This window comes from Rhinolophus sinicus, linkage group LG06 (genome assembly GCF_036562045.2).
Source record: "Rhinolophus sinicus isolate RSC01 linkage group LG06, ASM3656204v1, whole genome shotgun sequence".
Taxonomy (NCBI): domain Eukaryota; kingdom Metazoa; phylum Chordata; class Mammalia; order Chiroptera; family Rhinolophidae; genus Rhinolophus; species Rhinolophus sinicus.
Genome location: NC_133756.1, coordinates 124,901,117 through 125,039,688, shown reverse-complemented (window position 1 = coordinate 125,039,688; position 138,572 = coordinate 124,901,117). Strand labels below are relative to the sequence as shown.

The following is a 138,572-nucleotide window of genomic DNA, read 5'->3' as shown; positions in this document are numbered from 1 at the left end:
GGTCTTACCATTATTAATTTGTATTCTTACTGAAATATAAACTTGGGGAACCGGTGAAGGGAAACAAACAGCACTCATCTTATTTCTTTACCAGGCCCGAGGGGCTGGCGGAGGCTCGGTGGAGCTTAATGGGCAGCCTTATGTATGTGTATGCTTTGACTAGAGCTAAAGAGGCCGGTGCCACACAATGGGCAGTGTCTCCTTGGATTTTAAAAGAAAATAACTTTGATCATTTCAAAAGCAATGAAGCCTGATGCAATGAAGAGAAAAGAAGGCCGTAATTTATGGCTACCATTAAGGACACAAAGACAAAGGGAACTGTTTCACTAAGTGAAGATTTACAAATGTGTAAAAACCGTCCTTATGACTAGAAATAGCTGAGTGTCTCTCTCGTACCAAACAAAAGGGGATGGGAGGGAGGGGCGAACGACAGAAAAAGGGATGCAACCTTCCTGCCTTCACCAAGGGATGAAAAGGTCAAAAGAAAAACAACCCCAGAAAAGTTTTCCTCTCAGATTCTCTTATCAGGCAGTAGCACTAGCAGCTAAGGCCCAAAGAGGCAGTCTCAGTCTGGGCGCCAAGGACATGGGAGGGGCAAGGACAGCAGGAGAGGGGTGCAGAGGAAGGAGTTCTGGGAGGGGGATGGATGGACCCCAGGAAGATATGCTATTGTGCATGAGCTGGATGGGGATTTTTTGTGATGTTTATTTTTTTCTGATTCTCAAAGGAATGAATAGATAGATGTAGATGCAGACACAGATAGGGACATAAATATAGACACAAACACACGTATGTATGTATATATTCACAGGAGAAAATTTAATAAATACAGAGAAGCTCAAAGAACATTAAAATCCCTGAGCAAGTGTTTGTTGCATCTAGGAGTTGTTGCTACATTTGTTCCTGGAGTGATGCTGAGTGCAGTTGGTCAGGCATCTGTGCCTAGGATGGTGTGGGAAGCCCGGTGCGTGTGTGTTCCCCTGTAAGGAAGTCTTGCTCGGAGGGCCAGGTGACAGGTACTGCCTGTATTTGCAGCTGGTGGGATCTGATGTTTATGAGTTCTGCTGGTCATAGAGACCACCGTTGCCCCAGCAAATTTGGGGCTGTCGCTTGTCCCTGGTGGCTCACCCTTGACCTCTAGTCCCCTTTCCCTTCACCTTTTAGGCTGCGCTGAAGATACCTTTTAACTGGTTTTCAGTGAAGTGAACATTTTGTGCTGCGATTCTGGTCCCAGCAGTGTGCCAGACGGACAGCCTCAGTGTGGCCCATGGTGGGACAAGTGGCCTACTGTCCTCGGAGGGCTGTGGGGGGGGCAGAATGGAGAAGGGTGCAGAGGGTGTGCTGAGGGGAGCAGAGAAGCTGGCGTCACCCTTGTCACTGAGTTCTCCTGAGGGTTAGATGTATGTGGAATCCCCTCCACACCAAACACTCTCCCCCCTCCCAAGTGGACAGCCCGTAGGTGGCTTTGGGGCTTGGGGACTGCAAGACTCTGAACTACAGAGGACACTTCCTGGGTGCCCAGTGGCCGAATATTTCAGGCTAGAAGGCCTGTTTGTCCTCACAGAAGGGACTGGGTCAAGTTGTAGGACACTGTCAGCAGGCGGAGCACAAGGCTCTCTGAGGGTTGGAGTGGGTGGGGGTGCGAGAGCAAGCGACTTTGGTGCCGGGGCCTGTGCGGGGGCTTGGGGCCCGCCCCCGCCAGGCTGACAGCCGCCTTCGGGCCACCGCGGCCGCGCCCCCTGCGCCCGAGGCTGGGAGGGGGAAGGAAGGGGGGCCGGTAGGGGCGGCACTGCCCCCGCGCAGCCCGCCCCGGCCGGGGAGGACCGTGTGAAAATGAGGCCGGGGCTCGGGGGCCAGGCGGGGCCGGGCCGGGGGTGTCAGAGCGCAGCGGGCAGGGCGCCCGCACACACCTCCCAGAGTCTCCACCGTGCTTGCCCGCGCGCCGCCGCCTCTGCCGGCAGCAGCCGCGCCTTCCATGGGGGTCGCGGGCCGCGGCTGTCCCGGGGCAGCTCGGGTGCTGCTGCCGCTGCTGCTGCTGCTGCTGACCACAGCTCTCCCTCCCTGCTGGGGCCGCGCCCCAGGGCCGCCGGAAGGTGAGTGTCCCGCTGCAGGGGTCGCACCTGGCAGGGCACAGGCGGGGCCGGCGCCGGGAAGGGAGTCCTGGGTCCCGGATCCGGGCGGGCCGGGCCCGCGGGGCTGGGCTGCGGGAGCTCGCATGGCCCCATTCCCCGGGGGCTCTCACCCATCGCCCAGGCCAAGGCGCCACCACTGCTGGGGCTAGAGGCCCAGGGCCTGGGTGCTGCGACCCAGCCTGGGACTGGGGACTGATGACAGTTCCCGCCCTGGTCCCAGGTGCTCCGGGACACCGGAGAGCGCCTGCTGGTCAGACTCTCGCCAGGTGAGCAGAGAGGAGGGCATTGGAGTCTCCAGATCTAGCTCCTCCTGGTGTAGATGGGGAAACTGAGGGCCACAGCCGGCTGGGGTACATCGGGAGGTCATGGTAGCTTTGCTCCTGCTTACTTCAGGGGCTAGGAAATTCTCCTGCGGGCTTCAGGGTCGGCTTCCGAGATTTTTCTATCTGCGGAATAGCCACTGGTTGAGGATCTGTGAATGCCTGAAAGCAGCAACCAGCCTGGGTTTTGGACTGCAGGAGATAAGTACTCTGGATGTTCTCCACTAACTGGACATACAATACTTTCAAAACTTGTTTTTAATTAATATCCTGGAGTGGTGTCAATCCAGACGATACTTCTGCCAAGGCCGATTTCCAGATTGAGAGGGTGGGCAGTGGTGAATGGCTGTGGGTACAGTTCCCTCTTTGCACTGTCTAAGAGCTCAGGATGGTGTGCTCACAGCCCAGGGCAAGCTTCTTTGCTAACTTGATCTTTCCTTCAGCAGGCATTTACTATTGCCTATTTATGTGTCAGGCCAGTCTGTGATCAAACAACATGTAGAGGGGGAGAAAGGCTGGAGAACAGTGACAGCCCTGAGTGACGTGTGCGCTATGAAAAGAGAGATATATATATCGTGGGGGACACCTCACCTACACTCAGGGGTCATGACAGGCTTCCTGGAGGAGGTGGATTTGAGCTGAGTTGAAGGCATGTAGAAAGGGTGGAGGCTGTTTTAGTCAGAGGGATCAGACCATGCCTGGAAAGAGGGGCCTGGAAATGGCATGGTTCATCCCAGGGCTTCCCAAGCAGTTCAGTTGGTGAGGCGTGAAGTGGGGTGGGCTGGTGGGAGGTGATGCTAGCAAGTGGCCAAGGTCAGGTCACACAGGGCTTAGGGTACCGTACTAGGAGCTGCTGTGCTTTTTGCAGATGTGGACGAGTGTGCCCGAGGGCTAGATGACTGCCACACCAACGCCCTGTGTCAAAACACAGTCACCTCCTACAAGTGTTCCTGCAAGCCTGGCTACCAAGGGGAGGGCAGGCAGTGTGAGGGTAAGTGACTTGGGGACAAGTGGTGGGGGGTCCAGCAGGGAAAGCACCTCATCTCCTCAGCTCTTGTAGTGGCCACTCATGTTGGTAACAGTGCTGCCCCTCCCCCCAAGTCTCATCCCCCTCTCTCTGAAATGTATTTCAGATCCTTAAAAAGTCCTCCCTAGAGCTGATTATAGTTTTATCTGGCTCCGAAATGTCCCTGGTGTTTAGCTTCTAAAAAGGAAAAGAGATGCTTCAGTATCTTTTGGTCCCACTCAGTTTGAAGGCAGAAAGTCACCAGTCATGTTATGTTGATCAGGAGAGTCGTGCCTGCCAGAGCAGAGCAAATCCTGCACCTCCCGGAGGCAGTTTGCACCCTTGTTCTGGAGTCGGAGTGCCAATCCTACCCTCCCCTGCAGGCTCTGGAGGTTCCATCTTGTCCACGGCTCTGGGAGGTTTGGCATTGTGACCTGCCAAGCTTGAGAGATACACCAAGGGTCTGCTGCATTCGGAGCTACAAGTTTACCCCGGAAAGAGATGTGCAGAGGGATACTTTAAGCCCTTAGAGCTCCAGCTCTGGGAGCCTGAAGTAAGGACTCTGCCATTTTGAGCTCTGGGCCACTGGGGAATAGCTCAGTGTCATGAACTCTGAACTGGCTGGAGACCTGACCCTTATAGGAGGCGGCTGTTCCTGGGGGTGGAAATCATGGCCGTTGGAGATGGCAGGACTTTTCAGGGAGCTCTGAGGCAATCCCATCCTTTATTTTACAGATGGGAACCCTGAGACCAGGGAAACTGGGAAAGGGACTTGTGGCCACGATCACACATTTATCCTGCAGGTGAAAGGAAGTCAGGTGTCTAGCTCTGTCCCTGGCCCCACAGCTCTCCTGTTCACTCAGCCTCCCGGTGTCCCTCTTTGGTTGGATGAGAAATCCTAATATGTATAGTCTCCCTTTTGCTAAGGAGCAAAACTCCTGCCTTTCCCATCAGAGGAGCATGTTCCTGGTCAGATTCACAGCAAATGGGGTTTGAGGTCCATCCAGAAAGCCCTTCTGTTTCTTCCAGTTCATATTTTCCCAGAGACAGCCATCTTTCTATCTGCGCTACGTCATGGGAGGCCAATAAACTCCCTGTCCCTGAAACATCTCTCTGCTGATTCCTCCATACCACACCCTCACTGTAGTAAATATTTTTACGGTACTGGAATTCACACATGTTGGTACCCTGCTTGGGAAAAAAATCTTCACTTTTTCACTGTGTCCTCTGGTAACTGTATGCTCTCTGGGAACAGGTACCATGCCATGGTTTCTTTTGGAAAAAGTACGTATTTACTAAATGATGTTGAATGACAGGTAGCAAGAGTTTCCTCATTCTTAGCTGTTAGGATTGACATATCACAAATGAAACTGAATTGCTAACAGCTAATAGTTGAAAAGTCTACTATTTCATTGTTGCTTTTATATATTTAAATTACTTTTAAAATAATATGTGATTAGTGTTATTACAAGTCACTTTTAAAACAATATATGATTAGTGTTATAAAAAGCCAAACGACACAAAAACCCTCCTATTCTTTATCCACAGGCAAGCACTGTTCACAGGGAGCATATATTCTTTGCATTTTAAACTAAACCTCTAGGAGGATTTGCTCTTTTGAATACTTGTAGGATTTATAAACCTAGTGAGGAAGGATGTGTCTGTTTAGTTTGGATTTCTTGGTATTGGAGTCCAGAAATAGACACTGTCTTACAAGAAGTAAAAGAAGAGAGAATGAAGATTGCAAGGATTCAAACATGTAACTCCTTTATGTGTGTTTCTTGGCATATCAGTTTTTAAGTGTCATGGGTCCAACCCATGGTACCATTTGTGTTGTGATTATCACCAGCTTCACTGCTCCTGTTTGAGTTGAAGGATGGCAACTGGGTTTGCTCAGAGGGACCAGAATTCTATCCTCTGCAAAGTTTCTTCTGTCAAAATGTTGGAGATATAAAAGTATGGGCCCCAAATAAGTATTTTTAAAATAATGCGATTTATAAGTAGCTTTAGGTAAATGATATTTTATTCAAAGTGATCTTTGCTTGTGTCCCATACTTTGGGGATGGGCTGTTGCAGTGGCCAGTATTCATTACATGGTTCTTACTTTGCAGTTTAGGGAATTGAATCAAGTTTAACCAGGATGGATTGAAACTTGGTCTTTGTATGAGGAGCTGTATGTTTTTAACGTTTTAAACTTCCGAAAATGTGCAAAAATAGTGCAGAATTCACATGTGCCCTTCTTCACTTATCTGAATGTTGACAACTTATATAACCATAACACATATCAAAACCAGCACATTAAAATTGCCACAATGCTATTAACAAAACTATACACCTTATTCAAATTTCGTAAGTTTTTTTCCCCATTTTTTTATAGTTCATTTTTTTCTTTTTTCCAGGATCCAACTCAAAGTCCTACATTACATTTATCTGTAGTCTCCTTTGTCTCCTCCAATCTGTGACAATCCTCAGTCTTTCCTGGTCTTTCATAAATTGATACTTTTGATGAGTACTGTTCAGTTCTTTTGTTTACCATGTTTTCTCATGGTAAGAACTGATATGGTAGGAATTGAAAAGATGAGAGAATTTCCTATGTTTTCTCACGATAAGGCTGAGGCTATGCGTTTGTAGTAATACAGAAGTAAAGCTTTTGACAAGGCTGCCACAGCAGTTCTGTTGTGCATCAATCACACTGAGGACACACAACGTGCACGTGTCCCATTACGAGTGACATTAACTTTGATCACCTGGTTCAAATGGTGTATTCTGGGTTTCTCCACTGCAGAGATAGTATGCTTTCCCTTTGCGTAAGAATAGATACATATCTTGGGGCAGATGCTTTCAGCCTATGCTAATAGCCTGTTTCTTCTCAGATCTTTGCCCACTGATTTTAGCATCCAACTGTGGATCTTACCTGCAACAAATATTACTGTGATATGTACCTGTCAGTAATTTAGTATTTTTCTCATTCCTTATACATCTATTATTGGGATTCTTCTGTAAGGAAGATCCCTTCTTCCCCATTTATTCAGACATTGATTTATGTGTTTATGTGTTTATGCTAGTATGGATTCATGGGTATTTATTTAATTATTTGTATGGTTATTTATTTTTGCTCAAATTGTTTTAGCTTTAGCCATTGGGAGCTCCTTCACCTAGTCTCCTGTGTCTTTTTAAATGCCCTTGTCCTTTCTTTCTTTTTTTTTTTTTTTGAGAAATTCCTAATTTTCTAGTACCAGAAGATAGTCTCGACTTACCTTGTATTTTATTTTCCCATTCCCAATCCTGGAATCAACCACTTCTCCAAGGAACCCTGGTTCCTTTTATTAGAAAATGGTGTATAGAAAACAAGATCTGGATGCTTGGTGTTTTCATTGTTACTGGGGTGTCATTACTCCTAGGTCATCTCAGTAGACAGAGCTAGGAAAGTATGCATATATATTAACCCATATGTGTGTGTGTGTGTGTGTGTGTATGTATACTAACCCATATATATATACACACACACATACACATACACACACACACACACACACACACACATACACACGCACACAAAGGGGTAGATATAAGGATTAAATATAGTATGTGTGTATGTGAGTAAAATCAGTGAGTTACTTTGGATTCCAAAGCAACACCACAAGATTCATTCTAATCTCCCTCTTTGCTTATTCATAACTTCTTTCTCCAGCAGTGAGAAACCTGTCTCTCATCTGCAGTATATTTACCTGTTTGTTCAATCCTAGTATACAAAGAAAGAATTACTAATCCATCACCTGTGAGTAGAACGGATTTACCAATTAGGATGTAGTATTTGTATACAGCTGTTTTTGATTTTAGCCTTAACAACATCCAGTCAAGATACTGTTTTTCAAACTTACTTGGGCTAGTACTTTTCTTCCCATCCCCTTCAGTGTGGTTATGTCATTCATTTATAATACAGTTATAGTCATTTGTTTCTCTTTGTATTCCATTTTTTATCCCTCCCCTCACTTCCACCCCCCCATTGATTGTACATACCTATGTACGTACACATGTATTTGTGTGTGTATGTAAAACATCACTATGGTTCTGAGCGTGAAAGTTATACAAAAACTCGGGAAAGTGTTACTCTCTCCTCCTATTCCTATTACCCTGTTCCCATTCCTCCTTCTTTCTACCCCTTTCCCATATACTGTGGGTCACCATTTCTGTAGTTTCTGGTTTTCCTCCTCTATTTCTTCTGTACAAATAAGCAGCTAAATGTGTATTTTATTTTTAACTACTTTAATAAGCTATAATTTACATTCACCAATTCTTAGTAAGTGTATAAATCAATGAGTTGGGGTAAATTGGTTGAGTTGTGCAACTATTACATAATATAGTTTTCAGACATTTTCCTCATCTCAGTAAGATCCCTCAGGGCCATGTACAGTTAATCCTTGTTTCTAGCCCCAGCTACAGGCAACCACTAATCTATTTCCTGTCTCTATAGATTTGCCTTTTCTGGACATGTCATATAAGTGGAATCATACAATATGTGGTCTTTGTGTTTGGCGTCTTTCGCACATAGCATAATGTTTTTGAGGTTCATCCATGTTTATAGCCTTTATTGGCATTTCACTCCTTTTTATTGTTGACTAGTATTCCAGTGATGGGTATACCATATTTTGTTTATGTATTCATCAGTTGATAGACATTTGGGTTGTTTCTACTTTTGGGCTATGATAAATAATATTGCTATGAACATGCACCTGCAAGTCTTTGTGTGGACATAATTTTGTATTTCTCCTATACCAAGGAGTAGAATTTCTGGGTCATATGGTAAATTTATATTTAATCTTTTAAGGAACTGCGAAACTCTTTTCCAAAGTGGCTGTGCCATCCTGTGTTACCATCAACAATGTATGAGGGTTCCCATACATTGGGAACCCTCATCTCTGCCAACATTTGTCATTGTCTGTCCTTTTTATTATAGTTATTCTAAGTGCTAGTGAAATGCTATCTCATTGTGGTTTTAATTTGAATTCCCCTAATAATTAATGATGTTGAGCATCTTTTCATGTGCTTATTAGCCATTATTTGGTAAAATGTCTATTCAAATTTTTTGCCATTCTAAAATTGAGTTGTTTGTTTTCTTATTATTGAATTGTAAGAGTTCTTTGTAAGTCCTTTATAAAGTATGTGATTTGCAACCATTTCTTACCAATGTGTGGCTTGTCTTCATTTTTTTAATGGTGTCTTTTGAAGTACAAAAGTTTTTTATTTTGATAAGGTCCAATTTAATAAATTTTTAAACTTATGGATTGTATATTTGGTGTTTTATCTAAGAAATATTTACATAACCCAAGGTCTCAAAGATTTTCTCATGAAAGCTTTACATTTTTTTCTGAAAAGCTTTATAGCTTTAGCTCTTACATTTTAGGTCTCTGATCCATTTTGAGTTGATTTTTGTGTATGGTGTGAGGTAAGGGCCTAAATCAATCTTTTTGCATATGGACATCCAATTGTCTCAGCACCATTTGTTGAAAAGACTATCATTTCTTCCAATAAATTGCCTTAGTACTTTTGTCTAAAATCAAGTGACTGTAAATATAAGGATTTATTTCTGGACTCTCAATTCTGTTCCATTGATCTATATGTCTGTCTATGCCCATACCACACGCTGTCTTGATAACTGTAGTTTTATAGAAAGTCCTTCAAATCTGTTTTCCTTTTACAAAATTGTTCTGGCTCTTTTGAGTCTTGGATTTCCATATAAATTTTAGGATAAGCTTGTCAAGTTCTACAAAAAAAAGCATGCTGAAATTTCATGTGTGTGTTTTTTATAGCCTCTTATTTTTTCCATGAAGATAACATACTACATATACTCTGTTGCATTTTGATTTTTTTTGCTTAATAGTGTATCCTAGAAATCACTCCAAATCAGTTCGTAGAGATCTTTCTTACTGTTTTTTTTTTTAACAGCTGCATAATACTTCACTGAGTAAATGTACCATAATTCTTCAACTACTTTACTATGTATGGGCATTTAGGTTGTTTCTAGTATTTTGTAATTACAAATGCTGCAGTGAATAACCATATGCATAATTATTTTCCTATTGTTCATACATCTTTGGGGGTAGTTTCCTAGAAGTGGGATGACTGGTTAAAAGGTAAATGCATATTTCTTCATTCTTCACACTAAAGAAATAGCAGCTGTCTGGTTTACTTCTGTTTTATTCCTCAGACATTGATGAATGTGAAAACGAACTCAACGGAGGCTGTGTACATGACTGTTTGAATATTCCAGGCAATTATCGCTGCACTTGTTTTGATGGCTTCATGTTGGCTCATGATGGTCATAATTGTCTTGGTAAGGAAAATGGTTGGAAATGACAATTCTCCTTTATCCTCCAGCACCCTCACCCCTTTCTTTCCTTTGATGAAATACTCATTAAAACAAAAAGGAGGGAGTCAGAGACTTGTGTTTTCTGTCCCCATAGAAATCACACTCCCTGACAGAAAACCAGGTAAAGTGTTTTTTGTGTTTTTCTTTCTTTCTTTCTTTTTTTTTTTTTTAAGGAGGGCACAGCTCACAGTGGCCCATGAGGGGATCGAACCAGCAACCTTGGTGTTATTAGCACCAGGCTCTAACCAACTGAGCTAACCGGCCACCCCAAGTGTTTTAGTTTTTATGTGATCATTCATAATATAAATCCTCCATTAGTCCAAGGAGGTATACAAGAATCATCATTACTACTTACTGACTTTCTAGCGTACTTGTCACCTTTAAGATCTTTGATTTTGTGTTAAAAGGGTCTTGACTTATAACCATTTCTTTAATGCTATAAGTGTCTCTATTGTAGAATAGGTAAAAGTACTTGTCCTGAAGACTCCAAATGTGTGCTTGGATCTCAGCCAGGTAGACCCCCCTTCTTTCTTTCTGAGAGGGAGAGAGAAATTCCAACAGAAACCTTCCTGTAGAATCTTCCTAGTATTCTACAAAACAGAAACATCTGTTGGAGTTTCAGTCCTTGAGTTAGGGACTGCAAAGAGTGTTGTTTACACTGGTTTCTTATGCCAGGAATGAAACAGAACTTAGAAATAGCAAACACTTGGATGGGGTTGAGTGTTCCATCGTCGTAGAGGATGCAGCACACGTGGCAGGGAAGTATTTGTGATCTGTTTGTATTTTAGGGCTGGTGTTACCAGTTGTCCAGGAGGACATCCTGGGAGACAGGTGGCATCAGATTCCTTTGACACTGATAATCCTTCGTGTGGTTGGCCCTCTGATGTCCACTTGGCTGTCCAAGGAATAACTAAAGCTAGGCCCTGACTCTGTGGGGACAGCTATTCAGATGACCCCTTACCGTGTAGTGGGAATGGCCACTTGATCAAATGCTTTGAGGTCAGCGTAAAAGTCAGTAGATTCAGTAGATAAGTACAGGCAGAACTTGTATTTTGAGAGTTGAGGAAGGAGAGTATTTCCATTTGGGACTCACCCCCTTGTATGACCTTTGTCCACTTCCAGGTCACCTGGAGCCTGATGAAGGTTCTGTCCCTTCCTATCCTGCCCTCTGTGAGAGGTCAGGCTTTGGATCCAACTACTTGGCTTTCTAAGCCTGCACCTCTCAGGAAAACTTGAGGGCTGGAGGACCACTAACCCCTTTTCAGACTTTGTAGGCCATCAGTACCACAAAAAAGGCACGTTAGAGTGACAACCCTGATAGCAGCAATAAATTGAGATTAATTAAAAACTCAAAAAAAATCACCGTTAGTGTGTAATTTGTTGGGAAGCACACATTGTGTTTGTGGGTTCTTTTCCTTCCCTCCCTTCCTTCCTCCCTCCCTCCCTCCCTCCCTCCCTCCCTCCCTCCCTTCCTTTGTACCATTTTCTAGGGGAGATTTCACATTTTCCTTTGATTTGCCCACAATGGCATTTTGAGAATGTGTATCTGATGGTAGACCCAGTCATCACAATTGTGCTGAAACCATAGCCTGGGGGTGTGTGAGCTTCCTAAGAACAACAAGCTGAGCCATCCAGGGCTTAAGGACCAGGGCCAGGGGATGGGTGGAGTGGTTCTGAGTAAAGACCTGCTCAGAAATCCTGAGGCCTGGAATCCGTCCTCGCCTGGCCACTAGCACAGATATTTCAGCAGACTCTCTCCATTTCCCCTGCTTGGGGTTCTCTTTGTGGGTTTTGTAGCAAGGATCTGCCTTGCAGAAAGATCCTGAGCGTCTCCTTCCATGGACTGTATCTGAAGGGGCTAAGGATTCTTTAAAGGAAGATATGAGAAAATAAAGTGGTACATTAAGAAGAGCAGGACTAGTACATATAGAGACTTTTCTGCCATGTAGACTTGAAAGGACCGAAGCATTTTATTATAAGAAAGAAAGTCAGAGCCAAAAGTTTCAGGAGCAGCAGTTTCCTGTGTTCTCTGGGATGAGCCCTTACCTCTCCTCAGCCCCCTAACCACACCTTAGTCACAAATATACTAGCCAGAATGTACAGAGTACAAATACCACTAAGCTCTGGCACTAAACCCAGAGTCCTCCAAGATATGAATGCCCGTGAGCCTAAAAAGTGCAATGCAGCTCTTCCATGCCGCTCACCCCACCTGAATTCAGTTTCTATTTATTGAGTGTCTGGCAGCACAATATCGCTATTCGGTTTTGTAGCAGTGGTTCTCAACTCGGGCTGCACACTGGAATCGCTTGAGAGATTTAAAATTACAGCACTGCCTAGGTCTCATCCAAGACTAGTTATATCAGTGTCTCAGGAGGTGGATCGGGCGTCGGGGTTCTAACATGCAGCCAGGGTTGTAAAACAGTTTTACAGTCTGGAGAAACACCAGCCTAGTGATGGACATGTGTACATGTGAACACACACACTTTTGTGTTAATTCAGTTAGAGTGCGTCACCCAACTTAATGACACATTTCTAATTGCTTTGGAGAAAAGGAAGAGTGTGTTACATAAACATGGGGCGGGAGCATACCTTTACTCAAAACCAAACCAGGACTCTGTGTCCAGGGAAACAGCCCTCTCCTGCTCACAGTGAGTCCTCCCCGAGGAACACCTAGGCCAGGTGTATCCTGGGGTGGCTTATCCCCTTGGAATGTGCTCCCTTCACCATTTGGCACAGAGAAGGGCAAGTTTGTTCGGCTCTAGGGGATGGCTTGGGTCCCATCAGTTTAGAAAGGCATCTATCTGCTCGGTAGTGTGGGAAGACGGATGACTGGAAGATCTGAAGCTTGAAACCAGATAACAGATATTTAAATGTGAATTTTCTTGTTACGGATATGCCCCGGAGCTAGTGATAGGCACGTGGGAAATCAGGGTGCAGAAAATAAGTTGCTTTTATATCAGCCTTCTCCTTGAGCCTCTGTCATGTCTGAGACTGTTCTGGAAGTTTCTTCTTCTTTGGCTCCGGTGATGTGGTGCTCTCCTGCTTGCTTGTTCATGCACTGAACAGTTAATGTACATCTGCAGGTTCCAGGGCTATGCGAAATCAAACGCAAATCTCGAGCCTCAAGGAGTTTGCAATCTAGTGGAGACGGATAAGTAAAAGATTTTGAGGGGTCAAAAGGTGCAAATGGGAAAAAAAAAATTGTGAGAATGCAGTGTGGTAAGTGCAGAGGGTCGTAAGTGACATAGTGGAAGGACAGTCCCCTAAACTCACCCTGGGGGCGTGGCACTGGAAGAGGCATCTCCCTCCCCATCTTTCTGATGGCTTCTCTGGGGCTCCTGCTGTCTCCTTTCCTCCTTCTGCCCCTGGTATTCTCCTGAATTCCACCTCTGGTGTCTCCTTTCTATTCCCCTCTCTCCCTTCTTGTACTTCTGCCTTTGGCTTTCTCATGCACAGCCACCATTTTATCAGGCCACCACAAATAAATGGTCTTCAGAGCTGTCTTTGCAGCACCAGCCTTAGGTCTCCCACTCCCTGCCGGACTTAGCGCTGAATGTCAGCACCTCACAGTATTACCTCCCTGCCGGGTGGGCCAAGCACATCTCCACCCCCATTTCTATACCCAGTGCTGCTCTTCCCCATGTTTCCATGGCTCCGCGCCCTGCAGGCACCTTGTCCACAGTCCTCTTTCATTTCTTCCCTCCTTGGCATCCCCGCTGCCAGGCCCAGGTCCAGTCCCCCACGACCACCAGCCGTGGCTATTTCAGGCACTTGTGTGAAGGCAGGCTCCCAGGCTTTTGATTCTTGCCTTTCTCGTGTCCTTCCCATAGTTGCTGCCTTATTCTTCCCAACACGAGGGTCTGACCATGTCACCCCTGCTCCAGTGGTTCCCGACTGTTTCCCAAATAAAGTAGGTCCTTCTTTGCTTGTTATTCAAGGTCCTCTGCAGTGTGATCCCCCATCTATCTTCCCAGCTCTGTCTCTTGTAACTTCCCTGCTTGTACCCACACTCCAGCGCGGTGGAATGACCCACCACTGTTATCTGAACAGATTCCATGCTCCCCAGCCTTCCTGCTGGTGCTCATGCTTTCTTCTGTCTACAATCCCTTCTCCTAATTTGTAATGGAAGAAACCCCGCAGGGCCCAGCCTTCATCAGCTTTTCCAGAAAACCCATCCTGATGCCCCACAACCAGATGTGACCTCACTTTCCTTTGTACCACCTCTCATAATTACTTGTATGTTTGTCTTTTTCTTCCTCGTGAAGGGCATGCTCCTGCAGTGAAGGAATGTGATCTTACTCATCAATGTTTTACTGTCTCCATGAGCACCGTACTTTGGAAAGAGAAGGGGTTCAATAAATATTTACTGAACTGATTATCTTGTGTGCATGTGGAAGGCCTTTTTAAGTGAGCCTGACACCCATGAGGGTTGGCTAATTATATGGGGTCCCATCGACTTCAATTCTGAGAGCTCCTGTGATGCAGGTACCAGAAGAGAGACCTCATCTCTGCCTAGTAGGCATCTCTGAGCTGCTGGGCTGGGTGGGGTGTTTGAAACAATCACAAAAGCAGAGGCTAAGCCTTCTCCCCCTCCAGATGTGGACGAGTGCCTAGAGAACAATGGCGGCTGCCAGCACACCTGTGTCAACGTTATGGGGAGCTACGAGTGCCGCTGCAAGGAGGGGTTTTTCCTGAGTGACAATCAGCACACATGCATTCACCGCTTAGAAGGTACCTCTGCCCTGTTGCGGTTGGGGGGTGGGGGGTAGGGAATGGCGGGCAGGGTCACCTCTGAGAATCACCCCCACCCTCAGCAACCTTAGAAGGGAAGCATGGGCTCTGGAAAGTGTGGAGGCCTGAGGAGGAGTCCAGACTCTGCTACTGGGTAACCGGGCAAATTATTTTAGCTTCAACTTCCTCACCTGGCAAAGTAAGTGGGTTGGACTGGGTGAGCTCTGAGGTGTCTTCCAACTCACATTCTCTGATTCTAATCTTTAAATAGAGTACAATTCAAGCATGACTAGATGTCTCAGGAGAAATGGACAATCTGCCAAGTTTTTCAAAAACGTGCTGCAAACCACAGCCCCAGGTGCCAGCCTGCTCCTTGCTCAGGGTGGGTGGGGAAGGACTGCAGCCTCCCTAGGAGACTTCCAGGGCTTTGCCTTGTGTTCAGCCTCAGGCTGGACCTGGCCTGCCCTGTGTTTTGGATTTTGGAACTCTGAGCCTCTGGGGCTCCAGGGGCAGGGGACCCCCTCCCCAGCTTTGGGTTCTCTATGGTGTGATTTCCTGCATCCACGTCAACACCTACCATTCCTCCACAAATCTTCAGAAAACTCTTCTCTTCTGATGGCCTACCTTTCATTATCTCTGCGTTGAGTTTATACCTTTTTAAAATTCCTCTTTTAGTTCAGTGGCCGCTTGGCAGGAAGGGGTCTTGTGGCCAATCAGCCACTTTTAACAGAATGATGTGCTTTTAACTGTTCGCTGCTCTTTCTTAAGCTAAACAGTCATATTTTGGTGATTGTATGTCTTCTCCCATGGTTGCCTATGCCTGTTTTTAAGGAAAGTTCCCTAAATATTAGGCTATTAACTCCTTGTTCATTCTCATAACTTAAGAATGAGGTGATTTTAAGTTCTTCCATTTAATCACAGATTTGTAGGTTTATTGTTTTAATCATAGTTTTAGTGACGTTTCAAAGGTTTCTTTGTGGAAGATGATTTTTGCCTCATTTTCCAAGAATGATGGCTCCTTCTTTAGGAGCCTGTTTGGGTACTAAGAATGGTCAGAGAAAACACCGGCAGCAGTGGGTTTGATGGCTCTTACTGCCCCAGCCTGATCACTGTCAGTGTTTGAGCAGGTTAGTCACACACTCTGGCTCCAATCAGGTGGATCTCTATCTCATGGGGACTAACAGAGTAGAAGTTGGGTTTTGCTCTCCTGCTGGTCTCTCTGGACTCTTTGGGGGAGGGGGAGCCCTGCATCTGGTCTGAGGCAGAATTAAGATGGATCTCAGGGCATTTCCCCTTTGGTTACTCAAAGCTGCTTCCTGGGAAGTAACTCTGGCTTTCTCTTCACACGGTAAGGAGGTAGGTGTGGACCTGTAGGTGAAGCCGTTGTTTGAACACCCCCAGTATGGATCTCACCCACTCACAAAGTGACTCATCCCCTCCCTTGCACTGCTAGAACAGTGGCTCAGCCCCTTTTTACCCTCCAGCAAGCCCCCCGACTGATTACAGACACAGGGTCCTAGTAACAGAAGTAAATACAAAAGCAGTTCCTTTCCACAATCTGCGTTTTCTAGATTTTCTACAATTCAGACATTCTTGCAACCCCTGAAGAGTATTTAAAATGAACATATTTGTCTGGAGCTAAAACCCAAATCCAAGAATATGACTTGTGGTCTGGAAGTGCTTTCTGTGATTTTCTGTTGTGTTTCAACCTGATTGCTTGGCAAATCCATGTCAGCGTGAGCCAACAGATTATAGCAGTTTGTAATTGAGACTCCTTCATCCTAGGGTTTTAACTCTTCAAATAGAACAATCTGTAAACAGTATTCCTTTAGGATTTCCTCCCTGATGTGCATGTTAAACTCTTAGAAACTGTATTAAAATAGACTTTAAAACACACACGTGATACTTGAAAAATGATTCAAAGAAGGTAACACTGCAAGCTAGTATTTTCTAGTGATGCTGTTTTTAATAGTTATTTAATAGTTATTGTTTTTAATAGTTCTTTGAAAGTATTCTTCAATATAAGGGATCATAATAGCTGATTCTGAGGGAAAGCTCAAGCTATTGATTTTTTTTAATCCTTAGAGACCCCAGAGCTCTGATGGAGAGACTGTGTGTTTTCACCCATGTAATGGGGGTAGGCTGGGGAGGGACACCATTGCCCCAGCCTGCCTTTGTCTCTATTCATGGGTGCTCAGGCTCTCAAAATGAGCATTCCTTTTTTGTTTTGTCTGTTCTGAGAATATTTTTAGATGTTTATACTGCTGCCTTTTCAGAGTAGTGGGGAAGGTGTCAGGGTAGTGAGGAAGGGGCTATGCTCTCATCGGGCCTGTTTCCCCCTTTATGGAATGTTTCTCACTCTGTTGGCAAGCCATATTTTTATTTCATTTCCAGAAATATTCTTCAGCGAGACCATGAGACTGAGACCACCAGAATGGGGCACTTCTAATGTTTCTGAGCTGTTTAACGCCTGGTGAACTGACAACCCTAAACATGACTGCCAGGCCAATTTCTGGGGGGTTGCGGGGGAGCCAAAACCATGCCCGGGACCCCCAGTTTGGACCAGATCCATCTGCTTTCCCTAGAAGTGGCCTTGTTTTAAGTCAGGGTACTCTGAAAAGCTTCATGGTCACTTTTCAAAAAGCCCTCAGCATGTCCAGAGCCATTTAAACCTTCTTTATCTCCTGGTAACTTTAGGTCTAGCTTGATATGATATGACATCAGAGGGCAACTGTTTTGGTATCCCCATGGCTCCTGGCACACAGTGAGTTCTTATGAAATATTTCTTGTGTAAATGAATTGCTCTGAGGCAGTAAAGGTCACTTTGCAAATGTCTTAACAGACTTATTAAACAATGTGAATAAGAAGCAGCAGCAGCTGACCTGTTTGGGGAGTGTACTTTGCAGGTGTCACTGCCGTCTTTTCTTGGGCACTGTTGTATGTACTCCTACGTGCTCCTGGCACCTGTTACTTCTAGTCCTCTGCTGACCCAACGACAAACGTAATGCTTGTTGGCCCTTCCTAGGATGGCAGGATACTGCTTCGAGAGGCAGCTCTCACCTCCTGTACCATCTTGGTACTGGAAGAAAATAACATCTTCAGAAATCTCCAGCCAGAGCAAAGAGAGTTTTCCACCAATCCAGTGCAAGCCTCTTTCGTGTTAATTGACAGCAGCCCTTGGCAGGGGTGAATGAGTCCCAGCAACTTCCAGCAGATTGAGTGCTAGAGTTCAAACAGCTCATAACTGTCAGATAACAAACACAATGGTTTTAGGAGTGTATAGGATGTATTAACTGTTACACTGTCTTTTGGAACAGGAATGACATCTCTTTGTATTAAAACAATTATTCTAGTTAAGTATAGATCGATGGCTCTGTGGGAGAATTGGAGAGAGGTGACTTTTGACATCATTAGAACCGAATAAATGGCTAAGGTTTTAGCAGCTTAATACAGAACAGTGTGGGGGCCTAGGGAAATTGAATGAAAACTTTTTATACTCATGTTTAAAACAGTGCTACTTCCCAATATTAGAAAGTGCCTGGTCAGTAGAGAGCCAGTGAGAATAAAATCCCTACTCGCCAAGATGCTTTAGAGTCACATTGCACAAATTCGAAGAAGCATCCCAGAAACATGTCTTAATAGTGTCCTACAAACTGAGCTCATGTTTTGAGAATATTCTTGGGTGTGGTAGTAGTTCCTTCAGAGTGCTGGCAAGTGGCAGGGTCCCAAAGAATTCGTTCTGAGATGAGACACAATGCTGGTAGACCGTACAGGTGCGTACTTTGTTATGGCCCCATTATTTCATTGCACATTAAACCATCCAGGAAAGTAACCACCTTTCTCGCTTCCTGCCACTGTTACCACAAGATTGGGGCTAATGAAACGTATCATATACCTGAAAAGAAGTATACAGCAGCTAAAGAAAGCCCCACGTAGAGCGTCTCCCTCTGTTCTCTTTGTTGTTGTGTTGTCGTATGACATTGTTAGAGGCTCGTGCTCCAAGCCTGCTGAGGAAGGGGCCCAGGGACTAACTGAGGGTGGTCACAAAAGAGAAGTCCCTGGGCAGGTGTCCATGCGGTAGTGCCACAATACAATAGCCACAGGCACCTCCCAAGTGTGGATTTGGTGGGAGTAGAAAGGAGGGTGGGAACTTTCTGAAAATCATTTCAGATTATGTGAAGACAATTGGACTCTTCCTCAGTTTATCTGCAGAATTTCTTAGGGAGACTCTCCTTTTCTCTTTGCATTCTTGGTCAGCATGGGTGACCGTTTTCTGGGGTCAGCAGGCTCTGATTCCATACCCAGCAGAGAGCTTCTGGTGCGTGCTTGCTTTTCACTTTATTGGGGGGAGGGGCTCCTACCTCTTTCAGAGAGTGGAGACATCATATCTCTTGGGTGACATAAGAAACTTTTCGTGTCTCTGTTAATTGACCTGCCTTGATTTTAATGACATATTCTTTTAAAATATGGCGCTGATGGAGATGCAGGCAGGCAGGTGTGTGGTCCACCCTGGTCACCGGCTGCATGCTGCTGTTTTGCAGAAGGTCTGAGCTGTATGAATAAGAATCATGGCTGTAGTCACATCTGCAAGGAGGCCCCGAGGGGCAGCGTCGCCTGCGAATGCAGGCCTGGCTTTGAGCTGGCCAAGAACCAGAGAGACTGCATCTGTGAGTACTGATGGGCATGCACCTGCGCGGGGGGGGGGGGGGGGGGGAGGGCCCTTCCCGGAGGCCGTCTTGTGGTGCCCAACATCAGAAACGCCACTTCATGGCACAGCAGCAGCTTCAGGGAAGGCAGCTGACGGAGATACTGACCTCTGAGTACGCAGTTCACTGCACAAGGGTGGTTCCCCATAGGGAAGAGAATGGTGTTTTTTAAAGGAACCAATCAGAAGAAAGTGAAATTCAGGAGTAAGGAGTGTGAATGTGAGGGACTGGGTCTCCCCTTTTTCCACAGACTAAAATCAAATTTCCTCCTCTGTGAATCACAGCTCTTCGCTACCTGGTTCCTGCTTCTTTTACAAGCCTCATCTACCTCTTATCCCAAACACCAGATTCTTTGCCTTTCAGAGAACAGCTCATACTCTTTCATGCCTGCAAGCCTTTTCCAAGCTCTCGTCCCTTCCTGGCTTGGTGAATTCTTACTCAGCCTTCAATATCCTACATAACTTCTTATGTGCATTTCTTATGTGCAAAGTCTTGTCCAAAGATGTACCATGTCCCATTTAATTCTTACAGTCACCACTTCAGGAGCTAAGTATTATTATCCTCATTTTTAGTTGAGAAAATTGTGGAGAAGGTAAAGCAGCATGTCACACAGGGGAAATTAGGATTCAAACGTGGGCCCGCCTAGCTATAAAGCTTGTGCTCTTGGTCACCATGCTATATTACCTAGAATCCTCTCCGATGGCCTCAGACAAGATAGGCACTTTGTATTTTGGCTCCCATAGCACCATTATTCCTCACTTCTCGAGCATGACACTCTGGTTTAAATTGTGTATTCATGTGTCTGTCTCCCCAACTATGAGCTCCTCTACCTCAGGGACCTTGTCTTATTTTTGCCTCTCAGTCTTTTCCTGGTGCGTACCACAGGATGTGCTCAATCCACATTGGTATAATTAATGGATCAATGAATGAATGGTGTACACAGTCCGGACACAGCTGCCACACAATGATGAAACACAATAATGAAACTCCAATGGATAATAGGAAACAACCGGCCATTAAAGGTGTTCCTAAACCACTGTTTATGCCAGAGGAAACACTGAGGGTTTCCCTCTAGGCACTCTTCCCAAAACCACGGATATTCCAGGAGGCCCCTGCAGTTTGCTAGGGATGGTAGTTGACAGTGAGTAGACCTTAGTGTTTAAGAGATGAGGAGCCGGTTTTGCTGGGGAGAGACTTCTCCCCATTGTCTCGTCACAAAGCAGAGTGTAGCCTCGAAGACTGTCAAACCAGGGCTGGTGCCACCAGCACAAACAAGTTCTGATAGGCTCATGAGGTTCCGAAGAGTGAGGCTGTCCCCCGAAGGCTTCCAGTGGGCGAGGCAGAGTGAAGACCACTTGTCTCGGCTCCAGGTATCTTCAAAAGGAGACCCAGGTCCGCTATGACTCACCTGTAGAGTGAGATGCTCAACATTTCACCGTTTTTCAGGGACCAGTAGAAAGTTTCTTTTTAAAATGTTTTTAAGATGTAACTGCTTAAATAATATTATAATCACACTTGAGAAAGGAAAAAAGATCCAGAATTCCACCACATAACCAGCTGTTTCACTTTTTTCATATTTCTATTTAGTTGTTCATATGCAAAAAATTTTGTGAAACTGTAATCACAGAACAGCTTCTTTCTCACATCACAAATATGCATTTAGTTCATTTAATTAGAAAAATTACAAATGCCTATCTATGTAAGAATTTAAACAGTCCAAAGTGTGTAAAGAAAGCATATAACTTTACCCCTCCCATTTCCTTTGCCAGAGGTATATCCCCTGTTCAGTTTGATGACTAGATAGTTTTGTAGTTGACTTTTTTCTCTTTTGGCTTGTCATAAATGCATTCATATATAGACTTGGTAATTATTGGTTAGCGTTGCGTTAATTGTGTGTGAAGAGTCATCATTTCCTCTGATTACTTTTTCTTCTAACTAATCCAGATGGAATCTAATGAGAGAAATTCTAACACACATGTACAAATTAAATACTGCGTATTTGTTCCAGGCATAAAGTGCTATTGCATTTCCCAGAGCCCCAGTACAGCTATTTTAATATATAAACTTATGCTGGAATAAAGCAGTAGTTCAGAATCTTTTGGTATAATTTCCCTTCAATAGTGAAAATCTACCCCCATCCCTCACCTTCCCATCTGCATCTTCCTGTCTAATTTTGCTCACATCTGTCATTCAGCATTTGTACATTGTATATTGTGATTATCTGTTTACACAGAGACAAGGTCTGAGTGGGGTTATATCTTCCCTGAACAGTGCCTAGCACATACTAAGTGCTCAAATACTTGCGGGATGAAAATCAGAGTTCCTCTGGAGCAGACACAGCCCTGGTTGTGAACTCAGTGCTTTATGTATTGATTCATTTTCCTCTCAGTGACCTGTAACCATGGAAACGGTGGGTGCCAGCACTCCTGTGAGGACACGGCTGAAGGCCCAGAGTGCAGCTGCCATCCACAGTACAAGATGCACACAGATGGGAGGAGCTGCCTTGGTGAGTGGTGACCCCCCACACGGGGAGTGTCTGTTCTAGCTTGCCCATCCTTAACCCTAACCCTAACTATTAACCGTGTTTTCACAAGATACAGGGAGTTTCCCATGCATTTGCCCCCAAACAGTTCTCATGCTGCTTCACGTGTGGCAGGGGAGTGGTCTAGGCCTGGGATGGGGGTCCCATTCTCCCTGTGTGACGTTGGAAAGCCCTTTCTTCTCTCCTGGACTAGGCCGCTCCTGAAGCCAGTGTTCTGGAGACTGGGACAACACATTTCAAAGGTCCAGGGTGACACAAAGTGAAAGCTAGCTGTTTGTGATGACACGGTGGCCTTTAGGGTCAGCAGGATCAAGTTGCATGTTTCTGGTGGTATGCCTGCCCTGTCTTTCACGTGTGTCCTTTGCTACCTACATTTTAGAGGTTCCCAGACCCAAGGTTCTCTTTGTCCTGGACTAAGGGTACTGGAGTGAATCTGAAGCTTGCATTCCCTAGTGTCTATTTGGTCAGTACAATGTACTTCAAAAATCGTTTCCATATTTAATGTTTACTAAGGCTCTGCGGCCATCTCGCACGCTGTTTCCCACAGAGCCTCATTGCAGCACATTTTTATTGAGTGAGCAGTCACATATCTTACATTGTTCTCATGTCTGGGATTTAGCAGAAATGCTTGTGCAGGGGATGAGTAATCTGACTCATTCGGTCAGAACTGAGCTCTTTTTCGTCTCTTGTAGAGCAAGAGGACACTGCCCTGGAGGTGACAGAGAGCAATGCCACATCCGTGGCAGACGGGGACAAACGGGTGAAACGGCGGCTGCTCATGGGTAGGCGCCTCCCCCAACCTCCCCTGGCCACTGTCATTGTCCATTTCCCTCCCCAACTTACACATTAGGCCTGAACCTGGGACCCATGCGCCCTCAGACCAGCTGTACCGGGGTCAAGCCAGGGTGTGTCTGATCTTCACACACTGCTCTTGCTTAGTCACCATCCAAGACCCTGGTATTGTGGGAAGTGCTTGGTATTGTGGGTCAGAGTAACCGGTTGGCATTCTAGTGCTGCCCCGACTGTCAGTGAGACCTGGGCACGCTGCCCTAAGCCTCCGTCTCCTGGTCTTTCTTTCAAATGAAGGTCATAACATCTACCTCTTAGGGTTCTCAGGAAGCTCAGTTAAGATAATAATATGCAAAAGTGCCCAGAGTCCAATGTCTGGGACTCAGTGGGTGGCCTGTGAATGTCAGTTTTCTTCTTTCCGAGAAGCTGTGACCAGAGAGGCACTTTGGGCAGCCCCTCGCTTAACATGGTGATTTGTCTGGTTTTGTTGTCCACTGAGTCTTCTCTTTCTGACTGAGCTGATGTTAATGGCAGAAGAGATGAATGGACAAGAGTGGCATTTGGCTGTGGGATATGGCAAGGTCTTCCAGCAGATCCAACGGTGGAGCTGGAGATGAGAGCAGAAGTGGCGGCAGTGGCTGTGGGGGTGGGAATCAAACAGATCCTCTGACACACTAGTGTTCTGGGGGAAGCTTGGCTTGACCTAAACAAAACCCATCTTTGATAGGTTCAGATTTAACAGTCAGGTAAGCTCTTGGTTAGCAGGCAGGTGACATTTCTGAGCTCTTTTCTGCCCTATTAAAATTTTAAATTGCCTAAATTAAAATAGTATATATGAATAATATAAAAATTTAAAAACAACTTAATTAGTGTTATTAAGCTTGTAATGAAACACATCATTTCCTTGTCTCCTAAATTCCCATTCCCTCATCTCATTCACCAGAGGCAACAATTTTTAATTCTACTTGTTTCTTCTCCTGACTCCGCTTCCCCCATATTTCTGAAAAGTGAAGTGTATACAGTTATTTCTCGTTTTTATCCAGTTTGAGATATTTTCATTATTTCCAGTTATTTCAATTTTAGATAGTAGCTTTCATTTTTCAAATTTTTTATTGGGGAATATTGGGGAGCAGTGTGTTTTTCTGGCACCTGTCAGCTCCAAGTCATTGTCCTTCAATCTAGTTGTGAAGGGTGCAGCTCAGCTCCAAGTCCAGTTGCCGTTTTCAGTCTTTAGGTGCAGGGGGCGCAGCCCACCATCTCATGTGGGAATTGAACCAGCAGCCTTGTTGAGAGTTTGTGCTCTAACCAACTGAGCCATCCTGCTGCCCCTAGATATTAGCTTTTGATTTTCTACTATAGAACACTACAGTTTAGTTCTTCTGCTCCCTCCCCTAACTCTCTCTCTCTCTCTTTCTCTCTCTTCTCTGCCCCCTCTCCCATACCTTTAACATGGTTTTATATCAATATTATGTGTTTACTCTACTGTGACTATGAATATGTAAATATGATTCACCCAAGGCATGTAATGTGCTATGATTGCATTTTTTTTATTTGCTTAGTTTTCTAAGTACCTCTTACCAGTTCTTTTGCAAATTTCTGGCAGAGCTCTAAAACCCTTTTCAGTGTGTTCAAATATAATAGTTAACTTATCCGTTCCATTTTCTTCTTAAGAAGTCTCTTCTGAGGCTTCCACCTGCTTCAGTGGGCCTGACTCCCCAGGCCAGCTGTGCACCTCTCATCTGGGCCTTCCCATTAGCACCAGGCTGGAATTCCCTTCACCACTCTCCTGTTTTGGTGGATCCCATGTCTTCTTTTTTATTCGTTTGCATGGGTAAATCTAGATTTTAAAAAACTTTGCACATCTGAAAATGGCTTGATATTCTATTTTCACCCTGTATTGAGAATTTGGCTCAGTATAGAATTCAGAGTTGGAAAGAATATTTCATCAGAGTTTTGAATAGTGCTCTATTGTTTTCAAGCATTCAGTGTTGTTTCAAGAAGTCTAAAGCCATTTTTATTCTTGATCCTGTATATGGAACTTGTGAAATCTTCTCCCTGGATATTTTTAGGGTCTTCTCCTTGTTCCTGGTGATCTGAGATCTCACAATAATGTCCCTCATGGTGGGACTTTTCCTGCTTGTTATGCCGAGCACTCATTTGGCCTTTTCAATATGGACATTTGAGTCCCCTGGCTCTGAGAAACTTTCTTATATTATTTTCTTTCAAAATTGTCTTCACTCCATTTTCTCTGTTCTTTCTCTCTGGAACTCCTATTAGCTGGCTGTTGTAATTCCTGTATTGATCCTCCAATTTTCTTCTATTCTTTATGTTTTTGTTCTGCTTTCTAGGAGATTTTTTTTCTTCTTCTTCTCCTCCTCCTCCTTTCCTCGAATCCTTCTTTCTGCAGGATTCTTTTTAAATTTCTGCTTTCAAGAATTTTGCTTTGGTCTGTTGTTGTAGGAACCTGTTCTTATTTCATGGATGCTTTTCTTATCTCTCTGAGGAAATTAATTATAAGATTTTTCAAACTTCTCTTTTGTTTACTGTATTATCTTTGTTTCCTCCAAGTTCTCTTTACCCTGTTTTTTTGATTGGGTGTATTTATTTCATATTAGAGGCTTTCCTGAAATTTCTGGTGATTCTTGGCTGACTTTTCATATTTAATAGTGAAATACTAAAACGCCGACTATTCTGTCAGCTGGTGGGCTTTATGCTTAGCTTAGGTGACGAGGCAGTGACTCAGCCATTTCATTTGGAGATCCTCAAATGCCAGTATCTATAGGTCTTTTCACGTGGGCAGGTCAGTTTAGCTGGAGAGGAGCCCTTCAACCTCCTGCTGAGGGGACATAGGCTTGACTGCCAGTGTTCTGGGAGTCGGGGGGGGATAAGAATTTTTAATGCTCTTTTTAGGGTACAGACTTTCACTGTCAGTGCCTCCCTGTACCCCTCTGTTATTCCTGGTGCCCTTGAGTCCAGTGCTTCTCTGGTCACACTTCTCCAGAGGATACATTGCTCTGCTGTAGCCCAAACAGCAGACGGATAGCCATCTGGTTGTAGAATTTAGGAGGGGACGTGGGGATTTATCTATTTGTTACACACTTTGAATCAGTCTTCCTGGTTTTAACCCCATCCTCCTCTCTGCCTCTAGAGTAACTTAGTACCTCCAATTCCTGAGTCTGTATGAGATTCTGTCGCTCACATGAGTTTACCACTTATTAGTACCTCCTCTGGAGACCGCTAGGATTTAGTTTTCTGCTCTGCCAGTTACTGCTCCTCCACTGACATGCCACTTCCAGAATATTTGACATCTTTCATCCATTGTCTTCTCTTTTCTTTGTCCTTAAGGATTTATACTTTAAAAAATCTATTTACTCTCATTTTAGTGAAGTTTTGAGAGGAAACGGATAAACATACATGTTCTATCATATTTAATTAGAACTAAGCCTGCCTTGCCCCAGGCTCTACAATGAGGTAGCTATGGAAGTAAAATCAGGTTTCTGGAGGCTTAGATGCTAACAGTTGAATGAATGTTGAAGAGCATTTGTCTGTTACTTGGAATAATTGTGTGAAATGCAGAACTAGGCCATTTGCTATTGTTCCTTATCTCTATAGATGCAATTTAACAACTGCAGCTGACTTTTCATGTAGTTCTGACAGCTCTTTCAGGGAAAGGTAAACTTCTAATCTGAGTTACTTGGCAGTTGCAAGGAAGAAGCCATTGGTCTGCAACAAGGGAATGATTGGGGTGGGCAATGCTTACCCTTTCTTGCTTTGCCCGTTACTCATATGGAAGGGAGAGAGTTCAGGATTAAGGAAGGAACACCCCCTGTTCTGCATTCACATCGAGCCTGCCAGATGTGTCATACTTAGCAGGTCACTGGCTGTGGATCAACAGGAAGTTTTAGTGGCTTCAAATCTGCCAGTGGAAGGGAAAGGCTCAGCAGTTTGGGAGAGGCATCTTTACCCCATCAAGAGGGGTTACTTATGGGGCGGCCGGTTGGCTCAGTTGGTTAGAGAGCAGTGCTTATAACACCAAGACCACTGGTCGGATTCCCACATGGGCCAGTGAGCTGCACCCTCCACAACTAGATTGAAAACAACGACTTGACTTGGAGCTGATGGATCCTGGAAAACCACACCATTCCCCGATGTTCTCCAATTTTTTTAAAACAAGAGGGTCACTTATTTAGATGGGTGGGAGGAGCTGTACCTGCTCTCCCTCTATCTCACCTCCTGGTGGCAGAGACTTGGGAGTACAACAGTGAACACACTACCGGGGTTCTTGGCTTTTATGACCTTTGTCAAGTACTTATACTGCACCAATATACCTTTCCTCCCTCCTGTATCAGCACTTCTTTAGGAAGCTAACGGCCTTTCCCTTGCCTCCTCGTCAGAAACGTGTGCTGTCAACAATGGAGGCTGCGATCGCACCTGTAAGGATACTTCGACAGGTGTTCATTGCAGTTGTCCCGTTGGATTCACTCTCCAGTTGGATGGAAAGACCTGTAAAGGTAGCCTGTGCCTCTCCATGCTGCCAGGGTGTGGGGATAAAGTCAGCTCTTCCCCTCCACACCTCCTGAGTGACTCCAGATTTGCTATGATTCCTGCTGATGGAAGCTTTTCTTCCCTGGGCTTGTGGAAGGTTATAATTGAGCAAGCTTAATTAGAACCAACTTAATTACACTAAGTGTTGAGAAGGTCAGCTTCTACAAGTATCAAATAATCCATTTCAGACAGTGGTCTTATTAGAAAAAGGCAGATGTTCAAGGGAACATTTGCAGGAGATAATATCAACATATCATAAATAACAGCCTGGAGATTATTGTGTAAGTAACGGCCAAGATTGTTATCCAGAGAACTTAATGAATAACTGTACCTTTAATTTTTACTGATGAATAGAGACCCCAATGACCTGCTATTATTTCATGGGCAAGAGTACAAAGGCTTAGTTCTTTAACATGATAAAAAGTAGATAAACAGTTACCAGAAGAAAGTGAGAAAAGATAAGATTAATGTATCAGGAATCATTTAAAAGCATTAAGACTATTTGATCGTTGTGTAATTTGCCAAAACAAATGTCCTGTTTCCTTATAACTTTAATCATTAAACTGGAGCAGAAAGTATACCAAAGGGGGAATTCTTATCTTAAGAGAGCAGAGCAAGGCTGACCATATAACAGGACATCACCATTCTTTTCCATAGATTGTTTCCTGATGCTAATCAAGGGCAGTTTAAGTCAGAATTCTCAGGGGACGAAGCACTTGTCTTTCAAAATTGACCAGAAAGCATGTGTAAGATTAAAAACATCAGCAAACATTCTTAAATGCTTGTATGGGTCTGTTTTTGTTTCAGAGGATCATGAAGCACACACAATAGCACCTCAGGGACTTGTGGAATACGAGGCAAGTATCGCTGTCTGATTTGCCGATGCTTGCCTGTTACAGATATTGATGAGTGCCAGACCCGCAATGGAGGTTGTGATCATTTCTGCAAAAACACCGTGGGCAGTTTTGACTGCAGCTGCAAAAAGGGATTTAAATTATTAACAGATGAGAAGTCTTGCCAAGGTATGTGCTGAAATGTAGCTTTGCTGTGCAATGTCCACTGGTTGGAGCAGAGAAGACAAAACCCCACCCTGGCAGAAACTGGCTCACTGGGCTTTTTGACAGAGTCATTAACCCAACCTCCAACCTGTGGGTCACTTATTTCATCTGATAGGTAGAATAAAACCACTGACGTAGCTCACAGGTATATTTTGGAAATTAAGTTGTGAATGATTAGAGAACACTTCAAAGAACCCATCTGGTGTGATTATGGCAGAGCTCGCTGCTGGAAATGGAATGGATCACAGAATACAAACAGGGCTGTGTTAGGATGCTGAGATTATGAATAATTGTCCTTTTCTAAAATTTCCTTTAATGTTAGGATTTTATACCAAATTTATTGGCAAAAATATGTCGACTTAGTTATTGTAACATACCTTTTCCTTATAAAAAGATGGGGTCAACCCATAGCCAAGATCATATACCAGTTGGTTTCTTCCTTATGGTCCTTGTTTGAGTGACCAGCCTTCGGTGCTTGGGAAGAAGGAGGGAGGGGGCTGAGTGGAGGAGAAGCTGGTCGGTTGTGGGGCGGGATTGCAGACCCCTTCTCAGAGGCATCACTCCCACATAAGGGGTGTGGGAAGGAAACTTCTCTGGGCAGCAGTTGTTGATATCAGTAACTATTTGGGGTGGTGGTAAGCTGTTTTGAGTGGGAGGCATCACTTATCTTTTCAGATGAGTACCTTTTATGCCCTATTGGTATACAGGAAGAAGCTCTCAAAAAAGATGTGTCGTCATTTACTCCTGTTCCATGTCTACAAATAAGAACAGCCAAACTTAGTTTTGTCAGAAATCCCAGAATTAAATCAAAATCAGAAAACAACATCTGATTTCACATAAGTTACTAATGATTAACATTATCTTTTTTTACCTTATGGTGTGAATTAGGTCTCTCTCTCTCTCTCTCAATATATATATTTTGTTAGGCAGAAGTATAGCCCCCTTTAAATTCAGTGAGTTCATTCTAGATGATTATTGTGTGGTTTTCTTCCATTTGACTTGGAAAGCAAATCTGCTGTTCCACATAATGTTTCATAATGTATAGAGCAAGAAATACTGTTTAAGCTGTGTAAACATATTAAAAAGGAATTAGAAAAGTGATCTCATTTTTTTTGGCAAAGCAAAAGCCCATTGTGAGCAGCCAAAGTCAGCTACTGGACGAGTCCACTTTCTCGACAACTGGCTGATGTTAATAACAGAATTCAGAGAGTGACATCCATTACTAGGGAAGAAACAGACTTTTTCTCATTTTTCACTGATCAGTCTTAGTAGTAGAAATATTTGCACAGAACAAATTTACTGAAGAAATTGCCAGGATTTCTGGAGAAAGGTAGGGAAGAGGAGGTTTTGCAAGAATTTGCCTTTTATGTCATTTTTTTGTTCTTCCGGTTTCTTGCAAAGGCTTGTTTCTTTATTAATGTAGTTTCTCATGGAATACTTGGTGTTAAAAAAGAGATCTGGAAATGGTCTATCTGGCTTCCACTGAGCTCTGCACTGGTCCTGGTTTATCCATTTAGAGACATAAGTGGTAACTGTTAAAACTGTCCAAAGAGCTGAGGAAGTGAAGCACTGAAATTCTAGTCACAGGAAAGATGTGAGGACCAGATCAGGGAAGGAGAGATGATTAGACCGATAAATATAGCCTCCTGAGGTCAGTTTCCGGGACCTTAGCTGAAGCCAGGGAGGCCTCCCCAATGGACCAGGACAGCAGGGGCCCAGGACTCAAACCATGGGAGGGAACAAAGGCAAGGGATTGACCAAGAGGATCCAGTTTGGAGCTTAAACACAAAATTTCAGTGTCTGCAATAGAAACTTCAGTGTCTGCTAATTACTGAGGGTATTAGCATAAATGCATTCTTTTGGTGCAGAGGGCATTAAAATCCAGGATCAACAGGCCTCCTGGGGCCAGAAGACTCATTCTGGAAAGATCAGAAAGAGATAGGAACCAGATTTATCTCCAACCGAGTGTTTTTTCGTTTCAATTTACCATCACTTATTAAGTTACTATTGCTGTTCTACCATTAGTAACATAACAGTCACAATGCATAGTCTGCACCTGATCATTTACAAACCCCTTTTAGGTGTGTTATCTCATTTGCCTTAATTTAAATATTTTAAATTACTCAGTCCTGCAAGTAAGCGTGGGTGAGAGAGACCAACTGAGCATTTAGGCAAGTGCAATTTGCAACGAAGAATCCGGCAGTGAGTATAGTTATTGTGGGCTGCTCAACACTTTCTTTAACATAAGTGATTGGGAGAACTGATAGATCATTTTTTAATTGTCTGTGTTGTTTTTCTCATCATTGCTATTATTATGCACATATTCTCTCCATGCATCCCTCAGAGTCGGTTTCAGGTCCCCTTTCCATTTACAATTCCAGATGTGGATGAATGCTCTTTGGACAGGACCTGTGACCATAGCTGTGTCAACCACCCTGGCACGTTCTCATGTGCTTGCAACAAAGGGTACACCCTCTATGGCTTTACCCACTGTGGAGGTGAGCAGAACGCCCCTCTGGAGACAGATGAGGCTGGGCCTGCAGGGGAACAGGGTCTATCCCCGAGGTTTCCTCAGATCGGGGCCAATTCTACACTGGGGGGTGAATGGGACAGTCTTGTCCCTGGATAGCAGTCGTGAGTTCATCGACTCAAGGAAAGCGTCTGCTAAGGGACATCATCCCCATTTATCCCTGTAGCATGTAGAGCGTGAAATAAAGCAGAGAGAAGAGCTCAGCTCTTCAGCTGTGAATTCTTTATTGATTTTATCGATGCAGTTATATTCAGAGAATGGGAGGATGTCTCAGGAGCCGATACCCTATCCGTTGGAACTTCCAGCAGATAGTAGTCACAGTCCTCAGAGAGGCTTGGCGGGCCACCAACGATTCCACCGCCCTGCTGTGCATGGGAACTGACTGTGAGGCGTTTTTCGAGCCCTTTGTGCTGGTCTTTGAGCTGGAAGCAGAACCACTGACTTTATCTTCCTGCTCTGTGCTCATGAAGCAACATGTTCTGATGTCATTTGTCCTTATGGTCGAGTAGACTATGGCGTAAATCAGATTTGGCGCCAAATGCCTTGCACTTCGCTCCCCTGACCATCAGGTTCATTCAGCCATCGCTGAGAATACACATTCTGCCTCAGCATGTCTGGGGCTTCCAAGGCAATTCTAAGGATCTGAGGGTTTAGGAACCACTGGCCCAAGTCCTTCCCACTCAGTCCTGTGTCCCGTGCTTAAGAAGAATGGATAGTGGTGATTTGCTATAGTGTGGTCTCGCTTCTCATTTTCAACACATTCTTGGCCTGGCTAAAAACATACTCTTCCAGTTCCCCAAGAAATGCCAAGGGGAGGGCCCCTGAATACGGATATGTTTCTGGGTGTTAGTTGGAGCCACCTTTGACCTGAACTCAGTTTCAGGTTGATGGGGACTAGTGCAAGTCATTTTCCTTCTCTGTACTTCAACTGTATGAACTGTCAAGGGGGGATCCGATTTCTATGCCCTTGGTATGTAGTCCAGGGGGATGGTGGAGTTTTAAATTGGAAGCCTGCGCAGCGACTGAGTTTGGACATTTGAAAGTAGAATGTGGCCCCTTCTGAGTGTCCCTAACGGGGGAATGGTTTGGTCAAGAATGGAACTTGAGACCATTCTGGCGAGGCTCATGCCAGGAAATCCACTGAGTGGGGGATGGGGTCAGCTGGTGCCAAGTACGCATCCTAAAGACAGTTAGCATCATCCCTTTGTTTAATGAGTTTCAACCATGTGTTTCCCCTCCTGCTCCTTCCTCAAGGGGAGGATAGTGTCAGCCGGGTCAGTGATGGGCTGCTGTGACAGGAGCGTGTTTTGTTCCACAGACACCAACGAGTGCAGTGTCAACAATGGAGGCTGTCAGCAGGTCTGTGTGAACACAGTGGGCAGCTATGAATGCCAGTGCCACTCTGCATACAAGCTCCACTGGAATAGAAAAGACTGTGTGGGTAAGGGGCAACGAGCGAGGCTCTGGCAGCGGGCTCAGCCCTGGCCCAGCAGCACTGCCCATGTCTGACTGGACCCATAGTGCAGCCGACCACCCCTCCCCTCAGCTGCAGCAGCCGGTTCTTTAAATAGTTCAAAAACAGGAGATACTTTGCAGGCTCTATGTGTTTCCTTCTATGCTTCTGCGTAGGTTGGAACTCACTTCTGTTTTCCTGGTTGCTTTTCTGCATGAAAAAATAGCGTATAAGTAGCTCCCTTACCTTGGTGGAAAGTAGTGGCTGGTGTCCTGCGTTCTGTGCTGGGTGTCAGCTCTACCTTCTTTTCTTGGGGCCTCTGATGCACGGGACTCAGCTGTTCTTGTCTGATACCTGGAAGTGTCCTTCTCTTTCTGTAAGTGTCTATATTTTGTCCTGTCTAGAAGTGAAGGGGGTCTTGCCAGCTAGTGTATCACCCCACGTGTCTCTGCATTGCGGTAAGAGTGGCGGAGGAGACAGGTGCTTCCTCAGATGTCACTCTGGCATTCACCTTTCTTCAGGTGAGTGGGTCCCAGTCCTTCGGGCAGGTCCTCATGCCAGGGCCAGGCCTTCCTGGCCTTTAGGTGTCAGATGCTCTCAAAGGCTTCCATGTCTTTGACTAGCTGACCCCTGGCCACCAGAGGCCAGTACTTTGAGACCCCTATGCTGGGTGTTTTTCTAGTGGTCCATGTGGAGGGGGGTGGGAGGTGATTTTAGCTGCTATCAGAAGAGACTGTAACCTTGCTTCCATGTTGATAATCCACATTCTGTCTGTCAGGACTGCAAGAGGCCTACTCTGTCACCTGCGGCTCTTCTTCTCCTCTCAGGAACAAACAGCAAAAATCAAATGACTCTGCTCTTGGGGGTAACTACCAAATCTGCGTGTTCTCTCTCGGGCTCACTATGTTCAATGGGCTTCGTTTTCGGGATGCTGTTCTTGGGCGTTGGCTTTGTTTTCTCTTTATCTCCTCGATGCCGTGAGCACATTACAGAATGTTCTTGACTGCAGCCTCGGTGCCTGAAATCTGACTTACCACGTAGCTGACACTTATTGAGTGTCCACTGTGTGTTGGGAGGCTCCGTGTTCAGCCCTGGTGCATCATCGTATTGGGCAGAGGCCTACACAGCTCTGGGACCGGGAGACTCAGGTCTCCCCAACTCCCTGCACCCTACAGCACCTCAAAGGCCTAGTGGGAAGTGTGTGCCTGGGCACATGGTGTTGGTGGAGACAGACATGGGTATGACGGGGGGAGCAAGAATTCTTCCCCAGAGAAAGACCCTGAACCCTTTCTCCTTTGTCAAAATACAAAGAATAAAATTTAAAGCTTTTAAGAAGCCTCAGCCTCCCAGATTTAGACATCTCTGTGATTATGTCATGAGAATAGCTGGATGAGGAAATGATTTTCGATGTCCACGTTACATGGACGAAGCTAGAGAGCCAAAGCAAGAGAATAACAGCTCACATATATCAGTCAAACACTTAAAACTTGCCAGCCACTATATTACATGTATTAGCTAATTTAATCCACGCTTCAACCCTCTGGGGCAATTTTACTGTTATTCTCATTAACCAGATGAAAAAATTGAGATTCAGAGAGGTGAAATAATGGGCCCAAAGTGGCTCAGATAAGAAATCGTGGAGCCAGGATTCTAACCAGGCAGTCTGGATCCAGAGTCTTAAGCCTGAGCCTTCACTGCCCTTCTTGCCTGATGTTTGGACCCAGCCAGAGCAGACATCATGGTCTGTTTCACCCCAATCCCTCAGTGATGGTCCCTTGGAGATTTAGGCTACCCCCAGGAAGGGCAAGCAAATAGTTAACAGTTACTCAGTTCTTACTTAATACTAGACAGTAGGCTAGGCATTTTTTTTCTCTCATTATATTATTTAATCCTTACAACAGCCTGATAATGTAGGTGCCATAATTATGTCTATTTTATAGATGCGGAAACAGAATTAGGGAGATTAAATAATTTGCTCAAGTTCTCATCACAAGTTGAAGAGCTAGAGTTTAAATCCTCGTCATTGGCTCCAGAGCCTAACATATGGTTAAGACTGAAAGGAGGAGAGCAGAATTTGGCACATGAGACCCCCAAAATGAGGCCCTGTCTTCCTCCCAGACCCTGAAAAATCCTAGCCACGTTTAGTGAGTGCCATCCTTGTCTGGAATGGTGGCTCCCTCAGCCCTGTCCTCCCAGGGCAGGCTTATTTAGTAGAACCTGCCTTTCCTCATTTTCCTTAGCAGTCTGGTCCAAATTTGAACCAGAGGATTCTGGTATTCTTTCTCGGGAAGGCACAAAAATGGCCTCATATTTCATCTCACTGTTGAGGTTGCTTTGGGCCCGTTCTTTGTTATAGTTGAGCACTGGATTCATCTCAGTAGAGGGATAAGTGTAGCTCTTAGGAAGCTCCTGGTGTCCCCAGTCCCAGGATGATGGGCCCTCCATGATCCAAACCTTTCTTGGTCTCAGGATAAGAGGGGTCCAGGGTGTGCAGCGTGCAGTGGGACCCAGCCAGTGGGTAGCTCACCATCACCCTCCTGGTGTTTCTATTCCTTTGCCTCTGAAGGTAACATCTCTCACTTGTTTCTTTCTGAAGATGTCGCCACCATCAGGACAAGTGTAACCTTTAAGCTAAATGAAGGCAAGTGTAGTTTGAAAAAGGCTGAGCTGTTTCCCGAGGGTCTGCGACCATTACTACCAGGTATGGAATCAGATGGCTGGTGCAGGGAGCTTGCCTGCATGTTGGGAAAGGGGCCCATCACAAGCTCGAGCCCTTCCGATGGGATCGAACAGTTCAGAATCTCCAAGGACTCTCTTCACAGGAGAAAGAAGAGCCTCGCCTAGAACCACCATATAGTTCTGGGTTATACTTCAGAGCTTCTTTTGCAAGGTATAGATGATGACGCTCTGGGGAAAACTGAATTCACAGTCATCGATAGGGCTTTCAGATGCATTAGCACTTTGTGGTCACACTGGGTTAAATTTTCTAGATCTTCGAGTTTGCTTGAAATATAAGCCAAAGAAATGGAAAAAGGTTTGGCTCAGAAAGGATACTCTCTGATGAACAAAGATGTAATATTAAGCTTTCCTACTGGATTTAGTTTTTGGAGGCATCAGAAGAATAAATACCACCCAAGTAGAACTGACTTATTGAAAAGAGTAGAACCCAACTCTCCTCTTTCTTTCCCAGCTCACATTTCCAGGATTATTTCATAGAAATAAATCAGGATTCATGTCTTAGGGAGGCTTCTTTCCCCAATTTGCTCTCAAATAAGTCATACAAATAAATAAACATAAAGCTCACTGTAGTCACTTTGGACTGCCCATTTTGTGTAACTAACCAAGATTAATTTTGGTACTTCCATTTGATGGCATATTATGCAGCTATTAATTATATGTTTCAAAGACTGTTTAATGACGTAGGAAGATTTCTTGTTATAATGCTAAGATAGAAAAAGGGGAATTCCATTTTGTATATTTAATACAACCCAAATTGTGTTAAGAAAAGTATAGATAGAAGAAAAGAAAACTCATTTGTAGTGGTTATATTTGTGTTATATTTGTAGTGGTTATATTTGTGTTATATTTGTAGTGGTTATATTTGGGTTGGAGGAGCATGAGTGATTTTCATTTTTTTTTTTTTTTTTTAATTTTCCAAATTCTCCACATTGAGCATTTATATTTTTAGATCTAGGAAAAAGCAGTACTTAAAGATAGATTTGGTCATTAGTGTACTTAATGGCATTGTACTAATGTTAATTTCTTAGTTTTCATAAATGTATGTGTTAATGTAAGATATTAGTTAACATTAGGGGAAACTTGGTGAAGAGTATATGGGAACTGTCAGTACTATCTTAGCAACTTTTCTGTAAATCTAAACTTCTATCAAAATAAAAAGTTTAAAAAATAGATATGGGAACATTGAAAAGGAGAAAGGTTCAAAATGAGCATCTGTTTAGTTTGAGATTTGAAATTAGCCTCTTGAACAGGTAAGATGGATTGTAGGGGAAATAGAGGGGATATTTAATTTGTCTCCCTCTTCCTTTGACCCCTGATGAACTGTTGCTTTGAACATCCTTGTAATGTTAAAGAAGAATATGCTACAGATGATACATCAGTTCAATAAAGTAAGATTTAAAACTAGAGACAAATTAATCGTGTGGATGATATGTGGACCTGCCCTTTGGTTTGGGTTAAATAATCATTAAAGATGCACTGGAAGCCATGGGAGGGGATGACCCCCCCCCCCCAATGGCATAGAGATGTGTAAAGCCCTGCCTCACGCAACACTTTCATTCCCATCCTAGATGCCTTTATAATATTGTTTGGTTCTGTTGATTCTTTATACCATATATTGTTCCTGGTTATTTTAAAATGAGACATCACTGTTGATATGCTTTCCAGCTTTCCCTTTGTGTTGGATTTACTTCAGTTTGCCTGAAAGCAGGAGTTGGTTTCTTTTCTACTCCTGTTCTCATTCCTTATTTGAGGCCTCAGCCCCTGCTTGGTGCATCACAGCCCAGCTTTAAGGAAACCAACTGTGAGAACATGAGTGCACCTTGGCAAACCATCAGTCAGGAATGCAAGACGACTCTGGTTCCTGTTGGCCACATATATGGCTGGTCAGGCAGAAACATCCAGCATTTACCCATGAAAATAATTTTCAAGAGCTAAATTGTTAAGTTATATAGGAGGCAAGCCTGGCTCTTACAAATTAAATTAAATTAAAATGTCATCGTGCTCCAAGCTGAGGGTTTTCAACATCTTGGCATCTGGAGTTAATCACTTCGTCCCTGGAGAGTTGTTTTAATGAAATGTTTACTGAGCTCAAGCAAATGTTCAACTGAGTACTTTGCCAGAATCTGGCTTCCGATAATTTTGTTTCTTCATACAGAGAAGCACAGCTCAGTAAAAGAGAGCTTCCGCTACGCAAACCTTACATGCAGCTCCGGCAAGCAAGTCCCTGGAGCCGCTGGCCGACCAAGCACCACTAAGGAAATATTTATCACTGTTGAGTTTGAGCTTGAAACTAACCAAAAGGAGGTGACAGGTTGGTTTGAAAACAGTGTCTGGTGCCAGGCTTCTCATCGCTTGCTCCTTATTCCTTTGCCTTTCACTTTTCATCATTCTTGGGTGGGGGGAAAAAGTAGTGTAACCACTGAAGTATCTCCTGTTTTTTTTTTTTTTTTTCTTTTTTACCACCAAACTGAACTGAATTGGTTTGGAACCTGAGGATTTTATCTGCTTCATAAAAACCCAAAGCTACCATTTTGGTCAACAAATTTCTGTTGGTATCGAATGCTGCCCAGCCTGCTAGGTGCCCGGCTCCAGGTCTCGCCCCCATTCTGTCCACCAGGATCTGTGGGTTTTGGTGGGTACTGCAGTCGACCTGTACATCCTCACATGCCATAGCCTGACGTCCTCCCCACTACTGCCCCTCTCATTTCCGTAGCTTCTTGTGATCTGAGCTGCATCGTAAAGCGAACAGAGAAGCGGCTCCGGAAAGCGATCCGCACGCTCCGGAAGGCTGCCCACAGGGAGCAGTTTCACCTCCAACTCTCAGGCATGGACCTTGAAGTGGCGAAAAAGTCTCCCAGAGCATCTGAACGCCGGGCAGAGCCCTGTGGAGTGGGCCAGGGCCACACAGGAAACCAGTGTGGTGAGTGGCCTGCTGGCCAGGACCTTCTGGCTGACAGAACTGTCTTGAGCTCTATAAGCACTTAGGGGAACCAAAGTCAGGCTCATCCTTCCCTCCCTGGGCTCACTCCGGAGAACACCCTGGACATCTACTCATTTGGGAACTAATGGTGGTGTCTGTCATGGCTACTAGACCAGGAGCTCCCCAGCACCTGGCATAGTGCCTGGCTTGTGGTGGGCACTTAATAAATGTTTGCTGAATTGAGGGACAGAAAGGAAGAGGCAGGGTTGATGAGAAGAGGCAGTGTTGTCCTTGAAGGGTCTGAGGGACGGTGGTCTTCAGATGACTGGTCTCCCAGCAAGGGCAGGACTGCAGCTAGAAGGCACCATGAGACTTCTGCATACTCCACCACCGCTGTTCTCCTCTCCTCGCCATCTGGCTTGATGGGTGGTGACAATTTGTGCAGAGGCAAAGCTGGGGGGCTGCTCAGCTACCTTGTAAGATGCCTGAGCTTCAGCCCAGGGCTCCTAGCAGTGTCAGTTCCATGTATGTTGGAGTGTGTGTGTGTGTGTGTGTGTGTGTGTGTGTGTGTGTGGTAGTGGTGGTGGTGTGTATGTCAGAATTAAATTTGAGACCTGGCATTTGAGAAACACCAATTCTATTCCTCTGATGAAGTTCCAAGCAAGAGGAACCTGGGCAAGAGGTTCTAGGCTGGTCAATCTTGAGATTTGTTTGTTGTGAGAAACTGTTCTAGGCAATTTGGGGAGATTCTTAGATGGAGGAAATTGGAGGGGGTCTCACTTTACAGTCATAATGGTAATGATTTATTGACTTCTCACCTGTCACAACAGCACTGTATCTAAGTAGTGTGTCTGCTTTATCTCATTTAATCCTAACGGAAATCTTACCAGGTAGGTGTTGTTACCTCCATTTAACAGATGAACACACTGGAGCTCAGAGGGCTGAGTTCTCTTGCTCAACATCATATCGATGGCCCTACACCAAAACCTGTCCTGTGGTCCCAAGTCAGGTGAATTTTGATAACCAGACCCCTCCAGAATAAACTGATGTCCTTTCAGAGGTGTCATTAGAATCACAAGGCCCAAGAAATGAAGCTTGAGCTAAGGAGCAACAAATCAGTGTTTTTTTCAGGCGCAAAGCTGGGTACTTATTCAGGAGAATTGTCAGCGATATCCCCACAGCCCAGACCTGTTGCTTTGCCAAAATGTCGTAAAAATCAAGTATAAAATCAAGTGTAACTGTCTGCCAGAGGAGCTGGTTCTCAAATAGTCTTGCCTTTTATTCCAGCTGACCCTCTTATTACAGAGAGGAAAAAAGTAAAAGCAACATAGCTAATTGGTTTGTTCTCATTTAAAGTTCTAAGAGCTCCAGTTTCCACGTGAAGATGGTGACAAGAATTGGCTGTTGTTGCCTTCCTTTCTGGGGTGAGGTGTAGAAACTCTCAGGGACGGCGGCCTGTCCTCTTTCTAGCCCCATTTGCTGCCTGTTAGGAAGAGGCCTGGTTGGCTTGCCAGGGAGGCTTTGTGGCCAGTTAAGAATTCAAGAAAAACTAGTGTCAAGGGCTCTGGCGACCAACTCCCAGTGAGAGTATGACCCGTATTATCGTGAGTTTGCTTCTGAGAAAGCAAAGCCCAGGAGTGAGGATCAGGAGTGACTTAACAGAGACCTCCCGACCATGACAACTTATAAAAGACACTCACTGTGGGTTTATGTAGCTGCTGTGTGTGTGAATGTGTCCTGAGGTGCTCGTCATGCTAGTTAGGGAGGCAACGTGTCTTGTCTCAAGAGCTCCCTCTAGCAATGGATGAATTTTGTAGCCCATGTGGGACCAAACCAGGTTCATTTTGTCCGACAGCAGTGTTGAAGATTTTACCATGTAGAGGGAAAAGCACAAAGAATTACCAGTGAAATTACTTCCTCCTGCTGGAGGGAGGAAATGTATGTAAAGAGGGGTTGGGTGTCTTAATTAGAAAGGCTTTTGACCCAGCAGATACATGGCACAGGCAAACCACCGTGTGTGTGGGGGTGGGGTGGGGTCTGTCTGTCTGTCTTACATTCCCGGTTTGTTTGATGGTGTTAGAGCTTCAAGAAGATGTGTGGATGGTACACACTGTAGAGACAAGCCTAAGATAATTCTTTTTAGAAATTATTTTTAGTATTTTCAGAAAAGTCCAAAAAAGTGTTTTGAATCACCTGGAAGGAGAGATAGAACCATTATGTTTTTCCTTTAAAATATTGTTATTTAGCTTTAATTACCAAAACTGTGTACATTTCAAATGGTACAGAAATGTATACAGTTAAAGGTGAACGTTCTCCCCTCAGCTCCTAATCTCACTCCTCAGAAATAATTGCTGTCAATAGTTTGCTGTGTGTGTTTTCCAAGTCTGTTTTTATGCACATATAAAAATGAAACTGTATTTATTCATTCAATAAATATTCATTGAACACCTACTGTGTTCAGTGCTCAATAGTGCCAGGTCCTATTCTAGGTGCTGCAAATCCAGTAATGAAACAAAAGAGCAAAAATCTCAGCCCTACGGAGTTTATGATGCCAGAGGGGGGTGCTAGACCGCAGTCCGGTGAACAGGAAACTTACCATGCAGCCTATGGCGGTGTGGGTATAAGAACAGGTGAGCAAGGAAGTGGAAAGGAAAGTGCCAGGGCAAAGGGGAGGGCTGAGGAGAAGTGCACACCCCAAAATGTAGACTATGGTCAGGGACTATGATCTTGCAAAGTGCCATTTGTGCGGAGATGTGAAGGACAGAGGAAGCCAGCCACGGGGATATCTGGGAGAGGTCCCAGGCAAAGGCATCAGCACGTACAAAAACGCTGAGGCATTGGAAAGAAGGCCAGGACAGCGAGACCTGAGGGAGGGAAAAGGGAGGAAGTCCGAGCTGTGGCCAGATCACGTGGGGAATGGAAATGGTGGTGAGGATGCTGACTTGGAAACTGGGAAACAAAGCCAAACAAGGGTTTTGAGTAGAGGAGTAACAGTGTTCTGAGTTATGTTTCAAAAGGACAACTTTGGCTGCTGTGTTGAAAATAGATTATAGGTTTATGTGTGAAAAGAACATATTTAAAAATATATATCAATATAATTTGAATAGTGCTGTGTGTTATTTTAAACTATAGCGTAGATCACGGACATCGTCCCTTGCTAATAGAGGAGCTACCTTATTTCTTTTACAGCTTCCTAGTCTACTTTTAAGATACCAGTACTTATTAGCTATACTAAATATCCACCTATAGCCACCATATTGGTGGACGTAATTTTTCTATTACACACAATACTGCAGTGAATATTCTTTTTTTGTGCACGTGGCCAATATTTCTGAAGGATAGACTTGTAGACATCCAACTGCCAGGTCAAACGTTGTGCGTATTTAAAACTTTAGTAGGTACTGCCAAATTACTCTCCAAAAAGACCATACTCCCTCCAGCATTGTGTCTGAGGGTTTATTGCCCCATATCATTGCTAACATGGGTTAGTTATCGCTAATATTTTTAATTTTTGCAATGCTAATAAGCAAAAATGATCAAGTTTTTAACCTTGTTTTTCTTTATCTGTAAGACTGAGCCTGCTGTCATATGTCTGTGGATATTTGGATTTCTTCTGAGAATATTCATATTCTTTTCCTCTTTTTTTATTAAATTGTTTGTTTTTCCAATATCATTTAAAAAATAAATTTGAATGTCCCAAGTTACATCAAAGGACAGTCACCTCTGATCAGTTAAGTTCTTTCTTCCTTGTAGTCATTTTTACACAGTAAAGTCTCTAATTTGGCATTTAAGGACTTTGGGGACAGCCTGCTCTGCAGGTGACCTTTGTACCATCTGTGATGAATTTTAGCAAGATGGCAAAAAAAAAAAAAAAATAGCAATTATATTCTGCAAGGAACAAATTCCTTAAGCTCCACAGTAATTCATAAAGTCTTACATAGCTAAAGAAAAATTAATGATGACATGGATTTCTAGCTATTTTTCTTTCATAGCTGTTTATCCTTTCATAAAGGATAAATTATTTAAGAAATATACTGCATATAAAGATGATAGATAGATAGATAGATTATTCTTAAAACTTGCTGAGATTTAGAAAAAAAACAATCCAGGCAACTGGCAAATTGGGTAGCATTTTAGTGCCTGGGTTCTTGAGACACTAGGAAAGTTTAATTCAGCTTTTACCAGCTATAGCTCTCCTCTGCAGCAGTTGAGAAAAATTAATTCAACCAGCATTTATCAAGACCCCTCTCTGTGCTACTCTGTGGACTTGTTATAAAGCAGTGAGAACATCATGGGTGAGGGGCCGGCTCTTACGAAGTGCAAATTCTAACAGAGGGAGATGGACAATAAAAAAATAAAGAAGAAGGGATAATTTCAGAAGTTATAAGTGCTATGAAAGATAATAAAACAGAGGGGGGAGGAAGAGAGGAGGGGTTAGTCTCCATAGGGTATTCAGGGAAGGCTCTCAGAACAGGTGACATCTGAGCTATGACCTAAGTGAGAAGCATCATGCCTTTTTTTTTTTTTTTTTTTAATAAATAAGGAAACTAAGGCAAAGGGAGGTAAGCCCTTTACCCAATGTCACCCAGCCTTTAAGTGGCAGAGCCAGGGTTCAAATACAGGTCTGACTCAAGAGCCCTATGTTCCCAAGTCTCTCAATTTGAAAACTGTCCCCCCTCCTGGGTGCAGCCTGTGCCCGGTGACGAGCTTACTCATACTGCCCTCACATGGAGACCCTCTGGCCGGCTCTGGTGCAGATGCAGGGGGGCTGGCATAGATAAGGCACCACCCCTCAAGGCACACTTGGCCCTCCCAGGCAGGCGTCAGAAAGCCTTCCCAGAAGACAGAAAGCCTAAACTGAGTTCTGAAGAATGCACAGACGATGCGCCAATGGAGAGGAGCGTTCAAGCAGAGGAACAGTCCTGGAGAACAAGGACAAGCAAGATGAGCACAGGGCATCCCTGACATGTCAGTATTACCAGACCTGCAGAGCAGTCTGGGATGTGGTGGGCAGCGAGGCTAGTGGGAAATGCAGGGCAAGTCATGAGACACCTTGAGTATGTTGCTGAGGAGCCTTGATTTTATCTCTAGGTGGCAAGGTACTGTTTGAGGATTTAGCCAGGGAGTGTCTAGGTCATATCTGTATTCTAAAAAAAGTCTGTCTCACTGGATTGGAGGTGAGGACTGGTGGCAGAAAAACCAACTTGGGGGCTTTTGAATGCTTCACATAAGAAATATTGAGGACTCGAAGGTCCTAAATGGAGTAGAAAAGAAGCAATGGATTAGAGAAACATTTAGGAAGAAATAGAAGCAGCGTTTGGTGATATATAGAATTGGAGACTGAGGCGAAGAAAGAGTTGGGGTGAACTCGGAGATTTCTGACTTGGCCTCTGATCCTGGCACTTACTTTCCATATGTCACTCATCTCACCCGGCCCTGTTTCATATGCAGGAGGAACTGAGAAAAAGCCTGTGGGTTGGTTGAATAGTTGGATGAATGTGATCACTGGGGAAGAAATAATCAGAAAAGATTTATAGGAAAAGCAGGAAGAAAAATAGGCTCTTGAGAGGGCATGAGAAAGAATGAGCTGAGATACAGAAAAAGAGACCAAAGACTGAGTTCTGAGTCGAAGACACTGAGAGAAATGCAGCGAGTTGCACCAAGGTTTGTGAGGCAGGGAGCGAAGCAATCAAAGAAGCACTTTGGAAAGGTGAAGCTGACGGTGTAACAGAGCTGAGGCAGGAGTAACAGAAGACAAGGGAAATAGAAGGTTCTTGCAGTAATTTGCATAAGAGATGGAGAGGATCAAAGGACACCAGTGCCATCGGGATGAAGACTAGGGAATGGACAAAAGGGACACCTGCAGGAAGCGGCCGCTGACTGACGTGCAGGAAGGAGAGGAGTCCAGCATAATAACTGTGGTTTGGACTCCCGGGGTTGGAGCCTTGGTGACTGAGAGAGTAGAGATGTGTTTATAAAAAGAGGAAAGCCAGAGGGTAGGAAAGACTGGACAGGAGAGGAAAGGGAAGCATTCCCTTTGGGCAAGTTGAATTTAAGTCGTTACAAGACTTCCAGGTAGAGATCCACGGGCATCTGGGAGTCTAGGAAAACAGCATCATCTCTGCATGTCCATGTGAACCCGTCTATCTGTCCGCACGTGCTCTGACTTCCCTGCTCTTCAAATGGAGGCACAGCCATGCTCCTGCCTACAACCAACTCCTCCCCTTGTGCTCTGAGCCCGTTCATCCCTCTCACCTTCTCAAGGACATTACTCCTGCTACTGTCCCCGCAGACCCCCCACCCCCATCTCAGAATTCTCCTTTTCTACTAGATCATTTCCAATAGCACACAAATCTCCTGTCTTAAAAAACAAACACACCCTGCTTTGTTCTCTCCAGAGTACCTCATTTCTTGGACCCCCTCTAGAGGAAAACTCCTTGAAACAGTTATCTGAACTTCTTGTCTTTGCTTCCTCACCTCCCATTTTTCCTCAACTGTAGCCAATCTGGTTTTCATTCCCAACCCTTCTATTCAAACTGCTTTTCCCAAGACTTCTAACAACCTTCATGTTACCAAATCCAGTTGCCAACTCTCACTCAGACACCATCGATTACTCCCTCCTTCGGGAAGCACTTTCTTCTCATGGGTTTCAGACACTACACACTTCTGGTTCTCCCCCTGCCCTGCTGGCTGCTCCCTTTTCATTTTCCATGCTGGTTTCTCCCCTAATTTTTGATCTCAAAAGCATCTGGTATCCCAGGGCTCAGTCCTCTGTCGCCCTTCTCTATCGTCACACTATCCTAGGTGACCTCATCCAGTGCCACAGCTTTAAATACCCCCACATGCTGGTGACTCCCAAACTGCGCTCTCCAGCTCTGACCTCTGTTTTTGAATTGTAGACTTCTGTATCCCAGAGGTGTTAAACATTTTTTATCTCTCACACACACACACACGTAGTTTTAAATTTATGAATATTTACATATTTAAATATTATACTTGTACTATTGCCCAATATATTATATACATTATAAAGATAGAAGAATGAGATACAGGTTCAGGAAACACAAACTTAAAATAACTGGCTAGCATCTGCAGGTACCATATTATAATCTGGCAAGGTTCATTGTTAACAGTAGTGGTTGTAAATCTATTTTTCAAACAGACTTTTTGTTAATTTCTAGCATTGTGGCTCAATTCTTGTCGGCTCTGGTTGCATCGATATCGTTTCTGTCTCACGATGTGGTCTGACAGAGTGAGTGCTCCGAGTGTTGGCCTGACACTACCCTGTCGCTCACTGCGCTTGTACCATTGGTTCCAGCTTCAGTCCAGGTTTCTGCAGGAATCATGCAAAGTGCTTTCTATTTTGTGACAGTTAGTTTGGTGGAAATTGGGTAATATAATCAGAAAACCCATTTGACCAGGCATAGTTAAACTGTAATGCATTGAAAAGAAGAGAATCAGTCAGTACCTCCCACCCTCAGGTTGTGGAATGCTTGCTCTTCTCTTTTCTTCGAGACCTTGGGTCTTCACACTTGTCTGTGACTCATGAAAGTGTGCACTGATGGAAGGGCCGTTCTTATAGCATATACTAAACCAGTGAAACTTTATTTCTTCATTTTTAAAATAAAAATTGATATACATAGGTGTGAAAATGTTTTGCCCACACCCAGTGGATCATCTTGTAAATCCCTGAGGTGTGATATTCTACCTTGGAGACCAGCAGTAAAACCAGTGTCTTTTCATTATCAAACTTGCAGGGCCAACAAGCATCTCAAGCTTGACGTGGCTAAACAAAATATTTTCTCATCTTCCCTCCCTCCTAAATCAAACCTGTTTCTCCCTCACCTCAGTAAATGGCACATCTGTTTACCCAGTTGCTCAAGTTAAAAACCTCAGAGCCTTCAGTCTTCTTGACCCCTCATTCTGACATGCATCCCAGCTAATCCATTAGCAAACCCTGTCAGCTCTGCCTTCAGATTCTATCCTGAATCTCACTAGTTTTCTCTTCCTCCATTATTTCCACTCTGTTCCAAACCACCATTATCTCCTGCCCAGTCTATTGGGATAGGCTCTGAACTGTTCTCTTTATTCTTGCCTGCCTTTAGTCTATTTTCCAGGCAGCAACCAGATCTTTTAAAAACGTGTCAGATCATGTTATTCCCTGATCCAAACCTCCAACACACTTAGAGTTAAGGTCTCATTTCCTTACCGTGACCTTTAAGAACCTATGTGATCGGGTCTTGTTTGCTTTTTTAAATTCATCTTCTATCACCCTGCCCTTTTCACTATGTTCCTGCTACACTGGCCTTTTGGCTATGAGGCAATGCCTGTGCAAGGCTATTGCCCTCTGGTCTCTGCTCAGAAAGGCCTTTCCTGGCTACTCTTTTAAAATAGCATCTATATGAACTCCACTCCCACCACTCTTTGTCTTCCCCACTTACCTTGTTTTTTACTTTTCTTCATTACACTTGTGACTAGTCAGCATTGTACTGTATACTTACTTGTTTCTTGTCCAAATTCTCCGCTAGAAGGAGGGCCTCAGTAGGGCAGTGCCAGATCTGTCTTCTCTACTGTATCTCCAGCTCCTAGAACAGTACCCAGCACATAATCAGAGCTTAGTATTTAATTGAATGAATGAGTAAATGAATCTTCAGAGGGACAACAGATGAAATCCCAAGGGTAGTTGCCAACATTAAGAGAAAAGAGGGCAAAGGGCAAATCTTTAGGGAAATATTTAAATTGAGGGCAAAAGAGGCCCTCCAAGGAAGTGAAATCTCAGCCCCATTAACTAGGCATGAAGAGAACATAGCACGCCCTGGGGAACCCAGCAAGGAAGGCATCACGCTGGGCTCATCTCTCTGCCCCAACTATAAAAATGTTTTCAAACTGCAAACCTAAGCGCACAGCAAAAACCTGGGCAGACCTGACAAATCAACCTCTCAGCACAAGGGGGGGCTGCCTCTTGTTATCCTGAAAGTCTCATTTAAGAGGGGTTCAAACCAGGATCCTGAGGCCACAGCACTGCCTCGAGTGCTGTGGCCTCTGAGCTACGACAAAGCACAGCTCCAGGACACCCTGGGAATCCGCGTGGGCTGCTTGTGGCTCTCCTTCAGAAGTCAAGGCGTGACTCTTAAGAAAACAGTCAGATGCTAGAGAGTGACCTCTTTTATTAGGTTCACCATCTTAGCCACAGAGAGACCATAGTGTTTGTCCGTAGCCTGAAATACTCAAAGGCCGAAGTGTTGAAAAGAGGGCAAACCTTCAGGTCTCTTTGTCACCATTAATCCTGGTCCCGCTGGTCTCTCCCTTTTGCATCAGAAAAGCTTTCTTGTATTTTGTTTTAAAGAGGGGAAGAAAACAGCTGTGTGGGATTTGAGAATGGGATTTTAATGGTCACTGAAGACACACAAAAGCTTTGCTGTGATCGTGAAGTGTTCTGGGGGCAATTGACTCCTTTGTCTGGGGCAGCAAAACAAGCTGGCTGCTCAAGGAGAAAAGAGAACCAACTGGAATGTGTGATTGAGGTCTCTTCGGGCCAGATCTTCAGCACATTTGCAAAGAGCTGTAGAGCTGTTTTCAGGCGTCTCTTCATGACATTTCAGAATCACTTTTTAGTGTTTAGCTCATTTTTACCTTGTGAAAGAAACATTAATGTGGAAGGTGCTTGGCATGAATTATTTCTATACATCTTTCTCTCTGGAAGGAAAATGGACACTGTGAGTGACAATATGAGTTTGTTTATGTGAAGCAGGCAGGCCTTTCACTGTGAGAAAAAAAGAACTGGTGCCCTCCTTTCCACAGGGCAGCCTAAGGGGCATTTCTCAGCCCTTTGCTCAGTTGAGAAATTGCAACAGATGTGAGATATTGTGAGACTTCTCAAAATGTAATCTTGAAAAGGCTTTGAGGGGGTTTAAATAGTTCTAAGGAGGACTGGACCCCCAGAGCAGCGGGAGCCCATCCTGGTACCCTTTTCAGTGACAACCATTGTTGTCCACCCTTGGGGGGGGAAACCATGGGATCCATTTTCTTCCAGAGGAATGATGATGGGACAGACCATGCTGATATAACTCTAAGTTATAATTAATGGGGCTGTTGGAATCACTGCCGTCATATGGGCACTTTCCCTTTAGGTGACTGAGTGTTGTGAAAACAGGTGTCCCCAAAATGGAAACAACGTGGGCTAGAGGGGTTCCAGACAGACTAGGTTTATTTACCTTCTGCCAGTCTTCATGACAGTTGGCTTGTTAGAGCCACAAGGGGTTGTGTTCTCATTTACTGGCCTGCTGTAGGCACTGGGATAGTCCGGTGGGACACGGGATAAAAGGCCATGAATGCCCAGTATGTATTCAGCTGAGCTCTTCAGGGGAGATGAGCTGAAATCAGAGTAATCATGGCAACCGTTATCCAGTAGAGCTACATCAAGGGAATAAGTCTGAAATTATAGGCTTTGTCTGCCACAGATCTGTGCATCATACTCATTATAATGTTGTTTGCCAAGAAGGCAAGAGCTTGGTTTGCTTTTAATTTTTTCATAAAATTAAATAAAAATAAATGAATATTGTAAAAGAAAATCCAAATAATATAAAAATTATTAAGACAAACTTTAGAGTAGACCAAATAATAATTGAAAGGTGGCAAATTTTGGCTTGCTATGATTTTTAAAAAGCCTCCTTTAAAATAAATTATGGAGTGAATACTGAGAAGACTTTTTTATTACTGTTACTAGAGAACTTTGCCATGTTTAACCCTAAAAGTATATATGCAAATTGCATTTGTCGGATAGGGTGAAAACCGATATTTCCCCTTATAGACATTCAAGAGATATAGTAGCTAAGTTTATCATGTGGTATTTTGTTTTCTTTTTCTTGGTATCGTGAGTATAAAAGAGAATGTGTTTATCCCAGCAAACTTCCCTAATGCCCCATAGAGAATCCTTGGCAAAGTCTTGAATTGTGATTCAGTCTGAATTTTTGTTAAATGACCTTTTTCATTCTGCCTTAAACTCAAAGCTCTTGATCTCACTGTAAGCGTATTTCTTAGACTAGCTGTGGGAACTTGGCCAACTTATTTAATGTCCCTAAGTCTCTGTTTTTGTAAAATGGAGCTAATAATAGTACCTAGCTCCTTAGGGTTGTCCTTGGGCATAAATGACATAATGTATGTAAAGCTTGTGGCGTGGTGTCTAGTAGATTGTAGGTACTCAACAAATGTGAGCCATTAGAAAGGCTATTTTGATGGTTATGATGATGATGTTTTAATATTATACTAGGGAACTCGATTCAGTATATTTACTTTATATTCATATCCTAAAATAAGATATAAATGCACATTTAACTAACAACATCAAAAATATAATCAGAAGCGTAGTTTATTAATTTCCTTGTAGTTTATTCTTTCAGGAGATATTGACCTGGGTTTACTCTTTGTAACATATTAATTTTATTGCAAATATAAAGCTATTTTGGAGAGCTTATCTGTAAGACTCTTGAGACTACTCTCCCCACAGCTACCAGAGAGTGAGCTTTTCATAACACAGCTTCTGGTCATATTCCTCTCTTTTCAATGGCTCCTTTACCTGCAGAATAAAATCTATATGCCCAACATTTAAGAACTTTTTCAGTCTATCCCCAACCTTCCTACTCTCTCCTCCCATATGTCATGCATGAATCTTTACAACCTGCCCCCTTTCCCATCTGGCGAGATTCTACTCATCCTTCAAGGCCCAACACAAATGTGGCCTCCTCTAGGAAGTCTTCCCAGATCCCACCAGCCAGAATTTAAAAAGCACCCTCTTCTTTGTTCTTCTCTTTCTAGGCCAATAGTCAATGAATGATTGTGACTTTTATAATCCTTCTGGCAGCCCTGTGAAGTAGGAAGAATCGTTAAGAGCTTGTGCTCAAAAATAATTAGGATCATTGTGATCCCTGCTCCCAAGGAGCTCATGGTCTAAGGAGACCGTTAATGCCTCTAACCAGGGATCATGGCAGAGGGGGTCTGCACAGAGAACCCAGAGGTGCTGTGCATTCTGTATTTGGGGATTTGTATGGGGGAGTGTGGGGTCAGTGCCACCTGTTTCCCTTCATCTCTAGCATTCACATTGCCTCTCGTTGGCCTCTGTCCCCTCACTGACCAGATCGTTTCCCCCTTTGGCTAGTCAGTTGCAGGGCTGGGACATATTATGATGGAGCACAAGAACGCTGCATTTTATGTCCAAATGGAACCTTCCAAAATGAGGAAGGACAAATCACATGCGAACCGTGCCCAAGACCAGAAAATCCTGGGGCCCTAAAGACCTCAGAAGCTTGGAATGTGTCTGAATGTGGAGGTAAGGATTCCGCCTGCCCCTTCTTACTCCTCCAGTCTCCAGAATCATTGTTTAGACAGAAGGCATACATGCATTTCAATACAGACCGCGCACACTGCACCATGGGCTTCCTACGAGCAGGCGCCATGGTGAGTCCCTCACTGGCTCTCCAGTGCCTAGCTCAGCGCCAGAAACATGCTGGGTGATGCTCACTTGAATAAATAAATGATGGTCTGAAAAAAGTGTAAAGGTTGCAACTGCATGCTTTATTCACAGTAAATAAATATACCTTGAGACATGAGTAATCAGCCAGTACAAAGGGACTAACCAAAGTGTTAAAATGGGAAAGTAGTTCTGATTATTTTTCCAGCTTTGGTCTTAAATTCATAGTGTATTGATTTTTAAAAAGTATCCGTCTGGTTATTTTGTTAAAAAAAAACTCTTGTGAAGAATTTTAATTGTCTCTTATAAAAATGTTAACTCTGGAAGCAAGCTCACTTAGGTTCAGTGGGCTTCTTTCCTATTTATTTTATTAGCAAATGTCTTCCCCTTTATTACATGGAAGAAGGACCAGCTGTATTAACACTGTGGGCTCACATCGAAGGTGTGACCCGCCGTGGCGTTTTGCAGCCCCATGGTTAGCACTCTGGACTCCGCCATGCGTTTTGCGGGTGATGTCTGTGGCTGAGTGCACAGCACCCCGGCCGCTCCTGCCTCGCCTTCCAGTCACTCTCAGCCAGCCTTAGTTCCCACCTAAATGACCCCAAATTCAACTGCAGGACCTTTTCTGGTTTAAAAATCAGATCCTCAGAATGAGTGTGACTCCTACCATACGTTTGGCCTGTTATGAAATCCTAGAACTATTAATAACTGCAAAGTCGATAGGCATCTGTTCACACTTGTATGTGACCTTATTAAGATGTATTTATAGTAATAAGAATATCCATGGTAGTAATAATAATAGCTAACATTTATTGAACACTTACCTATGCCAGACATCATGCTAAGTGTATTACATGAACTTTTCATATGGTGGTTGTATCACTATAACAACTTTATGAGGTTAAAGTGACTCATTCGAGGTCACACAGCTAGGGAGTGGAGGATTTGGAATCCAAAGCCAGGTCTGACAGACTCCAGATTGCCCCCTGGGGTGTGCGTTCATTAAATGCCATTATAGCTATAACTTATGGTACAAAGAATACCATGAAAATTAATAAAGGAGAGATGATTAGGAATATAAGAGACAACAGATTTTTATAGCATTTTGCCGATGGCGAGCTAATTCCTAAGGAACGTGTGCTTTTAGAAATCCTTTTGTTTATGGCTGTGCTTCTTGTCATAAACTTAAAAAAATAACCATAAAGTAAGGTGCTTAAAGTAAAGGCCACAGGGCGCTCTGTCAGGGTGACTTGGGTTGCTCTCATTTACTAGATTAATTGAGAGAGGCCAGGACACACCTCAGGGTAAGGAGATGTAACTTTGTAAATATAATAATTGGTAAAACAGGGGAGACTCTTCCGTAACCAGAAGAGTCTTTATATCACTAGGATGTCATCACCTGGGTGAGGGGATACTTCTGGGGCAAATGGCCGAATTGATTCTCTCTGTCTAGGGGCTCCTGCATTGCAGGGGTGGCCTGGGGCCTATGCAGCCCCAAGCCTGACGCATATCCAGGCCTGCTCCATACTTGGCTCCTTGGTCTCCATGTTTGAACCGTGCTATGTAGCCCTGTGTATAAACATCAGGCACTCACATGCCACCTACTCGGGGTCAGTGGGAGGGCAGGACTCGCTGAGGTGGGAGCTGAGGTCAGCATAGGGTGACAGGCCTGACCAAAGTCTGATCTCCTCTGCACAGAAATGGGAAAGAGTCTCTGCCGGAGGGCCTTACTCATCTAGGGTCATTGGTCCCCCAGGTCTCTGCCAACCTGGTGAATATTCTGCAGATGGCTTTGTACCCTGCCAGCTCTGTGCCCTGGGCACATTCCAGCCTGAAGCTGGCCGTACTTCCTGTTTCTCCTGTGGAGGAGGCCTCCCCACCAAACACCTGGGAGCCACTTCCTTCCAGGACTGTGAAACCAGAGGTGAGGACATGGTAACTTGCCTTTTTCCAGAACTGAATTTCCCTTTTGAGAACCATGGGAGTCTGATAAAGCTCTGACCAAGCCCAGCCCAGAGCTGCCCTCGGTGGTGCCCCAGTGGCCGGGAGGTCAGGTCCCGCTTCATTCACCTTTGCAGGGAGCACAGGAACCCCCTAGATATGGACTCCCCCGAGCCACCTGGGCCCCTGTGGACAGGCTGAGTGGAGGGACAACCAGGGAGAGATGAGCAGGTGTACATAGGTTCCTCAGCTCCTTGCCCCAGCCTCCCTCCGTCTCAGCGCTCTTACCTACAGCTGTGCCCCCCTCTGCCCCCAAACGTGTCCTACCCCTTATCCAGATCCCCACTCCTGCTGCCTCTTACAGAAGCCCAACTTCGTGCCCAGTGTCAGTTCTGCGCCTTTAATCCTCACAAATGTGCTGTGTGGAGATTCAGGTTGTGGTTACTTGTGCCTGACTCTGCATGGACCATAAACTCTTTGAAGATACAGCTATACTTTGATCCCTTTGCATTTTTCTCAGTGACATGAGTCACAAGTCCCACCCAAGCTGGCTATTTAGAGAATTAAGCGTTGATTAGCTCTAGATTAGTAGAAAAGCAGTAATTCATTTGGGATAAAAATTTATTTCACCAACTGTGAAACCTTTTATGTTGCATTGGATGAAAATACATGTTTTTTTTCATTCTCTCCACCCTCCCTGCCCCCACAGTTCAGTGTTCACCAGGACACTTCTACAACACCACCACTCACCGATGTATTCGCTGCCCAGGAGGAACATATCAGCCAGAATTTGGAAAAAATAATTGTGTTTCTTGCCCAGGAAATACTACGACTGACTTTGATGGCTCCACAAACATAACCCAGTGTAAAAGTAGGTCTCTCTCTAAGGCTTTTTACAGTTCTGATTATGAGGGCAAGTACCTGGGTCCACCTGGGGGTGGTGTGTGTGTGTGTGTGTGTGTGTGTGTGTGTGTGTGTGTATGTGTGTTCACTCCTTGCCTTTGGTGCCAAAGGTGAGTATCCAGCCTGTTCCATACTAACTGATAGGTCATTGGAATTCTCTTCCGCACCTGAAAATGAAATGTGGTCTTGACCAAAGAGAAAAGTGAAAGAATGTAGCTGTCACAGCTTCATCAGAGATCTCTAAGAAAGGGTCAAATATCCTCTACTTCACACTAAGCTCTGTTCTCCTGATATTGACAGACCTAGAGGTTGTGTGTCATGGTTCCCCAGGCACTTGGACTTTGTAAATAAAATACTGAAAACCGAAGTTGTCCTTTTGTTTCACAAATGCCTGCCCCTGACCTTGAGCGCCTTCAAGCTAATGAGAAAATGTTGCCTGGGTGAGCTCTGTGTGGGGAGTTAGTGTAGTTGGGCTTCCAGAGGGGACCTCGGGCATTGCAGGCCAGACTCATTCCTGGGGTAGTGTCGTTTCCAGGCTCCACTCCTCGGTGGCAGTAGGGGTGCCGTGGTTCTCCTCAGATGCTGGTTCCCCTGACAGAGTGATGTTGTGCCTTCATAACTTATGGCATTTCCTCTTCCAGACAGAAGATGTGGAGGGGAGCTAGGAGATTTTACTGGATATATCGAATCCCCCAACTACCCGGGCAATTACCCGGCCAACACTGAGTGTACGTGGACCATCAACCCACCCCCCAAGCGCCGCATCTTGATTGTGGTCCCCGAGATCTTCCTGCCCATAGAGGATGACTGTGGAGACTACTTGGTGATGCGGAAAACCTGTGCGTCCTGCCCCTCCCCGCCCCTCCCCTTCCAAGGCTGCTGGGAAGCCTGATGGCGTGCTCCCCAGCTTTAAATGTGAGAACCGGGCCTAGAATGTCCCCTTTGTATTAGAACAGAGATGACTCATGAGTTTTTAGAGTTTGCCAAGAAACATTTAGACAAAAACCACACATCGAGGTCTTTTGCTGAGCCCCAGAGGTAGTGGGATTTGTGCAGGTCAGTCTTCTCCTCTGCGCTCACTGAGGACCCTCTTCCACAGTGAGAACAAGAGAATCAATGAAGCATATATAGGGCTGGCTCCAGACACTTACCTCACCCTGGGAAGCAGCTCATGGCTTAGAGACTGACCAAGGCAGAGGGCATAGCCAGGCAGGTGGTATCCTCCGCCCTCCTGACGCATGACCCAGTGTCCATAAAGGGACGCTGCCATCAACACAGCTTAGAGGCAGTGTAGTGAGTGGAGTCTGCAGTCAGACTGCCTGGATCTGAATCCCAGCCCCACTTCTCATTAGCTCTGTGGTCTTGGGCATACTTTCTGGATTTTCCGTGCCTCAGTTTCTTCAACCCTGCTCAGTGATGGATCTAAACCCTGCCCTCCGACTTCCCTTGGCAGCTTCATCCAATTCTGTGACGACATATGAGACCTGCCAGACCTACGAACGCCCCATCGCCTTCACCTCCAGATCCAAGAAGCTGTGGATTCAGTTTAAGTCCAATGAAGGGAACAGTGCCCGAGGGTTCCAGGTCCCGTACGTGACATATGATGGTAAGTGCTATGCAGCTCAGGCTGCAGTATGTGGAACAAGCTCTCTGCTTTGAACAGAACCAACTTCTGGGCCAGCTGACGGATTGCTGACCAGCACACATGCCCAGAAAGGCAGGCAGGATAAGGAGAAAGGACATCGCTGACTCATAAGTGCACATTTTAAACAGGCATTCGGGGACACTGAGTACAGGGATGAAAAGATGTATTAGAAAATAACTAAAAGTGAGCACAGCTTGGTGAGTAAGAACATGGGCGTTGGAGTCAGCCAGCCTGGGAATAATCTCTACTGGGACTTTGTGTGCGTTACTTACCATCTCTCAGCCTCACTTCTTAATGCGTAAATGATGATAATCATTAAACTTAATGTAAGAGTTCGATGGGATAATCTATAATGAACTTGGGGCAGTGCCTGGCACATAGTAAATACTCAGTAAATATTAACGTATTATGATTGTGGATTTTATTAAGAGGTATCCTGAGGAGGGGGAAAGACCCAAGAGCTGTCTCTGCCACTAACTCACTGCATGATTTTGGGCAAGTCAGATGACTTTTCTGGTTTCATTTTCTTCTTGTGAAATGAAGGGCTGGGCCTGGGGCCCCACCTAGCTCTGAAACTTGGTTGACCAACATTTGCTAGGAATACAAAATGAACCGGACCTTGTCCTGGAGGACCTCATAATCCAGTGGGGGAAGAGTCATCTGTTCATTCATGAACGTATTTGTTCATCCATCCAACAAATATTTAATGAGCATCTACTGTGCCAGGCATTGGGCTAAGTGCTGGAGACAACATGGTTAGGGACAGACACACAGAAAAGTACATACTGTCATACATGCTATAGTGGGGATGTATAAAGCTCAGTGTGAGAAGAAGGGGCAGCTGTCAGTTTTACATGGGTTTTGGAAAGAATAGAGCAAAGTTTCAAGAGATTTAGGTCTTGAAAGAACATATAAGGTTTTTTTTTTTATAAATGGGAGGAAGAACATTCAGGAAGAGGGAATGGCAAAGGCCCAAGGAGAGAGTACATGGCATGTGTGGGGACAGATGATTTGACCAGTTGATATCTAGGACTTAGCAGTGAGAGATGAGAGTGGAAAGCAATGGGGTTAGGCTGTGAAGAGCCTTGAGGGCCAAACTCAGAAGGGTAGACCGAAACTTATCGGGAGCCACTGAGGGTGTTTAGGCAGACAAGTACCAAAAGCAGCTCTTTTGGAAAGATAATATTCTATGGATTTCCTAAGAACACTTCACATACTTTATTGCCAACATGTTCCAAAAGCTAGGATCATGCTTCCTGTGCCAGAAACCATGTCAAACACCCAAGACAAAGGCTCTAAGTGTTAGACTCCTAGGTGGACACAAATGCCCCCCACTAGCTCTGCTGAGACAGGCAGAGCGCCTCAGCTGTCTGAGAGCCACCGACGGATAACTCCCGTATCTGGAACCAGGAAGGAACCAAAAGAGACATGGAGACTCCAGAAGAAATGTTCCCAAAGCTCACAAACTTTAGTCTGGCTATTCTCAACTCTGCCTTTGTGATGCAAGAAAACGTTGGTTGTTTTTGTCTTTTTTTAAAATTCAAATAGAGAAGCAGAGGAAATGATGCATAACCCTGGTTAGGCCCACAAGAGTATGTCTTGTACGTGTCATAGCAGAAAATAGTTGAAACTGCTGCTTTGGCCATACAGAAGCCTTTTAGGTCTTCATTCAGAGCCTACTTAAGTTTTTAAAAAACATATATTTCAGACAAGTTTGATATCTGGTTTCCAAGCCCAGAAGAACAGATACCACATTTAGAAAGGGCAGGTGAGGCTGCTACACGCTATCCCACTGACCGCTGGGGAACGGGGAGAACTGTAGTCACGAGTCACATGCACTGAGCATCACTGAGCACAGCCACGTGCCGAATAAAAAGAGAGTGATCTGGAAGCATTTGATGTAGAGGCAAACGACTCTCCAGTTCTCTGTGACATCAGAACATAGCACACCTGCTGCTCTTCCTCGGCAACTCCCGTCCCGAGAAGGAGCTGGTCCTCTGAGCTAGACACTCTGCAGCAGAGGAGTTCAAGATAAAAAACGTGCCCTTACTCGTATTTTATGTTCACAAAATAAGAGAATAAGAAGAAAGATACACATGCATAGAGTACCAGTGATATTGCATATGTGTTAAATTGCAATTATGAGTCTTATACTATTAATTTCCGCCTTCCATCACTTGACTAGGGGAACCTTTTTCAAGAGTTCCTCCCACACAGTTCCAATGATGTTCTTATGATTTGTCTGGTTTTGTTTTGCACATGATGTGCGTACAAAGAGGCATTTTTTTCCAGCCTGGAATTTGAAAAAGATTGTGTTTTGCGTATGCTTGGTTTGAATTGTGACTGTAGGAAGTAGGCTCGACTTCGAAGGGGGGGTTACATTTGGAGAACTCTTACACTGTGTGCTCTGCATTTAATGTGTATGTCATGACCCAAAATTATTAATGAGAAAATGAAGAGAAGGTCAGGAAGAGAAGGAGGAAAAGCAACAGAGCCTCAGATGAAGAAACCGGTGGGGTTGCAGTAAAACCAAAGAGCGTGGTGTCCTGGAAGCTGAGTGAAGAAGTGGATTGAGGAAGGAGGGGTGACTGTTCAGGCCAAATGCTACTGACGCATCAAGGAAGATGAGGACTGAGAGTTGACCTCTGGGGTTTGGCAACATGAAGGCCATTGGGGGCTTCGACAAACACTTTTAGGGGAATGATGGGGGCCAAATCTGACTGGACTGAGTTTGGGAGAGAAACAAAGGAGAAGAATAAGAGACAGTGAGTATTGACAATTCTTTCAAGGAGTTTTGCGACAAAGGGGAGCAGAGACGTAGGATGGAAGCTGGAGGGAGAAATGAGGTCAAGAGAGGGACCGTTTTGGGGACTGGAGACACAACAGCATGTTTGTGTGCTGCTGGAAAAGACCAGTAGAGAGAGAATTTCGTACCATAGGAAATAAAAGGCAGAATGACTGGAATAATGCCCTTGATTTAGTGAGAGAAGATGGAGCCAATGAGCAAAGTGGAGGGATGGGCCTCGATTGGATATACTTGAGGGCAGATGGAACAGGAAAGATGGGTGCAGATGCTGGTAGGTGAGAGGATGCAGTGGGACGTATGTGGAAGTTCTCTTCTGATGCCTTCTTGGTATCAGAGTGGTCATTGTTCTGAATGGAGCTACAGAAGGGGCATTTCTCAAACCTTATAAAAAAATAAAAAGGAAAGTGAATTTGGAAATAACTAAATCATATGAATTCAAAATATGTCCTTTGTTCCAACAGAGGATTACCAGGAACTCATTGAAGATATAGTTCGAGATGGGAGGCTCTATGCATCTGAGAACCATCAGGAAATACTTAAGGTGAGTACATACCTAAGGTGGACATGGCAGTCATGCAAAGCGTCCCCCAAGCACCATCAGAGGAAGGTTTTCTTCTTGTTCCATATTGCTGCCTTTCAGACAACTAGCCTGCTCCAGGCTGAGCTCAGTTTTATAAGGTGTGATAAAAAAAATACAGTGAATGTTTAAATTTTAAAAAATTTATTACAGTAAAAGACACATTGTCCCCTCAAAATACTCCCCCTCACTTTGAACACACTTATCCTATTGTTCTTGCCACTTTCTGAAGCAGTTCTGGAAGTCTCTTTCATGAGTGTCTTTACTTCATCCTCCATCATGACAATGCTCCACATTACACATTGATTCTGGTACAGCAATTTCTGTCAAATAAAAACATTACGGTGTGTCCTCATCCACCATATTCACCGGATCTGGCACCGTGAGACATCTGTTCCCCAAAGTCAGAAGGCTCTTCCCCAAAGTCAAAAGGACCATGAAAGGAAAATGTTTTGAATTGATTCAGGACATCGAGGCAGCCATGACAGCACAACTAAAAACACTCAGGAAAGAGGACTTTCAGAACTGCTTCAGAAAGTGGCAAGGACGATGGGATAAGTAAGGGAGTATTTTGAGGGGAATTAATGGCAATGTGTCTTTTACTGTAATCATTTTTTAAAATTTAAACATTCACTGTATTGTTTGATCACACCTTATATGTCTTTACCAGAGTTAATTTTTAAAAAAAAATTCACAAGGCTGTCTTTAGTGTTGTCAAGTGAAGTTGTATTTTGTAATTTGGAAATCTGTGGCGGAGCAGCGGGAAGCTTGTTTACCATAAATCCAAGCCAGCTGCAAATTGTGTTTTCATGTTCATTCTCCAAATAGTTGGAGATCCTTGGCTTCTTTATCCTTCAGGCGTGAAGTTCACCAAATTTAGGTACTTGTAAGTAATTATCAGTAAACACTTGTCACGTCACTAACCCCATAAATATTCCCTAAATCCAATGTTGCAGCTCATCTGGTTTAGAAAAAGAAAACAGTTTTTTATATATTAAATCTTCCTTTATAGAAGTAATACATGCTTTTTATTGATAATTAGGAAAATAAACACTGCACAAAAGATAGAACTCAGAGGAAACCATTTCCACAAAGTGCTTTTCAGTTCCATTGGCAATATGTCGGAATGTTTAAATATTTTGGCCCAGTAACAAAAATTCTCTTCATTTTAGGATAAGAAACTGATCAAGGCGCTGTTTGATGTCCTGGCCCACCCCCAGAACTATTTCAAGTACACGGCCCAGGAGTCCCGCGAGATGTTTCCAAGATCTTTCATCCGATTGCTACGTTCCAAAGTGTCCAGGTTTTTGAGGCCTTACAAATGAGTCTGCCCACGTGCCACTCAGTACCATGTCCTGCCTGTGGGCTGGTGGGACACAGCCGTCTGCTTCTGGAGCCAGCATAGTTGGATATTGCTGCCTCCAGTAGCAGTGACTCGTTAGAGTTCAATTTTTATAGATAATACAGATATTTTGGTAAATCGAACTTGGTTTTTCTTTCCCAGCATTGTGGATGTGGACTGAGAATGGCTTTGAGTCACACCCACTTCTCATTGCTGTGGGCAGATGTCTTGGATACATCAAGGGCTGGCTGAGCTGGACCTCTGTCAGCTCAGGTGAGACTCATCTGTCCTTCCTGGCTCTCATTCCTTCTCAAGCGGGCTGTGGTGGAAAGCAGATGACAGAAGGGGCTGCGTTATCTGAAACTTGTGCTTCCTCCGGCCCAACCCTCCCTAAGGGAGCCCTCTGCCCCCAGGTACAGGCTCTGACCAGGTAGAGCAGGAAGGGAGGGAGGAAGGGAGAGCCCTCTAGGCGCCGTCCACATACCTGAGACCTGCGAGGACTCCATTTCTCCACAGCCTTCGCTAGTCTGTGATCCCAGGAACTTGAATTCTAAGCATTGATCATTAAAATATACTTAAAGCAGAAAGAATTAGAAATAAACAGCGAAGCCCTTCCTCAGACATCATGCTGTAGGCCAGCTGATGGCCTTCCTCATTGCCAGGTTCCACCCTGTGGCAATGCCCAGGGCAGGTCTTTAGCACCAGCTGTGCCTCTAGACACTGCTGGGCATGGTGTTCAGGCTTGGAGAGTTCAGGTCGGACGTGATCTCTTTGGTGGTTGAGAATCACTGACCTTCATGAAAAGGAGATTTCACAAATCTTAGTCAGTACTACCAAGGGTCCTCTTTCCATAGTGGGCTTCCCACCACAGGTGTCCGAGGTCCAGGTGGGCCATGCTGGGGGTCAACCCGTTATGCCTGCCTTCTTTCCCCATTTCCCAAGGTCAGAGACTGACTCAGCTCCCAGGACATAAGCAGCACCGCTAAGGGTGGTCTCACTCTTCATGGTCGCACCGCTGCCGGAAGCAGCTCCGCACATCCGGTCCTCTAAGTCAGCACAGCAGGGTCTCACAATCCTCTTCTTCCACAGGAACTTGAATTTTCAATGTTACTACATTTTTAAAAATTTAAATCCACAGGCAAAAATCTCCTTACAGTGAATAAAAAAGAATCCTATCAAACAAACTGCCATTTCCCTAATGAATGGTCTTAGTAAACACAAACATAGTATTTTATTTCAGTAACAAACTATACACACAATATTCCATTCTAAAGTACTGAAAAATGGTTAGCAAATATTTTTAAAGAAAACGAAGACTATTTCATTGTTGTTGAACTAGCTTTTTACCTCAGTGGTTTTGTTTTTTTAATCTATTGATAACATTGGTTTGAAAAAGAAAATTCTAATCAAACGTTTCTTCTTTCTTTGATGGGCCCTAAATACCTATTTCCAAATTACTCTTCAAAAATTTGAACATCATCATATTTTACAATAATCATTAAAACAAGCACTTGGAATTGATAATACCCAACTTTGCCTACATTTCTGAGTCTAACCAGAAAATGAAAATTCACATGTAATATAACCTGAGTCATTGACCTGACTGATATGGAGCTGAGATGAGCTAAACCGGGCCATCCTGTCCAAGCACATGAGTAACTTTCTGCTCACGACTGTGTGAATCTGTACTGCTGATTCACAAGAAAGCTAGGGCTGGCAATACGCTGGGGGTTGGCGAAGACTGCATAACCTGGTCTCTGTGAGGCATCCTCCAGGAGCAGCCCCGTGCACCAGCGCTGTGCACCTTGTACAAGCATGAGCTGCTGAGACCCTCCTGACGCTTCCTCTCTATACCCTAACTGGCGGGATGGTCCTGTTGGAAAGCTGGCCGGTGGAGGCTACGGTCGCCACCTGCTAAATCATCTGCTCTGTGCCAGGCACTCCTCTCGGCCCTAGGGATGCAGAGTGACGAGACAGACAAGGTTCTTGCCCTCATGGAACTTACATTGTAGAGGGAGGAGACAGACAGTGAGCAACTGAGTCATCAGCGAGTGGTAAGTGCTATGTGGAAAATTAAAATAGGTTAACCTAACAGGTAACTGCGTGGCCACTTGAGGATTGTGGATTGTGGATGGTCTCTCTGGGAAATGACATTTCAGCTGCAGATAAATAGCGAGAAGGAATCAGCCTTGAGAATATCAGGGGAAAGAGCATTCCAGATAGAGGAAAGCCAAGAGCAAAAGCTGTCAGGCAGGGACAAACATGTGTGGATCACAGTCTAGTGAGAAGGCAAGTGGTATAAGATGAGGTCGGAGCACCCCAAGCGTTGGAATCCAGAATGAGGGGTTCAGGTTTAATTCTAAATACATTGTGAAGGTTTTAGAGGGGTTTAAGCAGAGGCATGAGAGATCTGATTTATGTTTTTAAAAGATAGCTCTTGTTGCTGTATGAAGAATAGAGTTTAGAAAGCCGGCATGGACGCAGAGAGCAGTTAACGAGCTATTGCCACCAACCAAGCAGTCACCCAGGTGGAGCGGATGTTGTCTGCGTTACGGTCGTAGTAGAGATGATCGAGTAGCAGGACTCTGGACATGTTTCAGGGGCGAGTCAACAGAACTTGCTGATAGGATTGGATGGAAGGGGGAGGGAAAGACAGTAGCTAAAGATGACTCATAGGTGCCTGAGCCACTGATAGATGGAGACTTCGGGATGGAGCAGGTTCGGGACATGTGACAGTTTTATAACATGTCTGCAAATTCCTTGATGCTCCTTCCTTGGAAAGGTGGGGGTCTTTCCCCCTTCCCCTTGAATCTGGGCTCTGTGACTACTTGACCAATATATGGCAGAAGTAACGTTTTACCAGTTTCCGGGCCCAGGACTTAAGATACTGGCAATTTCCTCTTCCTCTCCTTGGGAAACTCACACTGGAAACTTAGTCCCCATACCTTAAGGAAGCCATAGCACAATGTGGAGAGAAACCGAGCTCCGGCCCCCCTCCCTCACCCCTCCCCCAGCTGAGCTCTCATGTGACAGCTAGCAGAACTTGCCAGCTATGTGACTGAGCTGTGTTAGGAATGGATTCTCCAGCCTCAAGTCGAGCTTCCCCAGCTGATATTCCACGGACCAGTACCCTTTAAGCCAAAATTACAGGCTTGTGAACAAAATCAGTGATTTATCGTCTTTTTAAGTCACTAGGTTTTGGGGTGCTTACTTATGCAATAATAAGACGTTGGGAAAAAAGAGATCGAGAGTTCAACTTTGGCCGTTCTAAGTATGAGGTGCCTGTTCAATACCCAAATGAAGAGCTCAAATAGGCACTTGGTTCGGTGACGCCCCAGGAGAGCTCAGGGCTAAATATGAATTTTAATGTCTCACAGAATACAGACATGAAACTGGCTGAGGTCACCTGAGAAAGGTATGTAAATAAAAGAAGACGAGGGAGCTCTGATTTCTGGGATTCCCTGTGGGCACGGGGACCAGGACTTAGGGGAGCTGAGTATTATTAAGTAAACAGGAAGCGGTCAGAGCTGAGCTTCACCTTCCCTCCAAGAGGGCCAGTTCTGTGGGAAAGCTCTGTGGGAGTGGAATCTGGACAGGTCCTTCCTTCCAGCTGTAGATATTGTTCTTGAGCCATTTACTAAAGTGCTACATTCATGGATTTAGCAACCTTTCCCTTGAGTTTCCAATGCTAATAAAAGATTGTTTGCCTTTTCACACTAACAGATGATAATCTTCACTGTGGAAAATTGCTTCCTCTGAATCATTCTCCGGGCTGTTAAGTGCGTTGTCTGTAGGCACTCACTGGATTTAGGTTTGCAGGTGATTTTAAAATTATCATGTGGTAACTCAGGAAAGGCGGCAGCTGTACCACACAAAACAAGGACTTGCTTGCCCTCGGGCAGGTCTTTGCGGGGAGATGCACCAGGGCTATTGGCTGCCGCAGACCTCTGGGAAACCCGGGGGGCCCACACCAGGCCTAGCCTCACTCTTCTCCTAATACAGGAGAGATGCCTCTTACTGGGTCTGTCAGTGTCTTGCTTCCTTTCACATAGCAGGATGGGTCCTAAGAGCTTTACCCAAGTCTATATCACTCTTAGCCCGTATTTGGGAGGCAAATGGGTTATGTGAGGTTGGAAGACAGCAATTTCTCTTCAAGTCGAAGGAGGCTTGTTACCTATGGCCTTCTTGCTAGGCCAGCCATCCTCCAAATTCAGGTCCTGGGTGTGGCCAGTTGAGGCCTATCCACAGGAAATGAGAAGCCTTGGTGAGGTTTCCTTTCTGTGACATCTGCTCCAGGGGCTTGTGAGCCCAGCTCAGCAATGTCCTGAATATTTGTGGTGCCCTGCTTCCTTCTCCCTCCAGGCAGTCTAGATCAGCCTGCAGACCACCCGCAGGGGCCTAATGGCCCAGCTAGGCTGCTCCACAAAAACTTATCTGCTCAGCAGGGATCACTTTCCAGAGAAGACAGTAGGAGCAAAATAGATTTAGAAAATGAAACCACTCTAATTCACAGGCCAGTTGTTCTAGCTGACTAAAAGGGATACAGATTAAATCCACCTACTACAAACAATGACAGTAACTCAGCATTGCTTGGTTTCAGAGTATCTCATTAAGGGAATGTGACTACAGACCTTAGTTATTCATAATTCTTTGTTATGTGTTTGCTCATTCATTCATTTATGCACCATATTCATTGAGGGCTTACTAAGGGCTAGGTATTACAGGAGCTGGGGATACTGTAGTGAGCAAAATAAAGTCTCTGTGGAATTTAGATTCTAGTGGAGGAAGGCAGAAAATAAACAAACATACGTTGTAAAGTCAAGTGTGATAACTGTTTATAAAGAAGAGTGAAAGGATAGAGGATGAGGAGGTAGGTGGTGGGAGGGAGTTACTATTTTAGATAGAATGAGCTCGTTATTGGAGTCATGAATCCAGGCTCCTCCCGGGGGACTGGCTCCTCAAACCAAGTTTGGCAGCACTGGCCCTGGCAAGCTCCTCTACCCACCCCGCCAGAACTTGACATTTCATCTCCCTGCCAAGCTGACTGTAAATTCCAGGTTCTGAACAGCCATTCTGCAATTCCTAGAGCAAGCACCACCTAGTGGTTGTAAAGTGGAATTAACCGGTGTTTCAGTCATCCGTCTGCTTTGAAGATTAAATGCCCTTGGAGTTTAAATGCCCATAATTCAAGACAAAATGTTACCAGTGGGGCACTGGGGACCAGGGCTGTGACTTGACAAATGATTGATTGCATGTTGTTTCATACAGACCCTTGGAATGTATCTGTTTAGATGTTTTCTTTTCCTCTACCTGGCCTAATAACTAATGACCAGATGGGAAGTCGTTGATTTAGGTCCTTTCAACCTATCAGCAATATCAACAATGCTTTGAATAATGTCCAAAGAGTCAGTCTCTCTCTCTCTCTCTCCCCCCCCCCCCGTGTCTCTGTCTTCCCTCCCCACCCCCCACACACCCTTATTTCTCCCCCACATTCATCCATTCATTGTAATGGTCTAGGCACCATGTATATTGTGTGGATGAGACCGGAGGAAACAGGAGTTGAAAGACTGAGGGGAAAATTACTCCAAATTGTAACCTTGTGTAATGTTTCACAACATGTATTTAAAAGAGCTACCATTCCCCCTGCCCCCCACTGGGACCGTCCTCTGACCCTATGTTCTATCCTAGAACTGAAGGATAAATTCGAGGCTCAGTTTGGAGTTTTCTGTCTTTTTCCCTCCACAATGCAAAAAGCAGAAATACAAACCTACCTCACATCTAAGCTTGGTGCTGGCTTTGCCTTATTATACACATTCTGTAGTTGAAAATAAATTAACTTTTAATTAATTAAAAGTTGCTGAGCAGGAAATGGAACGGATGCCCCAGGGAGGACAGAGCCCAGCAACGTGTGACTGACGTGCCACGGTCAGCAGGAGAGCGTGGCGGTAGAGTGAGCTCGTGGTGAAACTTGGTTGGGCCTGTGTGCTCAGCCCTCTGCAGCCTTGTGGGTAACTCACTGTGCGTGACCACGAACTGCTCATCCTCATACGGTGCCAATGACGTTGCATGTATGTGATGCCCGTCCATTGTACCCAACTGTGCGAGACGGTAATGGTGGCAAAGCAAGAATATGTGCCCAGAACCCCGAAGTTAGAGCCAGGTGGCTTGAGGAAGGCAGCTTTTAGCAGCCATATCAGGTACCAAAGCTGGAGTTTTGGGTGATGAAGGTACAAGTATAAGAAGCTTGGTAAATCCTCACACAGGGCTTCCAATGAGGAACTGAGGTGACTCGAACAGCATCACTCACCCAATATCGCCCCCCCACCCCATATTCCTAACACACTTTTCTAAGAATGCATTCTCTCTGTCGATCTTAGTGAAAGATTTCACTAAGATTTGTTTCATAATGCTCATTTCCTCTAAGACTCCCGTTATGTTGTCTGCAATAGCTGGATTTGTATCTCAGCTCCGCCACCTTAATAGTCATGTGACCTGGCACAAATTACTTAACTTCTCTGTGCCTCAATTTCCTCATATGGTATATATAGGTAATGATAGTAATTGCTGGATAGAGTTGTGAGACTGAATGAGTTCACACACATGGGAAACTCTTGGAACACTGCCTGGAATGCAGTAAAGGCTCAATAAATGTTAACTATCGTCATTGTCATTATTTTGCACTTCTTGAGACTTAGGAAGATAAATCCAAGATACTTTTTTTTAAATGGGTTCATGCTTTGCTGTTTTTTTCCTGTTTCACTGAAAGTCCTTTAGTTACAGGCTTTCTAGTGGGATGTGCTCTAGGAAGAGGAGTTAGAGCTTAAAGCAGGCATGAAAGGCCACAATGCCTGATTTGGGTCCTCACACAAGACCTTCTGAAAAGCCCTCTCCTCCTGAGCTGGGGAGGTGAAATGTACTTTTCTCATCTCCTAAGACTGTTTCTCTCAGGGCAGAAACAGCACACACACAGACACCTGTCAATCCTTCATCTTTCCTTATTTTCAACCCTCAGCCCCTGATGTGTGAAGATGGCAATACACCTTGCTGAACCCAGAATCACACATTCTTCAGAAATGCTTGTCTCAGGCTTGAGGTTTCCAGCAAAACACAACTTCTGACTCCACGGAGGCAGCACTAGGGGCTGCACAGCATTCTGAGAGGGTTGCCATATTTGGAAGAGCTCTGCACTGGCCTCTGGAGGGCAGGTCTTTCTCCAGGTTCTCTACCTCTTGGAAAGAGGAAGAGGATGCATATTTATTGAGGGCTCACTTTGTGATAAGCCCTATGCTTTACATATTATCTTATTTCAACCACACAGAGTGCTGCCAGATGGGTAAACAGGCTCAGAGAACTGCAGTAATTTTGCCAAGGTGTCACAGCAAGGAAGGGGAGAGGCAAGCCTAGACTCCCCTCTTTCCACCGGACACTTGCTTCAGATAGTGAGATTCCCCCCACACACACACCCGCTTTCTTTCCTCTTTGCTGTCTGATTTGAGGTCATAGCCTGTCCTCATCCCAGGAAGTGAAACAAAATCTTTGCTGACAGGAATGTATCCAAAAGACCCAGCCAACTTTGGAAATACCAGCGGGGCTGCTGTCAGCTCTGTTTTATGAGGCTAGGGTGGTGTTGGGAATCTCTCTAAAGAAAGAAAGAAAGCAGAAATATCTCATCTTGGCTTTAACCTGCCAACGTCGGCACAGTTTTTAGGCTTGGGTGCCAAGTCGTGGGCATCCGTGTAGCCAGAGATCCTGGTACACATATGGTACCTGCAGCAGACAGCTGTTTGAAGAATCTTCCTGCCAGAGGGAGTTGGGGTGGTGATGAGGGCACCAGAAGAGGAACAGACTCTGCAGCCACAAGGATGGGGGTGCTGAGCAAAGGGGGATCTGGGCAGTGGCCCTTACTTCCTGGTTGTGTGCCCAAGGGCAAAGTCAGAGCAAAATAGTCATGGGTGGGAAGGGAAGGGGGATGAAAACTCCTTGGCCAGCTCCGCTTTCTCCTCTGCTCTTCTCATCTACTTTTCTGGCCTCCCAGCTCTGGCACTCATCCTATATCCCCATTCTCACATGCCTCCCTGTCAGCTGAAGACCCAGTGAGGGTTGCTGGCAGAATAGATTGTAAGCTTGGCACTGCTGACAGCCATGAGACAGCCATGATGCCTGCCATGGCATGAGCTCAGAGTTGAAACACCGTGATGTTATTTGAGCCCTTCGATCCAGCCATGCCTGAAGCCCCTTCACTTTTTATTTTTTCATTTGTTTTTAAGGAGCGTGTAGCTCACAGCGGCCCATGCAAGGATCCAACTGGCAACCTTGGTGTTATTAGCACCACACTCTAACCAACTGAGCTGACCGGCCACCCCAACACTTTCACTTTTGAATTAAGGGCTCCCAAAAGTTTGCATTTTGGCTTAAGAAAATTTCACCTGGGCTTCTGTCACTTATAATAAGAACAACGCAAATAAAATCCTCATTGAAACAGCATCAGCTTGTCTAGCACAATTTTCAAGGACAGATCCTCTACAACAGTCGAGGAAGGATGTAGAGGATGTTAGAACAGCTCCACTTGACATGGTCAAGTCAGAATTTAGAGGCACCAAGGAGTGGGACAGAGCTGGCCAGCTCTTGCCTCGGGAGGCTCCTCTGCTCCAAGGAGCAGAGGGTGGGGGGTAAAAGATGCTCAGGTCTGATTTGCACTGCCTGTAGCTACGCCGGGAGGCTTGGAGGAGGCATAGACCAGGGCCGACCCAGAGGCTCAGCAACCTACAGGTTTCCTGAAGCTGGTCCAGGTAATGATGGTAGCTGCCGTCTGCTGAGCCCTTACTATGTGCCATGATGTGCTGTGTGTATTATTTCACTTAACCCTCACAGCAGCCCTGAAAGGTAAATATGTTACTGGCATCATTTTCTAGATAAGGAACCGAAATTCACAGTAATGTGGTAACTTACTAATCACATAGCTAGTAAGTGGCAGAGCAGGGATTCAAACCTAGTGTAGTGGACTCTAAAACCTGTGCTTTTAACAAGTATATTATACTTTCAAGATGGGTCAATGGGGCAGGGGAGGTTCCTACATGGAGAATTAATAATGATCTTTTCTGTTGGGACAACCCCCCAGAGTTTACAAAGCCCAGTTTTATATGTAATCTCACTGTACCCATTTTTCAGATATGGAAACTGAGGCTTAGAGGTAGGACATGACTTGCTAAAAGTCACTTGGGCAAACTGCACAGAGGTGATGCTCCTCAAAAGGAGCAGCCAGTCTGCAGGCTGCAGAAACTCATAGTGAGTGTGCAGGGGATTGCATTGGCCTCACCACACTGACCCATGCTTAAGGGCAGTGATTGTATCAATCTGGCTAAGGAAGATCTCTGACAGATGAGGGAACCAACTGGTGTGGCCACAGATCCAATTGCAGGAGACGGCAAAAGGCTCTGCATTCACAAAAAGGATTCCCACATCTAGTCAAGGCCCTATTTATTTTTCAGCAACACTTGATATGGACAAATTCCAGTTCAATAGAGAGATTCAGCTTCCTGGTGTTCCCTGGGGGAGGGAGGGTTCTAACCATGAAAGGAGTCCCTTTCTTCTGTCGGGCCATCCTCAGCAAAAAAGACTGCAAGACTGAGCTGAGCTGCCTGAGGAGTGGGGAGTTGGAATCTGCCTGCTTGGCTTTCTCCCAGAGGAGAGTAGCAGTACTAGCCTGAGCCCCAGGGGCCCTCACTGTTAGGCCTGTCTTGATACTTTGCCGAGCTCAGGGGCACCTGTCCTAAAGAGACACCACAAGGCTATCTTTCACTGTTCCCCAGGTGACTCGCGTCTGGAGGAGTGACCAGGCAAGGATCCAGGCGACAGGACAGAAGGGGTCAGGGCAGCCACTGTTGTTCACTGCTGGAAGTGTGCCAGGGAGCTAAGAGGTGAGCTGCAGTCCCACCCCCTCTTCACCTTCCCCTCCATGCTGTATGAAGGCGGGGGTCCTTGAAGCCAGGTGAGCAGCCTCTGGCCTTCTGGATTTATTTTCCCACAAGCAGTCTGTGCGCTCTGAATCTAGGGCAAGTGCTAAAGGCAGGGATGGAGGGGAAAAGTAGGTTCATGTGATCAACCCTGCCCTTCCTGGTCTGGGAGGTCCAGCACAGGTTCTGGGGGCAGTCAGCCTGGGTTTAAAAGCCCAGCTCTACTATTTGCTTTCCTTGGACAAGACTTTAACTTTTTGCCATAGTTATACTCAGTATTTATTGAGAACCTTCTATGTGCTAGGGATTCAATGGTAAGGGAAAAAAATGGACTCAGTTACCTTCTTGGAGCTTACAATTAGTGAAAGAGATAAATATTAATCAAACAACCATAACACACCACCACCAAAAAAAGGTGAAATGCCCAGGAGAGAATCATAGTATATAATTAAGGAGAATTCACCTGTGGGAGGTCAGAGAAGCCCTTCCTAAAGAAATGGTAATGGAGCTGAGGTCTGGAAGGAACAATAAGGAAGCTGAGGTATACCTGTTGACTGAACAGAGTAGGAGGGGCAGTCCATGCAGAGGCAACAGGATATTCAAAGGTAGACCATTTGGCAAGAGGAGAATGGCTCCTCCAAGGAATTGGAAGAAGGCTCATGAGGCTGAAGTACAGAGTGGAGAAGCAGATGGGGGAAGACCATGTGAGAATGTGAGGCTTTATAAGAGCAACAGGTAGCCTTTTGAGGTGATCTAAGCAGGGAGGTGAATTTGAAAAGATTACTCTGGCAGTAGCAAACAAGGAATTGGGAGGGAACCAAGGCACATTCACATACCAGTTAAGAGGTCTCAGGTATTTTCCTGTAAAGTGTGGATAATGATAATACTACCTCATAAACCGTTGCCAAGATTCAGTGAGCTCCTACATTTTAAGTATTTATTCCAACACCTGGCATATGGTAAAAGGCTCAGTAAAAGTGTTCCTTTTACTGTTAGTTCTCTACCGAGAGCAGATCTTTCTGCTTCATGGCTGCTCCTGTGAGGTGGGCTGGGAGAGGATAGTGGTTGTTCCTAGGGTGGGAACGTGCCCTAGGGTGGGAACGTGCCCTAGGGTGGGAACGCGGTTTGCACTGTCACAGCTTCGAGGCCAGAACCGAGGGTGCCCCATTAGAATGGCTTGACAGTAAGAAAGATTCACGAAGAAAACCGGGTTCCAATGTGCTCCCACAAACACGCTGGAGAGACGGTAAGCCCTAGTACTGGCTGAGAAAAACGTTTTTCTGCGGGGTGTTCTAAAGAACAGGTGTAGGGCTCGCAGTCGTGCGCAGTCGCGCGGAGGCTGGGACCCTTGCCGTTCTTCAGCCTCAGGCTGACCGGCTTCCGCCCGGCCCTGCTTCCCCGGCTTGGAAGCGTAGGTGGCAGGTCCCAGGCAGGGGGTACCAGGAGGAGGGAGGGTCCCCAGAAGGCCAGCTCCAGCCCGCCCGCAGGAGCTGCCCCCTCCCCAGTCACGTGGCCTGGTGGGTGGGGACCGACCTGAAGTTGTAGAAATCCTGAGCGATCCCAACTTCTGAGTGCGCCGCCCGTCCTCCCGAGCCCGGGCTGTAGGCGCGGGGGCTCGGGAAGGGGGCGCAGAGGTGGCAATTTGCGAAGCCGAGCAGCGGTGAGGTCGACGGGACTCGGGGCATGGCCCAGCTGTCCGTGATCCCGGGGTCCGCCACTGCGTGGACAGGTGAGCGGGAACCCTGCGGCGGCGACGGCTGGGGTAGGAGAAGCTGCTAGGGCAATGGGCCTTACACACCCTCCCGGTTCAGGGGATGCAGGGCACTCACAACGGGCAGGAGGCGGTTGGGTAAAGCGGACCCGGCAGACACTTGGCGCACCGCGTCTGTGCCGCCAGGGCCACTCCTCGTCCCCGGCTCTTCACCCTAGGCGGGGTGAAGCCGGGATGCTCAGCCGCCGCAGACGCTGGGAGCCGCTCGCCGGGCGGGGGCGCTGTGCTAGCTCCGCCCCCCCGCGCGCACTGGCTATTCCCAGTGACGTCACGCTCTCGGCTATAAAAGCCGCGGTGCGCGGCTCTCCCGGCGCCGTTGGAGCTCGAGGCCGGGGGCTGCCGGGGTGCGGGGAGCGAGGCGGACTCTGGGTGGTGGGCACCTCAGCGATGTTTTACTCAGGGCTCCTCACCGAGGGCGGCCGCAAGGAGACGGACATGCGGGAGGCAGCATCGCTGCGGCAGCAGCGCCGGATGAAGCAAGCAGTGCAATTCATCCACAAGGACTCGGCCGACCTGCTGCCCCTGGACGGCCTCAAGAAGCTGGGCTCGTCCAAGGACACGGTGAGCCCTCGCGGCCGCGCCCGCCTCGGAATCCCCGCGCGTGGCGGCCGGTCACCTTCGCTCTGCGGTCTCCCGGGGCCCGCACATTGCCGCTTTCACTTAGTCACCGCCCCGGCCCCTGCCCTCTGCCGTCCTCTGGCTCGCTATTGCTCTGTTTCGATTCCTCTCCATCCAGCATTTTCCTGCTTCAGTCTCACAGGGTTCCGTCGTAGCTTTTCTAGCTCGCGCTGCGTTCGGCTCTGCCTCCTCCCTTCGTGTCTCTCTGCTCTCGATTCTGCCCTGCCTTCTTGCCCCCAGGTCGCCTTTCCTTACCATTTATTTATTCTCAGTACCAAATTTGATCTTATGGGGCTAGAGCCTTCCAGCCAGGGCACCCACACAGGCTGCGCGGCCGGTCCTATGACCCAGACAGAGGTGACACCTAATGGGTGTGAGTAAGGAGAGGACAAAATGGGAAGGGGGTCTCTTGACAGTCACCATATCCAGATGACTTTTGTTGAATCCATCTTCCCCCTATGCAAAATCTACTTCTCCGTTTGATTTTGGTCTTATCTACCTTTGACCTTCCATTCTGAGGATGGAGAGGAAAAGGAGGGTGGAACTGAGCCCCAAACATTTCTGCATCATTCTCATCTCTTCTCCTATTCCACCTCTACCCTCATAGAGCGGATAGAGAGAGGAAGCCAAGATGCTCCATCTCACTAACAGCCAACGTGTGGAGCGAAGGCTGGCGCAGGCTTTTTTTTTTTAAGCAGGGTTTTTCTTCACGTAAAGGAGAAACTCCAGGAGGTCTGGATTCAAAGACCATGCTGCCCTCTAGCTATAAGAGGAGGATGGATGGCTGAAGATTGCTAGTTTAAAGAACAGTATTTGATTCTCATCCTTCGGTCACTGTAGTAGTGGTGCTGGGCCAAATTTATGTTTAGCTTTAGTTTTATCTGGAGTTTTCTTGTAGTTTATTTGTTTTCTTGAATTCCGTGATCATTTTATTCATCTGGGTAACAATTTATGAAGCATTAATTAAATCTTTTAAATTAAGTAGGTACGCTGTAATTTTTCCAGTATTTTTTGAGCTTTTGGAATGTTTAATTTGTCAAAGGAGGGGGTGGGTGGGTCACCCTGGTTCACGGAAATTGCCATGTCCAGTGCAAGAATGACTATGAAGGGCAGAGCTTCTCAATCCACCTTTTTTTTTTTTTTTTAAACAACCGTAATGACACACAGATACCAATAAGGATTTGCCCTCTCCCATTGTGATTGAGAATCATTTTTAGTTATGTATGTGCAGGCGACGTCTACCCAGTTGTCTTGAACTGTTTCTTCAAAGATATTTTTCCTACACAAGCCACAGGATCGGCAGTCTGATTCATGCTCGCTCAGAGTGGTGAGTGACTGAACTGTATTCCTAGAAAAAGATAGCTCTGTTACCTCCTTTCACTTTAAAGCAGTCTAGATTCATTTAGCAAATCAGGTCCACATCTTCTTACCTTCAGGCCAAAATAATCCTAGTTCCTGGAAGCTGCAGGAACCACTAAAGAGGTAAGTATTAGGAAAAGAAGTAAAATGTGGAATGTTTTTCTTCCCTTCATGCAGGATTTAAGATATTATCGACATTTGGTTGTCGTGGGCTGTCAAGGGGTTTCCTATCCCTGAGGAACTATCTCTCCATCATTGTGCCTCACATTCCTTATACTACTTACTTAATCCTGTGTAGGAAGAATTCCATCTGCTTTTCTGACTCCAGTCTGTCTCAATTGAGCCACAGAGAAACATAGCATAGAACATAGGCAGTGGGCTGGAAGAAGGAAGCATCTTCAGAAAGCAGGTTATTGCCATGGATGTGATACACAGCAGTTTACTGTGAGATCCTGAACCATGGTTCATACTTTCTCCGTCCGCCCCTCTCCCATCGCCATGGAGTTGATATCCCCTCTCACTGTTCTCACACCTTTAATGTGCAAATGATTGCGCAGAAGAGCTAGAACAGGGCATAGAAGCCAGGCAGATTGTGGTAGGGCTAGGAGGGCTGTGAGTGGGGTGAGGAGGCATGCTTAAGCTCTCCTGACTGATGTGTCTGCCTCAGTACAATATTAGAAGAATAACCTTAGAAATACCCTGTCACTTCACTTTATGGACATATCTGGTACTATAGACCAGTGTTGACTCAGTTTTCTCTCACTGAAGTGAAATGTTGAGGATGCCAAAATCTACTGAATAGGTATATATACAAACTCAATAAAAGGAAGACAAGAATAGGGAGGGGATGGCACCTGAGAGAGATGGGGGAAAGGACAAATTAGTTTTAGTTGACTCGGGGGTTTATGCCAGTTCAGAAGATTGTGGGTTGTTTTCCTCATACTAGTGACCTATAGTAGAATGGTTCTGCTGGGTTTTCTGAATCACCTACCTTTTACCATGCTGTTTCTGTAACATTCACTATTTGATACCAGCCTGCCAACTGTTTTTTGGATTGGCAAAGAGCACCCTTTGGCAATCAAATGTGGTCTTGTTCTCTTGGCCCCAGGAACGTGCCTTTGCCCTATTTCTGTTTGTGTGTAGTTGGCTGCTAAAAAGTCTGCGATGGAAATTAAATTTGTTTCATATGCCTGACTCTCTATTTTCTTTATCCTTTCATCTTCTGCTTTTTCTTTCTGTATTAGATTAAGAGCCCAAATCAGAGATATGAGTAATATCTTACTTGATTTATTATTTTTTAAAAAGTTGAAGCTGGAGAAAAAATTCTCCACTCTTGGAGTTTTGCCTCTTGTAATTTCTTTTGTTTTAGTCAGGTTCATAAATGTTCTTTCCCTGAGGTAAGGACTTTTTAACCTTTTAGGGGGTGGTATTTGACTCTTTTATTTTCCCATCAGTTTTTACTTGTAGGACTCTTTAATTTTAAAAAATAGTCCTGTCATAAGATACTGTGCAGTGTTTCCTATATGATTATATTATTACCATCAGACCTAATCCCTAGTCATCCAGCAATGGAGAGAGAGTTTTGCTTTCCTAGCTATGATTGATTCTGCTTATAGCCAAATGCTTTAGCAGAACTCACTAGAATTAGGAATGAAGCCCAGGGGAAGGATGGCAGAACACACAGCAAAGCCACCTGACCATGAAATAACTAGTCCTGTACTCTCAGTATCTGATCTACCTGATCAGAGTCTCTGTCAGTTGGAGCAGCCATGGGTGGTACCCTATGGATTAGCCATTCATAATGCCACGAGACACTCATAATGCTACATGTTTTGGATCAGAGAACTCTGGCGCCTTAGAAGAGCAGCATGAAATACCAGTATAACACCAGGATCTGATGGAAACTGAAGATTTCCAGAGCTGTGATTGCATCCTAATTATAACAAACATTGATGAATACTTGCTGTGTTAAGGACACTTGCTAGGTGCTAGGACCACAAAGAAGAAGAAAGCAAAAGTTTTCTCTACAGGGAGTTTATAGATTAGGGGGAAGAACAGAAGAGGTGAATTTATTCCACAAATATTTATTGAACACTTATTAGATGTTAGGCAATAATCTAGGCACTGAAGATATAACAGTGAGCCAAAACAGGGTTCCTGTCCTAACGGAACTTTCATTCTTGTGAGGGAAGGAGGCAGAAAATAAAAACAAGGAAATATATAATATATCAGGTAGTAATTAGTGCTATGGAGAAAATAAACGAGTGTAAGGGGAATAGGGAATGCAGTGGCCAGGGTAGGTGGAGTGGAACCTTGCTATTTTATATAGAATGATCAGGGAAGGCCTCTGATAAGATTACATTTTAGGAGATAATGAAGGAAGTGAGAAAGCAAAATATCGTGGGGAAGAGTGTTCAGAGCAGTGTAATAGGAGTGAAAGGAACAAGAAAAGATTAGGTTCTGGATGTATTTTGAAGGCAGAGCTGACAAATTTAGTTGATGGATTGGATTAAGGGTCTGAAAGAAACTAGTTAAGAATGACCTCAAGGTTTTTGATCTAGCAATTGGAGAATAAAGTTGTCATTTCCTGAAATGGGTGAGAATACAGGAGGAGCAGGTTAGGGATAGGAAATAGGAATCAGGACTTTGATTTTTGAACAAGTTACGTTTGGGATATCTGTTAGTTACTCAAGTATAGTTGTTGAGTAGACAGTTCACGAGAAGATAAATAACACCACCAGAAAGCCTACGCGAGTTGCCAAGATGTTACAGTCAATAAATGCCAGAGGAGTTCAGTGGAAGAAGTGATTGCTCTGACCTGGTGTGACAACAGTGATGGAGAACCAGCACTGATTACAGCGTCATCATTCCCTGGTGAGTCACTTGACGATGACATGGTGTTGAGAGGAGGCTGCTGCCAGACGGTGCCCTGTAGAACTTCAGAGTAACAACTGACTTAGAAGTTGTCTGGTCCAGTCCCTGCCTATGTGGGAAGCCTTTCTAACAAAAATGCAGCCTGCCACGCCAGCTGAGAACCGCCATGTCAGACCAGTCCACAAGCACATAGCAATCAGGAATAAGGCTGCTCTCTTTGAAATAACGTGTCTGTCGTGTCACAGGCAAAGGCAGAGAGACAGAACACAGAAGGCCTGGGGCAGTGTGACAGTCTGCGTTCCATAGGCTCCCATGTATTTTTGAACAGCTGCAAACCCACGGTGAACCTGTCTATATTCCCATCGGGTGGAATGGGTCACATGTTGTATGTTCTAGTAAACAAAGGAGAGAAGGCACAGATATCAGTGCCTTTTTAGATTTACAAGGACAGGTAGAGATATGTATGTTGGGTTTGAAATGACAGTCAATCAGGAGTCCATGTTTATTTACAAATGTAAATGAGGACTAAAATGAAGTAGGATGATTTCATGCTCTTTTAGAAAAAAGTGAATGGTAATCAGCTTCAATTTTAGGTTGAGTGTAAGAATTTAAAATATACACACATACATATACTTAGTAACATTTGAGCACTTACTGTATACCTGACACAGTGCTAAATGCTTCATACAGATCATGGCATTTAATCCTCACAAAAGCACTCTGAGATACTTACTAACTTGAACTCAACTCTGTCTGACTCCAAAGCATGTATTTTTAAATACTACTGTAAGTCAGGGGTTGGCATACATTTTCTGTAAAGGACCAGATACTGTGTTTCCCTGAAAATAAGACCTAGCTGGACTATCAGCTCTAATACGTCTTTTGGAGCAAAAATTAATATAAGACCCGGTCTTATTTTAATACAATATAAGACCGGGTATAATATATAATATAATATAATTAATATAATATAACTGGGTCTTATATTAACTTTTGCTCCAAAAGACACGTTAGAGCTGATGGTCCAGCTAGGTCTTATTTTGGGGGAAACACGGTAGTAACTACTTTTTTGGCTTTGAACGCCGCACAGTCTGTCTCAACTACTCAGCTCTGCTGTTTTAGTGCAAAAGCAGCCATAGGCAGTTTATGAGTGGGGTTGGTTGTGTTCCAAGTAATCTTTATTTACAAAAACAGGCAGGAGGCTGAATTTGGCTTGTGGGCTAGATTTTCTGACCCCTATTTCTAGGTGGTTCTAGATGTGCTTCTATTGCTAGCTGGAAACGTTGGGTTTCTTCTCTGGGAGTAAATGCTACAAAGAAGGCAGACTTCTGTCATGCGCCCTATTTTCCAGTCTAATCCATTCTGTGGAGCACAAAATTCCATTAGTTTGATTCTATCTGGGTTCAGTGCAGGGATTGAGAAAGTAGTCTTAGAAGTTCTTGCTCAAATCATTATTCTCTGGCATCCTGCAGTTTAATCTATTTCCTTCCACATCACTTTTCTTCCCACTCTACAGCCCGACTAGAGCAGACATTTAAGCAGACTGGATGCCAGATTGAGGAAATAACTACTTCCACCCAGAAAACAGCACTGCCTACAGAGCCCATTTTTGTCAGAAGCTCCTGATGATGGAGGCAGCACATTTGAGCTCGCCTGGTTAGAGTTTAGATGCCTAAACCTTGATTAGGGTTTAGCAGCCACATTTTAGGAACAGTAGAGAACCAGGAATGCTTAGGTTAGTAGCTGCCTTGTTGAGCTAAAGCATAAAGCAGGATTCATGTCAGGCAGATGAGTTGACAATTATGTCCAAAAGGCGACCAGAGTACCTGCAGCGCTGTCTGTCTTGAAAGATATCAGGAAAGCAGAAGGCAGCCCTTGGAAAGCCAGTATTTCAATAACCATAAAAATAAACCACTAAGCAAATTCACAAAGCAATATTCAAGCAGTGGGAATGCAAGTAGTACAACTATGTAAAGTGCAAGTGCTGAAGGGATTCTGAAGGAAACAGCCAGATGCTGTTAATCACAAAAGCCTTTTTGAAGAGGTAAAGGGTAAAGATTCATTACTACCATGTTTCCCCGAAAACAAGACCTAGCCGGACCATCAGCTCTAATGCGTGTTTTGGAGCAAAAATTAATGTAAGACCTGGTCTTATTTTACTATAAGACTGGCTCTTTAATAATATAATAATATAATATAATATAATATAATATAATATAATATAATATAATATAATATAATATAATATAATACCGGGTCTTATACTAATTTTTGCTCCAAAAGACGCATTAGAACTGATGGTCCGGCTAGGTCTTATTTTCGGGGAAACATGGTAGGTCAAGAGTTGGGGATACAGTCATGATCAAGACAATTGAGATGACTGCCCTTATGGAATTAACACTCTAGTGAGGGGAGTGAAATAGAAAACAAGTAAATAAATAATTTCTTGATTTATTGATTTTACCATTATCTGTTGATTTTTATATTATAATGGATAAGGGTTTAATTCTTTTACATCTCCCCATGATGACCTCCTATTATACTAATATTCTGTTAAATAATTGTTTTGGGTCAAATCAGCGTTTACTTTGTACATTATTATGATTATGTTCATATTATCACAATTGCATCAAATAATGTATTATAATTATATTTCCTTTCTCATAGAAATATTTTTCTCAAAATTGATAATTGCCTAGTTTCTTATTTATTTAATTTTCTATGTAAAATTTAAATCTCCTCCAACTACCTTAGAACTGTAGGTCATTTAGCAGTCTTTTTTTTTTCTTGGAGAAATCCTTTCTGGAGCCCTCTATTGTCCCATTTCATTTTGGACTCGTTGCTGTCAAGGCCTGCTACACAATCTGTATCCTGGACTTTTCCTTCAACACTATCCTCAGAATTTCCTTTGCCCTCTTCTCTGTTGGATTTGTTATTTCTTGGGTCCTGTGCTTTTTTTTATTTGTTCATTTGTTTCCCTCACTTTGGTGGACCCTATCCTTCAGTAGCTTTTGGAGGATGTATGGGAAATACCTCCTGAGTCTTGGCTGATAGTTTGGCTAGTTTAGAAATTATGTCCTATGAGATTTTTAAAAAATATCGTTCCATTCTTTTTTAGCTTCCAACATTGCCACTGAGTATGATACACCTACACTATTTATAGTCCTATGTCATTCTGGTTCACGATCCTTTGTACTTGGATCATCTTTTTCTCTTTGGAAGCTTTAAAAATCTTTGTCATCCATGATATTCCAAAAATTCATAGTGATGTGAAATCTCGGTGTGGATCTTTTTTCTTTCATTATGTGAGAACCACTGTGGGCACTTTCAATCTTTAAACTCATATCCTTCAGTGCTGGTTTAGTATGCCATGCCACCCTCATCCTTAGTTGTTTTAGAAATCTGACAGTGCATAATTTCTAAGCCTAGCCAAAGTACCAACCAGAGTCTTTTGATTTACTCTTATAAAAGAAAAAACTTTTGGCATTCTTCCCAGTTGTCTGGGTCAAGTGGGGGCTTCATGCAGGTTTTACATTAACATATTTCCAACCTTAATTGTATCCTCCAACTACAGAGGTTCTAATACCTCTAACTCCTCAGCCTTTCCAGGGTTTTACTTTAGTCAGAAAAAAGCTTTTACAGCTAGACCCCAAAACATATAATAGCTCAAACATAATAGTGTATTTTTTCTTAAGTAACAGCACTCGTGGAAAGGCTAGCAAGACAGCCCTCCCACGTAGTCATTTAGGGACCTGGCTGACAGTGACTCTTGTGTCTTCAACATGTGACCTCTGGAAAGATTACCCTAAGGGTTTTCTCCATCCCAGCCAGTCAGGAGAGGAAAAGAATACAGAGGAGTGTGCACAGGAGGTTTTTATGGACCAGGTCTGGAAGTGGTGCATGCCACTTCTACCCATATTCTGTTCGCTGGAACCCAGTCTTATGCCATGACTAACTGCAAGGAAGGCTGGGAAACATAACCTAGATATCTTCCCAGCAAAAAGAGGAGAACATGGATTTTGATGAGTAACGGGCAGTTGCTCCCACTCCAGCGCTGTAAAGTGGAATGGTGTGAAGCATTTAGCTTTCTCTCATCCAGGTCACTTACCACTTTTGTGTCTGCTTTTCAGATTCCAATATTTTGTCAACATCTCTTTTGTTGTTTCCTTACTGTTCTCTTTGTTCTTATAGGTTAAGGCCTTTCTTATTCCTTAACGATATCATTTTAGTGAAAATTTGGTTGGAAGTAGAGGTAAATGTGCAGTTACACTATCACTTAAAAATGTAGGCATAATAAAATGACCACGGAAAAGCACCTGTGAGGTTCACATGGGCTCATTAGCTGTGAATTTTCAACTCCTGAACTACACGATGACTACTTTGTTATGAAAATGAGAATTATATGTACCGACAGGAAAATGCCTTTCATATGTTAAACAAAAACAGAAAATTTTAGACAGTGTTATAGTAGGATCCTATTTTTTGTATATATTTGTATCTTTACTAAATTTTGGGGGGGAAAATATACTTTTTTTTTTTTTTTGAGAATGTACTTTTAAATTTAAAGGATTTGTAGGGAGTGGGACCGAGAAAGGGTTGAGAGGTTGGGGAGGCCTTCCCTTTTCGTGTTATAGACTTCAGTGATATGTGAATATTTCACATTGAGCGTGTATTGTGTTTGAACCTTTTTTGGTTACTAAAGAAAAGAACAAGTAAAGGAATACAGTCCTCCCTCAGTACTGGGACCCCGACCCCCACTACTAAAACTCAGGGATGCTCAAGTCCCTGATATAAAGTGGGGTCGTATTTGCATACAGGCTACAGCCGGATATGCCTACACATCACTTCATTTGCATGGATTCAGTACAGTGCTCAGCACGCAGCAAATTCAAGTATTGCTCTTTGGAACTTTCTGGAATTTTTTTTCTGAATATTTTCAATCTGCGGTTGGTTGAGTCTGCAGATGCGAAGCCTGTGGCTACAGAAGGCTGACTGTAGTCAGCAGGGCCAAATGCCCTAGTGCAGTCAAGTAAAATGAAGGCTGAAAACTGTCTACCAGATTTGGAAATTAGGAGATCGTTATTGGTGCTATGGGATGAAAAGTAACTCAGTGAAGAAAATATAGGATATCAGGAAATAGACAGTGGTTTCAGCTTTTTTTTTTAAAAAAAAAAACACACCATTTAAGACAAGGGTGTGACTAGAGGAGGATGTAGAGTTGAGGAGTCAAGTTCTCTCCCCAGCGTATGAGAACTTTGAGTATGTTTTATAGCCTGTGGAGGAAGGGTCCCTTAGGAAGGGAGGAAACTTCAGAAGAGAAATGACTTCAAGGAAAATGATTTTAGAACTTTCCTCATTGGCCTCATCTGTCCAGTGGTGATTTGACTCCTCTGCAAGACTGAGAGTAACCAGATAAAGTAGTGTTCATTCAGCGAGACCGATGTAGAAGGAAAGCCCCAAACTTTCGGTGAGAAGGGCTTTGATTTGATGGCCTTTGAAGCCCCTTCCAATCTTCAGTTCTACAAATTCAACTTATCCGAGTTGGCCCTGCTAAGCATGGACTCAACAGAAACAAACACCCTGATGCACTGTGGCTTGAGCTAGGGATCCAGACTTATTGGCAATGAAGCAGTTCTGTTCCTTTGCGGAGCACAGCGTTCTCCCAGTGTCACACCAGGAAATCGGACAGAGTTAGCACATCCTCCAGCTCCTTATCAAGAAGCTCTCATTTTCTTGTGTCTCTTTCTCTCCTTTTTTCAAGGATACTAATTTAGAATCTGCTTTGCCAAGAGTCAGTGTATTTTGGGAATACGTTTCTTCGCCTCACCAGGGTCACAGTGAGTCATGACTGACTCCATCCTTCCTCAGAAATCTGTAAGGCGGGGAGGCTAATGAAAACCGTCTCCAGTTGTATGCCCTTCCCTGGCGAGGTTCTAGGCTCTGGGCTTCGAAGAGTGACTTGCTTTTCCCCAGAATTGGAGTGCCACCTGGTATGTCTTACATAGAAGCTTGAGGTTAGACTATACTTTGAGGGATTTTGAATGTTATTGTAAACTAGGAATAAGATGCATGGGTATAGAAATTTCTCAGGTCAAGTGACTTCTTATCATGAGGTAGCTTATACTTTCTGGAGGCCACTTTGGGTAGAAATCATAGAGTAGAGGTATGTCTGCCCGGGAGCTCTCCTAAGCGCAATCAAAGAGCAGACTTGAATTTACAGTCCTCATTCTGCTTCCTAACATGAGGTATTCTGGAACAGATATAAGGTTAAATTCAGTTCCCTGCTTCTTGGTCCCTCTCTGCCTTTTTTATACTCCCACTTTTTGGCCCATTTAAAGAAAGGAATGGATGACAAGCATATGGTAGGAGTTGTCTTATGCTTCTTGAGATCCACAGGATGTTAGTAAGGATGATTCCTGTGGGTTCTGCCTCATTCCAAAGTGTGTTTCCTGAGAGTGTTGCTCAGCAGGTATGAATTCCTGTCTTCCCACCCCATCCACCCATGGGTGACTCAGCCCTCAGGCATATACAGATTGGGTCCAAAACATAAGATTTTAAGGGAGTGAGACTTCAAATAGAAATAGTCAGATCTTTTAACAACCAGTGCTAGGTAGGTTTCTTCGGCCTGTGAAAATAAACTGCCCTGTCTATAAGTCACCTGGAAGACACACCTACTCTTCATAGGCTGAGGCCACTTGTCTCCTGAAATGACCTTGTAAGGGGAGGGAAGGCAGCAGCAGGCCTAGGCAGTCCAATCACAAGGGTCCTTCAGTTCTCTTTAGCCATCGAATGTTCATTGGCCCTATCTGTATTTCCCAGTGTCCCACCTTCCTCTTTCATTCATTCAGGGTGGCCAACAATACCAGTGAAGTCCCTACTTGAAAGAAAAATAAATAAGCAAAGGTAGAGCTCAGTTATGTGAGTCTCCTTCATCATTTTGGTGGCGCCTGGGGGACAGTGGGAGAAGGGGGAAATGATCTGTCATTAAAAAGCCTCTGCTTTCTATTCCTCAAGCAACCTCATAACATTCTGCAGAGGCGCCTCATGGAAACCAACCTGTCTAAGTTCCGAAGCAGTCGTGTCCCTTGGGCCTCCAAGACCAACAAACTCAATCAGGCGAAGTCTGAGGGACTGAAAAAGTCTGAGGAGGATGACATGATTTGGGTTTCTTGCCAGGTAATGTTCTGAAAACAGCTTTTCCAAGGTTTTCTGGCGAGTAGCATTTGGGCCTGTTATAATCCCAATAGTGAGTCTCTCACCTCCAAACTGTATAGAGCATGGGTCTTATCATGGGATTCACGAACGAATTTCAAGGAGGTCACTCCATGCAACACAGAAAATGTCTGCAATATTTTGTATGCATGTGTATCTTTATGAGAAAAAGACTAAAACTTTCATTAGATTTGCAAAGGGGTATGTGACACACACACACATACACACACACACACACACACACACACACACACACACACTTAAGAGCTACTTGGTATATAGAATGAAACATCCAAAGTCCTTTGAGATCCTCTGTCAGCTCTAAATTCAGCAGGAAAAAGAGCCCTTCCAAGGAGACCCAGCGGTGGGTAAAGATGGGACCCTGCCCAACCATCCTGTGGAGATGTTCTCCCGCCCTGCCTTTCATATGACATCTGCTGCTTGCTCTCTGGGTCTCCCTTCCCTTGCTCCTATTGAACAGACGTTTCCTCTCCATAGTGTGCTGGAAAGGATGTGAAAGCCTTGGTTGACACAGGCTGTCAGTATAATCTCATCTCTTCAGCCTGTGTGGATAGACTGGGGTAAGTAGTCCCTTGTACTGGGTGGAAGTCAGATGCTAATCACTCTTTGCCTAAGTCTATTTTGAAGTTTGAGATGGTGAGGGTTTCCACAGAGGCTCCAAGTGAAGTGTGCAGACCTCAAATATCAGCTGGAACCAGTCCTTAGTAGAGGGACAGAGTCGTGGGTACCTCAGAGAAATCAGTGAGCCAGGAAAGCCTCAGACTTTCCATTAACTCCCACCTATTACGTTTTAAGCAAACACCTTTGGGCTCTGGAATAAGACAATGTGAGATCCTTGGCTCATTCTGTGCCATGCCCTAAGCCGGATCTGTGCCCTGCCCAGAAGACAAACTAGAAGGAGCTGTCCTGTTGGTATCCCCCAGATGAATAAAGCAGGGATGTGGCTGGCCTTCGCTTGCTCAGGGCCCTTCTGGAGGTCACGCAGCCTGTCCCAAAAAGCATCCATCAGAACTTGGAGTAGGGCTGCTGTTGCTCCCGCCTGAACCATCATAGGGGTGATTAACCAGTCATGTCTTAGTGCCTTTTCTCTCTGTGATGAACATATAAAATCATATCTTACTGCTGCCCCTGCTGGGGATTGGGTATGAGGCAGATACTCTGTATATTGAGTATCTTTAGTTCTCTCACAGTTGGTAATGGGTTCTCCCTCTTTTAGTCAGAGAAAGCCATTTTGAATATTTTCTCCTTTTCACTCAATGTGTTCTTTTATTTCTTTTCTTCTTCCTTGTCTTTTCTCCAAAGTACCAGACAGGCCCTCCCAGAATTGGGAGGATCAACCCAATATCCTTTTCCACCTCTGTAACCCTAATTGCAATAAATCATTCCCTAGCCCAGATCTCTACATTGAAACAATCACTAGGGTAAATATAATGGCCCATTTTAAGCTACTTTAAAGATGTCCATATTCTTAGGTAGGGTTGCACAAGACTGGATTTGTATAATCCGTGACTACATGATCTGTTACTTCTCGTTTCTACCCTGTTCTTGCCTCTCACCAACACTGTGACCCTTTGAAGCTGCCTTTATGGGTTTTGTACATTGTTATATAAAGTGGTGGAGGGAGTCCAGGATGCAAGTGCTCTTTCTTGTGAGAAGAATCCTGAGCTTTTTTTATGTGGTGAAGAGATGAGATATAGTGCAACATGATGGTTCCAGAAAGACTAATAACATCCTGGTACATAATTAGGCAGCAGACTGCCATGATTCCAGAGGAATTAATAACCATCTGTAAAACTGCAATTATTTTTCTTTTGGATGGGCTATAATACCAAAAGAGAGGAAAGGAGTAAAGTAGAAGTATTGGCACAAAAAGTCCATAATTATTTATCCACCAACCCATAACAGCTCGGGTGCTAGCTGTTCCAATCACATTACATAATTGTGTGAAAGCTTGGCTGTTCCTTTCCTTTCTCCCCTGCACAGACAAGTTAAATTAGTTAAAACTTTCTCCGTGATATTATTCCTTGCTGATATCAATATCAAGCACTTTCTGCCACTAAACTTATCGCCTAAGGCTAACTGATGAGGATAGACTGAAACAGAAATGACAAAGAAAATTAGATGTTGAACAAAGTATCTTCTCAATTTAGGATTAACCTGCCCTCTCTGAGATCTGTTATCCACAGAGGGGTAAAAGGACATGTTAACTAAACTGCTTTGCACGTAGGTGGGGATGTCAGGACGTGGAATAGGATTCTCTCAGTGTGTCAACTCGTCTTTACCAATGCAGACAGTGGCATCGCTTTTCGAGAACGGGCTGAATCTATTTTTTTACTATTCCCTGGCAGGTTTAGGACAAAGTGCTGAAACAAGAAGTGGCTAGCACTTTTTTGGTAAATTAACCCCAGGAAATCACTGGAAAATTCCAACTATGGGTTGGAAGGTAGGCATTGCAAGATTCTATCAGAAACCTCTGCTGAGGGGATTCTGGTATCTTCCCATCTGGTGCAGACTCAAGGAGCATGTCAAATCTCACAAGCATGAAGGAGAGAAGCTTTCTCTACCCCGGCATCTGAAAGTAGTGGGCCAGATTGAGCACCTAGTGATCACACTGGGCTCCCTCCGCCTGGACTGCCCAGCAGCTGTGGTTGGTGAGTAGAACTGGGGACTGGACCTATGGACCCCTAATGTAAACCATCTCCCCACTTCCACCAAACCCTCGTGAGATCTCATGCCTGTAAATATGAACTTCTTCGTAAACTGTGCCCCAATTTTTGCCCTCCAAAATACCAGTTGGGCCCTGAGCTACAAGTTGAGAATCACTCAGAAGGAGTGTGTAACTCTTGATTAAAAATACTCAAGGGGGGCTGGCCCGGTGGCTCAGGCGGTTAGAGCTCCATGCTCCTAACTCCGAAGGCTGCCGGTTCGATTCCCACACGGGCCAGTGGGCTCTCAACCACAAGGTTGCTGGTTCAACAAATTGAGTCCCGCAAGGGATGGTGGGCAGTGCCCCCAGCAACTAAGATTGAACACAGCACCTTGAGCTGAGCTGCCTCCTGGATGGCTCAGTTGGTTGGAGTGCGGGCTCTCAACCACAAGGTTGCCGGTTTGACTCCCACAAGGGATGGTGGGCTGCGCCCTCCACAACTAAGACTGAAAGGACAACAACTTGAAGCTGAACGGCACCCTCCACAACTAAGATTGAAAGGACAACAACTTGACTTGGAAAAAAGTCCTGGAAGTACACACTGTTCCCCAATAAAGTCCTGTTCCCCTTCCCCAATAAAAAAAAAAAAAAAATCTTAAAAAAAAAAAGTTTTATTAAAAAAAAAATACAAGCCAACAAACATTTTTGTGTGACAGTGAAAATGGCCCCTGAGAGCTTTCCATGAGCTCGTTGGAGGTAGAGGGTTGGATCCTCTTACTCCTTTGTCATAAATCCCTTGATAATTTCCCACCATCTCTTACACATTCCCTCATATATTCTATTCTAGCCTACTCTAAGTTCCTGGTTTTTGTCTAAAAGTCTTTGTCCTTTACAGTTCAAAAGACTTGGGTTTGAATCTTGGTTCTATTGCCTTTTAACTATAATAATCTGGGGAAATTAATATAATAGATGCTCAACAGACGTTTATTGGATTTACGTATGTACATGTGTATGGTTGGTTGGATGGAACCTAATGGTGGGTAATAAGGCTGACTTCTAAACTAGCATGGCGTTGGCTGAATTTTAAATTTTTTTATTTTATTAGAGGACAATGAGAAAAACTTGTCCCTTGGTCTCCACACTCTCCGATCCCTGAAGGTAGGATTGATTCTATTTCCCCTTTGATTCTCCCTCTCTAAGGTGGGGTTATCTTACATAGATACCTCCAAAGAGAGAGCATTGACAGTGGCCAGTGATTCTCCTTTGTTTTCAGTGCATCATAAACTTGGATAAGCACCGACTGATCATGGGGAAGACAGACAAGGAAGAAATCCCTTTTGTGGAGGCAGTTTCCTTGAGTGAAGACAAGTAAGTGCCCAGATGGGTCAGATTGGGTTGTGTCCCGCCTTTGGCTTTCAATCATACTACAAATACACCCCTCCCCACTCCCAGAGCTCACCATGCCACAAAACTCTGGAGCCCACATTTCAAAATGAGCACTGATGATACTGCACCGAGTGGTGGGGAAAATGAGAAGCTTTTAAACTAAACTTGTACTTGCCTTCAGCCTAACTTCTTTGAATTTGGTATCATTTCTTCTGTTACTTTCTCATTTCAGCACTTCAGAAGCCTAACCACAGCCTGTCTGCACATATGCATATACACCGGGTTGACAGACTGCGAAAACTGGGTTTGAACCAAATGCAGTAGCAACTTGGGGTGGACCAAGTCCTTTACTCTAGTAGAAGCTCCAGGGGCTCCTTCCCACCCAGACCTCTCTAGACTTTAGTCTGTGCTTACAGATCTTGTCTGGTTATAGCCATTGTTTTTTACTCCTTTGATCGCTTAATTAATAGACCTTTTTGACACTGCCAGGTCTCACTTGTGGCCTATTTCTCTGCTTTCTCCAGAAATTTGCTTTTATTAGTCAAGTATAGGGGCTGCCAGGTTCTGTTTCTCCATAAATACACTTTCTTGTTTTCCTATAGCTAAAATGTTATAATAAATAGGAACCTGACCTTTACCTCCCTTTAGCCGTTTCAGAGAGGTGCAGGATATCTATGTCTCAAAGTTAAAATTTTCCTAATTCGTTCATTGATTTCTCAAGTATGAATTGATCTGAAATCTGAAAGAGCCCAGTGAGATAAGCTTAGTTCGACCCTTTAATTTAAAGATCCAGAGAGACAAGTGAATTGTCTAAGCTCATGTAAGCTGAGTCAGTGGCAAAAGGGACCTAGAACTTCAGACGTGACAAGCCAAGGCTATAGTCATTCTCCCATGCTGTTTCATTTGTCTTCAAGCCTTAAGGAGTAGAAGAGGCGAGGGTTTGCAAAAAGGCAGGGTAGGGGAAGAATATACTTTAGGAATAGATGCTAGGAGGATCTGGGTAGCCCTCCCTCTGGTGTGCTAAGCCATTAAAAGTCCCCTGGCCCAAGCTGTCACATTTTGGTGCCTAAAAGCTGAGGGTACAAAGATAAATGAGTGTCTTTTACCTTGAACTTCTTGGAGGGAAGAGGGGGAAGGAACCAGAGACAGAAGAACATTAATCGCTCTCTGAGATGGAATTGAAGGCTTCAGCAAATAAGCTCGGCGTCATTGTCAGACATAGGTACTCGTAAGAGCCAGTCGCCATGTCTGCCTAGCCTATTACTTGTCTGCTCTAATAGCTGACAAGCAGCTGGGCACAGGAGTAGGGAAAGATGACAAAACGCAGAGCAGAGCCAGAATAGAAGGGAGTACTAGGCAGAACCAATTGGTGGGAAGGCCTACATAGGGAAACCTTTCTGGGATGGAGGTCAGGAATGAAACTTCCAGGTAGGGAGGGTTGGGAAATTCTTCAGCTCTGTCCTGGTACAAGGAAAGAGGCAGGGCTGGATTAAGGACAACCTTTTCTGACTGCCCAATATTTCCTGACCCCTCTCAAAGGGTTGGAGATCACAGGGACTTCTTGAAGCATTTTTGTTGGGGTGTCAGCTTGGGCGTACAGATACCTATAATGGTATTTCCCCTTCAATTTGGTCATAGAAGTGCTTGGAGAAGTCAGAAAAATAGCCCGCTGTGAGTTTCGCAAGTCTATCCTTGATTCATAGCTATAGTTCCCAGAATATTTAATGGATCCCACTTTGAACTTTGCCAGGTCCCACCAACAATCGCGTCTAGTGTTCATTTGCTGTCCCTACTGAACAGCTCATCGGAACTCTGAATGTTTTTAGCCTCACAGAAGCTCCCTAAGCACTAGAAGCTTGGTGATCCCCATTTGTACTGCAACCATTTGTTCCTGGGTCATCCCAGGCCTCCTCCTTATTAGTCCCTATAGAGGAAGTAAGATGGAAAATTAACTGTCACAGTAGAGGAGGTCACATTTGAAGCTCAGCAGGGGTGATCCCAGGTTACCAGACTTCAATGCCCCCTCCAGCTCCACTCCATCTTCTTACCTAGGGAAAACCTGCGCCTTTCCATTGAGGCTTCTCCACTCTCCTCTCCTACCTATCATGGCATCACTTTGGCCTGCTTCTTATCCTAGGACTGAGTTGAAATACTTCACCCCTTCCTTCCCTAGTTGAAAGTTCCACTCTAAGTCTTGACTCTTGATCATAGGTGAGGCATGTTGGAAGTTCCTTGGCCTGGTTTATCCTTATTTGGATTTCCTGTGGACCAGTGAGACCAGGAATTCTCAGGTGCTGGAAAGATGTGACTGATTCTGGCCCTTTGAGTTCAGGATTATGTGGCATCGGGGATGATCAGATGGCCTTTAGTGATCTTTCTGGCCTCTGAGAATCAGTGATTTTCCAATTTTGGAATGGAAAGAGTTGGGGCCATCTGAGCTTAGGGTATCATAATCTTACTCAGTGCATCGAAATTATTTGAATTCACTAACCAAATAATTGTGCTTTAAACCACAGCCTTGACAGAGTTATCCAAAAATGTTTAACGACAATTATGGGAAATCTTGAGCTTTATTAATCTTTAAATGCTGCTAAGTCGATTACTCCAAAAGCCCTTGATATTCATTACAGAGCACTGGGTCTCCTTTTTAGGGCCTGGGAACGTAAGCAGGTAAGGTCAGTTCTTCCCAGAATTCTAGGAAACATCTCCGGTGCCTCTGATTGAGGGTGTAGGAAGAGAGTGTCTACATAGGTCACAGTTCTGAAGATAGGCAGTAGCAAGAAGTAACCCTGGAGAACTGGTACTCTTTTCATTCCTTACTAGATGTCTATCTCAAAAACAGAAAGTTTGGAAAATACTGTTTTCGTTATTTGGTGTTTCTATGCCTGACTTATTTGAGAAACAAATGTTTTTTGACTTTTCTATTTCCTTGCCCTGCACAGATTCCACCTGGTAAGATTTTCTATTCCTTAGCTCAAAGTGTCTATTGAATGGATTGCTTGGTATGTCAACTGACTGCACTCTTGTGTAATAGAAATATCTTTCCAGGTTGGAGACATGGAGGAGATGAACTGGATTGCTCCCTCCTTCTGTAGCCAGGCTTCTGCATTGGCACTTTATCTACTCAGTGTTTCTGGCTGTGTTGGGTTTATTTGTGAGATCGATGTAAAAATAAAGTGAAATCTTCCCCTCTGCGTGCTTGTCTGACAGTGTCTTTGTCAGGGCCCCTGGTAGGTGGGGGAGCCCTGGAATGCTTAATTGCATTGGTGTTTCTCTCAGGGTCTTCTGAACATAAGGCTTTGTGGTCCTCATTTCCTCTATTGCTACTGGCCCTTCAGCTCTCCCTCTTACTGCCTGTATGTTCTTGGGCAAATTAGTGAACTTCTCTGAGTTTCTTTTGTAATCTGTAAAGCAGAAGTGATGATAGTACTTTCTTTATAGTATCAAATGAGATAATCCACGTAAAGTAGTTGGCATATGGTATTTCCTCAAAGCTTTAACTGCACCTGAGAACAATCTTTTATGGTGGCTCACCAGGGTGAGAACACTTTTTATTTAGTTCAAACAAATAAGAGAGGTTTGGGAAAGGGAAAGTAGGGTTGACTGAACCTTAATATTATATTAAATATAGTTAATATATAGTTAAAGCCATTGTATAAATGACATTCCAAATAAATGCACTTTACAGATGATAAAAACTTACCTTTAAGTATTAATATTTTAAACAGTTAAACAGTATGGCTAAATAGTCAACAAGAAACATTCTTTAACTATGACATTGGTTATCATAATCTAGAATTATGGTTCTATTAGTACTCAGATGATGCTACCATTCCACCTCAAAAGGTTTTCTGTCTTAATTCTGTCCATTTATTCTAAATATAAAAAATGTGGGGCCGGCCCGGTGGCTCAGGCGGTTAGAGCTCCATGATCCTAACTCCAAAGGCTGCCGGTTCGATTCCCACATGGGCCAGTGGGCTCTCAACCACAAGGTTGCCAGTTCAATTCCTCGAGTCCCACACGGGATAGTGGGTAGCGCCCCCTGTAACTAAGATTGAACACAGCACCTTGAGCTGAGCTGCCGCTGAGCTCCTGGATGGCTCAGTTGGTTGGAGCACGTCCTCTCAACCACGGGGTTGCCAGTTCGACTCCTGCAAGGGATGGTGGACTGCGCCCCCTGCAACTGGCGATGGCAACTGGACCTGGAGCTGAGCTGCGCCCTCCACAACTAAGACTGAAAGGACAACTTGAAGCTGAACGGCACCCTCCATGGCTGGGATTGGGGGGACAACAAATTGACTTGGAAAAAAAAAAAGTCCTGGACGTACACACTGTTCCCCAATAAGGTCCTGTTCCCCTTCCCCAATAAAATCTTTAAAAAAAATGTGAAAAGACTTAACCCACCTGGACTCTTAAGCAATGAATGACAGAATCAAGATTTATAATCATCTTACGAGAGTGAAACCAACAAAATTAAGTTTTAACCAAGTTAAAAAAAATTCATCCTGACTTGCATTTTTAAAAAAATCTATTGCACTTGCACAGTGGCGGAGAACTTGGATTAACAGAAGTTCATGTGAAGATGATGTTGGTATTTTAGTTGATTACACATTCTATATGTAGAAGTATTAAGGAAGGATTCTGTGTGTAGGCGATACCATTTGTAAGACAGGGACATGTACACAATATGTAGTGTCCAGAAAAGGTGAATGATTATTGTCTTCAGAGCTGTCATGTGAAAAGTGTTCTTTCTGGCACCAGAGGCAAGCATTTCCAGTAGGTAGAGGTTGCAGAGAGGCGTATCCTGATTAAATTGGAGAGAAGCATCTACTATAAACCAGGGACTATGCTAACTCCCGCAAGAAGGTAGTATTGTTCACAGTTTTGCAGAAGCAAAAGCTAAGGCTCAACTGTTTAGCACAATTAAGGGACTGTCTACATTCTCTTTCATTGAATTACTTCTTAGCAATATTAGCAAAGAGATCTCTGCATTGGGTGGAAGGTTGGGTAAGGAAACCTACAAAGTCATTTCTAATGCCAAAATTCTTTGATTCTGGGACATCTTTGTTAAATGGCATTGTGAATCAAATATAGTTTCGTGTTGACTCATTGCCATCACTACAAACAGACTCACTTTTTATTCAAGGGCTCTGGTATGTTCCAGAAGATTGGGGCTGCCAGATGCCTGCCTAGAGGCCTTTCTAATGCCTCACTCTTACGTATGACTGGATAGTCAAGGATCTCCAGACATTTAAGAAGTGTTGTAAGTGAGCTTTTTACCCAGCTGTTAAGGGTTGAGAAGACAGAAACAAAGACTGAAAAACTCAACACAGACAATTCAAGAAACAAAACATTAGAACTATCATCAGAGAAATAAAATATTGGCAGCACCCGATGGCACAGAATGCTACTTAAAAGGGGAGAAGGTTGACAAGAAAGTGCTCTAGTAAATTTAAAACACGATAAGAGAAACGTAAAAATTCAAAAGAAGAGTTGGAATACGGAAATCTTTCAGAAAAACAAAAAGAGGTAGAAATGGGGGAAGAAATGATAAATTATCCTAGGGCAAAAGCTGTGCAGTAAACTTAGAGAACCAGCCTAGAATGGAGGATGATGGACTCCTGGAGGCTTGTCACCAATTTAAAAACTGTACTTATAATTGAGAGAAAAATTTGGGAGAAATGAATTATAGCTACTTGAATGCTAGGGACTTAAGAAAGCATGGAAAAGTAGGCAATGGCTTCAATCAAAAAAAGCAAATGTAATATGCTAATTTTATCAACTATGAGTAATATGTACATAGTCAATAATATAATGAAGTGATTTACCTAAGTAAGGTGATATAGATATATTGAAAGATGGAGAATGAAGAAATAATACACGTATTTATGAGAGGACATTAGAGTATAAATATATAGTTTATTTACTATAGCAAGAAGTAAAGTAATAGACCATACTGAAAAATCAAGAACTAGTAATATAAGGAGGTTAAGAAATACAGAGACAATTTCAGAAGAGATAGCTAAAAGATAAGCAAGTTGTCTCTGGGGAGTAGAAATTGAGAGTGTAGAGGGCTGGGGCAAAATCGGCTGTGAAATACTATTTGATTTTTTAAAAAATGTACTATATTGGTAAAAATAAATATTAATAATGTAGCATTTCATTTATTTGAAAATCTTAGTGGTCAGAGAGGACAGACTATTTTTCTTAAGTATTTCTTTAAGACACTGGGAAACCACCAATACTGATTTAGCACCTCTCTGAAGGTGCTAAATCAGTATTGGTGGTTTAAAAATTCTCTCTGCTTTGGTAACTAAACTTGTGTTGCTTTGTTATTTTTAGGGATTGCAGTAACTTGTCAGCAATAGGGACACCAGAATCTCTAGGAACAGAGAAGTAATATTCATACATTGCTGTCATCATGGTGGGCACCAGCAAGTGATGGCATGGCACCTTCCGTAGCTTTACAGGCAGCAGAGGGCAGAAAATCTAACTAAAGGCACCAAGTAGGAGGGAGCATCCTGACGATGCACATGGTAAAGGAGAGGGCTCATCACATCTGATATTCCCAGATATGCTCAGAAATAACTGGAAGAACTTGTGTGTGTGTATCTCCTGCCATAGCCACTAGAGGCACAATCAAGGAAACCATCATCATGGATGCTGTGCATGACACCTTCTGTCCTGAACTGGTGTGACCTGAGACAGGGCTGGGTAAATCAGAAAGGATGGGGTGTCAAAGTAAGAAAGAGGCATCTAGAGAGCTCTTTGAACAACTGGAAAGGGGAGTTCCAGTTGTTTTTGAACAGGAGAAAGGGGGCGGAGGACTGCAGACAGAGCTGGCAAAACCTTGGTCCTAGATACACTTGTCCCAGATACATAAATTGTCACTTCTGCTTCCTAACCTTCTGACTTTCACACATACATTTAGAGAAGGCTTTTCTTACTTTCCTGTCCATCCCCCACCAGGGAATTTTCCAGGCCTCACAAAGAAGTGAGAGGGCCCAGGCCTGGTGGGAGGGTGCACTTGGGCCTGTGTTACTCCTTAAAGGAATGAAGTAGGGAAACCTAGTCACAGGGAAACAAGGAAAAGAAAGGGGAAAAGAGTGGGCACTCACTACAGCCAGTCTTGCCTGTAAACAACAACTCCAATGTGACCTGAAGATCTAGGAGAATCTAGGTCAGAAATCTCCCCTTTTCTGCCTATTACAGTGCCCCAGATCCCATCTGTACTTCTTTGGGCATCTCAGCTCCACCCTCTCATTGTCAGAAAGGAATCAAGTAGGGATTCAAGTAGGTACCTGATTGAGACTGACTAGAGGAGCCTCTCCCATTCCCCTTTTCTGGGTCCCCACAAACATTTATTGTTTTTTTACTATATCCTACTCTCCAGGTACAAAGATAATAGACAAGGTCCCTGCCCTCAATGAGCTTGAAATATTTTGGTGGAGGTTAGGAATATAGAGGCAGATAGGAAAACATAATTTTACCATAATGGGGTTAGTTAAGAGAGATCTACACAAACAGAAGGGACTACACTTAAGTCAGGGAAAGCTTTCTAACTTAAAAGACCCCTGGACCTAAGGGAAAAGTAAGAATGATCTGGGTATGAGCAGGGCAGAACAAGACGAAATGACCCCTCCACTTGTATTGCATCACCTAAAGTTACATTTATTTTTTGACATCTGCCTCACCCAAATCCTTGGCTGTAGCTGTGCCAGTCCCTCCCTGTCACCTCTTCCCTTACCCAGTCCTCTTCTTTCAGTCTCCAGCCAGGCAACCATCTTACAGTCACACTCCACGCCAGGCAGCCACATTCCATATTCTAGAACAGCGATGCCTAATGTAAATATTAAAATTTCTAATAGCCACATTTAAGAAGTAAAAAAGAAACGAGTGAAATTATTTTAATGTATTTTATTTAACCCAATATATCCAAAATATGTAACCTTAATATAAAAACGAGGTTTTTTTGTACTAAATCTTTGGAATCTGTGTATATTTTATACTTACACCGTATCTCAATTCAGAGCCATATTTCAAGTGCTCCGTTGCCACATGTGGCTAGGGATTGACTACTGTATTAACAGTGTAACTCTGAAATTCTTCCTAGACCAAGTGTACTTGGTGTTTCTCCATCGAACAGAAGAGGCCAGTCAGACCGAGGCAGTACTGTTTATCTCCTCTAAGCCTCTGTACCCCCATCAAGGCCCTGAGAACAATTTTGAAGAAGGAAGAGAAGGCCTATGAGGTTTCATCCAGAGTAAGCACTCCCTTTAGGTGCTAGACCTAGACAATTAACCCTAAAAGGACCCCAAACTAGCTAATCAGCAGGCTTTTAGCAATCCCAGATCAAGGTTTGACCCCAAGTGTCTCCAGAGTGTCCTCTGGCCAGCAGAACACCCACTACAAAGACTTGATATTTCACAATGTGATGGGGTGGCGTCTTCATAGGGCAGCTTGCAGGGGTTTTTGTGAAGGGTCATCTAGTCCTGCCCCTCCCGTTCTGGTTGGGACTTCTGGTGGGTATCATTTGCCACTTGGGACTGAAAGGGGCTAAATACATTTGGTGCAGTATCAGACACCTTCTTGTGTTAGATTCCAGCTTAAACAAGAAACATGGGAGGAAAATGCTGTTAATTAAAACACTCCCACAAACTAGAAGACCACCTTTAAAAAAATGTTTATCAAAGAAACACGGGTATTCTATGGGAGAACTTGAAATCCATACATAAAGACTTTAATCTCCTCATATTGAGCCAAGAACCAGAGGCCCAGAAAAAGCAAGTGTTGCCCAAGGTCACTGAGCAAGTCCGCAGTGGTGTGATGAGCTCTGTAGCCTTTTCACTACCCCCAACCCCTTCTGTCTCCACTAACTGAAAAATATTTTAATTGGAGACAATGCGCCATGTCCCGGCTTCTCCTAAATTACCTGCGTTGGATGACCCGCACTGGAGAAAGATGGGTTAGCGCTACCCCCACACTTACTGGCGAGCCGCCCTGAATAGGATTGTAGCGCCTCCATCACCCACCTTCTGAAGTCCTGGGCGGAGGAGGCTACTAGGGCGGTACTTTCGCCAACTCCACACCTTCCGGAGCCCGACTTGGCCCAGCCCAGCCCAGCCCGCCGCTGTATCCCGATTCCTGCGGGCAGGCTGGACCTAGGTGGCCAGCCCCCAGCGGCAGGCAAGCAAGGACTCCCAGGAGACTACACCCGCGGAGGCAGCTCAAAGAGATTTTTAGAAACCCTGCGGAGAATGGCGTCCGGGAGGCGCCTGCGCGGCAGGTTAGTATCAAAAGTGCTGGAGAAGATCCCTGACTCTATGACGGGTGGGCTTCCCGGGAAGGGATGGCTCGGCCAGTCCCATACCCGTCTCCACGCCTAGCACCCGCCCTGCCTGCGCTAGCAGGGCTGGGCCGCCGTCTCATTAATTCCGGCGCCTTAGGCTCACTCAGGCCTCCGGTGTCTCGCAACGAATGGCTCCGGTCTCGCGGGGGTCGCGGTAGGTCTGCATCTGACACACCGGCCTGGCGGAGGGTCTCTCTGGCTGGGAGGACTTCCCAGCGCACGGGAGGTCCGCAGCTTCCACTGCTTCGGCGCCAGGGAAAGCTATCCTAGCCCCCCAAAGCTCTGCAGGGCCAAGGCTGATCCCCCAGAGAGGCCCCCGTCGGCTCCCGGGCCCGAGCCTAGGCCTGGCCGGCGCCAGCACCGCGCAGCCTCGGACCCTTCGCACCGGGAACCGTTTCCGGGGCGGATGCTTTTTGCAGTTGACCCGGCGCGGCCGGTGACGCGAAGGCCCAGACGGAAGTGCTGGCGGAGGAGCCCGAGCCTGAGCCCGAGCCGGGAGCAGGTCTCGGGGGGCTCCGGGTTGTGCCGGCTGCTGGGTCTCGCAGCGATGGCAACCCAGTGGGGAGGCCTCCTTCGTCTTGGCTCCTTGCTCAGCCTGTCCTGTCTGGCGCTGTCGGTGCTGCTGCTGGTGCAGCTGTCAGACGCCGCCAAGGTGAGTCCCGCCCAGCCTGCGCTCCAGACAGGAGCTCCTCCCCTGCCTCCCTCCTGGCGGGGGTCTGTCAACCTGCTCCCCACCCCATTCCTTTCCCAGCCCTGACAGCTCGACCCCTAGCTTCAGTCCTGGCAACCCCGCCTCCCCCGCCACCCGTCACCCTCCCGCCTGCCCGATAGCACTCTCGCCCCCCTGCCCTGACAGTCTGACCGCCGTCGCCTCCGCTCCCAGCAGCAGCCCTGACTGTGCGCTCTTCTTTCCCTCCCGGATACCCCGCCCCGGCCCCCAGCTCCACCCAGGCCTGATAGTGCCCGCAGCCTGGACTGCAACTCCTCCACCTCCTTGGGGTTTCCCTTCTCAGCCCCGACAGCACCCGCCTCAAATTTTACCTTTCTATCTCTGGGAGACTTGAACTTCGACTTTCCACTCTTAAGCTCTAACAGTCTACCACCACCCTCCACCAGCCTGTCAGACTATTATCCCGCCCCCATTCCACAAGCCCAAATGACAGAAAGCCCTCATCTCACAGAAGTCTTCCTTCTTAGGAATGAACTCATCTCAACTCATTCCTGAGCAGCTTCCCTTCTCCTTGTGGGAACTTGCCACTCTGGGCAGCCTTCCTTCCCAATAGGACCTACAGAGTCCCTCTCGCAGACCTAATATCCTCATCTAACTCCCTCCAGGATCTCTTGGCCCCTTTCTTGCCTTCTCTTAGGATCCAAACTACAGGAGAGGTGGGTGAGGTTCTGGCCTTCTCGTCTGATCCATCTCATCTTGGCCCTTCTAGCCCGTCATTCTGCTCTCTGACCTTTATGCCCCTATTCTCCAGACCTGCCCTTCACACGTTTCTTCCTCCTTGATGAGCTAGCTCATTTACTGGGGAAAACAGAAGGGATTCACATTAATGTGATGGGAATAACAGAATGACAGTTGCATTTTTTTAAAAATAGGAGCTTTAATCTATAATATCTTTATAGGGGCTGGGAAAGACGTCTTACAGGCAGAAATATGGGGGGCGGGGTTGATCAGGGGTTCTTGATCAGGGATTCTTTTTGATAGCTTCCCTACCTCCCACCAGAAAGAGGAAGAGCAGCAAGTTTCCTGACTTTCAAAACATTGCTGGCACCCTCTACATATCTCCTGTCATCACTTTAGGTGCTGTAGTGTAATCATGGACTTATTTGTCAGTCTCCTTTACTAGGGCATGTCCTGATGCCTGGCAGAAACCATGTCTTACACTTAGCTGAATCCACCTCATTGAGCACAAATTCCAGCACCAAGCACCGACTGAATTGTCAACAGCTCTACCAGACATACCACTATATATATATATATATATATATATATATATATGCAGTGCACCTGGTCCTCTTGGGACCAATGAGCCACACCTCATCCCTTCTATAGGAATCTGGCCCAACCCCTTTTATCCATATTAATGCCTTTCTATCAAAGGGTGGAAGGATGGTGAATAGAAAAATTGTGACTTGTTTTTTTGAGTATTTTTTAATTTGATTCTTTCCCATCCTTTTATAATCAGCATTCTTATTTGCAGGAACCGCTAACCGTCTACTATGTCTTTCTGCTGCCAGGCAGATGGCGATAATGTTGGCACAATTTGATTGTCATCTGACCCATAAATGTGATTAATAAGTCACAGATCACATATTAGGTATTATTTCAAAATGATTTTATATACTACCGTATTTCCCCGAAAATAAGACCTAGCCAGACAATCAGCTCTAATGTGTCTTTTGGAGCAAAAATTAATATAAGACCCGGTCTACCAGGTCTTGTAATATAACAACATAACATAAAATATAATAAATAAAATAATATAATATCGGGTCTTCTACTAATTTTTGATCCAAAAGACACATTAGAGCTGATTGTCCAGCTGGTCTTATTTTCGGGGAAACGGTCTACAGTGATTCATTAGCATTACCAAAAAGAACTGTTGGCTTTTAAAAACTTGGATCTCTCAAAGTTTTAAGTGAATAGTTTTAGAATATTTGTCAGGGATGCTTAGCAAAATGGATATGGTGCAGTTTTTAAAAATATTGATGATAAATTGTCAATAAGCTATACTAAGTTCTATTTTGGTTACAGGATTTCGAGGATGTTCGATGTAAATGTATTTGCCCTCCCTATAAAGATAATCCTGGACATATTTATAATAAGAACATATCCCAAAAGGATTGGTAAGTATTCTGGGTTACTGAATTACCTGTCAAATTTCTTTCGTGTTTATCACTTAGTCCAGAATTTTCATCCAATTTATTGTTTGAAGTATTTTTTTAAGCAAAAGTATCAAATTCCTTTTCCACTTGAAAAAGTCAGAGTAAGACCCTGAGTGCATGATGTAAGCCTATGGGAATATATTAATAGCAAAACACTAAGCCCCCGTAGAGAGGGTTTTCTGTGGGGGTGTGGCTGAGTTGGTGCCACCTAAACTACTGATATCTACTTTCCTGCGCCCCCTTAAATTTTGGTCCTTCCTCTGGCTTTTCAGTGGAAGGTAAGCCTCATTTATCCATGTTATAATTTTTACAACTTGCAGGTTTTGAAGATATATTGCCAAATATAGGAGAAAGCTCAGGAAGGAATGGGAATGAGCCATGTCTATCAGAGTTTCCTAATTGGTGTGCCATGAAAAGGTTACAGATGTGCTAAGATGTCGATCCATTCAGACGTGGGGTAATCAGGCAGGCCTGTGATGACTGGGCTCCTGACTGGCTAGCCACCAGCCGCCTTCTCTGTTTATCTCAGTGGACCTTACAAATGATAGCTTTTTCTATGCGTGCCTTGAAATGGTTGGCAAGCAGTTGTTTTGTGGCAGGATGGATGGGCTTCTTCCCATGGAATTGTGATGTTTGGAGGTTTGTAGCAGTAACCAGAGTAGAAAATTACGAGGATAGGCATAGAAGAAAAATAGCTCCAAATGCTACAGACTTTCACATGTATTTGACTTTAAACAGCAAAAGTTTGAAAGCAAAATTAAATTCGTTCGGTTACGATATTCCAAGCTGACTTTGAAAAAGAAAAGGCAGCCTTTGAGCATGTTTACTTTTTCTGATATTATTTATTCTTCTCATTTTGGTTCAATCTGATATTTGATAATTGTGTTCCTGATAACTTTCTGTGAACTTCCATGTTCAATTAAACTGTCTCATATTACAAAGTAATTTAACTATATTTTTATAGGTTTTATATCAGCTAGTTTACATGATACAATAAGTTTTTAAGTTATTCCTATAAATTTTCCAAATATATTGAGCACTTACAGTTTATTCTATTATCAGTAATAGAATATGATGCCTATTATCTCAATGGCAAGTAAACTCACTATTTAAGTGTTTAGCACTAATCTTTTCAGTGACTTTTTGTTATTCTAGGTTCAGACAGAATCATGTCATTCATCCCTGGTTATTGGTCAAAAGAGGGAGCTTTGAAAATAAACAGTTGAAGACAAAGCTTGTTTAGGATTTTTTCTTCCCCCTCTTCCTTGCTTCTGTTTTGCAGCTGAGCCTTTTACTGAGGATGGATTCCCAGCTGTCACTGAAAGTTTTTAACTGGCACAAGGGCAGGCAAGCTTTGATTAATCACGGTGATTAATCACGGATTAATCATGGCTTTACGAGTCCTCCAGTATCTGTCTGGCCCTAGATATCGTTTCACCTTCTGGCCTCCGTTTTATCCCGTTGTTAGCTTTAATTCTTCTTTGACTCCCTCTGTGTGACTTAAGAAAAGTTTGAGTTCTCTGGTTTGTGTTGGGCTGTGATTTAAAGCCAGTGATTCCTCTTTGGGGCACTAGGGGGAGGTGTTGCCTGGTTCCTAAAGCGGTTAGCGTTTTCTGTTTACAGTGACCAGTGAGAACCAATCTTCCTGCTTCCTCTCCAACCCTGCACAACTGCTGCACAGCACTCAGTATTTATTCGTTATTAAACTGGATTTGTACTTCAAAAAGAACACTCAATACTCAGCACTTATATTCCCAAGTAATTCTTATGTATTTTTACTGAGGCTTCTGAAGCTGAAATAAGAAATTAAATAGGAGATAAATCTCATTTTTCTTGAGGTTCAGAGAGATACAGGGGGGCCTTATCTAGGAGGCAGGAGCCCTGGATTCTGGTCCTTGGAGCTACTAGTTTACTCTATGATCTTGTACAGATGACTCCTGAGAATGCTGGACTGGATGGGCTCTGTGATTCTGAGATAGATTCTGTAATGGGATTTAGCTTCCTCTGCCTATTGTATGCCTGCACCCAGCTTGCTACAGTCCTGCTCTTCTATATGTTTGGAACAGATATCACACATTTATATGTTGTGGGACATATTTGAAATTCTACCAGTGAAGACTTATTTTTTTCATTACATACTACTTTGGTTAAAATTACCTGTTAAGTATAACTGATTGAACATTTATTATTTATGCCATTTTGGGTTTTCTTCTTATGCCATAGCTCAGAGGGATGGAACACAAAAAAGTATGTTTTGATAGGGCGAAGGGAAAGAATCAGCCTAGAGCATTGGGTGTCCCCGTGTAGGATGGGTGGGATGAGACAGGAAGCTATGGCAGAATTGTTGTGGCAGCCAGAAATGCCTAGTAAAGAGATGACAAAAGGGAAGAAAATTGCCCAGGAGCTGGCTGCAGGACAGGAAAGCCTTGCCTATTTTTGCTGAAGGCAATCAGAGTAGTAGGCTCTTAATAGCTGGGGAGAGTAATAATTTAATTATTTCCTAGAATTGGCAAATTTCTGGGAAAAGATTTTTTTGATAGACTTGAGTTTTCATAAGCCATAAATAAATAGCCTGGAAAATAGAGAAAAATAAACAGGCAGCATCCAACAATAAAAATATTCAGCCTTTTATTATTTTTGATATACTTCTCCCAAGTAATCATTTTTCTTTTTAAAATATTTTCATTGTCCTAATCCTCCTTTTCCATGCTTTTTCAATAGATTTTTGCTCCTTAATAAAAGTAATTGTTTCTTACTATAGTTTTGAGTGTTCAGGTTTCAGAGTTTCAGAATTTATCAACTGTTAAGTGTGATTAGTTATTCATATACCACACTGGCTGTTAAGAATGATGTTAGTTAATTCATAAAAGAGATAATCTCATATTTGAACAAAGCCCCAGGTTACTTTAAATCATTTAAAGCAGTTTTACTTGGTAACTGAACAAGTCTGAATATGACTTGATCTGCTAAGCCGTTTTTTATCCCATTTGGGATTTTTCAGGTGCATTTTTAACTAACAGTAGCACTTTTCAAAATAGTTACTACATATGTGTCTTTATGATTTTGTAGATGCTTAAATCTTACCAATTGATGATATTAAGAGAGGAAATGGTTTCACTTCCCTTACTGATTATTTGTTCCTTATATTCTTTCGTTGGGTAAGTTCAGAGATTACTCAGGATCTCAGGAAAGTTTTGACTGGTGTGAGCAGAAAATCCAGCTAGCCTTAAGCAGTATTGTATCTTCTTTTTTTCAGCGATTGCCTTCATGTTGTGGACCCCATGCCTGTGCGGGGGCCTGATGTAGAAGCGTACTGTCTACGCTGCGAATGCAAATATGAGGAAAGAAGCTCTGTAACCATCAAGGTAAAGAAAAGATCTGTTCTGTTTCTGGAATAATTCTTGATGGTGTCAAGATAAGAAAGAATTTTGGACATCTGAATTCTATTTTAGTTATCTAAACTACTGCTCTCCCCTTTACCTCCTTCTTTCTTATCTCCAACTCCCACCCCCAAAGGAACAATGGGCCTGCTCTCAGCTTGCCACATTGAGATGCTTTGCGGCTTAATTAGGAGAGTTACATAGGTATGATGTGTGAAGTGGCAAAAGATGCCCTATGATGTAATTAGCACGTCCCAGAAAAATATCCCAGCTTCTCTGTAGGTCATGTGTGCCAAAGGCTAATGAAAGAACAGCATGGTTAGGTCCTCTTCTTCCTGCCTTCTCAAACTGTTAGAAAAAATTACATAGTGACTATTCTAGAAACATCACTTCTGGATTTTAAGATTTATTTTCTTTATTTGCTATAGGAAATGGAATGTAGATTACTCTCAATACCATTCGGACGTTTACTGAGTTCAGTTACTTTATTGTGGTGGCTAACAGTTCTTCCCTTTATTTATTTATTTATTTATTTATTTATTTATTTATTTATTTATTTTTTGAGCTTCCCATTCCTTTCTCAAAAAGAGGCCTCAGGAGGAATCTGGGGTGGTCAGCTGTAACAGTTACAAAGATTTCCATTGTGAGTGGCAGAGCTCCTGCTCCAGCAGGGTGCCGTCCTTTAGAGAAACCCTCACTGTACTTTTTTATTTTAAACAAAAATTTTGATGCATGCTTTACAGACCCTAAAAGTCACTCATTGTATAGAATTGTAAGTGTACAATTCTATAAATTTTAGCAAATTTAAAACAATTTTTTAAAATCCAGTTTTAGAACATTCCCATCACCCCAAAAAGATCGCTCATGCCCATTTATAGTTAATCACATTCCTACCCCCAGCCCTAGACAATTACTATTCTGGTTTGTGTCTCTACAGGTCTGGACATTTCATATAAATGGAATCATACAATATGTGGTCTTCTGTGACTGGTTTCTTTCACTTAGCATAATGTTTTGAGGGTTTATCCATGTTGTAGCATGTCAGTACTTAATTCCTTTTTATTACTGAATAGCATTCTACTATATGAATATACCACATTTTATTTATCCATTCATCAGTTGATGGACATTTGGATTATTTCCAGATTTTTACTGTTATGAATAATGCTGTCACGAATATCTGCATACATGTCTTTCATTTCTCTTGGGTAGATTCCTTAGAGAGGTAATTTATGTTTAACTTTTAAAAGACTGCCAGGTTGTTTTCCATATTGGTTGTACCATTTTACATTTCCACCAAAAACATATGAGTGTTCAGTTTCTCCACATCCTCCGTAACATTTCGTATTGTCTGTGTTTAATTATAGCCATACTGGAGGGTGGTGTTAGCACACAAATTAGAGCTCAAGAAAATCACTGGCTTAAAACATATTTTTGTATACCTAAGTTGGTCTAAAAGGGTATTCTGTTGAAATTCATCTGAATTACATTTTCTATTAGGGCTCCTTTAATTTGTCTTGGCAGCAGTACTGCTGAATCTAGGACACTAGCTTCAGGTGAGAAAGAGAACTGCTATGCCAGGTGGTGACAAATGATTAGCAGTAGGTGAAGATGGAGTTTTGAAGACTCATAAAAAAGTCCCAAAGACAAAATGCTTTCTTCCTTCTTTAACTAATACCTTGGTGCAGAGTTGAGTTTGTTTCTTAATGTTGGAATCTGGTTTGTATAGAAATTCTTTATGCTTAGCAGATAGATCAGTCCTCACTGTGGCTTTACTGTTATACAAAATTCTGATTGCTTGGCTTGAACAGAGATGTAACTTATTTTCAATTTCCTTTAGGTTACCATTATAATTTATCTGTCCATTTTGGGCCTTCTGCTTCTGTACATGGTGTACCTGACTCTGGTTGAGCCCATATTGAAGAGACGCCTATTCGGACACTCACAACTAATACAGAGCGATGACGATGTTGGGGTAAGTTCTCAGCAGGCCCTAGCTATTTGCTGCCAGTCTCTGCCGTTATCTGGTGGAAAATGCAAGTGAAAAACGGTCTCATAGAGACGTTCATGTGCTGGAGCAGATGCCCAACTAGAGAAGCTAAAGATACTTCTCGTTTTCGTATATGTCTCCTTATGAGGAAACTGCTCGTAGAGCCATAAATATGGTGGTTTAAACTGATGAACCTTGGTAAATGTGCTATACGAGGCCTTGCCCATCAGTATCAAGGGCTCAATTTTCAGTACCTTCCCTGGTTAATTGAGAAAAGCACCTGAGATAGTTTTCTCCCCAAGCTCCTGCCTGAACACCTTTCCTGTCAGCATCACTAAATATCACAGAAGGGAAAGAGGCTTTAGTGAAGGGGATGTTCTTATCTTAATGAAGTGAAGCTGGATAACCTGCTGATGTTTTATGTTTCCTGTTCTCCTTCTTTAAAAAAATCTGTGACCTTTAACTCTAGAGAAAAATAAAACCATCACTCCAGATTCTCTCCCTATCTTTCAAACACATTTATGTTTGTACATATAGTTGGTATAATTAGTGCATCAATTGTTTTGTGGTCTCCTTTTTGTGTTAACATTATTACTTCATTCAAAAATGTCCAGAAATTGACATAGTCCACAAACTTGTTATTCGATATAGCTTGGAGAATTGTATTACTTGTTTTGTCATCTTATTTGGGCTTGTTTCCAAATTTTCAGCTATTTTTCATTATTATATATATATAATTTTTTTAGAAATTACTTTTGATTTTGGATTACTTTATTGGACTATGTTCCTTAAAGTGGATCAAATTCAGTAGAGTTTCAAGAACCAATTCCAAAACCTAAAGCCAGGGTGAGCCCTTGCCAACCACAGTCACAAGTCGTTTTACTCTGGAATGGCTTGTGGATCTGTTGGTGAGAGATGGGAAAGGGGATCCTGACTGGATGGCTTGAGTTATAACTACACACCGAGCCTGCTTTTTGATCCATACATTGGTGTCTCGTGAATATCAATTATGAATACTCAACTTATTTGGGAAAGATTTCATTTTTTTGTTTTGTCAAGAGCTTCCATAGAAATACCTCTATTTACTTATTTTTCCCTTGCTGCTTTTATGAATTCAAATAATACATGAGTAACTTTTTATTATCAAATACTGTGCTGAATACTAGCAGTAAAGAGATGAAACAGAAATGGGTATGTAAAATAAATCACTAATAGTGTGTTTCCCCCTTTTATTTTTAATCATATAAGAATTGCTTATTTATTTTTGAAGCATTCCAGGAGGGGACTGATAGGCTGGGGTATAAAGGTCAAGACTGAGCTCTGATGTGGTCGGACACCAGGCATAGTGGGGCTGATGGGGTGAGAGAGCTAGAAGGAAAGGACGCTGTGAACCAGAAGTAGTAGACTCTCAGATATCATACCCAGGTTCATTCCCACATGACAGGTTTTTCTCAGCCTCTGCACTACTGACATTTTGAGTTAGATGATTCTTTGTCGTAGGGGCTGTGCTGTGCATTGTAAGATATTTAAGAGCGTCCTTGACCTCTACTCCCTAGATGCCAATAGCATCCTCCATCCCAATCAGAACAATCAAAAATATCCACAGACACGGTCAGACGTCCTTGGGGAGCAAAATCATGTCCAGTTGAGAACAACTAACATATGAAGATGTTATGTGTCAAAGGCCATATTAAACCATTTTATTATAAGGCACATACATAGAAAGTCTGACTTAAACCACATCCTTTCCTTCCTTACTTACCACATGAAATCTCTGGTTCCTGATTTTAGGAATAGACAATATCAATGTCATACACAAAGAACATAAAAGAAATGGATGCACAAATGTATAGACAAAAACATGTAGGAAAGGCATGTGATTGGTGGGGTCATGTGCTTAGTAACTTTTTTGTTCACCGGTGATTGATTCTGTGTGTAAGTCGACCATTTGAGAACATTGTTTCTGAGAGGTCTGGGTGACTCTTGGCTATCTGTTAAACTGATTGTGGGAAGAGGAGGTTTTCTCATCATAGCTGTGAATTTATGGTAACAACTGTACAAAACGAAGTTAAATTTAAATTCCTACAATTGTTGCTTATCCAAGATGAGAGTGTATATATATATATATATATATATATATATATATATATATATATACACACACACACATATATGTATATGTATATATACATATATATATGTATATATATATATATATGTGTGTGTGCTTTTTAAAATGTTTTTGTTAGATTCTCAGTTAAATTGTTTTCATTTTTGTTCAGGGTAGAGCATTTTAAATCAAGTGAGAGTTAGTACAAATAGTTAAGCTCACTGCAAGTCGTCGCAATATTTACTGTATCATATATCCATGACACATCATTGCTATTGTCAAAGCATTACATTAAAACATGTTTTGTATTTGTTGTAATTTTATCAAGTGTAAAAAGAACAAACATATAAAAAGGGTAAATCTCTATTTGCATTCTCCCCGCATCCATGACCGTGAGCAACTAGTTCAATCTTGTTCTGATAGGTGGAGAACAGACCAAAAGGATTACTGGTTTGTTTAATCCTTAAATTTGCTCCTTAAGACTTTTCTCCCCCTACCTTGAAGAGTAGATAACAAGACTATGAAATTGAGAGGTGCTCTGCTGACAAAGTACATCCTTCTTCCTAGTCTTGTTTATGTCAAAACACACCAATGGTGATAATATTTTATATACAAGTCCATCATGATATTCCTATAGTGTCATTTTACTCTACCTGAACAAAATCAGTATGTTTAGACAATATGGTACCAAGTCAAGGTTAGGTGAGCTAAGTTTTGGTGTTTGTGCTAATTTGTTAGATGACCTTGAATTGGTTTATTTCCTTGTGGGAAATCGAGTAATCCAACAACTTTAGCCTTCCTTTTTCCTTACCTTGTTTCTTACATCTTTGAAAATTTGTTAACTTTATGAAGTTGTTCTTATTATTTTCATTTGGAGGTTAAAAATAAAAAAATAATGGGGTTTGCACAGCTGTTTCCTAAATTAAGTGAAAAGTTGAGGGAATTTTGGTAAAGAAGGCAGGGAAAGATCCTTTGTAGAAAACTCTTTGATCTCTTTGAGATTTAGTCATTGTGTAAATGTCTTGGTATAAAAAGAAGACCGAGTGTTGTAACACCACATATTTACAGTCGTATATATTGTTATGTGGTTGTGTATAGCTTTCCATAGACATGCTGACTCCTGCCCTGAATGTATAATAGGGCTTTTGCAAACATGTACAGCAAAACAATATTGTTTCTTTCCTAGAGGTATAGTTTAGTTTAAGAAGTACCACTTGTGACTTAGATCCTATGTTGGAACCTTTAGAAGCTTTGCTAAATGAGGTTTCGGAAAAAGAGATCAAGGAAAAGGCAAACAAAAGCAATAAATAGTATTGAATGCTTTGTCATTTAGGCAGCTGTGTTTACATCGCATTCACAGGTAGATTAGCACAGTGGTTTCCTGTGTAATGACTACAAACATCAGTGGCACTGGTTAACTTTGACCAGGTTGGTTTTCTCAAGGTACCTGGGTAAGCCTTCAGCAGCCCCTTTCCTAAGGCAGCAACTAGCAGAGAGGCTGCTAAGTGTTCCACAATGAAATATTCAAGTGTTCATCGAATAGAAATGCTGAAGTAATAATTCCCCACTGTCCTTGGTAATAGAGAGTAGTGTAGCACTTGAGTTATGTCTCTTTTCATTTCAGAGTGGGGAAGGGGGAAATGAGGAAGCTTTTGGAAACAAGTTCATTGAGTGTATGTGTTGAGGGTATAGGGAGAGATGAAAACCAACCGAGATAAGATCCTGTCCACTCATGTTCCCTGGGGAATGTGGCCCCAAGCTGTCAACCAACAATTCTAATATAATGGGAGTCAGGAAATGAAAAGACAGGTTTTTCCTCTGCCATGGATTAGCTGTATAGCATTGACTAAAGCAAGGAAAAGTTGTACTTTCCATATTTGTAGCATGTAGATATTAATATGAAAATAGATTCGTTTCCCCTACTCTCTAGGGAAGCTTTTCTTTAACACAAATGACCACTGTTTGTCTTGGTCCCTGCTTCTTAAGGGAAATGCCTTTGGAAATGTTGACTTGGGGAACATTTCACAGATAACTCCTCATCACTTATGCAACTTGAACCATCTGTTCTGCGATTGAGTTCATCCTACTTCTGGCAGTTGACTGCCTAGGAGTGCTTGGCCAAATAGATGGTCTGTTTGGGTCTGTTCTTTGAAAAATCCAGCTGCTTCTATCTCTGTGGCTGGATACCCACTATTTTGTGTGTGTTTTACACTGATCATGCCGTCTCTGATGTTCTCCATTCCTGGGCTTTCAGGATCACCAGCCTTTTGCAAATGCGCACGACGTGCTGGCCCGCTCCCGCAGTCGAGCCAATGTGCTGAATAAGGTAGAGTATGCACAACAGCGTTGGAAACTTCAAGTTCAAGAACAGCGAAAATCCGTCTTTGACCGTCATGTTGTCCTCAGCTAATTGGGAATCAAATTCAAGGTAACTAGAAAGCAACGAGGCAGACAACTGGAAAAAATTGACTGAGTTTTCCTGGGTTATGTTTTAATATTCTGTTGTTTTGCCAACTCCTCCTGGAAAAATTCAAAACCTGAAACAAAAAAAACGGGCTTGGTATTTCCTTTTCTTGTTAACATATTAATAGAGACCTTTTTAAAAGCACACACCTCAAAGTCAGACATTAAACCTTTTCCTATTTGTGACTTTTACAAATAAAAACAAGTCTGCCTGCAAATATCTTGAAGTCCCTTACCTGGAACAAGCACTCTCTTTTTCACCACACAGTTTTAACTTGGTTTTCAAGATAATTTTCAGGTGTTTTTTCTTTGGCAGGAAAGGGGAGGGATGCGTGGAAACTGCCTAACATAACTTTTCTCAAGTCACTTTACTAAACAAACTTTTGTAAATAGATTTACCTTCTGTTTTCAAGTTTCATTTGTATTTTGCAGTGTAGCCATCCTCATCCAAGCCCCAACTTATCCCTTTTGAATTTTGCACTGACTCTATTATCTAGGTATCTGGTTGGCCTGTGGCTGTACTTCATGGTAAACTAGATCGGAAATGCCTGATGGCTCTTCTACAAATACAGATTTTCTTCAAGTCCTGTGATGTCTGATGCAATGCATCCCAGAATAAACTGGCCATTTGCTAGTTTACTGTATTGACTAAACATAGTCCTGGAGTATGTGGTCTTTCTCATCTTCTAATATCTTTAAGGACGAATGCTAAGGACTTGGATACTTGCAATAAAGAAATTTTCTTTTAAACCCAAGCCTCCCTGGATTGATGACATACACACATTTGTCAGTATTTCTGGTCAGGTTGAGAGGCAGCTATGTGCAGCTTTGAATGAGTTCTGGAGTTCTGGGTGCCTCCTTCTGATAGGTGTTATAGTTATTGGATAACTGGCTTTTTTCTTCCTATGTCCTCTTTGGAATGTAACAATAAAAATAATTTTTGAAACACCTACCAATGTATCTATGTCTCCTAACTTTTCTCTCCTCCCTCTTTTGCTGTATGATGAACTTGAAGATGCAAAGGCATTCTGTATCCTGTTGCGAGACTATACTGTTTTGTACCAGTATAGTCATAAAATATTGGTACTAAATTGGTACTAAAATATTGGTACTAAATTATCTGTGTGCACAGTGTGTGTAGAGAGAGAGAGAATGTATGGGTACTAAGGTGAGTCTCTGAAAGATACAAATATTTTGATAAATTGAGAGATTAAAATGCAGGAAGGAGCTAAGAAATTCCTGGCAAAAATTATATTAGAATTAAATTAAATTTTTAAGTATGAGGTTTTAGGAACTGTTAATGGGTATTTTGGTTAGTGAAAAACAATTTTTTAAACCCCTAAAATTATTGATTTTATGGTTAGTACTAAAAGTTGTAAGTAAGTTCAACTACAACCAAGTAAAATTTTTGCTGGGTACATGAGGCTGGTTGAACATTCAAAGAGCACTTAATAAAATCCGTCACATCAACAGGCTAAAGAACAAAAATGACATGATCTTATCAATAGATGCAGAAAAAGCATTTGGCAAAATTGAACACCCATTTATGATAAACAAGAAATTTTCAGTAAACTAGGAATGGGGACTTTCCTTAACTTGATAAAGAACATCTACAAAAACCCACAGTTAACATACTTAATGGTGAAAAACCAGGAACTTGATTGCTGAGGACCAAGGCAAGGATGTCTTCTCTCACCAGTCCTTTTCAACATTATACTGCAAATCCTAGCTAATACAATAAGACAATGAAATAAAAGGTATATAGATTGGGAACAAAGAAATAAAATCTTTGTTTACAGATGACATGATCATCTATGTAGAAAATCCAAAAGAATTGTAAAATAAAACAAACAGAACAAAAAACCTCCTGGAACTAATAATGATTATAGCAAGGTTGCAGGATAGAAAGTTAATATACAGAAGTTAATTGCTTTCGTATGTACCAACAGTGAAAACAACTGAAATTAAAAACAATACTATTTACATTAGTACTGCCCAAATGAAATAGGTATAAATCTAACAAAATATGTAGAAAACATATATGAGAAAAACTACAAAACTGATGAGAGAAATCAAAGAACTACATGAGTGATAGTCCATGTCCCTGAATAGGAAGACTCAATATTGTCATGATGTCAGTTCTCAACTTGATCTATAGAGTCAACACAATCCCAAACAAAATCACAGCAAGTTATTTTGTGGACATCCACAAACTGATTCTAAAGCTTATATCAAGAGACAAAAGACCCAGAAAAGCCTATGCAATATTAATGGAAAAGAACAAAGTCAGAGGACTGACACTAACTTCAAGACTTAACTATAAAGCTACAGTAATCAAGTCAGTGGCAGCGTGGTACTGGCAGAGGAACAGACAGATCAATAGAACAAACTACAGAGCGCAGCAATAGACCCACACAAATACAGTCAACAGATCTTTGACAAGGGAACAAAGGGAATACAAGGGAGAAAAATGTTTTCAAAATGGTGCCGGAACAACTACATCCTTGTGCGAAAATAAAATAAAATAAAATGAAGCTAGGCACAGACCTTAACACCCTTCAAGAAATTAAAATGGATCACAGAGCTAAATGTAAAACACAAAACTATAAAACTCCTAGATGATGACATAGGAGAAAAATCTAGATTACTGTTAGTTTAGTGATGACTTATGAGATACCACACCAAAAGTGCGAATCATGAAAGAAAAAATTGATAAGTTGGACTTCATTAAAATAAAAAACTTCTGCTCTGAAAGACATTGTCAAGAGAACAAGAAGACAAGCTACAGATTGGGAGAAAATATTTGTAAAAGATACATCAAATAAAGTACTATGGTCCAAAATATACAAAGAACTCTTACAACTTAATAGTAAGACCAATAGTCTGATTAACAAAAAGGCCAAATACCTGAATAGACACCTCACCAAAGAAGATATACAAATGGCAAATAAGTGTATGAAAAGATACTCCACATCATATGTCATCAGGGAAATACCAATTAAAACAACAAGATACCATTACACAGCTATTAGAAGAACCAAAATCTGGAACACTGACAATAAGTGCTAATACAATAAGACAATTAAATAAACGGTATACAGATTGGGAACAAAGAGTTCCTGGAACAGGAACTCTCGTTCATTATTGGTGGGAATGCAAATGGCAGAGCCACTTTGGAAGACAGTTTGGCAGTTTCTTACAAAACTGAACATATCCTCACTATAAAGTCAGCAATCATACTCCTTGATATTTACCTAGATGAGTTGAAATCTTATGTCCACACACAAATCTACACGTGGATACTTATAGCAGCTTTATTCATAACTGCCAAGACTTGGAAGCAGCCATGACGTCCTTCAGTAGGTGAATGAATAAGTAAACTGTGGTACATCCAGACAATGGAATATTATTCAGCACTCAAAAGAAATGAGCTATCAAGACATGAAAATACATGGAGGAACCTTAAATGCATATTACTAAGTGAAGAAGCCAATCTGAAAAGACTCCATACTGTATGATTCCAACAATATGACATTCTGGAAAAGGCAAAACTATGGAAGCAGTAAAAAAAAAAAAAAAAAGGAAGAAATCAGTGACTGTCAGCTATTGAGGGCAGGGAGAGATAAATAAGTGGAACACAGTCTTTTTAGAGCAGCAAAACTATTCTGTATGATACGATAGTGCTGGCACATGTCATTATATATTTATCAAAACCCATAGGATGTACAACACCAAGAATGAACCCTAATATAAACTGGATTTTGAGTGATAATGATGTGTCAATATTGGTGAGGGAGGGTACGTGTATGTGGGGGCAGGAGGTATATGGGAACTCTCTGTACTTTCTGCTCAATTTTGCTGTGCATCTAAAATTACTCTAAAAAATATAGTTTATTTAGAAGGAAAAAAAGTTAACAGGTATTTCAATAAACTGTGGGTTCATATTGACCTTCCTGGTTGTGGCCTTAATCTCTAAAAGAACATTGACCAATATTTGCACATTATGAGACTATTACTTAAAAGTACTTTCCATGAATAATTTTGATATAAAAGCATATAACCCAGATGAATGGGGAAGCATTCTTTTTACAAAACAATTTGTTACAAGAGTCAGTTTTGTAAGCAAACCTTTCTACTTAGTATTGTTGTGTGTTGTCATATCTACACGTTAGGTAGAAAAAACAGCTAAACCAGAACTGAGCAGTCCTGTTTAACTGTAAGCTACTTTGCATAATGTTACTAAATGATCACCTATAAATCAGGTTTAAGTCTGACTGAGGCCAAAATACAGCATCTTGGTGACAAACCTCAGGTAAGAGACTCTTCCCCAGAGCGGCCCTGGGAGAGAATAAGACGTGATGCTTAGGAAAACCCCCAGGCACTGCTGATCAGTGAAGAATTTTGTCAGCTACCTGCTTATTCCATTATCTTAAATTATCAGCTATGCCTACATGTGGAAAGATTCAGATTTTGCTGGTGGGTACGTCACCTGGAGCAGTGGAAAGCGTTTTGTGCTCCCTGCTCTGCTACTGGCGCTGCAGCCTTAGCTGAGTCACGAGCTAGGAGCGACTGGCTAAGAGAATTTCTAAGGTTCCTTGCATCCCTAACATTCCATAAGTCAATTATATGTGCAGTTGCAGTTTTGCTTTTTCACGTGCTAGATATTTTTGATAGCTCTGAGAGTTGAAGCTTTTATGCTCAGCAGAGTATCCAGGATCTGTTTAGGATTTTATCAGTAAGACCTCATCCTTTATTTTCCAGAAGAGCTCTAGGACAGAAACCTGAGATTTTCCCAGGGTCAGTGCATTTGTTGTGAGTTGTGCCTGTATCTGGCAGTGTGGAGCCCAGCACTAAGAGTCTACATTGCTTTCTTTTAAAAACTTTTACTTAGTTTCTACAAACATGTCCAGCCTCGCTAGAAGTCCTAGCTTGATCCCCTTTGTTACTGCATTTTTTATTCTATCACGCTCTTGTGTTGTGGTTATATTTTCTTCTTTGAATAAAAGATGATCATATTTAAATGCTACTACATTGCTTAGTGAACTTTTTGGAAATGCTTAATGGAAAAGGCTTCTCCTCAGTGTGTCTCCAGAGACCCCAGGCTCTTTTTCCAAGAATTATGCAAAGTCTTATTAAAGCCTAGAAACTTCTAATTCCCGGTGGCATATATAAATTACTCAGATTTCATCTGGGTCAAGGTTTAAGACCGTATTAAAATGCTTTATCAGGGTAAAACCATACCCAAAGAATTCTTGTGTGTAATTGGCTTTGCTGACATCTGCCTTATGTTTTGGTACCTGTTGTATCGCTTCTGACTTGTCAGCCATGGGCAGAAAGAAGGCTCTGCTGTTTTTAGAAATGTAGAAATACAGGCTCCATACCGATTGTGACATCATTTTGTAGCTTCTGGCCATACATGTTCTTTATCTCTTACCCTCCAGAATTCCTGGCTTGGGAATTTCCTAAAATTTTCCAAAAATTTCCTAAATTTTTTCTTTCAGCAGCCTTTTCTTTTTGAAAGAATCTTGGCTAGTTTTTAATCTTCCAGAGATTTTTATGTTAGTTATTTTAGGTCATTTGGTCAGTAATTTGGAATCTTTTCATTTCCTGTTCCTTTGTTTTGATTTTTGTTTAATTGGACCTATCACACTTAATCTCATTCCCCCATGCCCAAGAATTTCTCCTGGCATTTAGTCTTTTTCCAGATTGTTTCACCATGACTTATTATAACCCTCTCTACCCCTCACCCTTCCCACCCCTCATCTCCTATTCCCCATCCCCTATTGCCCTTTCTGTTTCCACAGTCATTTGTCTTTCGGTAGCCATACTAGGTAGGATAGGCTTTTCCACAGGAATTGTAATACACTTTATTGCACTTGAATTCTGGTGCTTAGGGGCTGCTACACCCATTGCATAGTGTAGCCTGCACAGTTTTTGCTGCACTCAGGTAGAGAAGCAAGTGACAATGTTACCTAATCTTGCCCATAAACATTAGGGCTGATTTGGGGTGGGGTGGGGGGGGTTCCTCTTTTTTTTTTTTTTTTAACATATGCCAGACATAGAGAACAATTCCTCTCTCCTAACGATGTTGAAAAAAATCACACCCCTGAAAAATTAACAAAGCCATCTTTCCTTCTTTTCTGGAGGCCCACAATTAGATTTCATGAGGCTTTTCCTTTTCAACTGTAGGTATGTTCTTCATCTCTCAAGAAATATGCTTTGGATAGATCAGTGTTTGATTTTCCAGTGTTAGGGAAAATGTAATCCAGGCTTTCTGTAAGGTACAATTTAGGAAGGGATGCTGCACAAGTATTCGTCTGTTAAGAAAGGAAAGAGGAAAAGAATCAATGCCTGGTACTATATATACATATAGATATAGATAGATAGACACACACAGCACTACCCTGCCTCCCAGGTAACTGGTTAAACAGCAGTATCCCTATAAAATTGGCTATGGCTACATTATTATAGTCAAAGGCAAAAAGTAATGGTGGTTTAATAAATGCATTGGATGCAGTTCTATTCAGAAAGAGGGAATGTGGTATAATACTTGGGGTATAATATCTTTACATTCCATTAAAAAAAACACACCTAAATCCAGATGCACTTCACTCAATATGCTTAAAGTTGTGTGTAAGTAATAACACGTAAATTGACTATGTTTTAAATGTGTTAGGGGAGTTTCTCATTTAAAGGAATCTTATAGTGACTTTTTAAGAGTAAATGCTTCCTTTCTTATTTGTATTTTTGGTTTTGCAACTGTCATATTAGGCATTATTTAAGGAGGCTCTTCCTGTGAGGTTGCGTGATCATTTAACTAGTTCATAATTTTTCCAATGTGTATTTGAATATTATGGCATTTTAGTGTTTCTCAAACTTCAGTTATTTGCATACACCTTCACAGTCAGCATTATCTGGGTTCCACCTCTATTGTTATGTACTTATTATTTTTCTTCAAATTCATACTCTTTACTCAAGTAGATTTTATTTTTAAAAGAAAGTTTGTCTCACTGCTATAAATGTGAAAGCAGTATAACTCACAATAAATAGAAATTAAGAGTGAAATATTATTAAATTCTAGTGAGATGCTATTGCTTGTTGAAGGCTCCCACCAGAGAAGGATTAGGAAGCATTCTAGTGTAGAAGATGTATTCTCACTAGCCTAAAGCTGTGTCTTTGTAATCATAAGGATTGAAAGAGAATTGAAAGGGAATAACTTTTTCACAAATTGAGTCAATGTTATTTAACGCTGTTTCTTATACCATCAAAAATCTCTCTTACCCCCCACAGACTATTGTTTTCAGAATGGGCTCAGAAACTGCACATCGAAGCAGAAAAGTCTTTAAAACATTGATCTCCGAGAAAGTTGATATCTGCTCTCTTCTGATTTGGCCAAATTAATAAACTTCATTATGTTTCCAGGCTAACAAGGAAGTGATGGACAATAGGAGCTACTCTAATCTGCCAGAAAAACTGCCTGTCTTCTCTGACTCTGCCCACTTGCCACTGACCAGGTCCTTCTATCTGGATCCCATGGTCACTTTCCACCTGTACCCGGAGGCCCCGGCGCCCTCGCCTTACTCTGAAGACCTGCCCTTGCTGCCTTTTCCCAGTGATTCCCTGATCATGGAGAATTATGGTGAACCCTGCCCCTTTTCCTTCCCAATGCCTTATCCAAATTACAGAAGGTGCAACTACTCCTATGGGCCGGCTTTTATCAGGAAAAGAAATGAGCGGGAAAGGCAGCGGGTGAAATGTGTGAACGAAGGCTACGCCCAGCTCCGACATCATCTGCCGGAGGAGTACCTGGAGAAACGACTCAGCAAAGTGGAAACCCTCAGAGCTGCAATCAAGTACATTAGTTACCTGCAGTCTCTTCTGTACCCAGATAAGGCTGAGACCAAGAATAACCCTGGGAAAGTTTCCTCCCTAAGGGCAACCACCAGCCACCACACTGACCCCATTTTTAGAATCATTTGAGTCAGTGTTTCCAAATAGAAACATAATATCACAAAAAGGGGTCCCTAACAGCATCGTGCAATAGTTTTTCCTAAATGTAATTTCTGTGCGGGCAGTTCATAGCTTGGATGCCAACCTATGCTGGATATCTCTTACCTGGGTCTCAGATGTACTAAACATTGTCTTATGTAGCTATGTAGATTGAGAAGAGGCTGCTGAAGCTTTGGGGATTTCTTTCAAGAACTTTAGCGGAGCAGGAGTCCCCAGGATTCTCTACACCTCTCACCTTGCCCTTCTCACACAGTTGGCCAGAGTCTCAGCTGTGAGAAACTCTCACAAAAGTATTGTAAAGTATGACTAATGATTATCGAATGCTTGTAAATGCACTTTGGAGATGCCTCATGCTGAGCAATCACAATGAACGCTCTTGATCTGACAAAATTTAGTGGTTTTTACTTTTTGGGGGTTAACAAGAAATCTATACCTTACCCACGTCCTGATGAGAAAGTGTCTCAGAGCTGAAGCAATAGTAGTTACCAAAACCTTGTTGTCATTTGTGATGATTTCATTTATCTTGTTCCTGCATGCAGAAGACTTCCTTAGGCAGCTGAGGGTAGAAGGTAAGAGGGCAGGCTCTGGAATCAAAGTGCCTGCGTTTACACTATGAATGCAAGTTCCTCGCCATGTCTCAGTTCTTCATCCACAGAATGAGAATAACAACAACGACTACCACCTGTGTTTATGACGATTAACAGATGAACAGTGCCTGGCACGTTACAAGAATCCGTTACCTTTACTGTTAGTATTGTCATCAGCCTTCCCTTGTTCTGTCCACAGCATCACCTTCTCCAGGTTCTCGTGGCCAGAAAATGCGCAGCTGCCAGGGCTTTTCCTTTGGGAAGGACAATCACTGCCCTGTATCTTGGAGTCTGCCTTCAAAATGTCTTTATGTCTGTTCCCATAATTAGCTTCAGCTCTTCCTTCTGCCTTAATTCCCAGGTCCCATCTGTCACCAAGCTCAGTCAGAACTTTCTATACACTGTCAGCCCTCTGTGAAGTCTTCCCATCCTGGCCACTATTTGTTTCTTTATTTTGTGTACATATTTCCTTGCACTTCCTATCCTGCTATCTTTACATACCATATTACACACCTTTCTCTGCCTTTTTCAGTGGACTGTAAGATCCTTACAGATAGGGACCAATCTTAGTTATCCTTTATTCTTAGCACCCAGCAAAGAGCCTCCAGTCAGTAGCTGTTATCAGGAAATACTTGGTGTTACTATTTTCCGGTTTCAATCCTGTCATATTGTGTCTGGGTCACTGTTCACAGTCTCCTCCTCCCTGGCCTCCAGGGCTCTGTTCTTAACTGGCTCCATCCTCACTTCGATGTTCCTTTTTTTGGGGGGCGGGGGAGGAAGGGGAACAGGACTTTTATTGGGGAACAGTGTGTATTTCCAGGACTTTTTCCAAGTCAAGCTGTGGTCCTTTCCATCTTAGTTGCAGGGGGCGCAGCCCACCATCCCTTGTGGGAGTTGAACCAGCAACGTTGTGGTTGAGAGCCCGCGCTCCAACCAACTGAGCCATCTGGCACTGGCCCATGTGGGAATCGAAACGGCAGCCTTCGGCGTTAGGAGCACGGAGCTCCAACAGCCTGAGCCACCGGGCCGGCCCCGACGTTCTTTCTTAAAGCATGTCATGTCTCTTCCTTGCTCAAACCCTATGATGAACTCCTTTTGACTATCATATTGTTTATACTTATCGGCTTGGTTTTCAAAGCTCCTACCAATCTTGCCCCTTCCCAAATATCTACACCTTGATTTTCCCGTGACATCCCATTCCCCCACTAAAAGAAAAGAAGTCTTGCAGATAAATCCTTCTCTCTTGGCTCTTGCTTCCTACCTAAATTGGAATAGTCTCCTTTTTCCTCCCATCACGGAAATCCCACCTGTCTTATGCAGGAATCCTCTCACTGCCAGAGACGTCAATGGTTTTTCTTGGACTCTAACTTTGTGCACCGAGTAACTCAGCCTTTAGGTATGTACTCCTGGGCAGCATTCTCCTGACTATAAAGTTATGCTCTGTGAGAGCAGCATCAGTCAAGATGCTTTTGGGTACAAGTAAGCGAAAATCCGATCTGAATTGGTATCATCAGCAAAGGCTCACATAAACTGAAGCATCCAGCAGTACGGCTGCCTTCAGGCTGGGCTCAACATTGTTACCAAAAACCGGTTTTCTTTAGGTCTCTCTTCTCTGTCTTTCTCTGGGAATAGCTTCAGTGTCCCAAAAAGGCTGCTAGAAGCTCCCAGAACTACATACTTTCTTATTTATGTATAGGAGGAAAGAAGTAGTCTATAATCCAGGATTCCCAACATATTCTTAAGACATATTCTGATTGGAGAGGCTCAGGAACATGTCCGTGCCTAACCAGTCCCTGTGGCCAGGGGATGATGGCATGTGCTGATTGACACGTTCCACCTGTGGCGCTGGGGGTACCATCAGCCTCCTCATCACATGGATCCTCAAACAGAAACAGCAACTGGTGGATGTGGGAGAGACACCCACAAATGTCCCTATATACTGTTTCGGTATTTTCCACTAAACACAGGTGCCAAGCACACAACTGTACAATGACTGTCAGATACCTCAAAATACCAGCCTTTCCCATGGGTATTCGAATTAGAGCGGAAACTAGACTTTCGTTCCTTTGGACCCCAGTGTCCACTCCCACCCCCCCAAGTGGTCACTACACCTCTGTTTCTCAGTAGAGTTCCGTTTGTTACAGACAAACATGCCCGCACCTTTGGTTATTTGGTTTTAAACTACGGACAAATTCTATGTTATAGTCCCTCCCTAGTGCAGCTGGTGGCCCCCACTACCCCAGCCTCCTGCGTGCTCATGCTCGGAGAGGAGGCAGATCAATAGCGCTGAGTCTGTAGGGTCAGCTCCTCCCTCACAGGACTCCCTTGGGAACCGTGAGGGCTTCCCATCAGACTTACTCTTCCGGCAATGAAGAAGCCTGAGCTTTTGGGAATTGAAGCTACAATGACCTTTCTGTCTAACATCCCCTCTCCCCCTCTTCGAAGAGAAAGATGGAGAATAACCCTCTGCCCCCTCACCCTGCCCATGCCTCCCAAGGCCCCCTGTCACCCCCCTGCACATGCTCAGTACACTTACTCAGCCCACAGCTTTCCTGCTGGCTTGCATCCATGGCAACCTGCTTGGCAACCAGGAGTCAGTTAGGCTGAGGCCCTGAGCCCCAACTGTCAGAAGGGGTGGAGGCTGAGGGGGAGGCATCTGGGGCTGTGGGTAAGTCCCCCTGGGGTCAGACCTGTGGACTTGGGCAGGGGCAGACCCTAACAGGGCTCTGGTGGGCTGGGGCAGTGGAGTGTGACCTTGGGTCCTGACTCGCAGCTGTTGCCTCTGAACAGGTCCATGGAGGCCACAGCCCTGGGGTCCCAGCGGGGCCTGGGGCTAGAGTTAGTTAGTCCTGAAAGACTGGATTAGGAGGGGAGTCTGAGCTTTGGGCTAGGGTTCTGTTTGTCATGAGGGTTAGGATTTGTAAAGGGAAGTATGGTCTTATCCCCAGGAGTCCCTCCAACTAGGGAGGAGGAAGGAGGGAAAAGCTAACGAATACTGAGTTACTTGTATGCCAGGTGCTTTCCATATATGATCTCCTGCGTGGTAACTGAAGTGCGGAGGTCAAGTGAGCATTCAGCCGGCTGGCTGTGAAGCATTGGAAGCTGGTTTCCCTAAAATCACAGCTCTTACTCTCAACCCCTCCCCTAGTTCCTGAGCTGAAGTTTCTGAGGCAGTTGGTTCAGAGGACACCCTGAGCCTTTGTGGGAGCGGGTGGGGCCCCAGAGAGACTGCTAACCGCAGAGCTGAGTTCTGCCCCAGCCAGGCGCCTTTTGCTTGGCTGTGGGCTGTAACTCAGCTAATGGTGCTTGTTCTCAGGTGGTTTCTCCGAAGGCCATGGAATCATCCGCAGAGCCTGAGATGCCTTTGCCCAAATACTGCAGCGTGGCCACAGCCCTGGAGGCCCCTGCCTGGGCCAGCACTGCTCCTCCCTGGGACCTCTCCTTTACCTGCCCCTTTGCCCTCCGAGCACCCTGGCACAAACCTCTCACCAGGTACTGGTCTCTGCCCCTCTCAGGGAAGTGGTGTGCGCTTTCCTTTTTCCTCTCTGTTCTCAGCTCTAGATGGTGTCCCATGAGGGAGAGAACTTGCTTCCTGGGAAGGCCAAAAGGGTTCTTTACTGTGTGGGCTATGATTTGCTTAAAGTATTTACATGACCCCTGTCTAAACTGTACTCCCAGTGACCTCAAGGGTTGACCTGGCTTTCATCCCACCTGGTAGCAGGGTGGCAGATGTCAGAGTTGGCACGTGTAAGAGAAAGCAGTTAGGCATCACCAGCTATAAAGATTCTAGCTCATTTTACCATCAACTGAGACTTGCTCTGGCACTACATGAGAAATTAGGGTTTCAGCAGCCAGCAGCTAAGGTGAGGTCTCTGGGTCCCTCCTCAGGTTCTCTCAGCGTCCCTCAGTTGCCCTGGCTTTTCCTGAATAGTATCCCCAGTCGGCTGTCTAAAGTTTGCATACAAGAAGGGAGAGGCCGGTAAGCAAGTCCCAGGGATTCGTGTCTGTGCTACCCAATTCAGTCTGCCCAGGTTAGGGACATGCCAGCTTGAACCCTTAATAACCCCCTTTCTTGATTCACCTACGTGGACCGTCTCACTCAAAGCCAGAGTTAAGCATCCTGCATCCAGGCTTACCCACAAAGTAAACAGCATTTTCAAATCGCCAACCCTGACTCAACAATTCCGCCCCCGCCCTGCTGGGCTCTGCCCACCAAGTTCCCAGAACTAGCTTCTCCTTTTTTCCTGTCCCCATAGTCCCTCATTTAGTCCCTCTGTGCTTCCCCTGCTCAAGCACTTCCTTCTCTCTTTTGACCCCAGGCACCAAGCGGCCTTACAGTTTTGCCCTTTCAGCATTCCCACCCAAGCCTCCACGCCTCAGCCTGGAATCTCACACACCTCCTTCGGCTTTACCTTCCCAGTTCTCTTTTCTGGTCTGCTGTCTAGTCTCAGACCCAGCATTAATTAACTTGACTCTATCAAGGCTAATCACATTTTGATGACTTTGAAACAACTCCCAATCCTCAAATGATGGTTCCCTTCACTGTCCTCTCCTGCCCCTTCCCACAGTTTACCTTATCTTACTGGAATCACGGATTGCCACTTTGTATGTGGATTTCTGTTCCACATAGCCTTGTGTGGGGACAGAGTCCCAGAGACCTGTTTCCAGGCTCTTGGCCTCATGTGGAAAGGTGCTGGCTTGGGTAGCAGATGGCCGTCAGCTGTGGCTAATTGACCATCAGCTGTAACCACTTAGCCAATTAGCCACTGATATAACTGCCTCAGCTGTGTTGGTTGGTCATTTGGTTGGTTGGTTGGCGGGCAAAGGAGCGGACAGCAAGTTGCAGGTCACGTGGCTTCAGCCTCCAGTGAGGCTATAGTGCCACCACTGAGACTACAGTGGTGTGACTCCCCTACCTATGGCTCCGTGGGTGTTCCTTTTTGGCCTAGCCATGTCCTGCGTTCTTATGTGGGGAGCAGGAGCAGAGACCCCGCAGGCCGCCTTGCACGACACCTTGTACGGCATACCCATGCCGTGGTGCTGCTCAGATCTAACTGTGAAACGTGTTTCTTGATGTTTTTAGGGCTTGATCTCCTCCAGTCCATAATTCCATTTGCTTTTTTCCAGATGTTCATGTTATCACCCGAATCTCCACATTGCAGACCCAGCATGGCAGGGACCTGGCTGGCTGGGAAGAGTTAGAGATGCCGCTGACACATGGGTCTTGGCAAGAAGGGAACCAGATGGCTTTTATTACTGGGCTCGGATAAAGGCTGTGCCAGAGGCAAGTGTCTAACTCTCCATATCTGTCATACCTGATATGCCTCAGCTGTGTGTGCCCAGCAGTTCAGTTTCTTGGAGAAGCACAGATCTTCCATGGCCCAGCCGTACAGGTGAAAATGTAATGTCAGTGAGTGTATTAGTTTGTGGAGACACAGCTGTGTAACAAAGTAGTATAAATAGAATGGCTTAAATAACAACAGAAATGTATTGTCACTCAGTTCTGGAGACCGGAAGTCCAGGTGTTGGCAGGGTTGGTTTTTTTGAGGGTGAACCTGTTCCATGGGCCTTTCCTAACTTCTGGTGCTTTGCTGGCAACCTTGGGTGTTACTTGGCTTGTAGACGCATCAATCTGATTTCTGCCTCATCTTTACATGGTGTTCTCTCTGTGTGCGTGTCTGTGTTCAAATTCCCACTTTTTATAAGATCAGGCATTGGATTAGGGGCCCATTCTACTCAGTCATACTCAGTGTGACCTCATCTTGACTAATTACATCTGCAATGAACCTATTCCCAAATAAGGTCACATTCTGAGGTACTAGAGGCTAGGACTCCAACATATGAATTTTGGGGGACACAATTGAACCCATAACAGTAAAGAAAATGTACAGTAAAAGTACTTTATTCAGGAAAACTCAATGTGTCAAATTATGGACACCAGCCTAAGGGTAAGAGGAGCAGGATGTGTGTGCCCATACACACCTGTGTGCGTGTACACACACAAGCTCAGTGCCCTGCATGTTGGGAGCCCCGCCTTTACTTCAGTGGCTGCTTACTTCACGAGTTTTCTCTTTTCAGAGTCAGACTTTGTGAATGTGGACCCATGGAGAAAAGACTAGTGTGAATTCTAAAAAATAAATGAATTATAGAATTTCCAGTCAAGTCATTTTGTCATTTTCCAGTAACTGATATGTGAATTCAAAGGAAATATTAGCAGAGTTTTGCTCAAATATAGGGTCTGTGTAGTGATTCGATGTAAGTAATTGGTAACCAGACTTTATTTCTCTTCAAAATCATCCTAAATTCTCTAAAATGCTTGTACTTTGGATTAGCTTTAGTACTTCTGCTCTCTCATGCCATTCCAGTTTCTTAGCCAAACCTCCCATCACTGATGGAGGGGCAGTACTGAGGGCTGCCCTAATGCCACAGCCACCCCTTGGCCATGTGGGCCTGTAGATAGACCGTCCCTGGCCCTGGACCTGGGGACAACACGTGTTGGAACTGCTCGGAGGAGGGGGAGTGCATTGGGGAAAGATCCAGAGGACTCAGGATTATAGGCCAAACATAGAGACAGCAGAAAAGAAAAGCATGAAAAGGAAGTGAATGGGAAGGGAGACACAGGAAGTGGTAAATGAGAGTCAACCACGGCAAGGAGAGGCAGAGGGAAGGGCGTCCGTCTGCTCCACCTGGCGGCCCTGCTGCAGCTGGCTCTAAGTGGTACCTGTGCCTGTCCTTTCTCAGTGTTTGTAAGGAAGACCCTGGGCCTGGTTCTGGGGCTCCGTGGTGCTCCCGGCGATACTTCTTTCCTGATGCCAGATCTTATTCTGAGTGTTCTCTTTCCCACAGCTGGAGAGGCAGGGGGCCCTTCTTGTGGAGTTTGATGCTCCCTTTGCCACAGGCCCAAAGCTGCCAGCCCCACGGCAGAGCGTGGTCTTAGCAGAAGATGTCATTCAGTTCTCACCGTTCACGGACTACTCACTGCAACCTGGAGACAAGGTGCTGGCACCCTGGGAGCCAGACCAACAGCGTTATGGCCCCGCCACTGTCTTAGGCTTGGAGGCGAGAGAGCCCCAGAGAGGTAAGGGAAGCTGCTCTGACCTGCCAGGCTCCAGAAGGAGCCAGGCTGCTGATGAGGCCAGAGGAGAGAGCAAAGGGGCATCTCTACAGCTCAGGGGTCCTAGAAGCATTAAGAAAAACCACCTTCCCCCCTCACTTGCAGCTTAGTCCTGGGGTGGCAACAGATATGCAAATCATATTTTTCAGATTATAAAATGTTTTTCATCAGGGTAAAATAGCCTGCTACTACTATATCCATGTTGGTTAGCTCGCCTATGTTGTGGTGGTGTTGTCCTGGGGTCAGTCACACAGTACTCATGACCTGTCCCCACCAAGTCCAGGGACCGGGACACTCCCCTTCTGCAGGGCCAACTAGTTAGCATCACTGCAGTTCAAAGGACAGAAGGAAGCTCCTCTTCTCTTCCACCACCTGAGGATGTGTTTTGGTTTTGACATGAAAATTGAGACAGGGAGTCGTGTGCAAGTGCAAGTGCAAGGACAGTGGTGGTAAATAAGGAGCAGGTGAGGGGCTTTCTGGCAGGTTCTCCAGGGAGAAGTATGCATGCAATAGGCAGAGCAGAGGGGCTGCGCGGAGGTTTTGCTTTTGGGGATATAGAAGAGGTAATTGTAACAAATGCTGCCCCTTTCTGTTATGTAGCCTCCAAAGAAGAAATTACAGTTCACTTCTGGAATGGCAAGACAGCTACAGTGCCTCTAGGTGGGGTCAGGTGGGTGTCCCCAGCTGTCTGGAAGAAGGCTGTGGAGAGGCTAAACAACCCTTTCGTCAGGGAGCACCCCAGCCCCCTCCTCTGGGCCCCTTGCTGCTCTCTGCTGGGGCCGGTCACTGGATGTGTCACCTATGGGCTTCCACTGGGCACCCCGTTCCTGTGTCCTCCCTGCCACCCCATCTGCTGCCAGCTGCTGTGCCAGGGCGGCCTCTGCTGCTGCCCCTTGGCTGGACCCACCTGGTGGCCTGTCCCCAGAAGCTCAGGGGTCACAGCCAGAGGACACCCAGAGACGGAGCTGAACCCCATGGCACAGCTTTTGCCCCTAGAGGGTCCTAAAGAGGAGGAAGTAGCGGTGCAAGCTCCCATGGCTGTTTTTCCGTCATCGTCCTCTTCTGAAGAAGAGGCTTTGGAGAAGGATCTGAAGGTGGGCTTCCGGCAGAGGCTGACGGGGGACGCCGCCCTCCCTGGGAAGTCCCTGAGGAGGCAGGGCGGCCTCTGCCAGCCCGAGTGGAGGTACTGGAGGAGAACCGGGCCTGAGCCGCATCCGGGGAAGTCAGGTATACCTTCTTCTAAGGCCCCTGCTCCCTTCCCTCCTGTCACTCTAAAGAATCTGAGCCACATGACTGAGAAGCTAGGATTAGAAATAACACTTAGGGAGTCTGTGAGAAGAGGGAAATGGTAGGTTTCCACGTAATCCTTAAGGTCCAGCAAGAAAGGATGGGCCGAAGGTTTGCATCCCTATTTAACAACTATCCTTTCTTTCTTCACTAGTCTCTCCAGAGTTACCTGCCGTTGTCTGTTTACCTGCCCCTCCTCCCCTTTTTTCTCGGAGGCCTTCATTTTTCTCTGGATGAATAGTCATAATACTTCCAGGTATTGATTAGAGTCTTCAGTGCCCTGAGAAGCACAGAAACTGGTTTTTAAACATTGGTCATCAGGCCCAGCTCTTCAGACAGGCCCCTTAGTTAGAGCAGGAGGAAGCGGGGCGCTGCATTATGTTGCTCACTCTTTCCAGTGCAGAGGGGAGGCAGTGTTATTGTTGGCACCCTGCTGCCATCCCCAAACTTCTTTATCTTGAGCTAAGAACCGTGTGACATGCCCTTGTAGGTTTAGGGGCACCCTATTGAAATTCCCAGAGGAGCCCAGAAAGGGCAATAGCTTGTCACCTGGCAGAGCTATGTGACAGAGGTGGCTTGGATCAGCCCAGCCCTAGACTAGCTTCTTGAGGTCCTGAAGTCACTAATTTAACATTCAGTGAACTAAATAAACATTCAATCTGGGGCAGCGATGTTATGAGCATTAAAGAATACCACTGCTAAGGGCTTCAGGATCTCTAGGTACCACCCACTTTGGGACCCATGTGGGTCCCTGTTTGAAGCCAGGGCCCTATTTCCAGGACAGCTGCCTGACCAGAAGGACCTCTTAGCCCATGAGGATTTCAATCTTGCCCCAGGGGTAAGGTCCGTATTAGTCTTCAGTTCCAGAAAGTTGAGAAACTGTTTCTACAATGAGAACCTTTCTAGGTTGCCCTACTGGACCCCTGGGCTTTGGGGTGGGCAGGGATGCATGTAAGTTGGCTGCTGTTGTATATGAGGGTTCCAGGCCTTCCTTGGCTTTCAAGGTGTGGGATCTTTCCCCCACCTGACAGGGAAATAACTAAAGGGACACGAATCCAGCCATGGCCCACTGAGCTCTTCCTCCCCTCTCTGAGAGGAAATTTTGTATTGGAAATATAAAGGCTGGGGAAGTTTCCAGGCGGCTATGCAATGGGCCACTCCGATGGTACAGTGGGATGCCTTGCGAAGCCTTAGCGAAACTACTTGGAAACAGCTGTTTCCACTAGACCTACCTCCCAACAAGTGATAATATAAAGAAAATGGTGTCCAAATCTAGAGTTTTCATGCTTCTACTGTCTCCTGCTTTAGCACAGCCTGGAGAAAGCTGTACCTACAGAGGAGTCTGTGGGGAGCAACTGTGATAGCCCCAGGCCCAGCCTCAGGGAGAGAAAGGCCAGTGGGGTACCCCGAGGGTGCATAGTGGTCAGACATGCCTCAGGTACCAAGACAGTCACACTACTGTGGCTTGCTTCACAGACCGGTTCCAAACCCGATTAAGTCCCTGGCCCTAAGCACACACTGCTTGAAACTGCCCTGTCACTTACATGTACATTCAGTCTCTCCCTGCCACCACCAAATTTCAACAGATCCAGTGCAAAGGTCTTTTTTTTTTTTTTGCCCCCCCAAAATAAATTCAAACAATTGGCTATGAAGAGAAATATGTGAGTAAAATCTTCAGGTACTTGGCCTGGCTCTCCTTTAGGTACTGGATCATTTGTTATGCTCCAGGCAAAGGTTAATTCTTGGAGCTGAACCATGAGAATTAGTGGACCTGCCCTCTGCCAAGTCCCAACCCTGTACCCAAAGCTATGGGGAATATTCCAGAGATGGGGTGTGGAGAAAGGGGCCACCCCCAGCCCTTGTCACAGGCGGGGTGTTTCATCCCACAACCAGTCATGACGACACGCATAAACCCGCGTGTGCCCAGGGCTTCTCTTTCTCCCCTCCAGATTTTGCATCCTTTAAAGGAAATGTGTTGCTTTGCTTCTTCTACTTGTGCTTGGTAGCCATCAGGTGCTGAGGCTTGACACTCAAGTCAGGCTCTGCCTCTTAACAATCCTCTTGTATGAGTCCCTCCCTCCACACTCTTGTTCCTTTCGGTTACAGGCTGTGAGGTTACTGTTTGATCCTAACCTCACCATCTTGGACAGGCCAGATTGGTGGCTGCCAGCAGCCACGTTGCTCTCCACCCTTATACTGAAATAGGAGTCAAGCTGTAGTTTTAAAAGTCAGGGAGGGGATGGATTTCTTTTAAAGCAGTCCTTCCTTTTTTGATATTGTCCTGTTCCTCAGGAAGTCACATCTCCCATTATTTTTGTTTTGCCTCATTCAACCTTTGAAAACTTATTTTTCCACCAGCTTACTATCTCCTCTGCTTTATTAACTCCATCAACTGGGGGTGGTTGGTTACCTTTGTTTAACCTGCTGGCTGTTTTGAAAAATATGTCTGATAACTTCTCCCACCCATTTCCAAGTCTGGTGATCAGATATAACCTTTCTCAAAAGCGTAATAGCCAGAAATTATTAACCAACTTTATTTCTTCTTTAAAAATAGAGAACAGTGCTAGGAGCTTACAGGTAGTGAAGAGATTCTCTGATCCTTGATATGTTTGTTGTACTTAAGTCATCAAGATTAATCCCATCAAAATGGTGGCATAGTCAACATACCTAATTGAATTCTGGGTTTAGGAACAAGATGTTGCAATATTCAGAAAGAAGAGACGGGCAACAAACAGCAGAGACAACGCACTGTAGTAGTGGGGAATACCCAGGAACTGGTGCTGGAGGCAGCCAACATGAAGCCACTGCAGAGCCTGCCAGAGGAAACTGAACAAAGGAAACCGAGTCAGTGTGCTATGACATGTCAGAGGGACCAGAATTCCTCTTAGATGAACAGCCTAAGCATCTAGGTAATGCAGCATGGCTGGGAAGGGTTTGGTTTGGTTTTTTAAGGAGGGTGTAGCTCACAGTGGCCCACGCTGGGATTGAACTGGCAACCTTGGTGCTATCAGCACCACACTCGAACCAACTGAGCTAACTGGCCACCCTGGGAAAGGGCTTTTTAAGGACTCCTTTCATGGTTCTTCCACCTTTTGGAGTCACACCCCTTGAAAATAAAACACTTAGCAAATTCTCCCAGAAAAATGCACACATCCACAATTTTGCATCCAATTTCAGAAGGGATCCCCATTTCCATGACCCTGTACCCTATGGTGATGGGAATGGGTCTGCTTTACTAGGCCCTATGTCCATGGGAGTCTGTTCCTCACCAGGAATGCTGACTTCACTCTACTTAAAACTTCATTTTCATCATATAGAAACACTGGATTTTATCCTGAGGGAAGACTTATGTTCAAAATGAGATGAATGACCAGGCAACTAAATTGAGATGCAACACAACTGTTGGTGTGCTAGCTTCAAGTTTAGGACACATCAATGACTTAAAATCAGTGCCTTTTAATCCTTACTACAGTCAGCACAAGACTCGCAGGAGTTTTTTTCTCTTACAGGAAGCTGAAGTGTAGTGGTGGGAAATACCTGAGGAGGAGTTACAAAGTGGCTGCCAAAGCCTTCTTCAGTGGAAGGAGGTAGAGTGCAGGCCATAGGTGATAGTCAAATAAGCAGCAGCATCTTCAACCCATTAAGACGTCCCTGCAGGTAGGCAGCAGGAAGGCACCTGTGCGAAGGATCAGGTGTGTGGTGGCCCTGGTCAGGGCTCCCTGCCAGGGGCCTGGTGAGATCAGCTTGACGATGCCTTTTCCACAGAAGCCACAGGTCGTGGTCAGCCTGCTTCGGGCCAACGCGTCCACAGCCTCTCTGCCATCTTTTCATAAAGCCTACAGTTGTCCATGAATGCCATTTTATTGTTCTTAATACCAATAAAAAGAAATTCTTTTTATTTCCAAATCGTTCCTTTTATTATCATAATTAACCTTTACTTGGAAAGCAAGCAGTAAAAAGTATTCAGACAGCATCGTCATTTCAGGCAAGAGGGTAACCCTAAAAGCAGTATTAATGTGCAAATATGAAGAGACTCCTATGGTGGCTTTATTCTCCTTGCTGCTTTAAAAAAGGTACTGTGATGGTCAACATCATACGGGAAAAACCAAGTCCACACTTTGTCCTGGATCAACCGCCACCACGTGAGTCTTCTTGGTTAAATCATCTGCGCCCACCGTGACGGAGTAGGTCCCTGGGTGTACTTCTATGTAGAGGTCTGTGGACATAGGCTCAGCCTGGAAGGAGAGCAGGTATTCTCAGTTAGAGATTTGATATCCCAATGCCGGGGTGCCTCCACCAGGCCACTTGTGTGCCAGAGGCCAGATGGGATGAAGCACTGGTGTCAGAGATGCAGGTCCAGCGTTCAAGTCTCGGCTACAGAACAGCACTGTCCTTCAGGTAAGTCTCAGCCTCTCCTTATGCTCGTTTCCTTATTTCTAAGACTGTGAGAATATCTATCTCACAAATAAGCATGTGTGTAAAAACACTGTAAACGTTCAAGTGTTATAGGAACATGAAGGATCATAAAAGAACACTTCAGCTGGAGTAGAAAGATGAGAATTAGGTAGAAGGAAGGGCTAACGACATTGTTTTAGGGATCAAAAGCAGACAGTGGCACTTGCTGGCACAGATGAGCCGTAATGGCAAGGCACCTTGGAATGATGAGAATCATTCTTTTTCACTGAATTGCTTTGCTACATTCATTAGTAGAGCAATGAAACATTTCTTTTCTCCTAAAGCTGAAACACTATGAGTAGATTCCATTTTGTCATGCAGCACGTCAGCTGGCTAGCAAAAGCCCTCCCTGGGAGGCAGGGTTCTCCTATAGTGTGAAACACTGGAAGCTGGAGTTAATGGAAAGACTTATGCTTAGAACTGAGCACCAAGCATCCTCCAAGGATAGACTCCGTGCACGGCAGGGAAGTGGGTCATGGAAGGCGTGCAGCAGAGGAGGGCTTTCAGTTCAAATGGCAAAAGAGCAAAGTTGCAAACCAGAGAAGAGCTGTTCCTAAGGGCCCAGGCTCGTATCCCACAGCTAGGACACGGCTCATGCTCACTCAATGCTCAGAAGGAGCCACAGGCAGAAGCTGTCATTTCTGCCACCACCCCCAGGGGGGAAGAAACTAAACCACTGGCCAGCAAAGTCCACTAGGAGGATAAATGATAATATTTATGAAACCTCCTCCCTCTCCACGTTCCAGACTTGAAGCCAATTTTTTTCCAAAGATGCTTTATACTATATCTGTTCACATTCCATTACTGCAATATTGGAGGTCTATTATCAGTGAACTGATGTGAATGGATGTGACAACGCCACAACTCTTTATTGGTCATCAACTATGTAAATAAATAAAAGTAGGTTTCAGAAAATACAGCTATATCAGAATTACAGAAAGCGAAGGATGCTTCATTTGTGTGAATACAAGGAAACACAGGGAAGACTGGCACGTGTGATTCCCACACCGTGAGCTTCAGGGAGATGAGCATTACCAAAATCCAGCAACTGCCGAGGCAGCTAAGTCAGTAACATTTGTACTAGAAGCAGAATATTCTTGGTTGCTATTAGCTTCAGTATATTCTAGCTAGTAGCACACTGTATACAAACAAAAATTAAGTAAATGATTGCAACAACATGCTGGAGTTCCTTTCCTCAGAACTGCAGCCCTTCCAAGTTCCAGAAGATTTCCTGAGTTTATGAACTAATGAGTACTTGATCCTAAAAACTCATCCCTATATGTTTTGACAGACATTTGTAGAAAATGGGAACAAATCCCTTAAAATGTTTTGGAACCCAATCTAACCAAATGTATGTGTTTCAGAACTTCAGTAATGGTTTTCACTTTGTAATCACAAGGGTCAGGCCCCTTTGCTGCTTGAACAGATGGTGGAATTTCAGCAGGACCCAGCGCCAGCCCAGCTGAGCTGTAGGAACGGAGATGTGAATATTTCACATTCTTTCCAACCACAACTATGAGTTCAGGCACAGAGCATCCCTGATGCTTAAGTGAAGGAATGATACCAAGAAAACATAATTTTACACTGAACCAAAATGTTGTATGCTCCCCCCAGGGATAAAAACATCCCAACTTAAAAATACTACAGATCCAGTACAAAGAACCCTATAAAAACCAGGTCAACTGGTTCATGGAATTACAGTGGTGGTGAAGGCGAGTGCAGGGACCCTCGGAGCTCTGTACTCACAGGACGGGACGCCTCTAGGGCACACTCTGCGGCTTGACAGATGCCTCCAAGACCAAGGGATGTTTCTGTTCTCTGAAGAGACGAGTACAAGCATTGCTCAGTGCCCAAGCTCCGACTTCTGGCTTGTCAAGAGAAATTTGCTCCTACTTTATTGGGAACTAACTATTGTTCTGTCAGTTTTTCATAAGTTGTTACCTAAGCTATTAAGGCTTTTAGTGAATTCTGTGAGGTATTTTTAGTCAGATGTTTACCATGATTACCTTTTATCCTACGTGGGCTCTGGAGTCAGACAGACCTGCGTTTGAATCCCCTCTCTGCTATTCACTGAGAGAGACAGATTAATTTCTCTAAGCCTTGGTTTCCTCATCTACAACACGGGGATACTCGATTGTAGGGAAGATTGAAAGTGCAAAAGTGACTACTACTTCACAGGCTCTCAGGAAACAGAACTCTCTTCTGTGCTCACCCAGGAATGGAAGTACTAGAGGGGAACAGACTGAATTGATAAAGGCCATTTTCCTTAGAGGCACCAACTTACATTTTACAGGAAGAAATGGGAGGGATAGCAATGACTCTTGCCCACATGTCACCCCCTTAGGGTCAGGCTCACTTAAGAGTCCCAGGCCAGAAAAGGGGGACCTCGGCTGTGGGATCTGGTGTTACTCCGCATCTCCAAGGCCAGGAAACAAGGGGGCCTTCCAGCGGCAGCCAGCCCTCACTCGTAGCCCTACGGCCACTCTTCCATCCTTTCTCTAACCCCACAGGCCAGAGAAGTCAGAAATCCAACTTGTAGATCAGACTCTGGACTTAAGTTTGTTATCTTTGAGTACAACTGGGTGAGTTTAAAAAGAAAAACAAAAACAAAACTTTCCTTAAAAACAACAGTAAAGGATTTCTGTCGAATCAGTTCAACAAACAGAATCTTTGTCTTCCCCGGAATGGCATGTGGTAAAGACAGGTAAATTTGTAATGAGAGGCCTATAATTGTTACTATCTTTAGGAAAAGTATTTCTGTTAAAAGAGACCCTCTCCTTGCACTTTCTTTAAGATTACCGAAGACATAAGTATCACTACCTTAGAGTAGAATGCGTGATTATGAAAAATCCCTTTCCTCTCCCTAGATGTAGAATAGGATATTTGAAGCTGTGTTCTTTCAGCCTGCCCAAGAGCCACGTACAAGGGCTTCAGTCCTATTTTGGACAAGCTCCTATTTCATGTTCACTGCTGTAAATTCTCTGAGGCTGGGGGCTGATAAGTTTCCGTTGAGCATTATATTGCTAAGTCATGCAGGTATTCAATAACATAGATCCAGCAGGAGCTCCTGGACATTGGGGTTGAGGCTGAGGGCACAGCACAGGACACTTGAGCATACATACCTGACCAGTCCCTACGTCCGGGCACAAGTGCAGCTCCGACTTCCCTCTGTGATAACGATAGACGTGGGTTGCCCCTGCTTCCTCTAGCACAGATGAATAATATTTCTAGAGAATATGAAAGATGTTTGGTAACCAAATATTTTGGTTCAATTTTCAAAACACTTAGTATGGTTAAAAAGGAGGCAAGAGAGTAAAGGTAAATCACCTGCCCTCTTGACAGGCCTCTGGAGTCATATAACAAATCTTAGCCCATGTCAAGTGTCTGCAGAGGAGGACACTTCATTTGGCATTACTTTGCTGCCATCTGCTGCCTCTGTAGGGCAAGAACTCTGGCCAACTAAAGCTCAGCAGGACCACGCTCTCTGCCAGGTTAAATAACTTCCGTATGTGCACCCCAATGTCAAGTACACATGCCCTTTCATCTCCTCTCATGACAAGTTCTGGTGAACAGTTCCATGTTTATTCTCAGTCTCAGACAGGGACAAGGGAAGAGAGGGCTGCATCTCCTTGAGAGCAAGACGTACAACAGGAAATTAGCATAAACCAATAGCATGCAGCCATTTTCCCCTGTGGAGGAGGGGAAGGAGAGGTCTCCAGTTTAAGGAGAATAATCCAAAGGATCAGAAAGCAGTTATATTTTTCTTGTCTACTTCCTTCCTCCCCCTGGAAGTTAACCTTAGATTTGCTTTTGATTATGACTAATGATGAGGACACCACAAGCCTGTTTGTTCTAAACCTGGTGTAGGGACAGTGTTCAAAAGAATGAGAAGCTGGAGAAAGCACTTCAGGACATGGATCTAATGATGCATTTTAGGGGCTGCTTCAAAATCACGAAGGCAAACTCAGAACACTGTTCTTAATTCTATCTTGGAAAACCAAGGGGTTCTGAGCCTCCACTCCATAATGGAGACGTGAACTGAAAACCAAAATGAAGAATACCAATTTGCTAAACCTCAAACCAAAGACAAATATTATTTCTTTTACTGACCCATGAACCAAAATGTTTAAGTTGATCACTTTACAGTAGAGTCAAAGTCATGAATTTTTCTAAAACCATTTAACAGAATAAGAACATAAAACTATTCTCTGAACTGTATCTCACTGGTTGGAATCCTATTTTTGGAGTCACAGGGATTTTGTAAAAGATGTAGAAAGATTAGAGATTTTTTTGGAATCTTAATATATAAAATTGAAAAGCAGGACAGTAACAGTTATTCTCTTCTTTCTCTCTTGTAGACCAGCATCCTTAGAACCACGTAAGAATCACAAAATGTAAGACTGGAAGAGACCAGAGTCTGTTATAATTCCTAGAAGAGCCAGAGTACCTCCCATGCAGGTGATTTCCTTCAGAGTTGGCGGGCCTGCCTTTACCGTAAGGTCAGCATTCAAGATGACCTTAGTATATGGTTTTGAGAAGAGGGTCTTTAAAACCTTTGTTCAGCCGTTTCAATGAATGGTACCAAAAATCATAAGTCCCTCATGCTATAGTTTATGACAATTTTCTGGTGTTCATCTCTCAGTGGAAACCAAAGAAACAGACTGTAAAGGCTGGAAAGAACTTTAGGGATCCCTTCATTTGGGGAAGGAAAGGCTGAGAGACTAACTGGCCTAAGGCATTACAGCCAGTAAGTGGCTAAACATGGGTCTGATTCCTGGAAGGCTGCTACTGCCATTAAGCCACACCACTTCCCATGAGGGCGCTGCCTGTTCCACACAACCACCTTTGTGGCCAACAAGCCATAGGAACCCACAGGGACATACTTAAACCTGCAGTACCAGGGACTTGAAACAGGTTAAGGTCTAATGTAGGGATTTTGTTTTTCTTTCAGTACATTTTGAAAACAGGCTGAGAGGCTCAGTTCCAGTTTAGTGACCCTGATTTTTTAAAGAAACTTAACTTGATTTCAAAGTTTTAAAAACTCCTAGTATCTGGACATGATTGTTTTGGAATTCAGCACTAAGCCCGTCCCACTCCCGCCCTCCCCCCACTAGTCTGAAAACCAATAGTGAGAGCAGAGACCTTTTCTGACTTGTTCACTGCAGTATCATCCTCACATCACCTACAGAGTGTTAAATGAATTCTAACTTGGATTTATTATTACCTGCTTTAAATCTGCCCACAGAAGGCAGGGCAAGGTAAGCCGGTAGTCTCCCTTCTCCCTAAATTCTACAAAGATCTACTTTGTGACCCATCAGCAGGCGGAGCAAGGGCAGGGCTTTGGCTCACACCAACTTACCCCACACTGCCTTGAAGTATAGCCCATGAATTCAGCCATTGTTCTGAAGGAAGCACTGAGGGTTGGGGGTCTTTCTTCTCTCTATTTGAATAAAGAGCAAATCACAGGTGAGATCTGGTATTCCCTACTGGAGAATGAAGTCATTTTGGGAATAGATTCCCTTTTACTTTTCTAAAGGCCAAGTTGAAGAAGGATCTTACTAAAAAATTATTCCAACTCTAAAAGGAATACACTGACATGCAATTTGTCCAGGACAAAGACAGGTTTGCGGGCTTTCCTCTAATGTCAGATGGTAGCATGTAAGAGTTTCTTAAAAAGTAACCAACCAGGGCCGAGCACTAGCGGCCTCCTAAAGCTACCCCAAAAGAATCTATCACATAGCACGAGTTTTCAAAGTGCTTTTCCGTTTCCTGGTGGCCACCGCTGAGAGAATGAATGGGCTGATCCCTTTGCACAGGGGCCCTCACCTCTGCTGGGAGAAGGCGCTGGGGACCGGCTGCGGGCCGTTTTTCTCGGTAGGGCCGCTCCCGGGAAATGAACCCCACGCCGCCTCTGGGAAGCTCCAGCGAATGCCAGTCCACCGCCCTCCTCTTGGCCCGCTCCAGCACTTCTTGACCCAGCCTAGCGGAGCGCTGCAGGGAACGTCGGTCCACCCCATTCAGTGCCGCAGCCGCCAGACAGTTCTCCATATCTCCCTGCTCGGACACACACACACACACACACACACACACAGGCGGGTCAGCGGGACGCCGCGACCCTGCTTCACCTCCAGGTCGGAGCCCGGCTCTCAACCTCCCCAACGACCACTGCCCTCAACTCCGTCCTCAACGCCTTCTCCAGCGGCCGCTGGGTCAGGGGCCAGCAGGTGCGCTTTAAGCCCTTCCATTTCCGTCTCCCCTTGCCCTCCGTAGGGGCCTCTCACCCAGCCGGGCTCTCACCCAGCCAGCCTCTCAAGGAGCATGCGCTCAGCGGTCCATCGGAGAGGGAGGGCGGGACCTAGGGCACCAGACGCAGGCGCAGCAGGCGGGGGCAGGAGGCGGAGCGTGACGAAAGGGCGCAGGTCATTGGCGGGTGGCAGGAGGCGAGGCGCACATTCTGCGTCGGGCACGCCTCCTTCGTCCGAGACACCGCTCCCACGTGCGGGTTGTCAGGCAAAAGGCGGTGCGCAGGGGGTTCGTCGAGGTCTGGTGGCGTTTGGGGCACCGGGCCAATTAAGCCCGCAGCTGAGGCCGCCAGTCAGCTTAGTCGGAAGATCCCCTGGCCCTGGGTCCTGGCTGGTGGAGGGCGTCTCTGCCGCTTAACGTGACGAACCTGGTGTAAAGTCAGGTGGTTTGTTAGGCTAAGAAATTGTGGGGAATAAGACACGTGCGTCCAGGCGCCTCTTTCTGCCTGGTCGATATTTTGGGATATCGCTTCGTTTATTTGAGGAGCTGGCTAGGATAGGCCAAACATTGCCGCCAACATAGGCTGCCAAGGTGGCGCTTGTTGAAGGGAGTCTGTGTGGCCAGCAGCAGGCTGTGGCGGGTGGAACGCGCAGCCCTCAGCCAGAAGGCAGGTATTTCTGGCCCAGAGGTTAGAGGAGAGCCTGAGTTGTTTGTAGAGTCTCTCGTAATCCTCTAGTGGCAGCTTCCTCACCCCTCCAGTGGAAAGTAGGGACTCACACATATCTTTTCTGGGGGGTTGAGCCCACCTTTCAAGAATAGTTGCACTGTGTTTAAAGGAATTGTGCATTGTTACCTAACACTCCATTCAGTTGTTTGATAGGAGATATAGTCCAAATTCTCGCTGCAAATTAGTGACTCCTCTACTCCACCCTGTGTGCAGGAAAGCATTGATGCTCAGAAGGGACCACTATAAGGGACACTGCACAGTGGGGGTCACTTTAAGGGACACAGGGAAATCAGATGCTTACCTAGTCTCCCCATCAGATGGGTCTGACCTACCAGACATGTATTAGTTGCAAGTTCCATATGCACTTTTACTCATGAGTAAAAATCTCAGCTGGAGTGCTGGGTTTGAATTCTGGCTCTGTCACTTTTTTGCTGTGTGATTCTGGGCAAACAAAGGACTTAACTTCTTTGAGCCTCACTTTTCTTCATCTCTATACTTGGGAATACCAATAGTACCAACCTCCCTAGACTGTAAGCTTCTTGCAGGGACCATATCTGTCTTGTTTACTGAGTTTAAGATGCATCTAGTACTTTATCTGCCACA

General features: G+C 44.2%; 6 protein-coding genes across 22 annotated transcripts; 5 read left to right on the top strand and 1 right to left on the bottom strand.

The window, feature by feature from the left end:
• Positions 1-1,791: 1,791 nt before the first annotated feature.
• On the top strand, positions 1,792-59,664 carry SCUBE2 (signal peptide, CUB domain and EGF like domain containing 2). 9 transcript variants are annotated; one of them, XM_019728702.2, is made up of 23 exons: positions 1,792-2,093; positions 3,321-3,443; positions 9,667-9,792; positions 14,425-14,559; positions 19,101-19,226; positions 21,655-21,771; positions 22,500-22,589; positions 26,991-27,107; positions 28,041-28,163; positions 30,581-30,697; positions 32,048-32,170; positions 32,587-32,703; positions 32,961-33,047; positions 34,779-34,883; positions 37,077-37,232; positions 37,635-37,841; positions 49,996-50,166; positions 52,064-52,231; positions 52,958-53,119; positions 53,793-53,990; positions 54,605-54,757; positions 58,064-58,143; positions 59,352-59,664. In XM_019728702.2, exons 1-23 carry the CDS (start codon positions 1,976-1,978, stop codon positions 59,502-59,504), a joined length of 3,072 nt encoding a protein of 1,023 aa, XP_019584261.2. In that variant the 5' UTR covers positions 1,792-1,975; the 3' UTR covers positions 59,505-59,664. The 9 variants fall into 9 exon arrangements, with proteins under 9 accessions (XP_019584261.2, XP_019584251.2, XP_019584277.2 ...); XM_019728692.2 differs by having other exon boundaries at positions 34,749-34,883; XM_019728718.2 differs by lacking the exon at positions 14,425-14,559 and having other exon boundaries at positions 34,749-34,883.
• An 11,393-nt stretch (positions 59,665-71,057) lies between these two features.
• Positions 71,058-90,556, top strand: NRIP3 (nuclear receptor interacting protein 3). Of its 2 annotated transcripts, XM_074335970.1 has the most exons (8): positions 71,058-71,203; positions 71,646-71,806; positions 83,111-83,272; positions 83,807-83,889; positions 85,841-85,980; positions 87,082-87,134; positions 87,250-87,344; positions 87,595-90,556. In XM_074335970.1, the coding sequence occupies exons 1-8, from the start codon at positions 71,158-71,160 to the stop codon at positions 87,608-87,610; spliced, it is 756 nt and encodes a 251-aa protein (XP_074192071.1). In that variant the 5' UTR covers positions 71,058-71,157; the 3' UTR covers positions 87,611-90,556. The 2 variants fall into 2 exon arrangements, with proteins under 2 accessions (XP_074192071.1, XP_019584342.2); XM_019728783.2 differs by lacking the exon at positions 71,058-71,203 and having other exon boundaries at positions 71,544-71,806.
• A 5,932-nt stretch (positions 90,557-96,488) lies between these two features.
• TMEM9B (TMEM9 domain family member B) lies at positions 96,489-110,498 on the top strand. 2 transcript variants are annotated; one of them, XM_019728654.2, is made up of 6 exons: positions 97,134-97,363; positions 99,473-99,564; positions 102,860-102,968; positions 104,824-104,958; positions 109,338-109,511; positions 110,044-110,498. In XM_019728654.2, the coding sequence occupies exons 1-5, from the start codon at positions 97,259-97,261 to the stop codon at positions 109,491-109,493; spliced, it is 597 nt and encodes a 198-aa protein (XP_019584213.1). In that variant the 5' UTR covers positions 97,134-97,258; the 3' UTR covers positions 109,494-109,511; positions 110,044-110,498. The 2 variants fall into 2 exon arrangements, with proteins under 2 accessions (XP_019584223.1, XP_019584213.1); XM_019728664.2 differs by lacking the exon at positions 97,134-97,363 and adding an exon at positions 96,489-96,648 and having other exon boundaries at positions 109,338-110,498.
• LG06H11orf16 (linkage group 06 C11orf16 homolog) lies at positions 109,374-129,432 on the top strand. Of its 3 annotated transcripts, none has more exons than XM_074335962.1 (6): positions 109,374-109,511; positions 121,460-121,635; positions 123,271-123,427; positions 124,990-125,221; positions 125,858-126,484; positions 129,233-129,432. In XM_074335962.1, exons 2-6 carry the CDS (start codon positions 121,478-121,480, stop codon positions 129,430-129,432), a joined length of 1,374 nt encoding a protein of 457 aa, XP_074192063.1. In that variant the 5' UTR covers positions 109,374-109,511; positions 121,460-121,477. The 3 variants fall into 3 exon arrangements, with proteins under 3 accessions (XP_074192063.1, XP_074192062.1, XP_019584158.2); XM_074335961.1 differs by lacking the exon at positions 109,374-109,511 and adding an exon at positions 119,415-119,539; XM_019728599.2 differs by lacking the exon at positions 109,374-109,511 and adding an exon at positions 119,599-120,811.
• Positions 116,984-117,526, top strand: ASCL3 (achaete-scute family bHLH transcription factor 3). Its single transcript, XM_019728678.2, has one exon. The coding sequence runs from the start codon at positions 116,984-116,986 to the stop codon at positions 117,524-117,526; it is 543 nt and encodes a 180-aa protein (XP_019584237.1).
• AKIP1 (A-kinase interacting protein 1) lies at positions 129,055-137,381 on the bottom strand. 5 transcript variants are annotated; one of them, XR_012497505.1, is made up of 7 exons: positions 137,297-137,381; positions 136,826-137,053; positions 136,359-136,439; positions 134,122-134,226; positions 132,746-132,817; positions 130,082-130,779; positions 129,055-129,370 (listed from the first exon to the last, which is right to left on the bottom strand). XR_012497505.1 is itself a non-coding variant. In XM_074335963.1 (5 exons), exons 1-5 carry the CDS (start codon positions 137,045-137,047, stop codon positions 130,636-130,638), a joined length of 624 nt encoding a protein of 207 aa, XP_074192064.1. In that variant the 5' UTR covers positions 137,048-137,336; the 3' UTR covers positions 129,055-130,635. The 5 variants fall into 5 exon arrangements, 2 of the variants coding, with proteins under 2 accessions (XP_074192064.1, XP_074192065.1); XR_012497504.1 differs by having other exon boundaries at positions 136,826-137,336; XR_012497506.1 differs by lacking the exon at positions 132,746-132,817 and having other exon boundaries at positions 136,826-137,332.
• Between the last annotated feature and the right edge of the window lie 1,191 nt (positions 137,382-138,572).

Excerpts from the sequence above, each read along its gene's own strand:
- SCUBE2 (XM_019728692.2), top strand. The coding sequence starts at position 1,976 with ATGGGGGTCGCGGGCCGCGGCTGTCCCGGGGCAGCTCGGGTGCTGCTG. Across the intron at positions 9,793-14,424 it reads TGATGGTCATAATTGTCTTG|ATGTGGACGAGTGCCTAGAG; the intron begins GTAAGGAAAATG and ends CTCCCCCTCCAG. Across the intron at positions 32,704-32,960 it reads TGGCATTCACCTTTCTTCAG|GACTGCAAGAGGCCTACTCT; the intron begins GTGAGTGGGTCC and ends TCTGTCTGTCAG.
- NRIP3 (XM_074335970.1), top strand. The coding sequence starts at position 71,158 with ATGGCCCAGCTGTCCGTGATCCCGGGGTCCGCCACTGCGTGGACAG. Across the intron at positions 71,204-71,645 it reads GTCCGCCACTGCGTGGACAG|GGCTCCTCACCGAGGGCGGC; the intron begins GTGAGCGGGAAC and ends TGTTTTACTCAG. Across the intron at positions 83,273-83,806 it reads TGATTTGGGTTTCTTGCCAG|TGTGCTGGAAAGGATGTGAA; the intron begins GTAATGTTCTGA and ends TCCTCTCCATAG.
- TMEM9B (XM_019728654.2), top strand. The coding sequence starts at position 97,259 with ATGGCAACCCAGTGGGGAGGCCTCCTTCGTCTTGGCTCCTTGCTCAGC. Across the intron at positions 99,565-102,859 it reads AACATATCCCAAAAGGATTG|CGATTGCCTTCATGTTGTGG; the intron begins GTAAGTATTCTG and ends TCTTTTTTTCAG. Across the intron at positions 102,969-104,823 it reads GAAGCTCTGTAACCATCAAG|GTTACCATTATAATTTATCT; the intron begins GTAAAGAAAAGA and ends AATTTCCTTTAG.
- ASCL3 (XM_019728678.2), top strand. The coding sequence starts at position 116,984 with ATGGACAATAGGAGCTACTCTAATCTGCCAGAAAAACTGCCTGTCTTC.
- LG06H11orf16 (XM_074335962.1), top strand. The coding sequence starts at position 121,478 with ATGGAATCATCCGCAGAGCCTGAGATGCCTTTGCCCAAATACTGCAGC. Across the intron at positions 121,636-123,270 it reads TGGCACAAACCTCTCACCAG|ATGTTCATGTTATCACCCGA; the intron begins GTACTGGTCTCT and ends GCTTTTTTCCAG. Across the intron at positions 125,222-125,857 it reads GGCGAGAGAGCCCCAGAGAG|CCTCCAAAGAAGAAATTACA; the intron begins GTAAGGGAAGCT and ends TCTGTTATGTAG.
- AKIP1 (XM_074335963.1), bottom strand. The coding sequence starts at position 137,047 with ATGGAGAACTGTCTGGCGGCTGCGGCACTGAATGGGGTGGACCGACGT. Across the intron at positions 136,440-136,825 it reads AGCGCCTTCTCCCAGCAGAG|AGAGAAGAAAGACCCCCAAC; the intron begins GTGAGGGCCCCT and ends TTATTCAAATAG. Across the intron at positions 134,227-136,358 it reads ATACTTCAAGGCAGTGTGGG|AAATATTATTCATCTGTGCT; the intron begins GTAAGTTGGTGT and ends CATATTCTCTAG.